The sequence below is a fragment of the Gouania willdenowi genome, chromosome 5 (assembly GCF_900634775.1).
Source record: "Gouania willdenowi chromosome 5, fGouWil2.1, whole genome shotgun sequence".
NCBI classification, from domain to species: domain Eukaryota; kingdom Metazoa; phylum Chordata; class Actinopteri; order Blenniiformes; family Gobiesocidae; genus Gouania; species Gouania willdenowi.
This window is the reverse complement of record NC_041048.1, coordinates 29,716,183-29,860,361: the sequence shown is the minus strand read 5'-3', so window position 1 is coordinate 29,860,361 and position 144,179 is coordinate 29,716,183. Positions and strand designations below refer to the sequence as shown.

Genomic DNA, 144,179 nt, shown 5'->3' with positions numbered 1-144,179 from the left:
CAAATCTGTGGCTTTACCTCTTCAACATTAGGGATGGGTATACTACTGTAATACTACTCTTATTGATCCGGTACTTTATTGATACCTACATTTTTTTAAATCAATAGAATAGCACAAAATAACAAAAAACAAAAACAAATAAAAAACAGCAATCTGTTTATTTTTGAAATTTTTTTAACAATATGGCACACAAAATGAATGAAAGATACAAATAAATAGTTCTAAATAAAACATTATGAATGTATAAATAAAAACAGTAAAAAAAATAGCATATAAATAACTTTCATATTAAAACACTAAACCAACTATCTAAACAATACAAATATTAAAATCAAGCATATCAAACATAACTTAACAATGAAAAATTGTGCAAAAGGAGAATTAGTGAGCTCAGCTGTGCATCTGATGGCTGCTGCTGCACTGGCTCGTGCCAACAAGGCGAACCATGTTGATGTACCCCTGTTTTGCCATATTAACTCGCAGCATTTTAGCTGTAAAATAATATATGCATGGTAGTGGCCGATGTGCGGGGAAACCTACGCAGCCTTGGACTGCTATGCCGAGATGAAGCAGCGGGTTTGCCTGCCAGCACTCGCCACCACTGGAGCAAACGGAGGCGGTGCGACAGACGGCAGAAGCGTGTCTGCCACGGAGGACTATCGGCTAGGCTAAAGGCTAAGCCATGGAGAACCCCGCACGGTGTGCGCACACACTGAGGCTTGAGGATTAATGCCACCTTAAAAATACCGGTAACAGGGCCTATAAGGATGTAGCTTGCCGAACCAAAAAAAAAAAAAAAAAAAAAATCGCAGCCTTTGCGATTAATCGTTCAGCCTTATTTACTAGCACAATGTGCGACTAATTTCTTTTTGTGGTTCGCACGGATGTTTTTTAGGCACAAATGTGAGTGAATCGTTGGCACTGTAGAGCCCTGTGGGTACTGGTGCACTCTGCCTTCCCTCTCAATTTTCTGGCTGCACAAAAGAGGTTCTGGGGTTTAGACCATCAACCACTCTTACCAGGGCATTGATGGTAAGTGTCACCCCAGAAACGTCACTAGCGATGGCCTGAATTGTCTTCATGAGCGCACTCTACACAGTACCACATTGGACACAGCTCTGACCATGTGGGCATTGACAGCTAGCCCATCTTAAGCACTGCAAACTGCTTTTATTGTTGCTGCAACAAGTCAAAATCAATGTCATCAAGAGCATGGGTTCAGGATTTTGCCAAGGTGCTCGTTTCGGGTGGATGTGAGAAATGTAAGCGGGACAGACGGTCAATAAAATACATACAGAAAATGAATAAATTAAGGGGAAAAAAAAAAAAACTTTGTATTTTCAAATCCATTTAAGTAACAGCATCTGCATTTATATTTATTCTGTAACCTACATAATTGAAAATATTCAATGTATTCGCACACAAAAAAGGTATGTGCGGTTAAGCTCAGAGTAGAGAGAACCCTCTCAGCTGTTATATATTCTTCAAGTTGAACACTTTACACATGTAAAATGATGATTTAAATAGGGCGGCCTCAAACGTGTGCATACGCATAGATTTGCACTGCCACATATTTTATGAGGCGCAGCAGGTAAAAGAACAGCGTATCTTAAGTTCTTAAACACAAGTGATTTTGCGGCATTTATTTGAGATCTTAGTAGATTGACCCCATTATGTGTTGGTTGAAATGAAATATTAGTAGAATAACCAGTTATTCTAAAACACTACAATGAGGTCACAAAGAAAAAAAGACATGCCCATTAACTTCACTGTTACTGTCAACACCAAAGAGTTTTGAAAAACAAACATGGGTAGGGATGCAGTGGCCCCCATGGCATGAACACTTGCCCACACATAAAAAAAAAAACTTACCCAAGGAAGTCAAAGTCGATCTTAGAGTATTTTGCCTGGATGAGCGCCCAGAAGCCCCAGAAGAAGTGAGAAGCCTTGAGAGACAATGTTTTATCAGATCAGGTCCAAAAATAGACGACACTTTGAATGAGTGTGCTTGTGTGTGTGTGTGTCATCCTCACCAGAGCAAACTTGTTGACCTGTACATAGAGGGTTTCCAGCTCTTGTGGGCTGACATCCTCTCCTTTCTTGGTGAACATCTTGTAAGCCTGCAAATACACTTTGAGCCAGTCCATCTGCATCTCCTGGCTGGGGTACAGTCCATAGTCCAGCTCGCTCATTCCTGACCAGACACCCACACACACACACACACACCCATACCCACAACAGGACTAAATGTAACATGAATTTTTCTCAAGCTGAACCAGCTGAAGATTGACAAACCTGCAAACTCGTTGAAATGGTTGCCAATGTCAAAGGCCTGGTAGTTGTAGCTGGAGTATTCGTAGTCAATAAAGCGAACACAACCTATGAGACAGCAAAGATGTCATGACACTTGATTCTTTGGCTTTGATCATTTTTTATTTGAATTGACTGCAATTCTCATTGTTCATAAACATGACAGTCCCATCATGCGAAACCTTGTATCACAAAGTTCAAAGCTTACAACGTTTATCTTAGCACAAAATTTGGTGTTTGAAAAGATATATTTTACTAGCAGAAAACTTTTTAACATTACTCTGGGTCACGGACTTCAATCTCACATGATAGGTTTAAAGTCTCAACAAAAACATTACAGGTGAGAGTGAGTGTAAATCAGTGATTCTCAACTGGTGGGTAGTGGACAGCTGGTCAAAAATTAACAAATACTTAATGTCTCATATGTTGGACTTGTCTTTTATTTTAAAATAACATTTTCTTTTGACAAGCATGCTGGGTGAGACCAGATGAGAACCCCTGATTTAAATTGTTTACACATTTTGATGGTTGGCTGCTTTGAAATATCAAATATATAACGCACACATGAATGTATGCAAGTAGTTTCAATATAATACCAAGTGCATGTAAAGAACCTGGTCTTTTATACTGCACCGACTATACAACACAACTTAATTAAACTGTTACTTCCTGCTTAAACATTTGATCATCTGCTGATCAGTGTTTAAACCGATACAATAGGATAAATTATTTTTTCTTACTTTTGTGCAGTCAATAACTCAGGGTGCTTTATCCTAAATGTTTTCACTTACAGTTGTTACAATGCCGTCATGTTGTAAAGGTTACTTTGAGACTTCTACCTAGTAGTTTCAGTAAAAATAAACTTTATTTTATGATGGCAGTGTGTAATACTGCATTTTTTTTTTCAGTGAAAATGTGCAAAAACATTAATAATAGTTTTGACTCAATTTGTCCTCTGAATGATCAATACAGTATCTTCTGATGAACATATACAGCAACTTGATTTGTCATCTTATTTTGATGGTAACTGGGTAGAATATCGTGATAATATTGAGGAGGTGACTTTATGTGGAGATGGAAACCCATCAGTTGAAACTAAAGGTTACTTTCGTAACCCTGGTTCTATGAGTAATATGAGTGAGATGTCTCACGATGGAATACACACTCCCTGAAGCCCTCAAAAGCACTTTTTTCATCCAACAAGCCCTGATTAGCTGGAAAAAACTGTCCATCCGCCAGGGACATTCCCACCCTCTATAAAAGGGAGGAAGAATATGCAGTTCTTAATTCAAAATAAGCCCCTCTTCTCACTCGTTTGAGCAAGAAGGGTTGTCTGGTTAGACATCTCACCCAGTTTACTCATAACTGGGGTTACAAAAGTAACCTATAGTTCTATTTCATATTATTTTGTGAGATATCTCACGATGGGATATGGCAGCTTCCATAGTGCAAACATGCTTATCGAGCAAAAAAACCAGCATGCAAGGCAGAGTCCGTTATACATCAGGATAGTAAAATAGTCCAGCACGTAAACCCGGAAAAACGTGAGGGGCGAGGACCAACTCACCGCTGCACAAATGCCCTGAACAGACACTGCCCTGAACAAGGCCCAGGACAAGGCGGGACATCGAGTCGAGTGTGCGTACAGACCCTAACCCTTGTAGGCCAAAACAATGGCCCACATGGTTTTCGGTAATGGGGAGCCATTGTTAAAGCAATGGCCTCTATTGCCCCATAAGCAACATAGGCTTCCCCCTATGGGAATGAGCCCAGGAGACAAACAGCTGATCGCTCCTCCTGAGGCCTCCTACATGTTCATGTACGTGAGCAATGCACGGACTGAACACAACAAATGAGACTGCTGCTCACCCTGCAAGGCAGGAAGGCAAACAGGTCAAATGGATATGAAGAGTCCACCACCCTAGGCACAAAGGCAAGGTTAGGCTCAAAAATCATCCTCACATCGCCCGGGTAGAGCTGAGCGCATGACGGGTGAACAAAAAGCGCACGAATGTCACTAACCCGCTTAGCTGAAGCCAGCGCTAGTAAAAACACAGCTCACAGGGAAGCAACCCTAAAGCCTGCTTCCCCCAGTGGCTCAAGGGGAGGACGCTTAAGAGCCTCAAACCAATAATAATGATTATTAATTAAACCATTAAGTTTAATGGAACCAGTGGTCTTGACAGGCTGCGATCGCCACCAAATACACAAGAAACCTCCACTTGCATTCATACAGAGATCATGTGGAAGAGGCACAGGCGCCTTGTAAGCTGGAGATCACACACAGGGTCCCACCGACGGCCGATGGAGCCATTCAAGGACCAAGCCCACTGTCCCAGTCGCTCTGGGCGTGGGTGTAAGATCGTCTCTCCAACCTGTGACAGCAGATCACTGCGCAGCAAGAGCTGCCACAAAGGAGCGCATAGTAGCTGGTAAATCTCTGCCAGCCAGTGCATGGCTGGCCAGTGAGTAGCATTTCAAATACATTAACTAAAAAAAAAAAAAATCTCATATATATATATATATGTAACATTGTGTTCATGTAAACTGAGATGTGTAAGAATTTGAAGATGTAAGATACTGTTTTATTTCTTTTTTTTTTACTGTTTTAAGTTGCTATTTACATGATCAATATAAATCAAATCAAACATTCTATATAATTTTAACTGTACAGAATTTAATACACTATTGTCTTCATTGAGACTGTATTTTTTCAGCTCCAGGAGGACTTTAATCTAGGTGAGATGAGGTAAAATGGTTGCTTGTAGAGTAAAGGTTGCAGACCCCTGACCAGGGGGAGAGGGTTAGGAGACCCCGCTATAGGAGCTGAACCCTCTGAATTTAATTCCATGGGGTGAAGCAATGCAGATGCTAAGTTGGTTATGCTACTGTTAAGTTAATTCAAGTACAGCATTTCTGCAATGCCACCGTAGTGTCCAGCTCTGCCTAACATAGTTTTTTTTTTTTTTTCAATGATCTGACATTATACAACAAATACTTCAACGTCCATCTCATCATGAATACTTCTTCAACCAAAGACGCCCCGAAAAGGGAAGCTGAACAATTGCCTATAAAGAAAAAATTCAAAGAATTTGCCATCTCGAAGGAAGAACTGGATGCAGCCATTGCTAACAGCATTAAGCTAGCACTAGAAGAACAACATGGTGTACAGAATTCAGCAGTTGCCTATACTATTAGGGATGCTGTGGATTCAGTCCTGGTACCAGCTTTACGTGACATGCGAACAGAAATACAAAAGACTACTGAAGTCGTGAATGGCATTACCAATGAACTCGATAAAGTGAGCATTTCTACTAAGAGGACCCAGGACCAAATGGATGCTGTGCAGGCCGCTGCACGAGAGGATAGACGATCGCTTCGCGAGCTAAAGTTGCAGCTTGACCGCCTTACTACAAAGTTGACAGACCTGGAGGACAGGGGGCGAGGGATGGCCTTGACATCGATATTGAACGGGAGCATTGGGTATATGACAGAAGCCACGAACCCTCATCTTTAGACTCTGTTGGTAGGGCAAAGCGGCAATCTTAACTCACTTTAGTGCCAGCCATTTTCAGAATTTCTACCCCCCTCAGTGCCAGCCGTTTTTGAGCATTTAGACTAATTTTAAAGACCCACAGAATATTTTGTACTATGACAATCTGAAATCTGCCACCAGATTCCGAAAGATTGAAGTCTCTACTTTCATCATAAAAAAAATTGTTTCTGGCTTGTTTCCTTCTTTTGTAATCAGCCCGTTGAATAGAGCAAGTTTGACACAAATCTTCAGTTTCAGAGCAAAAAGCTGAGAAAACCGCCTTTTTCTAAAAAAAAACCTTGTCAGTGACTTTAAAGTTATTTTTGCTTTAGTGACAACTCTAATATCTGAACATTATTTCCGTTTATAAAAAAAAACAAAAAACTGAGACAGGGCTTGATGAGAAAATTATTATTATTTTGCTATCTGGGTCAGAGTTAAATGGATTTCTTACTGTATTTTGGCGTTCCTCCAAGTTTCTCGCCCGTCAGTCTGCACACCCGCAACTTCCTCCTCCTCCCGGACATGCAGAGTCTCACTACTTGCCCCATTTTTTTTTTTTTTTATTGTTTTATCTCACCATCTCCACACTCCAATAATCCGCTAAAGTTCCACACATGCTCTGGTCGGCTGTGCGCTAGTAGGAACATCTCGAGCCATTTTCTGTCTCGTAAACAAATTTCTCTCTATCTGAGCTCTGCATCCAAAGGTGCGCTGCTACCACCTACATGCCACCTATTATTTTGCAATCTGGCTCACAGTTGAGGCCCACCCACGCCCCGTCGATCACACAGACGTTACTTCCTCTTCCTCTCGGCACGCAGCAATAACTGTTTTCGCTCGGTTAGTTGATGGTTTTTATCTCACGATCGCAACATTATGAATATTCCACTCAGGTCCACACATGTTCTGTGTTAGTATGTGGTGCTGTGAGCTGCTGGATACTTTATAATATCACTCCGTAGCACCATAATCTCACTCGTTCCTGATTCTTCCTCCTTAGCTAAGGTAGCAATCTCTCATCTCAAGGTGCGTTTCTGCCACCTTCAGGGCACCACTTGGTCACTACATAACATTATAGCTTAGATGTTGATGAGGGACCTTCGTCAGGGTGTTTTCTAGTAATCTCCATGAAAAAACGCAAATGACGAGTTTTCTCGTCAATGGCAATGAGCGTTTGGATTTGAAATGACGAGTTATCTCGTCAATGGCACTGAGTGAGTTAACGGGGCACGGAATGTTTTCCCAGTGAAGTAAAAATCCAACAGAGCCACCCCGACAACAACTGCTGGCTCCACTCTCTTCTGTTTTTCCCCGACTTCAGCCCAGCAACGACAGCCAGGAGGAAGAGCTGCAGCTCCGTCCTGAAGAAGGCTAAAGACTCATTTATCCCGCATAGATCAAACTTCAGTACAAAGGTGAGAAGAGGATGTTTGACTCCCCCCAAAAGGCTGAAGATTTCCTCAACTCTCTCCCACGGAGACCCCCTGTTGCAGTGCAGCGCGAGAGTGGAGCCGTCGCTATGGTAACAGCCCCAGGCCTTTTAACAGAGGCCCGCGTGGATCTCCAGGACGACAGAGAGGGTGACCTGGCGGATATGAATGGATGAGCCTTCAAATCTTATGTGACATAGATGAGTTCTAAATGTTTAAGCAATTTGTGGGGGTTTTGTTCTTTTTGGTGAGCGGGTAACATTGGAAATTTTATTATTTAATTAGCAATGTTAACTGTTTATTTGCCAGTCCAGCACTTCTGTTCTTCTAAACAGGCTGTGTTGATGGGTTAACATTAACATACAATCCAGACTGACTTTGCTGGTTCTAGTATTGTTGAATGTATTCATTTTTTGTGTTAAAATGACTGTGTGGCTATCTGGCACAATTTGTTGAGCGTTGGAGTGGATTGATCATGGACCAGCCGGAGTTTATGTTCTTGCAGACCAACAGATTTCTTTGTTTGTGCGGCCTGTGATAGTTTTTGTATATAGTTTTCCTCACCCCCTCCTCTTTACAGACATATTATTACTCTATATTGCAGCAGTATTGGGACAAATATACAGCATTTGGCAGGGCGATTACGACCTTACTTGTTACATTTGTACTCATACATCTTGGTAGCTGAATAATATGTGTACTCATGCATTAAATATATTATCACTTAATGTGAATGGCCTTAACTCTGCTATCAAATGCACTCGTGTTCTTGAGTACTTGTGTGAGTCCATCTGAGCATATTTATCTCCATCACTTTCAATTTTCCTTTTGATGAACATGATAATATCGAACTCTTCTTTTATTTCTTCTTCTTTAAGTCCATGCAGAGTGGACATGCCCCTCCCTGGACATTAAAACCATGAGCTGACCCTAGTTTCTATCATCTGGTCTAGAACCATCACTTCCACAGACAACAGACAGAATAAAGCTCAGTCAACATGGGATGCACTTATTTATTGAAATGTATATTAAATGATTATTTAATGTTCCGTCATTTTATTTTCTAGAAGATGTTTTTCATTGTTTAAATAATTTAGAGATTTAAGGAAGGTTTATATGATATGATTCAAGGACAGATTGTTATAATGCATAATAAAGGTGATTTACTTGAGTCACCACTAATTTCAGATTGTTTTTAAGTCTTTGTATAAAGTGACTTTAACAGGACAACAATGATGTGCAGGGCTGCAGTAATGTTGGCTTCATACAATAATAATAACGCCAACAACCACTGCACACGCCACCAGAGAAGCTTCCAGTGAATATTTTACAAATAAAAAAAAAGTTCACTGATGGGGACCTCAATGTCCCCATCAGTGACCTTTTTTTCAAAGGTTGTTATTTTGAGAAGAATCATATTTATGATTAAAAGTTATGACTGCATTATATTCTAAAGTTTAGAATTATCTGGCACGTCTTCCTTTTATTCTGTTCACAGCATAACCTTATATTTAGTTTTAAAAAATGTGTTTACAGCTAATTTTACTGATTATTGTTACACATCATCCTGCATGTGCATTATATACAGTATAAATGTGTAGATTTAACTGTTGGAGAAACCATTTTATTAAATATAAAGCAAACAACATGCAAACAAAAAACAAAGGTAGGAGTGTATTTAAATTGTGAAATTAGTGAGTTGTTAAAGTGCTGAGGTGTAGCGGAGGGTCTTCATCTGCAGAGACGTGATGATGAGGGGTTCAAGTAAAACCCAGAATTCCAAGGTACTTTTGAGGGTATAAACATGCATATTAACACATTACAGGTATATTAACCCATATAAACCAAAAAATATAGAAATGGGACATTTTACTGCTGCAAATGTATGACATATTACTGGTATTTTGAGAACAGGACACGTGTAGATTTCTTAGTTGTGCAGGACTCCCAGGAACTCCACATACTGAAAATTGATAATGCGACAAGTGCACTAACATGATTTTTTTCTGGGTTATATAATAGCCAACCACATGTGTCCTGTCCACAAAATACCAGTAATATGTTACACATTTGCATCAGTTTATATGGGTTAATATACCAGTAATATGTGTTTATATGTGTATTTATATCCTCGGAAATACCCGGACCCGATGATGAGCTGCGACACTCCGTTACTGTCGCGCTGTCGGCTGATCAAAGAGAAGTCCTGACAGTCACATTGTCCTCTGCCTCCATGAGTTCTCTGTGGTGTCGTTCATATATCCTCAGGTAACTCCATCTCCTTTTCATCGGCTAACGAGCACTTCTGACACCGTTATCATCACTGAAGTACATCCTCTGCTGTGCCTTTTTTCTGGTTGTGTCTATGTGGGAGGACCACTTCAGGTCCTGTGAGATTGTGGATCCCAGGAACCTGAAAGAGTCCACGGTAACCACTTTGCTATTCAGAATGGTAAGGGGGGGGGGGGGGGGGGTCTCCTGAAGTCCACTGTCATCTCCACAGTCTTGAGCGGGTTCAGTTCCAGATGGTTCTGACTGCACCAGAGAGCCAGCTGTTCCACCTCCCGTCTGAAGGCAGACTCGTCCCCTTCCCGGATGAGATCGATGACGGTGGTGTCATCTGCAAACTTCAGGTGTTTCACAGAGGGGTCCCCTGAGGTGCAGTCATTGGTGTAGAGGGAGAATAGGAGTGGGGAGAAAACGCACCCCTGGGGGGCACCAGTGCTGAGTGACCGGGTGCTGGATGTGATGCTTCCCAGCCTTACTTGCTGCTTCCTGTCAGTCAGGAAGTTGGTAATCCACTGACAGGTGGAGGCCGGCACTGTGAGCTGGGTGAGTTTCTGGTGAAGGATGACTGGGATGATGGTGTTGAACGCAGAGCTGAAATCCACAAACAGGATCCTAGCGTAGGTCCCTGGGGAGTCGAGGTGATGCAAGATGTAGTTCACTCCCATGTTGACTGCATCCTCGACCGACCTGTTTGCCCGATAGGCAAACTGTAGGGGGTCCAGCAGGGGTCCTGTGATGTCCTTCAGGTGGCTCGGCACCAGCCTCTCAAAGGACTTCATAACTACCGACGTCAGAGCAATGGGTCGATAGTCATTGAGTCCTGTGATGGCAGGTTTCTATGGGACTGGGATGATGCTGGAGCTTTTGAAGCAGGATGGTACTTCACACAGCTCCAGTGATGTATTGAAGATCCGTGTGAAGATGGGGGCCAGCTGCTCAGCACAGGCTTTTAGGCAGGAGGGAGACACTCCGTCTGGTCCTGGAGCCTTTTTGATCTTTTGTTTCTTGAATAGATGGCACACATCTCTTTCAATGATCTTCAGGGCAGGTGGGCGGTGAGAGGGTGAGGTGGGGGAAAGTGGGGGGAGCAGGAAGGGCAGAGTCCAGGTGATGGGCTGATGCAATGAGCTGGGAAGTGGGTGTGAACACCTGCAGTAGAAGCTATTCAGGTCTTCAGCTAGTCTATTGTTACCTGCAGGTTGGGGGGAGGAGGGTTTCCTGTAGTTTGTAACCTCACACAGGCCTTTCCATACTTCTAAATGGTCTTTGTTTTGAGAAGCTTTGTTTTAGCTTCTCAGTGTAGCACCTCTTGGCTACTCTGATCTCCTTGGCGAGTGTGTTGCTGGTCTGCTTAAACAGGACCCAGTCCCCACTCGTGTAGGCTTCCTCCTTAGCCTGACACAGCATCCTAAGTTGAGGTGTGAACCAGGGTTTGTTGTTGTATGTGCAGAAGGTCCTGGTCTGCACACACGTCCTCACAGAAGCTGATGTAAGATGTCACAGTGTCAGTCATTGACGTTGAAAACACACTATTAAAACAAAATGATTGTTCCCTTGTAGTGGGGGGCGATTTCAATGCAGTTCTTAATCCATCTCTTGATAGATCAAATTTGGATGCTTCTGCCAATCTATCGTCTAACCTGCTGAATACACTTGTTAAAAATCTTGCTTTGCATGATTTTTGGCGTATACAAAATGTAAATGCTAGAGATTATACATTTTTCTCTGCTAGACATAAGACATTCTCCCGGATAGATTATATTTTTCACAGCCCAGTTTTAATTACAGAAAACTGTATGATGATATTATCTGCTGAACTGTATATACCTGTATATATATATATCCTTTATTCTCTATCTATCCTTTATATTTATCATTATTATTATTATTGTTGCTGGGTTGTTCTTTGTTTTTTTTTTTTTTATTTATTTTTGTTGTTTGTTTTGTGCACCAACTACCAAGACAAATTCCATGTACTGTCCTTAAAACAGTACATCGCCATTAAAAACATTTCTGATTCTGATTCTGAAATACGTCCTTACTAACTCACTCAGAATCAGTTCACTTAAAACCCAATTAAAAGATTTTTTTGGACATCAATGGACGAGAGTGCTCTAACCCGCAGATATTATGGGAGGCCACAAAATGTTTTATCCGTGGTTTCTGTATCTCATTCTCTTCAACTCTAGCAAAGGGTTAGAGTTCGACAAATAACAAACCTTGAAAATAAAACTCAATCAGTAGAGACTTTACAAAAAAATAACTTCACAGAGGTTCAGGCCAAACTACTGACATCTTTAAAAAAAGGAATACAACAGTCTGTCCCTGTCAAGGGCAGAATTTATCCTGCATAGAACTAGGCAAAAATACTACTTTGAATTACAGAAACCTAGTCACCTGTTGACGCTTATGCTGAAGGAATGTAAAATAAAAGCTCATATCAGAGCAATAAATAAACCTGATGGCAAAATCTCAACAAACCCACAGGTTATTAATACAACGTTTTTATCCTTTCATGAAAAGTTATATAAATCTGAGATTATTCATGATAATACTACATGTACACAATTTCTTGACAATTCCCACTCTACAGCAAGAAGTTCAAGCTGATTTGAAAACTGAGTTAAAGTTGAATGAGTTGCATAGAGCTTTGAAAGGTCTCAACAAAAGTAAATCACCTGGCCTAGATGGTCCCCCACCGGAGCTGTATTTGGAACTCTGGGATACAGTGGGCACCCTCATACTTAATTCATTTAACTTTGCAATTAAGAGTGGTACCTTCCATAGAGATCAAAAAACAGCACTCATGACCTTACTCTTGAAAAAGGGAAAAATCATTTGGAATGCTCAAGTTTTAGACGAATATCCTTACTATTAAGTGATCTGAAGATATATGCTAAAGCACTTGCTCTTCGCCTTGAGAACGTGATTCAGTCTTTAGTCAACGAAGACCAAACAGGCTTTAAAAAGGGGCGCTATGCATCGGATAACACAAGGAGACTACTACACATCATAGATATGGCCGAAACACATCCAGACCCCTGTGCTTTATTTTCACTTGATGCAGAGAAGGCCTTTGATCTGATAGAGTGGGAATATATATGAGCGGTACTACAACGTTTTGGATTTAAAAATAATTTTCTAACAATGATGAAAAGACTTTACCATTCTCCCTTAGCATGCGTTTTAACAGGTGACATTATCTCTTCCCCTATTACCTTACAGCGTGGAACAAGACAGGGGTATCCACTTTCGCCACTCTTATTTTGTCTCTCTCCGGAACCTCTATCACAAGCCACTAAACAATCCACAGCATCCCCTATCAAAATTGGTTACCATAAACATTTATCTTTGTATGCAGATGATATAATCTTGTTCTTAAACAACTAAGGTATTCTATAATTTCAGCAACTTATCAGGTTACAAAATTAATTGGACAAAATCTGCACTCATGCCTTTAAATAATATAGAGGGAAACACTGCCATTCCAGTAGGTAGTCAACCTAAAAAATCTTTCACGTATCGGGCATTATAATTCATAAAAACGTGTATAAAATGAATCAAGACAATTTCAAAGCTATGTTAAGCAACATAAGATCAGATATTCAAAGATGGGAAAGTTTAAGAACCTCTCTTCAAGGTAGGATTAACATGGTCAAAATGAATGTACCGCCCCGTCTCAACTTCCTTTTCTCTATGTTACCACTCTGCCCTCCTCAAAATTACTTTAAAGACATCCACTCCATGGTTTCAAGGTTTCTTTGGGAAGGAAAACAGCCAAATACACTGCAACGACCCAAACTGCTAGGTGGTCTGGCAGTCCCAAAGTTTGAACTTTACTATTGGTCATTTCAGATCAGAGCATTAAGCAGATGGGTAGATACACAATCCACTACTGCTTGGAAAATTATAAAATCTGTTAAAATATTACCACAACAGCTACAAGATATTCTGTTCTCCAGCTTATCGAACAAAACAATCAAAAACAACTTTGGGCCCATCATTGCAAATTCTATACAGGTGTGGAGGAAAATAGAACGTTGGATGGGCGGCCCTTTTAATTTCTGTCAGAACACAACAATATGGCACAATCCAAGGTTATTATGTTGTAACAAACCATTTAATCAACCATCTTGGTCATCAAGAGGTGCACTCCCACTGGTTGATATTTACAACATTCACAGTCTTCGATCGCTACAGAACTTAAAAACACATTTCTCACTTACTGCTTCCTCTTACTTTGTTTACTTTCAGCTAAGATCATTGGGTCATTCTTACACATGTTTTGGATTGTCAAATCATTTCTGAATTCTGGTCTCATGTAAACTCAGTGTTAACAGACACAGTGGACAATCTTTACATTCCTAATCCTGCATTTTGTCTCCTTAATGATAACTCTGATGTAACTTTAACACAAATTAAGCTCAAGATGGTGTTTGCGGGTTTTAACTCTGCTAAAAAAAACATTTTAAAACAACGGTTTACTCCAGGTATGTGCATGAAATCGTTCTGCTCTCAAAGCCTGATCAATATTATCAACCTGGAACATACAACTGCACGTCTTAACAAGGCTCAACCAGCGACTGTTCAAGCATGGAATGCTTTTTCATCAAAGTTAATTTCTTGGACCAGCGACAATGGGCAATCACTGAGCTTTATCTGATGTATTTACCTGCCTGCTTGATGTTTTGTGCCAATAGAATCCTGTCAGTATTTACTTTTCTGGATATGTCTGTCTGTCTGTCCCCCCCCCCCCCCCCCCCCCAATAATTAAATAAAAGTTTTGATCACAAAATGGTTACGTCTTTTCAAATTACGTAAAATAAATGACCTGTTATTTCAGCCACTGCTTGTTGCAGAAAAACTTAATATTGTCACTAAAACCTGAAAACATTTTGCAAATATCTACAGTCATTGTCAGGCTTTACTTCATAGTTAATAAAAAAGGGTGCGACCAAATTCTGTGCTGGTGCGACCAACTGAAAAAGTTGGTGTTGGTCTCACCAGTGCCACCACTGGAAAAGTTAGTGTAGAGCCCTGAATAGCAAAAAAATATATAATTAAATTAAATAATATTTTAAATTGTACACTTAGGCTAGCCATCATCCACAAAGCCCTGTTGTTGAGTCAAAAATATCCCATTCTGGTGACTTCAACCGTATTCAGAGGGAACAGCTCTTCCTCTTCCATGCTTTGCAATTTTTTGAATTGTTGTACTCAGCTCCAGCTCAAACTGTGGGACTCATGTGCAGAGTCCAAATGTGCGCAGCTCACGATGTATGTTCTCACACTATGCGGACTGACACTCTGACAAGATCTGACATGATTCATACATGACAAGTCGAGGTCTTGTTTCTGGAAATGCAACGTACAAATTAGAAGAAGAACACTGAAGCACTGCCATTAAAACAGACGAAGAAGAAGAACCCGGAAGTGGAGAAACACTTGCATATCTCAGCAAAAAAAGCTTTAAAAAAGAAAAGACGGCCATGTGATGGACCAGGAGCTGGCTGGACAGACCTGGTAGTACAGTCTGTCAATTTTACAGCAGTCCTACGGTGTTCTTGCATGCGCAGTGTGAGACGGCCCATGGCACTGCTTTGACTGTGAGATACCCTCACGAGGAGCGACTGGATTTTAAACATGTTTGATTTCCTTACGACCAAATGATTGCGGATTGGGAGCTGGTCGTGAGGTGTTAATCGCTTCTCGTGACCCCATGTACAGTATACTACACGATGCACGACACACGATCTAGCAGAGACTCGCACGATCCCAAAAATTGACAGAAGAGTCAAAAATCGGCTCAAAATGGGCCAAAAATCGCACAGTGTATGGCTGCCTTTAGCTTGTTTGGGACTGTGAAACGCCTCCGTCTCAAACTGCACAAGGCAATACAATATGGTGACGTGCGGTTGTTGTGTTACTTTTCTTTTGTTTAACCCATTCCTAAAAAGCAGTGGGCAGCCACAGTGTAGTGGCCAGAGAGCACTTAAGATTAAGTGCCTTACTAAAGGCCCGACAGTGATGTCACACAGCAGATTTAAACTTGCGACTCTTAAAGTCTGTTTATTTATTCATTAGGTATTAACTGCTACAGTTGCTTGATTAGCGATGTATTTATTGACAGTGCATAAAGGACATAGAATAACTAAAAACTTTTCCTTCAGTTTACTAAATAGAGGATTCAAGAAATCATCAGTTGCTGTTCTGTACCACATTCTGAATCATCTGATCTTTTTGAGCTACTCCAAAGAGAAACAACCGTATGTTTAGTTGACTGAGGACACCTACCCTCTTTGCTGTTATGGATAATATTCTTGCAGAGCAGATCATTGTGGCAGAGCACCACAGGGGAGCCCAGCGTAGATAAGTGATCCTTCATCCACGCCATCTCCTGCTCCAGTAAATACTTGCTGGGAACCTCCTGCTGGATTCTGAACAAAGGAAAGACAGCAGGAATAGGTCAGCTTTTTCCCAAAATGCTCTCTGACTGTTGTGATACCTCTAAAGGAAAACAATACCTCTTCAGGAAAACAAAAGCGACATGGTAGGCCAAAGAAACAACCTCACACACTGATAGTGGGAGACGTTTCTGTTAAAGATGCTCAGAAGATGTTTAGCAGCAACGTGAAAGTGATCTGCTTACCTAATGACACAGTATCAGACCTGGCTAACAAAATCTTGTATATTGTTGCAGATTTCCCACATTTGAAAAATGTTGTTATTCATTTTGGGTTAAATGATTTAGCCAAGGAGGAGTCTGAGGTGTTAAAGCAGGATTTCACCCATCTGCTAAAAACTGTGAGCTGTTTGCAGCCTAAAGTGTTCATCAGTGGCCCGATAGCTCCAGTCCGCAAAGGAGATCTGAAATTCTCAAGGATTTACTCTTTACTCTCTGCGCTTGCCTTAGGACAGTTTCCCTCCCATTGCTATTATGATAGCTGTGTTCATCGCCATGGCAACTGTTGTGATGGTGGTGAATATTATTTTATGGAGACGGTGTCTGTCCCTCGACCCATATTTCACAATGATTTTAACATAAAATCAAATAAAAGAGCTATCAATTATAAAAATCTGAAAAAAATTAAAATCTCAAATCTAGAAACACCAAAACATAAAACCATTAGATGTGCTCTATTAAATATTAGATCACTGAGATCCAAATCTCTACTAGTAAATGTTGTTTAAATAATTCTAGCACACTTTCTGTAAATCATATAAACTTTATTTCACTTCTCAAATATCACTGTGTTTGTTTCCTATATGATAAATTTAACTGGAATTTGTTATCCAAACAACCCATTATTTATTAAGGAAAATCATGAACATTTACAAGGGTGCCCAAACTTTTGCATACCACTGTATCCCTATCAATAGGCTACGTGCCACAGTCCTTTAAAGTAGCTGTAATCAAACCCCTTCTCAAAAAACCTACTCTTGATTCCAGCACTTTAGCAAACTACAGGCCTATATCTAATCTTCCTTTTATTTCAAAGATTCTTGAGAAAGTTGTGGCGGCTCAGCTCTGTGAATTTCTTCAAAACAACAGCCTGTTCGAGGACTTCCAGTCAGGTTTTAGAGCTCAACACAGCACAGAGACTGCTTTAGTTAAAGTAACTAATGATCTACTCTGGGCTTCAGATGAAGGACGACTCTCAGTGCTGGTTTTATTAGATCTTAGTGCAGCTTTTGACACTATAGATCACTATATTCTACTAGAGAGATTAGAGAAATTACTTGGAATCACAGGGACTGCCCTAAACTGGTTTAAGTCCTACCTATCTGATAGGTACCAGTTTGTACACGTGAATAATAGGTCTTCTGTGTACACTAAAGTAAGCTACGGGGTTCCTCAGGGCTCTGTGCTAGGTCCAATCCTCTTCTGTATCTATATGCTCCCCCTTGGTAATGTTATGAGAAAATACTCTGTTAACTTTCACTGTTATGCTGATGATACCCAACTGTATGTATCAATGAAGCCAGGTGAGACAAATCAGCTATCTAAACTTGAGGCCTGTCTAAAGGACATTAGGGCCTGGATGGACCAACATTTTCTTCTTCTCAACTCAGACAAGACTGAGGTCATTGTACTGGGCCCACGACACCTTAGAGAAACCAATGCTAGCCTAACTGCCCTAGATGGCATTACTCTGGCACGAAGCACAACTGTTAGAAACCTTGGGGTTCTATTTGATCAGGATTTATCCTTCAACTCTCACATAAAACAAACTTCAAGAACTGCCTTCTTTCATCTCCGTAACATTGCTAAAATCAGATCTATCCTGTCTCAGGGCGACGCCGAAAAACTAGTCCATGCTTTTGTTACCTCTAGACTGGATTATTGTAATTCTCTTTTAGCAGGCTGCCCGAGCAAGTCGCTTAAGACACTTCAGCTGGTTCAAAATGCTGCAGCACGTGTACTGACTAAAACTAGGAGAAGAGATCACATTACTCCTGTATTAGCCTCTCTGCATTGGCTTCCCATAAAATATAGAATAGAATTCAAGATTCTTCTTCTCACTTATAAAGCCCTAAATGGACAGGCACCAGCCTATCTCAAGGAGCTTGTAGTGCCATACAATCCCCCCAGAACACTACGCTCTCAAAATGCTGGACTACTCGTTGTTCCATTTGTCTCTAAAAGTAGTATAGGAGGAAGAGCTTTCAGTTATCAGGCCCCACTTCTCTGGAACCATCTACCAACCACGGTTCGGGGGGCAGACACCCTCTCTACCTTTAAGGTTAGGCTCAAAACATTCCTCTTTGGTAAAGCTTTTAGTTAGGAACCAGCTCATAGCTCATAATTAAGATGCAATAGGCATAGACTGCCGGGGGTCTGGCATGCTCGGTTGGAGAGAGGTTGGAGAGGGCGTTAAGAGAGAGGTCATTTAGGCTAGAGAGGGACCGGAGAGGGTCCCATTCCTCTCTCAAACACTCCCTCTATGTCTGCTTCTTCCCTTGTGTGTTTGCTCCTGTACTCCTTCTGGCTTTTGTCTTGCAGGTCCGTGGGATCCTTAGTGTGGAGTTACAGAGTCTCAGCGGCTCTGTCTCCACCCTCTCCTCTGCACACATCCAACACAGCATAACGTGGATGGCTGTTCATCATAGGAATGGGATCCACACAAGGTTCCTGCTGCTTAACAGAAGGTTTTCCTTGCCGCCATGATGAATTCATGTTGGGTGTGGGATACATATGTATGTGTATATATGCATATGTGTGTATCCATAAAATGAAGAGTCCGTCCTTAAGACTGCTCTACTGTAAAGTGCCTTGAGATACCATTGGTTATGATTTGGCGCTATACAAATAAAGATTGATTGATTGATTGATTGATTTGAATAAATTTTTGTCTTCGGCTTGTGCTGCCCTTTCACTAAATTTCATAGAAAATGTTCCTATTTTTTGGGAACGTCATCTTTTTTAGAGCAGATGGACTGTGTCTAAACAAGGCTGGGGTAAAACTTTTCACATCCAACTTGTTTTACTTCAGTCACACTGCTATCAGTTCTGATAAAGACAGATGACAACATGTACCATCGAAGAACAAAACAACAAGGAAAGAACATGGAGTCGATGAGCTTCCAGCAAGAAATCAAAATCGCCAAAATGAAGAGGTAAACCCAACCCCCACATCTCAGGACCCACCAGCTTCACCCCAAAATTCAACTACTTCCACCTCATCCAGCTTCTCTCCTACCCCTGCCTTCTTGGATTTAACTGCCCAGATGAACGAGCTGGTTCTGGCTGGCACAAGACTGACACCCCACCCTTTACCCCACCATGGTCCCATCTTATCTCCTCTAAAGAACCAATCTGCACCACCCATCGCTCCTCAACGATACCAGGCCCAGGATCACTCTTCTCCTCAGGCCAGCTGTGTTCATCTTAGAGCGACACAGGTCTGATGTGTGCTGGGTCCGGACTGCAATACCTCTATTTTTAGGAACAATCAGAAAAAGTCAGGGCCTTATGGAGTTAATGCAGCTTCTTTAATTCCTGTGGTGACGGGAAACACAGGTAAAATTGTGAAATTAAAGAAAAGCAAAAAGCTTTATAGAGGTAAAAATTTGACTCCTACAACATGTCATCCAAAAAGTCCACCAGTGTCTCCAGTAAAGTCTTTAAAATTAGCTCTTCTTAATGTTAGATCTCTTGTTAACAAGTTACTACTAATTAATGATATTATTTTGACACATCACTTGGACTTTTTATTTCTTAATGAAACGTGGTTGAATGATGGTATCAGTAATACTATTCTCAATTAAAGTGCACCACAAGAGTATTTATTTCAATAAGTGTCGTACTTGCAGGAAAGGTGGTGGAGTTGCTGCCATTTTTAAATCAATATTTCAGTGCAAAGAAATAACATTTGGTGATTTTATCTCCTTTGAATACTTACTGAAGGGTGATTCAAGAGTTCTGTTTTTAGTCATTTATAGACCCCCAAAATATTCTGGAGAATTCATGGATGAGTTTGCTGAACTGCTGTCAGTTGTATGCACTGAATACAACTTTTTAATAATAACAGGTGACTTAAATATTCATGTAGACAATAACATGGACAATACTGCCAAAGAACTGTATGCTTTAATGGACACTTTTGGTCTAACACAACATGTGACTGGTCCGACACACACTCAAGGTCACACTTTGGATCTGGTTATCTCTAAAGGTGTTGATATCTCTGCTGTTGATGTAAGAGACTTAGCTCTATCTGATCATTTCTGTGTCTTTTTTGACCTAGAGACTGTAACATCTGTTCCCCCTAGTTATGTGTGTTTAAAGAAAAGGTACATAAATGACAACACAAGTGCACAGTTTATGGAAGCCATAGCAATGACACCAACACTGAGTGCTGAGACAGTTGATGATCTTCTGGATGAGTTTAATACAAAAGTCTGTAATCTTATAGATGTGGTGGCTCCAATCAAAACTAAGAGAAAACCAAACACACAGAAAACACCTTGGAGGAGGACTGAGATAATGCAGAATTTGAAATCTGACTGTAGAAGAGCTGAGCGTAAATGGAGATCAACAAAACTCCAAATTCAACTAGAACTATACAAAATAAGTCTGCGAAAATTCAATGATGGCTTGTTCAAAGCAAGGCAGCAACACTTTTCTGAAATTATTGCCAAAAATGTCAACAACTCTCGCACGTTGTTTTCTGTAATTGAAAAGCTCACAACCCCCCAAGATCAGATAGCCCCTGAATTACTGTCATCTGGAAAATGCAATGAATTTGCTGTATATTTCAATGAAAAAATACATTCAATAAGGTCAAACATCAGAACAAACCAGCAAAATCACAAAAAGCTTGAACAGCTTCAACCACTGAGGGATGAGTCAACTACAATGTTAGAGTTTATTACAGTGAACCCAAAAACAATAGAGGAGACTGTTCAGCAGCTGAATCCATCAACGTGTTGCCTTGACACAATACCCTAAAACTTCTTTAAAATTGTTGTAAAGTCAATTGTCACTGATTTGTGTCAGATAATTAACTGCTCATTCCAATCAGGCACCGTACCAAAATCCCTGAAAGTAGCTGCTGTGAAACCTCTGTTAAAAAAGAGAACACTGGATGCCTCTATACTGGCTAACTATAGACCAATCAGCAACCTTCCATTCATGGCCAAGATCATTGAGAAGGTGGTCTTCTACCAACTGAGTCAATTCTTAACATTCAACAAAATATTTGATAAATTTCAGTCAGGTTTTTGTTCTCATCACAGCACTGAAACTGCTCTGATCAAAGTGATCAATGACAAAAGGTTGAACACTGATTCTGGAAAAGTATCTGTACTCATTCTATTGGATCTAAGTGCTGCATTTGACACTGTAGATCATACAATTTTGTTGCAGATTGCAAACATGGGTTGGACTAAATGGAAAAGTAATGCAATGGTTTAAGTCATACTTGGAGGAGCGAAGCTATTTTGTAAGCATTGGAAACTTTGAATCTGACAGATTACCAATGTCCTGTGGGGTTCTTCAGGGCTCTGTTCTTGGAACCCTTCTGTTTAGCCTGTATATGCTTCCTTTAGGACAAATTTTACACAACTGTAAGGTTGATTATCAGAGCTACGCAGATGATACACAACTATATCTATCAGTGAACCCAGATGACTATGGTCCCATTGAGGTGTTGTGTGACTGTTTAGAAAAAGTAAACTGCTGGATGAGTGAAAACTTCCTTCAACTAAACCATGACAAGATGGAGGTGATTGTCTTTGGTAACAAGGAAAAGAGGACTGCTGTCAGCAATTATCTTGAGTCTCGATCTTTAAAAGCTAAAGACCAAGTCAAAAACCTTGGTGTTCTGATTGACTCAGATCTTACATTCAGCAGTCAGATCAAATCTATCACAAAAACAGCCTTCTACCACCTAAAGAACATCTCCAGAGTGAAAGGTTTAATGGCTCAGAAAGATAGGGAGAAACTGGTCCATGCTTTCATATCCAGCAGACTAGACTATTGTAATGGTCTTCTGACAGGAATCCCCCAAAAGAGCATCAAACAGCTACAGCTGGTTCAGAACGCTGCAGCTCGGGTCTTAACCAGAACAAAGAGGTCAGAGCACATTAGTCCAGTTTTAAAGTCTTTACACTGGTTCCCAGTCAGCCTCAGAAAAGACTTTAAAGTTATGCTGCTGGTGTATAAATCTGTGAATGGGTTTGGTCCAGAATACATCAGTGACATGTTAGTCAGGTATGAACCCAGCAGGTCTCTCAGATCTATGGACACAGGTCAGATAGTGGAGTCCAGAGCTCACAGTAAACATGGAGCTGGTTTGTTATGCTGCAAAGAAGTGGAACAAACTGCCAGCAGAGCTGAAGTCAGCATCCAATGTGAACACTTTTAAATCAAAGTTAAAGGCACTTTTTTTCTCTACTGCATATAATTGAGAGAGAGATTTTTGGTCATGTTGTTGATGTCATGTGTTTGTTGATGATTTTAATTGATTTTACTGATGATTTTAAATGTTCTTATTGATTTTAAACAATTGAATGTTTTATCATGTAAAGCACATTGAGTTGCCTTGAGTATGAAATGTGCTATACAAATGAATTTGCCTTGCCTTGCCTTGCCTAAAGTACATCTGAGAACAGAATTCTCGCACAGTTAAGGAATAAAGCTGTGCACGCTGCAGTACTAGGAAAACAATTAAAACCCATAGGGGCGGATTCACTAAGATAAATAAAAGGGTGGTAAACCAGTTGTGTCCCTAAATCCTTTGGTGATGCAGTTTCCTCACCAGCTGGGAGGAATTCACTAAGATTGCAGCAATAATTAGTGCATGTGCAGAAATGGTTGAGACCGCCCTATTTAAATGAGCATTTTGCTAGTTCAATGTGGAGAGGTGAATGGACAGAAGCACACAATGACACTTCTCTGTCTGCTGCACAAACATTTAATAATGTAGAAAACTAAATAAATGTTTTTTTTTTTTTTTAAATAACTTTAAAACCAAATAATATTTTTTTCCCCCTAATTTAATGTGGTTTATCCTTCAGGTCCTGTAACTTTGCTCTGATCAGTCCATAAAAAACAGGCAGACTTGGACAGAAACCCATGTTATTTATCTGCCATTGATCCAAGTTAATGCAGCAACACAATCTGTCAATCAGTCTGCACCATTTGAAAATGATCTACTGACCATCATCCAGCAGGTCTGAGCTCCTGAGTAGTGCTGTGTCACCACACTCTGATATGTGAACATTGTGCCATTACTACGTAAATTATAAGGCTGGGTATCGATTCAAATTTCCCAAATCAATTCAATTAAATTCACTAGGGCCCAAAATTCGATTCGATTCACGATTCAGTTTACGATTCACTTTTGATTCCGTTAAGGATATCATGCAGTACCAATTTTACTTGGATATGGAAGACATTCTCATTAGAACTAAAAATGCAAATAGTAGAAACTACAGCTTTATCTTGGTGCATTAGTAAAAATATGAATATTTACATTAATAATTGAATCTCATGCTACATTAATCATGTACGTTTTATTTAACATAACTGAGCATAGGGGTGGGCGAGAAGGGAAAAAAATATAACAATTTTCATCATTTAAATACTATTTTAAAGCTATTTACTAATAAAACAAACCAATTCACCTACTTAAAATCATCGCCCTAAAAGGAAAAGAAGGAATAAAAGATCATTTAAGACAATGTAATTTCACATAATTTTTAAGAATGTACAGTATGTAAGCAATTCATCAAACTGGTTCCAAGTGCATTTAACATCAAACAAAAGGCTGACAAGTTATTTTAGTGACACAGTATTTTTACTTAGTTTAACTAAAGTAGTGTAGCATTAGCATTAGCAACACTTGCTACATAACAAGACAGCATATCTGTCGAGTGATTTCCATTTGTTTTTGAGGTAACACACATTAATAAAATCCTACTTTAAACAGTGTGTGAACCCCTCATTTCACACAGTTTGGACAATCACATCCTTTACAAGATAAAACGTTACTGCTTTGTTTACATTAGGCCTGGGTGATATAAGCCAATATTGATATCTCTATAATTTTTCCTTAAAATGGCTATAGGTGATAGAAACTCCATTTATTTCTTTTAATTTTTAGTTTTACAAGAAAAACAATAATAGGTCAAAGTCAGTAGAGAAAAATGCCACAAAGACCCTTTTATTAATCACTATCAGCAAAATATCAACATTTTGTGTCACTTTTGACTTTTTCCTTCATTAAGGCTGAAATGCGTCATTAAAATCTGTAGTGTTGCTTTTTTTAGGGCAGCTCTGAGTTGTTGAAAGTAGTTTTTAAAGTAAATCACATTCAGGACACTGTCCCTTTACAATGTGTTGGATTTTAAAATTTGAATGCAGTCAGAAACTTGCTATGACACCCATCAAGCATTTCAAAAAAGGTTTTTAACCATATATGATATAGCAACATCAAATCTAGGTGGTTCCTGAAAAGCAGTTTTATCCTTCTATATTTGAAAAAAAAGAAAGCAGAACAATGTGATGTTGCAAAAGGAATGTACTTATAGAACCCAAAGTTAAGCCATTAATCTTTTTTCTTTTTTACTAACCAATTTTTTGGTTTATATGGGTTAATATACCAGTAATGTGTTTATATGCATGTTTATACCTTAAATCTCTGGTCTTTGGAGAGAGCAGACGTGTTTTCCTTTGCTCCGATAACACGACCTTGGCTACAGCTGGCTACAGCTGAACAGCCTGAACAGCCTGAAAAACTGGGCCCAAGACTGAAGGAAAATGGTGAAAAAACCACAGGGAGGCCCTTCAGAACCCAATTCGGGTTTGGAAGAGGTCAAGGATATGATACGCGAGGGTCTACAAAACCTATCTGCCGAGATAAAGTCGTTGGAAAAGACGCTGGAAAACTCACTGGAAAGACTACAAAGCGAAACAAAGGTACTGAAAGAAAAGAATGAAAGAAATGCTGAAGAGATAAAATTGTTGAACGCGAGGGTTGAACAGCTGGAACAAAAGGAAAGAGAGAAAGATGTCATCATCACAGGCCTAAAGATAAAACCCAGGAGTGCCAAAGAAAAATGATAACAGAGCTGTAAAAATAACCTTCACGAATATAAAATTCAAAGGAGAAATACTCAAGCAAGGAAACAAACTCAAGGGAACGAAGGTGTACATCAATGAAAACCTGACGAAACAAAATGCAAGCATTGCATGGAAGGCACGCCAAATAAAAAAAGAAGGAAAGATTGTGAAGACGTGGTCAAAAAACTGCAGGATTTACATCCAGGAAGAAGAGGACGGAAAACCAGTTCTCATCAAAACGATGGACAACTTGGGAAAATACGAAGGATCCACCTAAACAACAACATTACTGATTGTAATCATGGATATGGACCCAGATCTATATAAACACTGGAAACAAAACTCAGACTGTGATTATTTTACGGAGACCGAATTAAATGTGGAAACCAAGAGTAAAAAAAAGGTCTGTCATTTATTCATTTCAATTGCTAGGTGGTGGGGTGATTAAGGATTACATTAAATTTAAATTCAAAGTGTTTATTGTCATATGTGCAGTTAGAAACACGTTTTTTTTTATATACAATGAAATTACTACCTTGCTTATGAACTAAGATATAATAATGTGTTTATACAAGTTAAATCTAACAGTGGAAAATACAACACTGCCAATAAAACTAACAACAGCAGTTAGAAACACGCTTATGAACTAAGATATATTACATTAAAATACTACTTTGCTTGTGAACTGGGATGTGGTGATGTGTTTATACAAGTTGGATCTGATCCCATCATCAGACAGTGGAAAATACAACACTGCCAATAGAACTAACAACAGCTGGATTACCCTTGATGTAGAGACAAAACAAGGTGACATTGTGGATGAAAAGGGAAGAACCTTCCAAACACCTTCGAAAGAGGAACTATTCTTGAACTGGAGGAATGCTAACAACGTCTGGCAGGGAACAAGGCCAACACGAACAAAGATAGAGGACAACACTGACTACAGATGAGAATACACAAAAAAGGACGTTCAGAAGAAATCAAGAATGTTTTGACCAGAGAGACATGTAAACCCATGTAAATTTGCGATGGTAAAACAGGGGACGGGACCCGGATAAGCAAACTGCTTCTCTCGTCTCCTTTTTCGGCATGTACAAAAAAGAAAAAAAAAAAAAAAGTGAATGTAACCATGTCGGAAATAAACTGAATAAATAAAAAAAAATAAAATAAAATACCCTCAAAATTACCATGGAATTTTGGGTTTTACTCGGACCCCTCATCATCACGTCTCTGCAGATGAAGACCCTCCGCTGCATCTCAGTACTTTAAAAACTCACTAATTTCATAATTGAAATACACTATTTCTACCTTTGTTTTTCTGTTTGCATGTCGTTTGCTTTGTATTTAATAAAATGGTTTCTCCAACAGTTGGTTAAATCTACACATTTATACTGTATATAAAGCACATGCAGGATGATGTATAACAATAATCAGTAAAATTAGCTGTAAACACATTTTGTAGAATTAAATATAAGGTTATGCTGTGAACAGAAAGAAAGGAAGACGAGCCAGATAATTCTAAACTTTAGAATATAATACAATCATAACTTTTAATCATAAATATGACTCTTCTCAAAACAACAAACTTTGATATCTTTGTCACACAATATCTAAGCTTCCAGAGAATAATTTACAAAAAAAACCATCAGTGAACTTTTTTTAATTTGTAAATTATTCACTGGATCCTTCTCTGTTGGGGTGTGCAGTGGTTGTTATTATTATTATTGTATGAAGCCAACATTACTGCAGTTCTGCACTTCATTGTTGTCCTGTTAAAGTATTTTTATACAAAGACTTAAAAACAATCTGAAATTAGTGATGACTCAAGTAAATCACCTTTATTAGCATTATAACAATCTGTTCCTTAAGTCTCTAAATTATTGAAACAATTAAAAACATCTCCTAAAAAATAAAATTACAGAAAATTAAAATATCATTTAATATACATTTCAATAAATAAGTGCATCCCATGTTGACTCTGAGCTTTATTCTGTCTGTTGTCTGTGGAAGTGATGGGTCTAGATCAGATGATGGAAACTAGGGTCAGCTCATGGTTTTAATGTCCAGGGAGGGGCATGTCCACTCTGCATGGACTCAAAGAAGAAGAAATAAAAGAAGAGATACATATTGTCATGTTCATCAAAAGGAAAACTGAAAGTGATGGAGATAAATATGCTCAGATGGACACAGACACACAAATTTTAAACAAACACACAAATACTCTGTCCTAAATTGTCTCACACATTAAAAGCATCTATTTACACTTATATTAATGTACACAAAGACTAGCTCCACAAAATCAGAACGACATTTATTGATCCAGAAATTAAACTGATCTTACCTTTATAGGCTCAGTTTCCTCCTTTGTTTTCAAATCCATTTGAACCTCCATTCATGGTGGTTTTTATCATCAGAGAGAGTCTTTCATTTTTAATAAATCCACCGTTATTTGGTCTGTTTTAATCTCTTTCTTTCTCACTCACTTGGTTCTCTCTGTTCCTTGTGTCGATTTCGTCAAAACAAAGCAGCATCTTTAATGTTTCCGTTACGTGTGAGTAAAATTACCGCAATGTACCGACACTGGCTGTAAAGAGCAACTTATTATCTTTCATAAACTGGCGGAATTTCTCCGATGGAGCAAATATGAGCAGAGTTACGGTCATTTAAATTAACGTGATGCGTTCAGGGGCCCTGGGAAACCCAGTCCGTGAAAAGAGCACATGTCTGGGTAAATCTTGGTTTATAGTTACCCTACGCAACAGAAAATATGAAATTAACAGAATGTACTGTCAACAACAAACCCAGAGTCGCTTAATGGTGACGTAACGTGTGTCATAAATTAACGTGATGATGTGTTTCTCTGTGGGAACCGAGTTGAGCTGGTGATCACGTCCGTTCTACCGTGCCAGAAAAGGGACAGGGAGGGGGGGATTCCTGCTGTGAGCTTGGAACGGCCCCAGTTGCCAGTGTGAGTACACCCAAAGTTACAGAAACAAAAGCATGTGTTTGCTAGGTGACAGACATGCACTTTACAATTAAGATTTTGGTTACCTTTAGCTTTTACATTTTTTGCCATTTCTCTTGATTGTAAAGACAAGTAAAAACTCAACTTGGCACCAAAACTAAGCACATTAGTGATTAGTAGATTGTTTGTTTGTTTTAACTAGGAGTGCAGCAAATGACTCTTTTAGTAATGGATTATTCCAACGATGTATTAAAGAATTAAACTTGATCTTATTTTATAACTAAAAAGTATACACAAAAATCCTCAAGCTCTTTATTATTTACAGTAAATAAAGACTAAATTGCTTAAATAAACAGTGTTTCACTAAATATTGCATATAGATGTCAAATTTGAGCTAAAACTAGAGTATTTCCCCTGAGTTCAACAAACAATAATGGTTATAATAGCTATGCATGCTTTATTCTTGAAAAAAATAAAACATTTATTATTTTGCTCAATTGCGACCGTACCCAGCCCAGCAAAGGAAGGTTAAGCTAAACTTCATTAAGGAAAACAATATAAAAAGAGGGCAGTATTACACTTGAGCAAGGGGGTACAGGGGAGAAAAAGCTTGGGGGAGAGTAGAAGGAAAGGTGAAAGTGAAGCGACTTTGGCCGTGGTGTGTTGACACTATTGTGCAGAGGTGAAACATGCTGTGCCCTTGTTGAGACATACAAAGAGAAAATAGTACGAGTCTGATTGGCAAAGCTGCTGTGTTTTGGTCATGTGACACAGTTGGCCTGTGCTGGGTTACTTGTCTCAAAAAGAGTGGAGTGCATTGTCTGATTGGCTGCATCTCAGCCATTCAGACAATACTACGACTACAGCCAATCACAATCCTATGACCAATGCAAGATGGCGCTCACCATAGATCCCTCAAAAGTTAGATTCTTAGCTGGGATGTCCCAATACAACTTTTTCACTTCCGAAATGATACCAATATTGCAGTCTTGCAAATCGGCCGATACCGATATTGATCCAATACAATATCACGATGAATCATACATACTTTTATTACTTGTTTTGTCATGTGGTATATTAGAAAAGGCTTGACCAAGTGATGATACTCAAACAAAAAACAATATTAAGCAACAATGGGTTGCTTTGTTGGAGTGTGAACCACAGTTACCTAGGAATAGAAGCGGAGCGGAAAATTTTATCGGAGAGCTTATATCGGTGATATTAGACGCAGTCCGATAAAATCCAATATTCGCTTTCTGGCTGATATCGGATCGATATCAATATCGGATCGGGACCTCTAATTCTTAGTACTCTTTGCTGCTTCACAAGCATGTTTGACAAACTTTACCTTGCTAAACCTTGTATTATACATAATCGTTTGATAGAGCTTGCAAGTACAATTCACTACAGGTACTCCTATTATGAAAATACTGCCATCAATGTGACTTTGGAAATGGTGAAGTCAACTAAAGCTAACTGTTGACAAATGCTGCCAGCTTACTAGGGCTGGGATAAACAATTAATCTTTTGAGGGATCGATTAATCTAACGATTCGATTATCTCCCCATTAACTCTAAAATAAAAAAATTAAAAATCCAAAATAAAGTTCAAGTAGCAATATAAAAGTACAAAAAAATGCATTCAGAGTCAGATATAGTAGTCAATAAAAAAATAAAAAGGCAGTAGAGCCGGCAGCCTGTCATGGTGTCCTTCCTGAACCAACATAGTTTAAGATTTATGTTGAAAACACATAGGCCTAGCTAACTGAAAAAAGTGCATATTTTAATTCTTCATTCACATGAAAATAACAACAACTTAAAGTAACACACTTCCACTCACATTTTCCTAAACTCAAAATTCCAAATGCTAATACAGAAATTGCTTTTCCAACAAAAATGAGAGAAATTGTGAAATTAACAAATAAATATGGCGTTTTATAATGTTCATTTTTAGTTAAAAATAATAATTCTAATAATGATGATGTAAATTATCTTGAATAGAACATGATCTGCTGTTGCTGGGGGCTCACTTCGCGGGGTCTCTGCGGGCAGTATCGGCCCGGCGGGGCGTGGGGGTGCCTCTTCCTTTTGGGTGTGGCTTGGTGCTCGTCTAGTCTCCTGGTTGCCTTGGAGGCGGTCCTCGGTGTGTGCGGGCCCGGGGCGGCCTGCCTCGCCGGTGTGGGGGGTGGGCGTGCTGGCGTCAGTAGCGGGGTTGGGGTGGGGTTGCTGACTTTAGCAAGAACTAAGGCGCATTGCGCTTGCGGCGTCAAAAAGAGGTGACCTAGAGAGCTCTGGGGGGCTCGATCAGTGCGCCTGGGGGCCGGCGGTGCGGCATGCAGCGTCCCCTTGTTGCCCTGGGCGGCTGGGGATGTGGTCGTTGTCCCTGGGCGGGCTGCTCCCGGTGCTGCTTCCATTCCGGGTCCTTCTGGCCTGGGGTCCAGTCCCTGCTGGCTGCCCGTTTGGTGCGGCTCTGGCCGTATACTGGGCGTGGGCCTTGGCCCCTCTGCTGGGGTCTCTGTGGGGTGGATGTTGGTGGGGGGCGTCGGGGTCAGTGGCGGGGTGCCAAATACCTGTTTTAGGTATTACCACTCACTCCTTCCCTCTGTTCACATCCACCACTATTATACCTAAGCTTCACACCTATCACCAGACTGGCTTGATTACACAACACAATAAGCACAATATGCACAACTACAACTTCACCTCTCATTCTCACTTTACAATAATCAACTCTACCCCACCCTTCCATTTTCTACCTTGAATCTCTCCCCCCTGCTCCCTTCCCCCTCAACCCACCCCACCCCCTCACCCAAGTGTAACACTGCCCTCTCTTTTTATATTCTCCCTTTAATAAAGTGTTTCTTATCCTTCCTTAGGGAGGCCTGGTGATGGTCACAATTATGCAATAAAATAAATTCATTTATTTAACTGCAATAACAAAATATGCATTGCTGTCCTAAAAAGATTGCACTTCTTGTAGTGTTGACCTTTGACAGCATGTGCACACAAAAAAAGGAGAGAAAAAAAAGAAGGAGACAACTCTCCCCAGTCAAGCGCAGCCAACTGCGGTAAATGTAGGACAATTCCACAACACCTTTCATTTTAAATCCAAGAAATAAGGCCAAGATGGCTATGTGCGTTATATCGGATCTAACCCTCTCAATCATAGCCCCACTACAGCGCCTTCAAGCTACACATATAACCCTCAGAGATTTTCTGTTTGGTAGAGAGCTGAAGGAAGCCATTCAATAAGACTTATTAAAAGACCACTCTCAACCTTGCATTGGTGCTTCACAAATATTTTAAAGCATTGCCTTTATTGCCTGGTGACAAGAACCAAAAAACCTATTCAAGATTGTTTGCTGAAGCTGTAGCTACAATGGCATTTCATGAACAAGTCCTGTAAATAAACATACAAGTTACAGACATAACTTTATTTTAAATGTAGTTCGTAGTGTAGTACTAGAGGATGTGTGTGCATGCGCTAGGCATGCAAATTAAAAAATAAAATCTATGGTTCAATAATGACTTGTAAACTGCAATTTTTACGGTTTTGCATTTAGGATCCGCACATTGTATGTCTCTCCAAATTGGCTTTGCCTGTGTGCCTGTGAGTCAGCGTGCAGGTATGAAAAAACCCTGCCACGTGAGTTAATAAGCCAATCACAATGCGCTAAACTTTGACTTTATATCCCAGCCCTACTGGTTAGGTATGATGTTCATTGTAAAGGATTGCACAAATGCATGTGTGCATTAAAGTAAGTTCATATATTATATAAAACATAGAACCGGTAAATGTTCATCATAGTTTTTTGTTCAAGCTTGGCTACTGCTGCCATGTTTTAAAAGTTGCAAATCACGCAGACCACTTTTTTCCATTGCATAATCAGGGTTATCTTTATGACTAATGCTATATGGAAATCAGTGGTCACCCCAAATACAAAAATAGATCATCAAACATGGGATAAAGGCACAACCTCACCTGGCATTGAAGGCTTGTTCAGTAAACTCTGTGGCCACGAGGGAGAAGTATTTCCGCATCTTGATCCAGAGGTTGGGTTTGGGGATGCAGCCATTGTGTGCATGGATGGCATGAATACGAGCCATTTCCCTGGCAATAAGTCTAAAACAGGCAAAAAAGTCAAAGTCATTGGTGCCTGAAACTGAACATCAAATAAGAAACAGTCACAGACAGTCAAGCACACTACACACACACACACTGTGTGTGTGTGTGTGTGTGTGTGTGTGTGTGTGTGTGTGTGTGTGTGTGTGTGTGTGTGTGTGTGTGTGTGTGTGTGTGTGGAGCAAATATCTCCCCGATGCGGTGCGAGTTCGACCTGAAACTCAGTCAACGGGTTCCAAATACCCCGAGTGTGTGTATCTGTTATTTTGGAGTAATTTGGTCATTTCAAAATGTTTATTTTAATTTTATTTCACTTCTTGAAGGCCCCAAAATAAAACCTATTCAACTTTTGACCTCAGGGTGTGAGGGGGCGCTATGGTGAACTCACACAGAGCCGTTGAGAGAGATTTGCAACTTTGGTGTTGCAAAACGTTTATTTTTTGTGGTACTTTCGGGTCTCTCTTTCACACACACACACACACCGCGCACGCACGCACGCAACAAAAACTACACTAAAAAAGATACAAAAATACACAAAAAGATTCCAGAATCACACTGCAATTGCAACAAAAAACTATAATTATACAAAAAAATTCACAAAAACACAACAGAAAGATACAAAAATATGCAATTATACTATACCCTTATGCTCCCACATGAATGCATACTTCCAACGGGCACTGTACTAGTAGAATTAAACCAGGGAAATCGCACACGCTGTTTTATTTTGCTCTCGAAAATAAACCCCTTTTCTTATTTGGTGATGATGTCGTTTCAAAACGTTAGTTTGACCGTACGCTATTTAGACTGGACGGACCTCACCCAGAAGTGATTGAAGCAATGGCTGCTGTGTTGAAAGCTACACATTTCTCTGCAGCGCGTGTGTGAGAGAAAAAACATATATTACAGAAAAATACACCAAACGACAACAAAAATATGAAAATGACTTCAAAATACACTAAACTAAATACAGAAATGCACAAAACTGCACCCAAAAAAACAAACTAAAATACACAAAATTACTCCAGAATCACACTACAAAGGCAACAAAAAACAACAATTATAGAAAAAATTTACAAAAAGACAATAGAAAAATACACAAAAAACAAACATTAAAAAAACATACATTACAGAAAAATACAACAAAAATATGAAAATGGCTCAAAATACATAAAATTAAGTATTTATACTAAAAATACATAAAACTAAATATTTACACACAAAATGACTACAGAATCACACTACAATGGCAACAAAACAATAATTATACAAAAAATGCACAAAAATGCAACAGAAAGAAAGAAATACGATAACACACATGACTCCAAAAAACATACATTACAAAAAAATAAAAATAAAAAACAAACAGCAAACATTTATGCACAAAAAGACAACAGAAAGATACACAAACACACATGACTCCAAAAAACATACGTTACAGAAAAATACACCAAACAAAAAAATATAAAAGTGATGAAGTCATGCACATGTCTCATAGAATTAAACCAGGAAAACTGCACCCGCAAATATAACCCTTATGCTCCCACATGAATGCATACTTCCGACGGGCACTGTACTAGTTCTGTATAATGTTAAATACATTGTTGTACATTGCTGTACTTTTTGTTTGTTAAAAGCTGTTAACAAGCTGTGAGCTTATTTCTATAATATTTAATGTATTTTTTGTTTGAGAATATTATAAGGCAGCACTTTACAATAGTATTGTATTTTTTTTTTTTTTACTTAATTTTCATATTCTGTATAATGTTAAATACATTGTTGGTTTCCTAAAGTTTCAAATAAACAACAAGAAAAGTTATGTTTTGCATTTTGTTCCATACTGTACCGAAAATGAACCGAACCGTGATCTCAAAACCGAGGAACGTATCGAACCGTGATTTTTGTGTATCGTTACACCCATACTTACAGTCATACACAAGTTCCATGGTCACTAGGATAGGTGAATAAATGAGAAAAGTGGATATGTGCGTGTTGTAGTGTTAGTGTCATTTTATAATAGTTGGAAATAAGAATATAAATTTACTTAAAAAGTAAATAAACCCCAAACCCACTTTTTTCTGCTGAATATATATAACATTTTAGTAAATGTATTCTAATTTTGCAAATGTAGTCGTACAATGTCAGAGTGACTGTCCTCAAAGGGTTGAACGCCGGCTATTACAATTGAAATTTGCTATTGGCTGAGAAGTTCTGAGAAGTGTATTCCTGTCTGTCTGTGCGAACGTTCTTGCCGCATGTGTGCGTCTTCCTGTGTATGTGTGTGGAAGGCCAGTGATAGTGTCTGTAGTGTTGTGTGTGCGTGAGTGTAGCTTCACATGGGGATTGTGTGTGTGGGGGTGTGTGATTGTAGTATTTGATCACTGATGTCACTGCAGCACAGCGCTGCCTGACTGGGCATATCTTACTATTTCAGGAGTAACTAACGTCCATAATCAAGGCAGTTTGTGAATTTCCCCCTAGTGGCAGGTCAGCAGAAAGCAGGGGTTTAGTTTTTCACAGAACAATTTTCTTACAAAAGTCCATTATTAAAAAAAGATTTCATGCCATATACGAAGGGATCGGCTAAATTTAGAGGACTGATGATCGTGTTTTTTCTTTCGTTTTTTTTTTTTTTTTACTTGATCCGGTAAAGGACCCTTCTTGGGCCTCAACACTAAACTTTCTGTTGCACTGATGCTGAAAACCTTCCACTGAAGTTGTACTCCCAATTGAATATTGTTACGTGTCTGTAAACTTCTGATAGCATTGGTTGTTGCTAAATTTTGGCTCAGCGCATACAATTACATAATTTGAAGCTGCCCATCTTTCAAAGAGAGCCGTAGCACACCATCAACCACTTTACAGCACACTTAAGCCATTCTCTGTAGCATACTGCTAGTGACAGGGAGACATATTTAATTAATCTCCCCACAAAGTGTAAAGGAACATCTGCAGTTTCTTATTGATACAAGAGAGAACAGATCCATACCTGCCCGTAGTTCAACCCCAATTCTGAGCCCACAATTTGAACATTGCACCTGAATCCAGACTGCAGCTCACTTGACATTTCCCCTTTTTGGACAATTTTGAAAAAGCCAAATAAATGGTCATATGTAGTAATCACAGGATCTTAGCAATAACAGTTCAAAAACAATGCCTCACTGTAACTTCAGGGTTCTCAGCATAAATTCTTCCAAGCATAGGGGGATTGCTTGGTCTGTGAGTGAGCGCTGCAGGCAGAAGTTTTGTAGTTGGGTCCGCGGAAATCGCGTCACTGAAAATTTCAAAATTTATAACCCTCTGAAGCACAATTTCCTGCCTTATGAGGGCCAAATTTGTGAAGTAAAGCTGAAGTTTCATTTATTTTATATTTTTCTATCATTTTATTTAGTTGATTACTTTTGTTTAGATTATGAAGCACACTGTTTATATTGGACGGTAATTATGAGTTAAGTCCCAAGCACACTCGGGTGGAACGTGCACGCGCGGACTCAGCGCAGACTCTCCTCACTCCTCAGAGCTTTCATACTCCAACGCACCTGGAGCGCACCGCTGCATTTCTTACAATCCTTAGCGTTTCTCTGGAGTCTGTGTACTCTTTCTAGAACGTGTTTTAAAGGTGTCGGTACTTTCATAGCTCGCCTGCCAGTCTGTCCTCAAAGCTTGTTTTCACGAGGCGGGTGAAATGCAGGTCGGTGTTGGATCTAAAGTGGGTTGATTTGAAAAATACATGCCAAGCAGTGTTGTGTGTGATACAGCGAACTCTACGCGGTCATAAAATCTGAGCTTTGTACTTTGTACTCCTGGCGGTGTCCGCGATATTGCCAGAGTATGTTTGAGCCCTTACAAAGCAGAAGATGCACACAGGCAACATTTGGGCAGCTAAGTAGCTACAGGGGTCCTCAGGTGAAGGCAGGAGCATCCAAGCAATTTGCCTTCAGTAAATAGACAGTGCGGGTGATGTATTTGTTTCTAGGTTATGCAAATTAAAACAACACATGCATGCCTGGACGTTCCTTTTGTGTCCAAGTGTGCAAAGATTATTATGACGGTAATGATTAAAAAAGGATAAAAAAAACAGAAAAGCCCCCTACACTGGTTGAAACACACCATTTGGGCCAACATCACACTGTAGGGGATTAAAATCACAGCTTCGGGGGCCCCAACACTCAACAGTGCTGACAAAATCCTGAACTTCATTCTGAAGTTTTGATTTAGTGAGTCTATTAGATTATGTTTAAAGAACAAAATAGTTTGATTTATTCCCCACAAACAGTTGAAGAGCTCCCAATAATGTTTTTCTGCAAACTAACAATACTTTCATCCAAATTACCCTAAACAATTCATTACATTACAATTATTACAATTATTTGAAAGCTCACAGTTATACATTGTGACAATACATTATTGTATACTACCCTTTCATAGTCTGTTGAGGCAGCAACAATTCTTCAATACAAGTGTCCTTACCTGAGTAGAGATGGATCCCTGACGTCCTGTGTCCCAAGAGCATCTCCATGCATGAACTCATAGCAGAGACCATTTTGGAACGTGCAGTAGAGGCGAGGAGCGCAACCGTTGGCATGCAGAACCTTACATACAACAAAAGTTAGGAGATAATTGTTCAAAATAATTTACTGACTTAAAAAAAAAAATCAGCAGAACTACCTGAAAGCTCTTAAGCTCATTGTCTCTATCCACTATCAGCTCCGTCTTGTTGCCATAGACACGGACCAGGACCACATCTTCTTGATCATCATCCAAATAGCAGCCTACGAGCTTGTTTGTGGTCCCATCAGTAAACAGCTGAAAAATGAAAGAAAAGTTACATTCTTTCTAGTCCAAGACTGCAGTGAAGCATTGTTTTTTTGTAATTCTGTTGTGTTTTATCATGAAGTTAAAAGACCTTCTCAAATCCTCACATCTCAATTGTCCCTAACACTGACTGACCTGAATTAGAAAAATAACGACAGACTCACAAGAATACGTGTCTGGAACTCCATATTAAAATTAATATCAATTATGTTACATTTTAGTTGGAATGCCTTTTACACATCAAAACAAGAAGACAGTCATCAACATCCTCTGCCAGATTGGTTGTCATAACTCACAACCTTTTCCTAAATGTCCTAAATCTAAGAACTTAGATGTATACATGAGAAAATACCATCACATCAGAATATAAAATTACAAACTATCTTAAACGGTTTCTAAGAAAAGCTGTTCCCTTTGAAGATACCTCGAACAAAGTAAAAAAAAAAAACGACAAGGGCAATAACGCTGGGAAAAATAATTGCACACTTCTCATTTTTTAACTCCATCAAGGTATTGATACCCTGAAGCCACACACCGAATTTGGTTATCGTATCTTAAATAGTTTCTGAGAATAGCTGTTCAATTTAACTCGGACAGACAGACGCATGGACGGACGGAGCTCAAACCTATATCCCCCTTCACACTTTGTGGCGGGGGATAATAAATCACAAGGGGCTACAGGTTTTTAAAAAAAGAAAATAAAAACAGAATAAAGAAAACTAGAAGTAGGGTTGTCAAAAGTATCAATATCTTACAAGTATCAATGCTGAACTGATGTATCCAGATACGATACTATAAATATTTTTTTCACAACCCAAGCGAAACAGGATGTTGAAAAGGTGCAAGCAAACACCGTTGTCAGCACGCGCTTGTCTAGATACGAGCCAACAAGACCACAGAGGGGCCGTATTTCAAAATATCTGGAGGCTCATGCACTTTGGAGCATTTTGGGGGGCAGGTACTCAAACCAGAAAAAAGGGCATAATATTAATATTTATTACTATTATTATTATCCGTCCACTCCAGGAAGTGTTCAAAATTAGAGGCAGTCAATATGATCTTGGAGGAATTGATATATATTCACAAAGAAAACCTATATAGAACAAACCTGTTTGTCTGTTCGAGGAGTAGACCTCTTGAACGGCTGCACTGATGACTTTTTATGTACCTCTGTCTCTCACATTAAAATAGAACTCATAAATATGACTCTTAAAGGGGGGGGTATCATGTAAAACTTTTTCAAGCTTTATATCATGTTAGTGTGTCATTCCCTCCTGAAAAACACACCTTTAGTGTTTCTCAGATTGATTCATGTATTTTTGAGTGATCTTTAAATCTCCTGCTAGCAGCCATTTTCCTGCTTTTACGCTCAACGGGACAAGGCTCCGCTAAGGGGACAAGGCTCCTCCTATGCGCTCTTCCTTAGTTCAGCCTACAGCCCCCTCTTCTGCAGATTTATCTTTTAATTTACTCATTTTAAATACTTTTGTAAAAAAACAACATGGCTTATTTTGTCTGTACTCATTAACTCATTCAGTGCCATTGATGTAATATTACGCCATTTATGTTTTTTCACAAAGATTACAAGAATACACCCTTGCGGAGGTCCCTCATCAATATCTAAACTGTAGTGTGCTGTAGTAACCAACTGTGCCCTGAAGGTGGCAGCAGCGCACCTTTAGATGTGAGATTAGCCACTAATGCTACTATTAGCTAAGGAGGAAGAAGCAGGACGCAAGAGATTACGGCGCTATGAAGTGATATTGTGAAGTATCCAGCAGCTTACAGCACAACATACTAGCACAGAACATGTGTAGACCTGAGCGGATTATCGATAATGTCGCGATCGTGAGATTAAACCGTCAACAAACTGGGCCAAACGGGTAATCTCTGCGTGTCGGGAGGAAGAGGAAGTTACATCTGTGTGATTGACCGGGGGATGGACTAGGAGGAATACCAAAATAAAGTAAGAAATCCATTCAACAATGAGATAGATAAAAAAATAATAATAATTTTGCCATCAAAAGCCCGGTCTCAGTGTTGTTTTTGTAGTTTTATAGTAGGAAACTAATGTTGAGGTGTCACTAAAGTCACTAATAGATTTTTTCAGAAAAAACCTTTTTCTCAGCTTTTTGTCACAAACTGGCGATTTGTGTGAAACTTCTATTCAACCTCTATTCAACTGCGGATTACAGAAGAACGAAACAAGCTAGAAACAAATTTATTTTTTCTGATGAAAGTAGAAACTTTAATTTATATCAGATTGTCATAGTATAAAATATTCTGTGGGTCTTTAACAATCAGTCAAAATGCTCAAAAACGGCTGGCACTGAGGGGGGTAGAAATTCTGAAAATGGCTGGCACTGAATGAGTTAATATACACAATAAAATAAAATAAAAAATAAACAGCGGTTGGAGTTTATCTTTGGAAGCGGCCCTCATCCCAAATAAATCTATGTTTGTTCCAGGCACTTTTCAGAGGGTGCGACTAACTTTCTCAGTTGGTCGCACCAGCACAGAATATGGTCGGACCCTTTTTCCTTTTTTTTATTGAGCAGGGGTGGGGAGGGTGTACAGCATAGCCATGCATGCTGATGAATAGTTGACTTAACCGGCATACCATAGTTTTGTATGAAGTAAATATTGACAATGACTCTAGATATATTTGCAAAATGTTTTAATGTTTTAGTGTGAATATTAGGTTTTTCTGCAACAAGCAGTGGCTGAAACAGGTCATTTCTTCTATATAATATTAAAAGATGACGTGTAATGATTTTTTTTAAAATAACAGCAAAACATAACAACAGTTTACGTGTATTCTGTTTTTTTTTTTGTTTTTTTTTGCAGAAATGCTGTACTTGAATTAACTTAACAGTAGCATAACCAACTTAGCATCTGCATTGCTTCACCCCATGTAATTAAATTCAGAGGGTCCAGCTCTTATAGTGGGGTCTCCTAACCCTCTTCCCCTGGTCAGGGGTCTGCAACCTTTACTCTACAAGGAACCATTTAACCTCATCTCACCTGGATTAAGTCCTCCTGGAGCCGAAAAAAAAAACCTTCTCAATCAAGACAATACAGTGTATTAAAATCTATACAGTTAAAATTATATAGAACAATGTTTGATTTAATTTGATATATATTGATCATGAAAATGGAAACTTAAAAATAGGTTAAAATAAAATAAAATAAATTGACATCAATAAATAAAATGGTATCTTGCGTCTTCAAATTTTTATGCATCTCAAGGCACAGGCATTCCTGTTATTACCATCCATACACATGCATACAAACCTTTGCTACCACCGGACTGATCCCACCTGCAGACCACACAATGCAATTCTTAATGTCATCAGTAAATCAACTGACAATGATAAGCTTGACCCAGACAGAGGTAAATTCCCAGCCATATGCATGGACACTCACAATGACATTGTTTATTTTTTTCTATTCCAATGATGAGTCCACGTCAGCAGGTCCGAGTGCACAAACAGGGATTTAGAGATGAATGGTTTGTGACTTCAATCTATACTACCACAACATTTTACTTCCAAATTCTGCCTTCAAACTTTACATTTGTTAGAACATATTTAAGGCAGATGAAGGCGTCTCTAAAACATTTAAATGTTCATATACTCCTCCAGGCATTTTACATATTATTTAACCAAACATACGTGATTTTGTACTTTAGGTGAAAGGTGGGAGAGACCAAAAACTCTCCAGAGTTAGGAAAGAGCATGCAGTTGTCACACAAAAAAGTCCCAAGCTGGGATTCAAACCCAGGGGCTGTCTGCTGTGTGGCAAAGGTGCACTAAAACAAGCATTGGATGTTAACTAAGCCAGTGAATATTACCATGTTAACTTTTTGCTTTGATTTTTTTGCTTTAATTTGGAAAGATTACGAACAAAAATCGCTCGCTTTTTTTCTTAAGAACTTTATCGAAAAATGCACAATACAAGACAGCAAAATGGTAACAATTAGTAATTATATGGAAATGCAAGTGCGCATAAGTAGAACCCTTGGCCAATGTCCAAACAAATTTAAAAAAGTTAGAGGTCATTGTCAAATAGGCTTTAAACTGTGTCCTCATAATGTGGAGGACGATTTGGGCCTCAGAAAGGTGGGTAGAGCTGATTTGGGGGGACTCAGCTTGTCATTTACCCATGAAAAAGACAAAAGCACTCTGTATGTGACATTAACATAACCACTGTACCTCTGTAAACAGTGTGTGTGTGTGTGTGTGTGTGTGTGTGTGTGTGTGTGTGTGTGTGTGTGTGTATACAAAATTAAGTTAGATTCTGTGCACTTTATTTTAATGGACTATATTGGCTATTTATAGGTAACACTTCTAATCATAAGAGACTGGCCTCTACATGGTTTACAATACATGCTACAAATTTAAGTGGTTTTATTTGTGAAAACACATGCAATTACACATGATGCAGTGTCATTTTTCACAAGACGCAATAAACTCTGATTAATTATTGTCAGATTTGCAAATAATTACTTACAGTACCTGGCTCTTCTAGCTAAAGGCCAGAAGCAGAAGTTAGCATTACAGCATGTGCAGCATTTACTGTGTACTTTGATAAAGAGATCTGAGGGGCTTTTAAACATACAGAAGAGACTATTTTTTTAACATTATTTCAACGCTCACACTCGGAGCTGCAGGTTCAGCTCACACTCTACAAACAAGCTAATGAATTGATTACATTTAAAAAAAATCTAAATCATATTACACAAAATGTGCAATCCCGCAGTGTAAGCTCTAGTTATGTGGTATGAACACAAACCCTGACTTCTGGCCCACAAGAACTCGTGTTTAGGTTTGACTTCCATGGCAAACATCAGATAAAACCCTGAATGATATTTGTAAAGGGTTTTTCCCCCCTTACAGGGTTTCCTTATATTCCTCCATCTGCTCTGCAACACTTACTGTACAGGCATTAATAAATCAATAGAAGCAGTCAAGTTCAGATCTGGTTACTAAGTTCTTGGCAGATATATTTGCTCTTCTACTAAACAGATCTCTGCAGAACTGATATTTAGGCATAGAAGGCAGGTGGTTTATGGCAAGCCGTTTTAACATTTAATAAGTAAGAGTACTTGTAATTGTAGATATCTATAATTCAATTTTGACATGCTGTAATTCCAAGTCCACATATCCATAATGTAATTTTGACTAGTTGCATTTCTAATTATTGATATCTGCAATTAAATTCTCACTAGTTACACTATTAATTGTAGATATCAACAATTAAATTCTCACCAGTGGAAATTGCCATGGTAGATATCTGAAACTTGATTACAACTAGTCGAAATGTCCCCTTGAAATTTAATTTCAGATATCTACAATTCAATTTTGACATGTTACAATTCCGAGGCCACATATCCATAACATAATTTTGACTAGTTGCAAATGTAATTGTTGATACCTACAATTCTATTCCCACTAGTAACAATGTCAATTGTTGATATCAACAATTCAATACTTACTAGTCATAATGTTCATTGTAGATATCTACAATTGCTCTTACATTTCAAAAATCAAAAATTGAATTGTAGACTGACTAGTCAGAATTGAATTACTGATATGTCATCTTGGGTTGTAACTAGTGAAAATGTAATTTCAGATATCTGGAATTGCATTTCAGATATCTAAAATATAAATATTACTAGCAACAAATTGATTTTAGATATCTCCAGTTCCTTTTATAACTAGTCAGAATTGAATTACAAATATAAAAAAAAGATTTTCCACTAGTTAAAGTAACTTATCCGATTAAATGTTAAAACGGCTTGCTCAGCACGCCATTTTTACATTTAATCTGATATGTGGGACATATCAATTGCAATTGTTGATATGTTGACATGTGGGTGGGGCATCACATATCCGAAATGCATGCATAATGTAATAAGGCACGAAAGCCAACAACAGAGGAGGAGGAGGAGCTAACGAGCAGAACGGAGCAGTATGATGCTGACACGGTCTCTCTGGTTGTGACTGACTGCAGGGCTAATATACTCGAGACTGCGACCATTCTCGAGTATATTTTCAACGTGTGCGAGTGAAAATTTTATCTGGTCGGATCTGTGCAAGTGGCTATGGATGACCTTATTTTGGACGGAGCGGCTGAGCGCTTCGTCACATCCCACAGAGTGCACTTCTCACTCTCCGCGCTGCGGGTGAGCCAAGAAGACGGTGCGCGGTCCCGCAATGTGGCTGCGGGTAATGCAACAGTGAATGTGCCGAGTATAAACATCAATGCGCTCCTTTGGAGTGTGCGCGGTTCGCAAAACAAAGCCAGCCATAACGAGCCCTTCACTGAGAGCGCGCTCACATTGAGGGCCAAAGTAAAAAGGAAAAACGTGCTGAGCTCAGTGATATAATGTACACTCTCATCAGAATCAGCATGGAGGGACCAGAACTGATGGACTATGATGCCAGGCCAGATGTTCAGCTGTGGTTCTCTCAGGACAGGGGTCTGCAACCTATGGCTCTGAGGCCTAATGTGGCCCTTTGACTCTTTTGCAATGGCTCCCTATAACTTTTTTCTTTTTTAAAAACTACTGAAATAAACTTATTTTTTACAGAGGCTATTAATGATTAATGACAAATAAAATCAAAATATAACGATTTGTTAGCTTAAAATAAATCACATTGTGCAATGACTCAGCACCTTCCTACTTCGCTCCTGCAACATCTACAGACTAACCTTAAGTTTTAAATCCCTGGTAAGATAACTAAACCAACAAAAACACTATTCTGGAAGAAAATAGAGATTTTAATTGTGTGGGAACAGATTCATTTAACCACCAATGTGCCGGTTAAATCTACATGCTTTATGTGTGGCAAGAAATTAGTAATTACTGTAGAATGTGTTGACCACATGATCCTTTGTTATCAAATTCAAGTTACTTCTTGTAGCCTTTTAAATACATTAACTAAAAAAAATATTCTTTATATAACATTGAGTTCATGTAAACTTAGATGCATAAGAGTTTGAAGATGCAAGATACTGTTTTATCCATTTTCATGATCAATATAAATCAAATGAAATCAAACATTATTCAATATAATTTTAACTGTTTAAATTTTGATACACTGTATTGTCTTCATTGAGAAAGTATTTTCATGGCTCCAGGAGGACTTTAATCCAGGTGAGATGAAGTAAAATGGTTCCTTGTATAGGGCCCTATAAAATCCGTTTTATTTTTTTCAAATTCCAATTTTTCCACTTTAATTTTTTTAATTCCTTTTTTTAGAAATATTTATAATTTTTTAAAGAAAATATTAGTTTTTAACCCCTGTAAGGAAACAAAATAAATAATAATAAATAAAAAACTCATAAATAAACAAAAATGTATGTCAAAAATAAAGTACACACAATTAAAAGGTAGATATAAGTTGTAGTTTCATGGACTACTGACTGCTCCTTTTTAACTATTCATATGTCATTATATAAAGATGTATGAGAACAGCATTAATGTCACCTGATTTCTTCTCAGGGATCAATGGTTTACTGAATCTGATCTGGTTTATTAATTAAGTTCTGATCAACTTAGTTTAAATTAACCTAATTTAAATGATCCTACCTTCTGTGTAATGTGGAATTTGACGTTGACGAGGTGTTGCACTTTGTTACTTTTGTCCCCCATAGTCAGGACAAAAGTAACACCACGCAATACACTGAAGTTAAAAAACAAAAGAAAACATCTTTTTTAGGAAAACAACAAAAAACAATGTTCTGGCTAATAAGCCATACACTCTCTAAATAGAAAAAAATATTTTTCTTTGCTTAATTAAAAAAAATCAAATCAAGTATAAACTTTGATTGATCTCATTAGTTATTTTTTTATTAATTCATTATTTCAACATGCATTTTACTGTAGCTCTGATGAGACGTTAGAATGTAACATTCTAAAAACGTTGCTCCAACGGACTTTTATTTTGTAAACCGGAAGTTCCCACTGAAATGGTTGCACTTGAGGTAGCTTGCTGACTGTGAATGTAAACCTAAGAGACACGGACAAAAAGCTGGAATAAAAAGAACTAAAAGACAACATAGACTGAGTTTTTTTTTAGTTAGCCAGGCATAACAGTTCAAACACTGAGCAGGTGAAGATGATTAAAGCTGATCACGTTCTCAAGGAACTCCGCTGCACTACACGAAACACTAACGGAGCTTATAGGGCCCTACTTGTAGAGTAAAGGTTGCAGACCCCTGACCAGGGTAAGAGGGTTAGGAGACCCCACTGTAAGAGCTGACCCCTTTGAGTTGAATTCCATGGGGTGAAGCAATGCAGATGCTAAATTGGTTATGCTACTGTTAAGTTCATTCAAGCACAGCCTTTCTGCAAAATAAAAAAAAAACAGAATAAATGAAACCTGTTGTTATGCTTTGCTGTTATTTAAAGAAAACATTGTCTTCTTTTAAAATTATATAAAAGAAATGACCTGTTATTTCAGCCGCTGCTTGTCGCAGAAAAACTTAATATCGTCACTAAAAGCTGAAAACATTTTGCAAATATCTCAAGTCATTGTCAATCTTTAATTCATAATAAACTACGGTACGCCAGTTAAGTCAACTATTCATCAGCATGCATGGTTATGCTGTACACTCTCCCCACCCCTGCTCAAAAAAAAGGAAAAAAGGGTGCGACACCTAAGAAAGTTGGTCACACCAGTGCCACTACTGGAAAAGTTAGTGTGAAGCCCTGTGTAGATTCAGATAGTTCCCTAAAGTTATTGGCGGGCAATTCAAATCTATTGATTCCGAGTGACATAACTGGGATTTTCGGTAATTTGTCGTCAATAACTGCATTTATTTACAATAATTAAACAGTACACTGTCATATATAATATATTATTAAATAATAAGTTAATAATGCACACGTTAATGGTTTAGATACACTGATAATAATAATGACCAATATAATTATTTAAACTTCCGTTCAAAAGTGCATCAAAAATTGTATACTCCGCTCTAGCTCCATTGCGCTGCAATAGTCAACTGCTCACTTCCGGGGACTATTGTGAGGTTCCATGAACCGCCATTGCTGGAATGTGATACTGAGAGTTTCCCTCATTTGAGCCTGAAAATACGCAGAGCCTGAACATAACTCACTTTCTGGAATAGCGCTCAGACGGGTATTCCATAAAGGAGGATTAACAAGCTCTGAGTCTATCCATAAACTCTGGGTCAACATACCCAGCGATGGGAAACTCTGGGTATCTGATTCCATTACAGCTGGTATGAAGTGGGTTAATCAACCCTGAGTATGTAAACCTTGGGTTACTTACGTGCACGCGCGATAAAAAGCCATCAATGGATCAGAGAATACTCAAACTGCCATGACAACCAAACGGAAGTGATTTATTCACCCTAATGGGTGAAATAAGCCGGTGTTTGAGGAATATGAGCCTGTTCTAAAGGTGCGTTCAGTCTTTAGTGACAATAGTGGTTCAAATCACCCGTAATTAGTCACACTTTTTGGTCGCTTCATCACTTTATCTCTTCAGTGACGTGATGAGCGGTGAATAATATGAATAAAATGTGTCTGAGAAGACGTGGCAGCAGCGTAGGATGTCTGCATAGAGATTTTTAATGTAATATTGTCGCCAGAGTCATCTCGACGTCCTAAAAAAACAGTGAAGCGGGACGCGAACCCGTGACCCATCGCTTTCAAGAGCGGTGTCATAATTATATTATAATAATATCTTCAAAGATGTGAGATCTACAGATTTAACTGTATAACAATATAAAACAACAATCGAGCCTTAAAAGTGGATTCATTTAAATGATCATCTCCTCCTTTATATTATCCACAGGTTTGTATTCAGGGAACTTTACTACAGACGTCAGTAGATGTTTTAATGCAGATCAACCTCTCAGAGTCTTTCAGTTAATGATCTGCATCCACAATGTTATAAAGAAAACTACCGTTTGCACAAAAACACAAAAACAAAAAAAAAAGTAAAGAAACACAACATTAGTAATGACGTGATCACTTCTGTGGTGTGTGATGTTACTCGTGTGTTTCAGAGAAGAGTGTTAAGGTTTATTAAAGTGTTAAGAAACGGTGTTCAGGTGGGAGGAGCCAGGTAGAAACCCAGGGTTTCTTTGATAAAAACCTGCCAGCGACCAGGTTTAGTTCACGGACAATGTTGTCATGGTAACATACTCAGAGAAGAACATACCTCGCGTTTAGGAATGGGATACTCAGAGTTTCCCTCATTTAAGCCTGAACATACTCAGAGTTTGAACATAACCCGCTTTATGGAATACCCCTCAGGTAACAGTGAATGTCAACATTTTTGTTTGATGTTAATTATACTTGGAAAAAGTTTGAAAATATTTGGCAAGTGCCCCGTCTTAAATTAGTTTCTATCTTTTTTTGTGTGTGTTAAGGACTATGATTAGGTAAGAAGGTAGGTAAAAAGCAAAGAAATTACATGTGATTTGTTTTCCAATATTGCACACCATTAATTTAAACTGATCTTTGTCATGTTTTATGACAATATCAATGAACTTTTGTCCCATTAGACAATTGGTAAACATTGTAATTTCTTCTGAACATTATCTGTTGACCTCACGTTGTGGTAAATTTACTATAGGCCATCCGTTTTTGAAACGCAGCACAAATGGTTAAGTTGAGTTCTCTACATTTAATGTTCAAAAGCTTGACAATAAAAAGATGCTCAGGTGTAACCTCAACAGGTTATCTGGCCACGAGATTGTTACTAGGCGATTTGACAGGTGCATGTAACTGAACTTAAATGGATAATTATGAAAACAGTACTAAAAAGGTCAACTAAACGACATAGTTCTATAATGACACGGGTTAGTAAAAAACCTGTTGGTTCACGGCTTCTCGATGATGCTGCAGACCCTTCAATCTTAGCCTAGCCTAGCATTCATGTGTCTTGCTAGCCGGGCGGCTAACATTACCTTTGTGTTGACACGACTTGGGTCCCACGCAGGTCTTAGTTCTTTAATTAGTCTCATTGCTCCTTCCGTCACATTGTGTTCGTCTACGAAAACTGGGATTTTCTTGATAACTGGCGACCCCACGGGCACATGTATCTGTGTCTCCATCCCCCAGCAGCAGTTCCCCAAACGTCACACTGCGGGCTCTTCAATGATATTTCTTCAGGGAATGCAGTGAACACGCGTCACTAGGGGGAAACAAGATGAATGCTGTTATCTGTGCGTGTTGATTTACTTACGATGAAGATGAGTTAAAAGAAAACGCGAATGTGCGGCTAAAATACCGGTAGGTAACTAAGGTTCTTTGCCGGTTTCCTTGGAAGCTCAGTGTTGCCCAACTGGATCGTTTCTCACTGCTTGGCTCCGCCCACTCGAGATCATCCGATTGTAGCCGACGACGAAATCCAGCCCATGACGCCCACTTTTCCCGATATAATCCGACAGAAGCCGATCCTAACCGAACAGTGGCGGTCGTAAAATAAATAAATAAATAAATAAATAAATAAATAAATAAATAAATAAATAAATAAATACATTGTTTTCGTTTGTTTTGTTTTTGTTCTTGTTAAATGTACAAAGAATAACTGAATTGGAATAATGGGACAAATAGTGACAAACGATTATTTCAATAAAACCTAAAATAAAATATTCTAAAAATGTGAAAATTGACTGTAAACATTGTCCAAGACAAAATAGGAAATATTTGTATCTGTGTTCAATTTCCCAAAAATAAATGGTCTAGATTCTCTTGATGTATAGCAAAAAGTAAAGTTGATGTAAATGTCCTTTATGGATTTAAATACAATTTTTATTAATTTTACTATTGATGGGATGGGATGTTAAGGATCTTTTTCAACTTTTACAATAAGTTCAAACACTGGATGAACTGTGAACCACTTGCAATGTTGACACTTTTACAAGACATACGATTCTACAGAGTCAATTTAGAAAAGTTTATTTGTATTCTATTTTAAGTTATAGATCTCAGTTTCACATATTCTATAGTGATCTCAAGACGTTTTCTTTGAAAGTATGATTTTGTTTAAGAAAGAAAAACTTAATGACGAATTAGCTTAGGCTGACTGAAAGCAGCACACAATACTAAAAATCTTCATTATTGTTGTAACACAGAGCCGTGTTGTTCAGGAAGCCATTTTACATTTTTATTGCAAAGCATTCTGGGTACAAATACAACAATACCACAAGGTGGCAGCATTACACAGGCGTCCATTTATTACTGCAACATGCCCCCTCCACCCCCCCATCCCCCCCCCCCCCCATTTTTTTTTTTTGAAAATGAGACATAGAAACATAAAAACAATTCAAACATGCAATAGCACCAAATGGAAGGAAGCTTATCAACAAAACTGTTTGGTCCTCAAAATGTCTTCATTATACAGTAACTATTTTGCAGAAACAGTCAATTGTATGAGTCTGCAGTGAAAACAGAATACATTCAATAAGGGTTATTTCTCACAAACATGACCCAACTTTTAACTAGTAAGGGATTAACACGTGTAAGACAGAGGTCCCAGGACTTGTCTCACCTTTAGGCCAGGTCCTCAGCACCTGCCTATTTAGCCGTAAACAAACGCAGAGTCCTTTGTAGACCTATAGTTTCCCGACTGGATTGCCTAATTGTAGGCTAAAACGGTTGTGGTGACTTAGTTGGGGACACAGTTGTCTTCGTCAGTGTAATCTTGTCAGGTGGATAATTCTGCTTGGTGTTGTGTGGAGTCAGATCACTGCCAATCAGATTGGCAGGAACTCAGATTTCGTCAGGTGTGGTTTCATCACTACTCATAGGGACAGGCTCGTACAGAGACCTCCAAAGGGGCAGGTCCTAAAATCAAAAAAGGGCACATAATACTGGTACATATCATGGCATCTTGGCCAGTATCAGACAGTTTCATGTATATAACAAAAGTAGTAGGCATGGAAATTGAAAGATATTTTATTTTAACAGAATATATAAAACAAACAATTTGTAGCACATATTTTAAGCAAAATGTTTTCATTCAAAATGAACTGAGAACTCCTTTAATTCAAAGATTATCTATGACTTAAGATCTTACTGGCGCTGCTCGGCTGAGGAGGAGATGAGGGAAATATTGGGGACTGGGGAGGGTCATGACAAGGAAAGAAAAAACAATAGTACATGAGCACACTGTTGGTAATTTATTATACTGTAATAAACCATTAATACCAAATGCTTTGTCAGACTTACAGTGCAAGACAGTAGTACATTCTGAACACTAGCAGCAAACTGGAACATGGAACTGCAGACATAAAATAGGAACAGAGGAGATTAACTAAATGTTTTGCCCTAATACAGATATATTAACATTCCTAATCACACTCTATTGATCACCTCATTTTATGATCTAACTTTGTGTTTCATCACCTGTATACAGTTTCTTCTGTCCCTCTTCTCTTGTTCTCCTGCATTTCTTCCTTTGTGGTCTTCTTTGCTTATAAATATTTACAACTATTTACAATTATACTTCTTAGTTCTTGAGATTTTTTGAAGTGTTTTACCAGTGCCTTCTACTCTGACCTTTTCTTTGTTGTTTGTTCTCCATTCTCTGATCCACTGACATATGATGTAAACAGTTAATAAATCCTGAGTGTATCTTCATCTTAAAACAACCTTGAAAAACTATGTATTGTTGTTCTTACCTTTGCTCTTTTTAAACCAGCTGGTTACTGATCCACTACCCTTTGCTGCCTCATGCAGCTCCTTCTTTTTTGTTAAATGTGTATCTCTTTGCGTGACATCTTTGAACTGAAAAATGAAATAAATATATTTAAAGGAAAATTAATTTAAAAAAGGGAAATGCCTAACTCACAATATGAGAATGACTGACTAAAACCATCATCCTTTTCATATCATATGCTATATGCATGTCATTTCTCATTCAACATGCATGGGTTGGTATGTGCATGATAATTTTACAAAGCCATTTACTAGTAGGGCTGCACCTAACAATATTTTTTAAACAATTAATCTAACAATATATATTTTTTTTATTCAAACAATATTTTTTAACTACTTTCTTAAAATATATTTTTTAATCAAAGTAAATAACAAAAACTTGTTTGAAAGGAAAATCCAAATTCATTTTATTCAGCTTTTTCCTTCAAACAAACAATAACAATATAAATTGTTTTGCAGGGCATTACTTTGGAATTATTGCTTTTTCAAAAGATCTCTTCTGTAACATTTCATTGGAAATTACATTACACTTTTTCACTAAACACTAACAGTTTTTAACTAAACATGAACTATGTTTTTCCATGTTGGGACAAGTTATAAATAATTCAAGTTTTAATAAAATAAAGCGGGCTGTGTGTGAGCGGCGGCAGAGGGACAGGACACTACCAGTGTGTGGTGGGCAACATCCATTGGTGGATGTGCTGTGTCTGCTAGGGCCGGGTCTACACGGTAACGAAGAGAGACTGAGCAGCGCCAGGGCCAGAACCAGGTCGGGATTGTGGAGCACGGAGAATGGTGTGACACTCAAAGCCTGTTTACTGTACACTGGGCGGTCAGCATTCGAGCGCCGCACAGCCGCGGCGAGTCTCGCACCTGGGGAAGGACACGCGGAGCCTGAGCCACTTCTCCCCCACTGGCAGATGTGTTGTGTCCACTAGGGCCGGACCTACGTGGCAGCGGAACGGGAGGAGCGCAAGGAGGTAACAGCCAGGGCTGGAGACTTGACACTGTATAATTGGGTCCTAGTCCCTCCACTGTTTAACTTTTTGATTTCAATTAAAATGATGATGCCAATCTACCCTGGGGCCCCATGGGTGCCCAAATTTGAAGGCCAAGAAGGAAATTATTATAAAGTATTTGGATCGGAAGGAGCAAATGCAAGGTCTTTTAGATGCTAATAATTTAAATGAACCCCAAAAAACAAACATTTTAATTGGTGCATTTTCTGGGCTGCCTAAACGGCAAATTAATGTGCTGGCTGAGGATGAGCGTGACAGGGCTGCAAAAATCTTTACTGTGTTGGACGGACTCAATGTAAAAGAAATTCCCTTGTCTGTTTTAAGATCTCAATTTTTTGGCTGTGTGCAGAAACCAGGCCAGTCCATTCAAGCGTATGCTTTGCGCTTGAGGGAACTATATCATAGGTTACATCAACAGGATGAGGATGGAGCACCCACTGACACCCACTTGAGGGGCCAGTTCATGCTTGGCCTGGAGGATGGTGCCTTGCTGAGAGCGTTAAATAGAGCTTTGCTCTTACACCCCGAAATGACCTTCAAGAGGCCCTCCTGGAGGAAGGAACGCAAAGTCCGAGGCAAAGTGAAGCAACGTGTGCATTGGTAAGAGACCCGAATCACTCCAGATTTCATCAACAGAATGACTCATGGAAGCAGGAGCTAAAAAAGGAGATTGTGGAGGAGTTGAGGGGCTCGTGAGCTCATCAGAGAACTAAGACCAGCTAGCCCTACACACGGGCCAGGACGCCTCGGCAGCACCCCCGAGTCTCGTACAGAGGGGTACCTGCAGCCCCACTCCAGTAATCATTGGCATAAGGGAGATATGCCTATTTGTAGGATTTGCAATCAGCCAGGTGACATTGCTAGGCTTTGTAGAGCATCCCGCATGTCTCAGCCAGCTTTAAACTAAGCCACCCTACTGTTGAGGCCCATGCAGTGGGGTCTGGTCTGAGAGAAGACCAAAGGGCCACTACAGCTCTAGTGGGAAATTACCCCTATGTGGATGTGTTAGTGGGTGGAGTTAACATGGGAGGGCTTTTGGACATTGGGTCACAAGTCACCCTGATCCAGCAGAGTTTTTTTTTTAAAAACATTTTTCTCACTATGCTGTTAACAATGTGTCTTCATATATAAAGCTGAAGGCAGCAAATGGCCTTAAGATCCCCTGTATGGGGTACGCGCTAATGGACTTTAAAATAGAGAGTGTTGACATTGACCAAAAAGGTTTTTTTGTTGTGACCGACGAATGTTCCAGTAGTCCTTTTATAATTGGCATGGATGTAGTTAAGCCATGTTGGGATACAGTTTTCCATAACCCCGAGAAGCCTCTCTCTTTTGCTTGCCAAAGTCCAGGGTCCTAACAGGCGTGGAGAGAAGCCTTTGCCCTCTGCCGGAGAACTGCTGTCAGTACAGAGGATGGGTTTAGAGGATATGTCTGGCCAGCTCAGAGACGAGGAGTCAGGATCCCCGCTCGGAGTGAGATTGTTGCCTGGGTTCTGGCTCGAGTCGCACCGTCAGGGAGGAACTACTGTGGCCTGATTAAAGCCCTTGACGAGTCGAACACTGTCGCTGTGGCTTGCTGTCGTCAAGAATGGTAGGTTCCCTTTCTGTCTGAGAAATTTGAGTAACTACCCCACCACTCTAGGACGCTACCAGAAGATCGGCCGCCTGTACCAAGTTGATTACGCTGACGTCCATGGTGGCCGCAATGTTGACCTGACCCCCAATAACAACGGAGAAGGAGAGGTAGAAGTTAGGTTGGTAGAGGCAACAGATGAATGTGAGAACAAACACCACTTTGATGTTCAAAAACTGGTAGATGGAACAAACTTGACACCAGACCAAGCTAGTAAGCTGACTACACTCTTGCAAAACTTGGAAAAAGTGTTTTCTTAACATGATATGGTAAAATGGTAAATGGACTTGATTTATATAGCGCTTTATCCCCACACTGAAGCAATCTCAAAGTGCTTTACATAACAGCTCATTCACCCAATCACTCTCACATTCACACACCAGTGGGACAGGACTGCCATGCAAGGCGCTAGTCGACCACTGGGAGCAACTTAGGGTTCAGTGTCTTGCCCAAGGGCACTTCGACACATAGTCAGGTACTGGGATCGAACCCCCAACCTCTCGATCAGAAGACAACCCTCTACCACCTGAGCCACGATGAGGAGGACTTTGGTAGGACAGACGCCATCATGCACACCATTCCAACGGGTGATGCAGTCCCTATAAGGGAGCGATTCAGACCATTGCCACCGCTCATGTATTAAGAAATTAGGTTGCTACTAGCAGACATTTTGGACCAAGATGTGATAAACAGAGAGCTTTAGTCCCTGGGCCGCACCCATTAAGTTAAGTTAAGCTTCACTGAGTCGGCTTGGACATTAGGTGGACCATTTCTAATCCTGAACACCTCTTTGCGCCACATGCGATACTGCTTTGAGTGCCAGTCCACCTGTGTCTGAGGCCTGTAGTGATGAGCCATTGCCGTGTGCCACATACCTCCAAACCAGGTGATAACAGGAGATTTTGGGATCACTCGTATTCACACACTTCAAAATGGTCGTACTCACGCTATAATCCTCTGTATAAGCTTTTATGGTCCCAACTTATGATGTCTGATCAATCATAAGGTTAATCCTGAAAGGATGGTGCTGATTTGTTCAGATTTCGTGGTCACCATGTTGTAACACAGAGCCGTGTTGTTTCGGAAGCCATTTTACATTTTTAATGCAAAGAATTCTGGGTGCAAGTACAAATACAACAATACCACAAGGTAGCAGCATTACACAGCCATCCCATTATTACTACAACAATTATTAGTTTTGTTAATTTTCCGCAGGTTGAAATTACAAAGGGCCATATAAATTGTCTTGTGACATCTTCCACTCTTGTAGTATCACTTTGTGTGTGGCAGCAAAGCATTTAAAGGTCGCATATTATGTTATTTTTCACCCACATCCATTTGTTCTAAGAACTCCAACAACATAGTATTTGAGGATTACAACTCACCTGTTTTCTAGAGTTTTAGCCCTCTGAAAAGTGACATCCTGAGCAGTTCTTAAGTCGGTCTGTTTAGGGGCCTACTTATGCATATTCATGAGTGGGCATGTCTGTAGACGCTGACTTGCCTGCATGGCTCGCTTTTTTACGAGGAGGATCAGTGATCACCCAAGCCAATTTATTTTGCAATCTACACACTGTTGCCAGGGCCATTGGAAGTAATTTTGAACAGGGGGTGTTGTGAAAAAAATTGTTGGGTTTTTTTGGACAAAAACCTATGAGCCTATAGGCCAGGGGTCTGCAACCTTTACTCTCAAAGGAGCCATTTTGCGTCATCTCACCTGGATTAAAGTCCCCCCGGAGCCAAAAAAAAACCTTTTCAATTAAGACAATACAGTGTATTAAATTCTATACAGTTAAAATTATAAAGAATAACATTTGATTTCATTTGATTTGATTTATATTGATCATGAAAATGACAACTTAAAGTTAAAAATGAAATAAAATAAATTGACATCAAGGAAAAAAACAGTATCTTGCATCTTCAAATTCTTATGCATCTTAGTTTACATGAACACAATGTTATATAGAGAAGATGTTTTTTGTTAATGTATTTGAAAGGCTACAAAAAGTCACTTGACGCATGATCATGCGGTCAACACATGCTAATTGCTCATTTCTTGCCACACATAAAGCATACATATTTAACCGGCACATTGGTGGTTAAATTAATCTGTCCCCACACAATTAAAATCTCTATTTTCTTCCAGAATAGTGTTTTTGTTGGTTTAGTTATCAGGGATTTAAAACTTAAGGTTAGCCACAGGTGCAGGAAAGTTGATGTTGCAGGAGGTGATTTATTTTAGGTTAACACATTGTTATATCGTGATTTTATTTGTCATTCATCATTAGTAGCTTCTGTAAAAAAATAACTATTTACTTTTAAGCTATAGGGAGCCATTGCAAATGAGTCAAAGAGACACATGAGGCTCCAGAACCGCAGGTTGCGGAACCCTGCTATAGGCCTATTTATAATAAATTTAGAAAATAAATGAATGGATTGAGATTCACTACTTTATTGTAATATACACTTCAGTGCACACAGCCAGGGTCTGTAATGCACATCAGTTCTCAGATGAATATACAGTATGTGCTATTAGTTAAAATTCACAATAATGCTTTAACAATGATTTGGTCAGCTGACATGAACCTGAGTCGCTGCACCATCTACGTTTATGTTACGCAACTCTATAGAGGGTTTTCACCGATGTCACATTCTGGGCAGTAACCTGGATGGGCGGCCATGTTAGCGGCAATCAGAGGTAAACAATACATGTTAGAGGCACTCGGAAGTAAACCCTGCGATGGATAAACCTCAAAAAAGGCGTACAGAGAAGCACTTGGTCTGCAGGAAAGGGCACGATATTTGGAAAAGTTATTGTTCCTTTCCCCCACATATTTGACTATTATCAACTTGTTATTCTCTTCTCCCTTCACCCTCTAATAGCACAATACAATTATTATATCATCACACACACACACGCGCGCGCACCCACACACACACACACACACACACACACACACACACACACACACGCACGCACGCACGCACGCACACACACACACACACACACACAAACACATACTGTATTAAAATGTATAAGATTTGTAAATATTGTTTATTGTCTCTAGAAAGGAAAACAGAAGAAGAAGAAAAAAAGAATTTTTGATTAATCAGCAGTGCACAAAGTATAATTCATGTGCAGTAGTTCATGTTGTATAATAAAACATTCCACAAAAGTGGAATACACCTTCGCATGAAGAAATAGTGCGTACACTAACACTACAGAGTATGTTCACTGTGGAGGCGGGGCACCGGCAGCAGGCAAGTTCTGTATTTAGTTTTACCAGTAGCCATTACTCCTTCGTTAGCAAGAACAAAAAAAACAAAAGTTTTCATCAGGTTGGGGGTGGAGTCTATCATTTATCTCATATCACCGCTCAGAGGAGGTCGGCCTATGTAAATGACTCCTTTGGTTACGTAACGACAGGAGCTGAATCTGAACCTGTAGGAGCGCCGTTTTACCAGTGGGTGAGCTGCAGCGACCATGCAGGAATCGCTTGTTTTCCTCATTCTGGGAGTTGGCAGGCTCAGTGAGGACCTGGGGGTTATTTCATGAAATCGTTCTCAGTAGAGCCAGGCTTATGGTTTAAACCTGGTTCAGCTGAGCCGCCCGTGACCATGTTGGCTTTTACCATTTCATCAAATTTCATCAGCTTGAAGCTCCCCAGCTGAGCCGAGCGAGCTGACAGTGTTTAGCTTTAAGTGCATGTCCTCATAAGACCCACAAGATCGATCACAGATTTAATGATTAGAGAGTGACAGCGCATGCACTGCAGCTTTTATAATGAATGAGAAGCCAACAGGAACCAATGCTGAGACCAACAGGACGTCACTTGTTACTGAGCAGTGAAAATAAATGATGGACAAGTAAAAAAATAAATAAAAAAAGGACAGACTGTGGTTTGAAATTTCAAAAGTACTAAAGGGTTAAAGAAGGTGTTATTTAGTCAACTTATAGCGAAAAACTGAAGCATGTAATCACACACTGATTGTGTGCATTTTATACATTTTTTAACACCTGTCAGCATTTAATAAAAGATATGCTGTAACTCACAATTAAATAACATGTAATTTATGAGACTTGTGAGTGTTTGATGAATAGTTTGTTGAACTCAGCACTAAGGGGTTTATTCGCGCAGCGACTGACTTAAGTACAGAGGAAGAATAGCAAGCAGCCAAAAACAGCGCCGATAAGCGGCTTTTTGGACTTATGCACATGGGAGAATAGAGAATCCGTGAATCATTTGTTCATTTGTTTTTCATTATGTAGCAAAAATATGAAAAACGAAAAAAACACTCATTATTTGATATTTGTTTCCAAAACCAAAATGAAAAAAACGGAAAACGCCTTGTTTTTCAAATTCAAGCTCTTTTGCTTTGGTACAGAAAACGAAAAACGGAAAATGAACACCTTTATTCATTTTCTCCATTACCGATTGGCCAAAGTACGTAACCCAGCAGTGTACTTTCATTCGACCCTAACAGCTATGCTAACGGCAGTGCGGCAGAATAAAGCCTTTTCATTTCTTCCGCATTAGGTCAAGAGGGATAAACTCATAATGGCTGACGGTGTAGGAAGCCAGTTTGACAGAGATTTAGATTATTTTTTCCGTTGTAGCATTGATTCCTTGAACGATTTTTTGCATAAATGTAGTATCAGTCTCTGATACTCAGAGTTAGCTGCTAAAGCTAATGCTGCACACGACCTGGCTTTTCAAACTGTTTCAGCTGATGGCGTTACTCCAGTTCTCTTATAACCTGTCCATCTTGTGCACTTCCTTCAAATTTGTAAATTGAATTAAAATAATAGCCTAATAAAAATAATCATGAACCTGGTTAGTGAATGGTTTATCTCGTAAATTTATCTTTTCAAAGTCAGAACTCAAACTGTCCTTTTCACATTGGAAATATCGTTTGTCCCATCAATAATAATAATAACAATACATTTTATTTATAAGCGCTAGCTCAAAAACACTTTACAGTTGTTAAAAGAACTACACAAGTCAGAAAAAGAAACCAACAACAATAAAGTAAATACATAATCGAAAAGTTGAAAGCTTGGGAGAGGAGTGTGGAAGCTGAGGAGGTCTGTCGCTTTGATGCAGCTTCTCTCATCGGTTTCACAAAAGTGCTTCGATATGTGCATCAATCCCGGGTAGAGTCCTAATTCACCCGCTGCAGACCCAGGTAGTCAGTGTTTTCATTCACCAGGGGTGGAAGCGAGGGAACTGCCTTGCTTCCATACTGCTGATGAGCTGCTCCCATCGGTTTTTAAAAGTGCTCGGATTGGCCGAAAGTGATATCAGCGGAAAGCCCTAGACACCTCCACTAGTCCGAATATGTGTAATATTAATAATATGAACACTATTAACACTAACAATCTCTAGAATAACATTAAAAAAGCTGTTAAGTTTGAAATATCCACAGAGTGGACAAGCTTGTTTACGTTTATATCCCTCTCGACCTATGACCCACCCAGGCCGCGCATGCAGTTCCAGATTGTAAAAAGGCTTATTGATGATAAGATCGCTGCTTCAAATTGTGCATCAAAACGCGTCCGCCTGGATTTAGAGACTCCAAAGTGTTGCAAAGCTAAAGATATCTCGGAACATGTTCCGTATATTCCTCCAGTCCAGCCATGACACAGCTTGTCTTATCGGACAGGTAACTGACACGGGTAATGCTTCACTTCCGGGTCACGTACTTTGGCCAATCAGTGATGGAGAAAACGAATAAAGGTGTTCGTTTTTTGTTTTTCATTTTCTGTACTGAGCTTTTTCATTTTGGTTTTGGAAACAAATAATGAGTGTTTTCAAATGAATGAATGATTCACGGGTTATAGAGCCCTAAATGAACAGCTGGAGCAGGCAGCGGTGCTGTTGGATGTCACATCCAACACTGTTGACGCTGCAGGTGCAGGTGAGCTGTGGAAGGGAGTTGCGTGCACTGCACGCACACCCCTCAAAGCGATAATGTATCTTTGTCATTGGGAGCATTAGTACTCTGCCCTGTGACTGTCCCTGAAGCCCCTCCCTCTCTGTATATCTACAGCTCTGATCAATGAATGGACACATTTATACCATGTGTAACAGAGGCGATGGATACACACGTATCTTTATATATTATTACTGATGGTTTAAACGCATAGAGACTGTGATATCATTAAAAATCCGGTACGTTAAACATGTAAAAAGACAATGTTTCTATAGTCATTTGTATGGATTTTAAATCATATTAAAAAATTCACCATGATATTCTGTTTAATTTCCTTTTAAAATGCTGTATTGAAGCGGTATTTAAAAAAAAAAGTATAACAGAAGTGTTTTTGACTCCTTTTTCCTTTTGTAGATCTTTATTGAGTGTTTTAAAGCATCATAAATGACTTCTTTCAAAAATTATGACATGGTTTCATGAGAGTGAGTCTGCAGCTTGAGCCAAGCCTGCTGCTTAAACCTGGTCAGGAGCAGGATTGACCCACGGACTTTGTTACTATGGTAACCAAGGTGTTTTCTCAATGATGAAACGGCCGTTCCAATTAGAACCCGGTTTAACCTGGACTTAAACCTGAGCTGGGTTTGATGAAATACCCCCCAGTTTATAGAGACGAGACAAAACGTGTCTTTCATAATATGAGACATTTAAAACACCCAACAAAGATTTACGAAAGTAAAAATTAAGTTAAACTTTGGCCAAATTTTAAGTCCCCCCTCCCCTTTTTTTTTAAAAAAAAATCCCATTGTGCCACCTTTTCCACCATTTTTGGTCAGCTTTTACCCCTGTTATTTCTGATTAAAACAAGGATTTACATCTTTAAGATGACATATATGGCATAAATGATAATAAACTTCCTGTACAAAATCGAAGAACACTCAAACAATGACACTCAAAGAGTCCTTTATTTCCAGCAATTTACAAAGTCCTGCTGACTTTCGCTGTCCTTCTGTGAGCTTTAAGAGCTAGAGTACTCTGTAAAGACCTCATGTTTCAGTCTATGTTCCCTTAAGAGTGAGGGAGGAAGGTTAACAAGGCACCACATTTTAAAGGCAGACTGGTACTTACAGAAGGAATCAACATGGAGTGATTTTTGATTTCTGGCTGTGGATAACAGATTAATACCAGACCTTTCAGCAAAGCACAACCAAGACTGTTTTTCTTTTGTTGTTGATTCATTTAAACAAAATCTCAATCATCTCTCACTGCATTTGCAACATTGTACAAAGTCATTATTACGATACACAAAATCCAACAATCTGTACATCATTTATCAAACAAAGCTATTACATTGTGCCGAACCCAGCTCCTGATTGGTTACTTCTGAGCGGAGTGGGCTCTGTTAAGGCCTTTCTACTCCATCTAAAAATTGCATTGACCGCTTTTAAACAAGGCACAGTGTGCATACGTGTGAGGTGTATAAGGATTGGTATTAGGCCTGGCCTCACCACTGTTCTATAGGGTGAACACTTCTCAACTGATCAAAAAAGACAAAAAAAGGGTCAAAATAAAGAGACAAAATAAAGAAGTTCATATATAGTATAAATATAGTATGTACAAATTGCTTTGTGTGCTTTTAAAAATAAATAGACAAAGCATTACACGCCTCATTAGTAAAAGTATTTACAACTTTTCATTGAGGCAGCGCTGGCACCAGGTCAGTAGGAGTGGACAACACAGATGATGGAGAATCGTCAACACTGAGAGTCCAGAGACCACTTCACATTTCCCCATATGTTGTGGGGATCTCTAGTGGTGAACTTTGTTATTGCAGAATACAGTACTTCAAATTTAAATGGCGCCAAGAATCGATTGATTAAGGATGTTTCATTTTTTTTTTTTTTGCATTACAAAACATTTAAAGTTAAGGATTACAAAAAGGAAGAAAACAACCACAATAAACATGAAAGAAAATCCACACAATCAAACAACATTTTTACCAAGAGATGATCACGTTTTGGACATTCGCACCATGTGCCCTGCACATGTTTTGAGTTGGCCCTCTACGGTCAAAAATTCTGCAGACAGACATACACTCAGTGGCACTCAGAGGACAAACACATTGTGCCTGGTAACAATCAGATCCAAAACATGGAATTTTATTTATTTATTTTCATTATTTTAAATCATTTCTTATCTTCATTTTTGCTGGTTTTTCCTAAAATAAAGGGCTCATTTGAATTTTAAAGAATTGGAATACTAGAATAAAAAGTTACTTTCAAAGCATCCAAGAACTTTGTTGTCAAAAACCATGTATGGTGAAAAAAATCAAACAAAGCAACTCCAGAATTATGAAAACTGTTCATTTTACATTCAAATCAATTTCACTGATAGGACTTAGTCCCATTATAAAATATACAGACACAGGTGTTATTAATAATTTATGTATTTGTATGACAATGAGGCCCTGGAAAAGTTCTGCAGACAATTAGTAATAGATCAGGGTGAATTATTGCATGCTGCCTACATATTCTTTTATATTTAAAAAAATGGAATTGTGGGGAGAAGGTCCTGGGCGCAGGGTTGGGGTCAATTACCTAATTAAATTACAATTACTTCTTCAATTATTCATGTTCAATTAGAACTCAACTTACAATTACGTTGACTGGCATTTTTCCCAATAACAATTAAAACTATTTTGTCCCTGACAGTCAATTACAATTACATTCTCAATTACTAAATTTCAAATTACAGTTAATCACAATTACTGAGCCTTTAATAAATAATAGTTATTAAATGTAACCTTCCTTTTGTGTTAACTTTCTGTTAGCATCTCTCATGATTAATGGGTCTGTTTGACCAATGGATTAAATCAGCTGTAAAATACACAAATAATATCATCTCATTAGTTTTTCATCTCTTGGTTACCTTGTTAGGTTTCCTAATCAATGACAACATTGGTATTAATATTTTTGGTGTGTGCATCTGAGCCTTTTTTCTGTCAGTATACCCTTAGATTTCAAATTAAGGTAAAATGATCCTATAGAGAAGTGACAGGAAAACTTGATATGAAACATGTTTTAATAATTGTTAACTACATATGTGTAAGACATAGAGCTGTAACATAGTTCCACAGGTTTACGTTTCATCAAATTGTAAATGACAGTTTTTATATAATGTCCATGACAATGTCAATTATCTGAACCCAATTGCAATTCAATTCTGATTCCAACAGCAACTTTTTTCAATTAGAATTACAATTATAATTATGTCATATTTGTAATTAGTTACCAGTTATGCAATTACAATTATAATTGACCCCAACCTTGGTCCTGGGTTCAAGCCCTGGGATGGACACTTGGCTTCTTTCTGTATGGAGTTTGCATGTTCTTCTCATGCTTCCATGGGTTTTCTCTGGGTACTCTGCATGACTGTTGGGTTGATCGGAGTCTCTAGATTGGCCGTAGGTGTGAATGGGAGTGTGATCTCTTATCAAGGATCTATGACATCAGCATTAGAAACCACTGTCTTTATCGCAGACGATGGGGTCACTTGAAACAAACCATGAGAGGGCGGCTCAGTTAAACCAGTGAGGATTCACACATAGTATGTCTGCTGTTTCAAGGATTTCAGCATGTGACTGCGGTGTCAGTGCACTTAAATAAAAGTATTTCTCATAATTTTACATCCATCAGCTTCACTTTAACACACCACATGCATGTTTGAAATAATTAAATAGATAAATGAGGTTCCTAAATTGTACCAGTGATCCTACTGCAGGACTTTATGCTACACTCGAAGAGCACATTGTTTACATCAATAGATACATACAATATTTCCTTTAAACAATACATTAACAAGCTGTAATCACCTCACTGAGTGAGTATTTCTGATACACATTGGTGTGTTTTTCAAAGGAATATAGTCTCCAGTAAAAGTCTAACCCTCCCACCTTAATGCTCTGAAAAATAATGACATGTTAAAAGCTCATGTTTGAGTTAACACTCATCAATCTCACCAGTGTAGCTGAACTGCCATCTAGTGGTCTTAGTAAATATGAAAGCAACATTGTCATATATAGGAGTATAAATGATCATATAATCTGATGTTGCACTTGGACATGAATCACTCTCATCTTGCTGAAGAAAATATGTTGTTACTTGCCTTCAAGTGTTACAAGTAACTCTTAAAAGGAGGAGAGGCTTTCTTATGTCCTCATTGAAAATAATGAGGAGTTGCTGAACACATAAAAGATATATTGATTCATATTCGATATTTATAGCCTACAACAATCATTGTCAATGGGAATAAAAAACATAGCAGGGCTCACCTTTAAAACCTCAAAAAGTCTGTATGAATTTGTTCGGTGGTAATTGGTGTTGATGTGACAATCACATGACTTTTTGTGTTGTGCAACATGATGTCCTGAAGACAAAATGTTTCATGCACAATAGCGTCGAACGAGACCTACATATGATTAGCCCTTTAACCATAAATGTCTATTTTTAAATAGGTATATGGGTGATATTTGGTGCCATTGAGCAAGGCACCGAACCCTAACACTGCTCTCTTCATTGTAAAGCAACTTTGAGTACCCAGATTGATGTATAATAATAATAATAATAATAATAATAATAATAATAATAATATTTGCACTGAGGATTGCAAATCTGTGTCCATGTAACCTGTGCGTGTTTTTAGTTGCCCATGTGAGCATCTCTATCTCCTATAAACCAGCTAACATGGAAACAGAGGGCCAGAAAACCAGTTCCCAGCAGGTCCCCAAGGGCAGTCAGGTAAGGGATGGAAAAGTTGTCAGGATCCATGCCTCTGCCCCACATCCAGTGGGCCATCCAGTCTGCCAGGTAGAGCAGGATCAGCACCTGGGAAGGATGGAAAAAAAAAGCAGGGTAATTGTAGAGAAAGAGAGCTGAGTGGGCATCCAAAGGGAAATCTTTTTGACTCTAGCACACATTACAAACCCACAATTCGTAGATGTAATAGAGCCCACTGTATGCACTGATGAAGTCAAAAACTAAAAATAGTTAAAAAATAAGATAATATGGTTTTAGAACAGAATTGTGGATGTTAGTAATTCTGATCTACATGTGTTTGCGTACCAAATGCTCATTGCATTTGGTACGCAAACGCACCTGACCTCAGTCGAGCAGCAAATAGTAACGCCCAAAACAGCCCATGGAGCACACCTGTTTGTAGAAAGATCTCTGATTGGCTGACATCCAGTGTCACACTCCTGGATTTATAAATGTCATTTGCAGAGCCGCCAGGAAAAGGAGACATTCACTGTGTACTCAGAAAACTTTGGCTTACAATATGCTCAAAGATGATGATGGATTTTTGACCAAATGATGCCAAAAAAAAACTTACATACTGCAGCTTTAAACAAATAAATAACATATACTTAACATAAACTATGGGGTATTTGCATTAAGACAGAAAAGATAAGAGGTACATTTAACAAAGGTTGGGAAATACTGGTCTACTACATCAATGCCTTGATTTACTAAGATCTCAAATAAAGATGACCAAATTCGCTGTGCTCACTAACTGAGTGTTCACCTGTTGCGAATAATTTAAGACTGACAAAGCATTAGTAACACAGACTAAAACTGTCTAAATTGGGTTTACGGATGAATAAAATATGCTGGCTTCCACCAGAAAAGAGCAGTTTTTCTTTCCCTTTTTGTGTCTTATTCCTGTAGCCGCCTATTTAAAGATTACTGTAACCATCTGCCTGTTAAATGCGCTAAATAAATAAGTAGTCCCTGCAAATCCCATTGCATGTGTTAAATGATCTTTTGCATCTCCTCCTTCCACTATTCTGCGTAATTTGTCCATATTACAGTTTTCATTAGAGGGAAAGAGTCTAAATTGAATGCTTGTGTTATTTTGCGAGTTTAACAAATGCAATCCTGATTGCATGGGGTAAGTGGATCAACTGCAAAGTTTATTTCCTCATGCAGTCAGGTTTACAAATATTTTTATACCCGAAAGTTCGTGAATCAGCCTCGAAGATGGACCGCTCAAATATTACGTGTATAAAAATGTAACTTTCATGAACTGAGTGCAGTTATATTACAATTTGGCAAAATGTGTTTGTTGTGCCTTATTTAAAAGCTGGGAAAAGTGTGTTATACAAAGTAAAATTTAATTTGCAATACGATACGTTTTAAACGTAGCTTACAAAAACTTCAGCTGAGCGGTGAGGTCAAACTTTAGAACTGCAAGCCGACACCTGTCACTGCGCTACTGCTGGAACACCAGCAGAATTGTTTCTGGTGAACCTGTAAATGTTTTTAAAACATGTTTATACAGGTGAAAACTAGCACAATTCCATTTTAAATCCCTCAGATTGGTAGATGCATCTTCCAACTAACACTGTGCAATAAAATCTCTGCACTACGCCTGAACTGGACTGGAGACCTGACAAGGGTGTGCCCTGTCTTTAGCAAAGACGAAGCTGTAATAGACTTCTGGTGAAGTGGATGCATGGATTAAGTTGTAGTACTAGATCTCAACAATTCAAACTCATCATTAACTGTCCAAGTGAAATATACAAACAGTTTAAAAATGTACAAGGCCATGCAAGAAAAGTGTAGGTTTTTGCATTTCATGTCATATTCAACTATTAGTTTCAGTTTGTGTTGCAAAGATTTTAAAACTATGTGTAGCCTATAGAATACATATTTGTAGGGCCTCTGACTTTCCATGATCACGCATTACGGATAAAAATTCTCCTCCTAAAATGGAAAAAACTATATGACATGGAATATAGGCTCACATGTTTTGAGACCATATCATGCATTCACTTGCAATTTTTCTCTGTAAACCAGTGGATGAATGCATGGTAAAGAGTCAGAAATGTCAAAATCTCACTACAAATCTTGTGGTCATTAATTTTTGGGAGTGGCATACTTCACCTCCTGAAACAGAAAAAGCTGGAAGATACAGATTATAGCGTCACCTACAGTACATGTTTTGAGAGAATAGCATGCATTCCGCCATATTTGGCCCCATAGAGCAGGTAGCTGAATGTCTAGCAAATGTAGCAAATGAACAGACATTTTAAATATAGTGCAAAAGAACTATAAAATTATTACCAATAGTTAACTCAATTACTGTAACTCTATAACGCATATTAATGCATGAAATGTGTGAGATTCTTGTACCTGCAACAGTGCTGCAACCAAGTAGCAGGTGACAAAGACGGGAGTCAAGGATGTATGACCGCCTCTCAAAGAGTTAATTGTGTAGAGGAAGACGAGATGACCCGGGGCGACCAGGAGGAAGAGCACACGGGCCGATCGAGAGTTTACACCTGTGGACAGAGAGTTAAGCTCACTGAGAGAAAGTACACACTCACCTGTCTGTTGTGACACACATTAGGCTCGTTCGAGATGCGGCTGTGCCTCGCCTGGATGATCGGTGAGAGTAAATGGGTGCAACAGGGGCGGGGCTATAAATCTGCTGCCAAGTCGAACAACTCTGTCTACAACGCGATGGCTTAAGTCGTGTTTGCTTAAGTCCTCAAAGAAGAGATTGAAATAGAAAATATATTAGACTACCATCTCTACGCAGGAGATCATGATCATCAGGGCTTGCTATTAATTAATATTTGCATACCCTTCTATCAGGCTATGATCTGATGTTTGGAATTGTGTAGAATATAGGCTACAGAGTGAGGCTTTATTATAAATCCAACATTACAACCTGAAATGCAAGTGAAAAGTTATCAGCGAGATCAACATATGTTGAACAACATTGCATTATGGCATGAATGGTGAAGGTTTAGTGTGGTGTTTGGGAATTATACAAAATCATGGCACTACTTTGAGGAACTTTGTATTGCTATAATAATGATAATAATCATAAATAATCATAGATAGATAGATAGATAGATAGATAGATAGATAGATAGACAGACAGACAAACAGACAGACAGAATGGTTCTTTTACAAATTCACAAGCTGAAACCAAATGTTTCTCACCAGCCACAGTGCAATAATGATAATAATGATAATGATTTACATTTTATTTTTCAAATTTGTTTTGTGTATTTCACTTGCTGCAGGGTTAATTTTTTGTTGTTGTTGTGGGTACCATGAAATTTGATGACTCTATAGTTCTAAACTCAGGAGATTGTGTATTGTTCATGATTGTAATATAGAAATGTGTCGGAATTAAATTTGGCGTTTCAAATCTTTTTGTCACTGAACTCTGAACTATCATCTGTCAGTTCTCTGCTGACAGGTGGGCATTTTCCCATCATGCACAGGGCCATGTAGCCTCTGCAGTTGCTCTTGAAGGACTGCAGCAGCTCACCCAGATGGCTGGTCTCATTGGGGTCTGACATGCTTTCCGTGCCCCACATGCCCGTGGCATCAGAGCAAGTCTGAAGCAAGTCGGACAGAAATCTGACCAGCATGCACCGTGCGTCTGCAGTCAAATCTGCGTTCGTCTGGCTCATCTCGAACTTTATGGTCCAAGTACCCCTTTTCTTTTATTTCTGAATCCAAATACGCCCCTTTATCGGACTACACCATTTTGCTCAAAATTCTTTTTAAAACAACTATAGAGCATAATGATGGAATGAATGAATGATAACACACATTTTAAAGAATCCCATTGTAAATAGGTGGAATAAAACAGTATTTAGTGCCTCCTGAATAGATTTATTTCTATAGTTTTTATTATATCTTGTATTTTCACTTTGTGTTCTAATCAATCATTATTATGAACGTAATTTAGAACTCCATCCAATTCGACACTAAAAAGAAATAAAAAACTTGGCCCAAGTGGAAAAATTTGTTTGACACCCCTGTTCTGAATTGACTACATAAAAAACTATTGGACTAGGACAACAGTTCACCAATCTGCGTCCTCTGTGCCATGTTTTTTTTTTTTTTACCGCTGTCACACCTCACAAAGTTTCAGTAATAGAGGCGGGAATAGCAACCTACTGGAGCCCAAGAAAGAAGTGCATGGTGTGGGGCACTTCCTGAGGTTAGGATTGGGATCCCCCATTGGTAGACCATTCATGTGCAGATGTGTTGATATCCGACTGGCCTGAACTGCAACCAGATTTCCTCCCACACCTGCAACACCCACAGGTCATAAACATGAGCACAGTGTTATGGAGGTGATGTAACCAGTATGCCTCCACCTCCTGAGAACTTCATCACTGCACTTTACTGCTTTTACACATTATTACCCATCACTTGTTTCTTTTGTGTCTGACTGTTTACCGTTGATAACTGGAGTGAAGACGGCCATGCCAGCAAAGTTTGGGTCGGTGACAGTCTTGTCGAGAATCAGACCTCCGACACTGAAAGACAGTCAACAACATTTGATGCTAATTATGGTCTGATAGTAAGACAGGGACCTCCCACTTCCAGGTTTAAACCAACATCAACAATTTAACTGTGACGTAAAATTCAGCTCAAACAGATCAGTGTTTATACTACACAGAGCGATAAGACAAAATATGCCAGCATCAGTGAATTATGATTATTGCTATTAATGCTGCTGTTTTTGAGACTTTCGGTTACAAAGACAGTGAGTTGAAATACATTTTGATAGCCACATCAGAGCTGTTACCAAATCAAGCTTTTTTCATTTACAGCAACTGGCGAAAATCAAACAAATGCTTAATCAGCAACATTTTGAGACAATGATCCATGCTTTTATTACCTCTCGACTGGACTACTGTAACACACTGTATATGGGGATTAGTAAATCCTCCATTTCTCTTTCCTCTCCAGATGGTACAGAACGCTGCTTCTGCTTAGATCAGCTGACCAGCGACTGCTAAGGGTGCCAGACAGCAGAAAAAAGCTCAGAGGCGACCAAGCTTTTGCATATATAAATATATTTTTTTGATGTTTAAGATCATCTTACTTTCTGCAAGCATCCCAAGATGCTTACAAAACTTGAATATCTGCCACTGACTATTGACAATGTACTGACAAATATATCTGTTGAAATGTTATGTTTGTAAAATACTGTATACTATTTTGTATGGACGCTAATATCTATGTTTGGTTAAGATAAAGTTATTTTTCATTTCTCACAGTTTACAGTTAATTCCAATAAATAATTCACATGAAAAGTTTGTCATTTTGAGCATTCCCAGAATTCCTGAGCTTAATTTACCATTAATTTACTAGACAATTTCTGCCCCTCTGCAGCCCTAGTAAGTACTAGACTATAATATAATTAGATAACACACATATCAAACAATAGGAAAATAATTGCAATAATAAATAAAGGCAGATTCTGTTTTTTGACTAAAAGCTGATGGACAAACTGAGACAAAACTATAAATGATTAAAATCTTTAATTGTTAGAAACAGAAAATACATTATATGAAATTAATGAGGTTTAATAACAAGTTAGGGCTGGGCGAGATATCAAGACTAAAAGGTGTTGAGATTCTCTCATGTTATAAAAAATAAGACAACATTATTTCTATAAATAAAGTTTTGGTAACACTTTGCCTGAAGTTTAATACCTAAGACTAACATTACGCTGTCATTATTATGATATGACACCTGCCATTAGCACGAATAAGGTGTCATGAAGGCTGTCATTAAGTGTTGTTCATTACCCTTAACCCTAACTCTTTGTTCCCCTAACCTTAACCCCAAACCCTACCTAACCCCACTAGATCCCCCCACCTAACCCCAAAAAACATATAACATATAATGAGCATTATGTCAGCCTTATGTATAAAACTTAAAATAAAGTGTGACCAAAGTTTTGTTTTGAAGAATGTTTTGCACAAACAAATAATAGTTTTAGGAGTACCTTCTTTTCCTATTTCTTACCTAACTGTCTGCTTCTCACAAAACCCAACTCTCCTCTTCTCCACCTTTCTTCCTCGGAGCACAAACTTCCCCTATATACCCTCACTCACAAGTTTTACAAAGATGGTATGGTATTTTGAACCTTAAAAAGTGTAATTGAGATTAAGAATCTCTATTATCTTATAAAAGAAAAGAAAAAATGTTGATATTGTGCTGCAGGCTGTTCAGAAACATGCCTGAGTGGCATTTAGCACCAGTGACTTTGACCCAGAATGGTCTTTCTAGTAAGACTTTGTTGGGAAAAATTTGTATTTGTATGTGAAGTTGGCGCGATAAGAGGCAATCTATATTCATATCATTCCCCCTTAATGACAACCTAATGGTATATAAACATAGCCACAAAAACAAGGTTAGTTCGCTAACATACCTCTGACGAATTGGTCGTTATTGACACGGGCATCAGCAGGCTCTGCTCCTCCCGATCGCAGACGTAGGTTTAAAATCCACTCTTTACGGCGTTGTTCTGTGAGCTTTTTACAATTCTCACCTTTGTGAACAACAATTTTTGGTACTCTATAAAATCTCTTTTCCTTTTCTTGGTTAGAACAATTGGAGCAGCCGTAAGCGACACAAAACATGGACATTTTGATTATTTCAGACGGCAAATTCTCAAACTTCACTTCCTGCCCTTCAGAATTTTTTGCCATAGACATAACCTAACAACAGCTGTAGGGTACGTTCAATAGCACAAATGTAAAACAATTACACCACAGTATATCTATAGAGCAGACTCCCGTCCGCTGTCAGTGAATAGACACAGTCAGTTGTGATAGACAATCAGATATCTTTGATGAATAAAAAGCTGCTCCTGTAGTGGGAAGAGTGTGTGTGGGGGGCTACAGTAGGTTAACTGGGGGGGTACTGCCCGCGAATGCCCCCTCATGACGTCGACACTGTGTATAATCATTGATCAACTAAGATTTTTTTAAAATATACCCTACAAACTGCTCTGTGTCACCGAACATGTTTCTGACTAATTTGTTCAAAGAGCTTCAGAACACAGAGGAATAACATCATGTGCATTGACCGAAAACTTTACAACATAAGTGTGGCTGATGACTGCTTCTTATGTACAAGTGTTGCAGTGAACGAGGAAGCGCTCTCCCTGCACGGAAAGAGCAGCGGAGCACCAGTTGTTTAAATCGGCGTGCATGAAGGCCAGAACCATAGAAGTGAGCAAGGAAGATCTGACATGCTTCAACGCGGCTGGTGGACGGGCAGAGACCGGTACCTACTGAAATAAAACTAAAAACGACTGCCGGTAAGAGGCAATTGTTCTCTAGGTCTCTTTCTCTCTCACTCTGAGTTCCGATGGTGTGGTGCATTTGAGTGCGCGCAGAAATCTGGGAACTTTTCAAGGCATGCAATTAGTGTTTGGTTTAACTGGTCAAGTGTCACTATAAAATAAAATGCACAATGAAATTAACTGTACTAATGAATTCGATTGATTATCTCAACCTAAATTAAAAGGAAATCATGATTGTATTGTTGGATTCAAAGTACAAGTATTATATAAGAGTTGATTGTATGTTATAAATTCTATTATGTATAGTAATGTGGAAAAATATGGAAATAATAGTTTCATTGTAAATAATATCTAACTATCTATTCTTAAACATATCAAGTAAATGTCATAACATTAAATATATATATATATATATATATATATATATATATATATATATATATATATATATATATATATATATATATATATAATATATATAACTTATTTAATAAATAATGGAAAATGTACTGTTTTTGATATTGTTATAATTTATTTATTAACTGTGTTAGACTTTGTAATGAATAACTACACTGAGTGTTCAAGGTTTTTCACCTGCAAAATAAATGGGGAAAAGAAACTTAAGCCTCATCATTTGGGAGTGAATCCCAGCAAAAAATCTCCAGTCCTGTGGGAACAGTGCACAAAAGAAAGGGTCCACCAAGAGTGAAAAACCGCTCAGCTGGTTGGAAAGCTGCTCCCAAGAAGAAGCTCAAGCCCTGAAACTTCAGCTCACCTCTTGCTCAAGGCACCGAAAAGGAAAAAAAAAAACCTTTCCTCTTCCAAAATGGCAGATTCAAAGTATCTGCAGCAGCTGAAGAGAGACAGGACAACTGCCAAACAAAGGTTTTCCCGACTGGCAAACACAATAGTGAAGTCTTGTCGGAAAATGCCAGCGGAAGAACTCATCGAAGCCTTCAGCAATGCCACACTAAAGGCTGACAAGGTGATGGAAGTAAATTAGGAGATGCAAGCTACTTATGCCCCCAAAGAAGAGCTGGATATGGATGTTGACATCCAGAAGACAGCATGTGAATGTGAAAGTAAATTGGAGGAAGTCGAAGGAGTCATTCAGAAAGTCGCTGAATCCCAGAGGCAGACCGGAGGGACTTGCAACGCTGGTTGAGTAAGTTGGAAGCCAGCTTGCCTGCACTGGTGTCAGAGAAAGCTGCTCTGATGCAGGTAAAAATGGAACTGGAGGAGCAAGTCAAAGGAACCCCCTGTTTCTAATCTCCTGCCATCAAACTGACACCAACAGCACTCTCAAAACTTGATGGGAGTAAACGAAACTTCTATTCCTGGAAGAAAGATTGAGAGGCACTCCAAAAGCAAGGAGAACCTACCAGCTCTAAGGAGGTTAGGAAGTTTCAGCTGTTGAATAGTCTTGAAGAAAAGGTGGCAAGGGACCTTTGCCTGTCAACATATGGAACAACAGATGAAATTTTCTGCGTACTCGGAAATCGCTTTAGAAATAAAACTGCAATTGCCTTGAAAATAGTTGAAGAACTGCAGATGCTACCACCTGTGAGAAGTCACCAACGAAAGGAGATTGTTGAATTAATACAGGTGTAGGAAAAGGCTTTACAGGACCTCAGTGATTTAGGAAATATGGGCACCCTAAAAAACCTGCTTGTCACAAAGTCCCTGGAGACTATATTGCGCGATTGCAAGTTAATTTGCGGGATCTTCTGAGTCCTTGCTGCATCAGATATGCAGCAAAACCAGAGGCGGTGGAGATTGCGCTGCAATTACGCAGCGGAGCAGTTTCTGAGCAGATAAGCATCCAGTAGAAATCCAGGGTAACACGCAGTTAAATCTACTGCAACAAAATAAACTGTTATTCAAGGCCCAGTATTCAAGGATAATTTGTCTTTAACAGAGTAAGCTACCAGATAGCCTAAAAAAGGACTGGCGTCACACACTGACCAGCTCGACAAGCTCCTTAATTTTCTGAGGAGTCAAGAGAAGTTTTATGGGCAATTGGAGCAGTTACGAGACAATGATGTGCTCGCACAAAGGCCACCAAATCAACCAGTCCCCAAGCTTGTTATCTGTGGAGAAAGTGGCCACAGAAAGAAACTATACTACTGCAAGAAAATCAAGGAGCTCAAAGTTGGTGAAAAGAAAGAGGCAGTGAAGAAACTTGGTGCTTGTGGGAGGTGTTTGGAGGTTCACAATAATGATGATGAGTGCAAAACAACCTTTTTGTGCAGTAAAGAGGGGTGTAAGGATGGTCCAATACCGAATCATCACTTTTATCTCTGTCTCAAGTTTGAAAGCAAAGGAGGTGAGCTAAACAGGTTAAAGCGCAACTCAGTAAAAAGTGGAGGCAAAAAGTGCACGGAGGACTAAGAACAGTCCCTGACCAAGTTGGCCCCCGAGTTAGCTCTCCAGTGTCAGAACGTCTTTACCAACTCTGTTTCAAAGACATTCAGCTCAGTTACACCTGAACGCAATTTGTTGGCAGAGAACAACCTCCATGAATTCCCAGTTATAATGATGGTTGGTGACAAACCAGCAGGCTGTATATCTCAGGTTGCCAATGGGAGACTATGAACTTGCCATTGTTTGACCACCTTAAAGAAGAACGTAGAGTCCTGGAGCAAGACACATATGTGGATGATATTCTTACCTCTCACAACGATCTAAGCAAGCTCAAGGAAATGACATCAAACAAATACTGAAAGCCGGTGGATTTTACATGAAGCCATGGGTTTACACAGGCCAAAATGGGAGGCCAGAAAGTGGAAAGCTGAGAGCTAATGAACCCTCTGTAATGGTCCTCCCAAACCAACTCTCTGAGGAGGAAAATAAAGCACTGGGTCTTGGCTATGATCCTAGAGATGACAAGCTTCGCTTGATGGGAGCTGTGAATTTTTCTAAAAAGAAAAAGAAGATGTGATTGGGAAAAAATCTGTCAAAAAACGAAGTAAAGTCACATACTCCAAACCCACACACCCAAAGTGAGCTTCTAAGTCAAGTTTAAGGCCTTTGTCATCCCCTTGGCCTTGTGACTCCAGTCAAGCAGAAAAGGGCCATTCTAGTAAGGAGAGCCTTTCAAGAAGCAAGGGTGAAGCACTGCCTTTATCTGAAGGTCTGCAAGAAGATGCCATCAGCTTACTTGTGAACTACACTGAGCTGAGTCAATTGAGCTTCACTAGATCCCTGACACCCTGTGACTAGAGTGCTGAGCCCTGTGGTATTACGTTTTCTGATGGCAGTGAACATTCTTATGGTGCGGTAATGTACTTACGTTGGAAATGTCTTCGGGGTGTGACTACTGAGTCCAGAGCCAAGTTGACACCATTAGATCATAAAGGGGATGCAGTTAAGGCTGAGGTCTGTGGTGCTGTGTTTGCTGCCTGTTTAAAAAAGTACTTCCTCAAACACTGCAAGATTTGGTGTTGAGAGATGGTATCACCTTGTTGACAGCCAGACGGTTCTGGGAGCAATCCAACAGGAAAGCTATGGCTACCAAACATTCTTCGCCAATGGAATCAAGGAAATTTAAAGCAGCACAAATGTCCGAGTTTGGCGGTGGATCCCTGGGGTAATCAATATAGCAGACATCACTTTAATATGTGGATGAAGATTCAGAGTGGCAGGTACATCCAAAGTTCTTGGGCCTCCCAAAAAGAGAATGGTTGATCATATCAGCCATGGATGTTGCTGTTGAAGCAAAATAAAATATCATACATATTTAGAAAAAGACTTTCACTGCTGCACTTACTCACGCCAAAACAAAGAAAGAACTTTAGCAAAACCTCCCTCCTATCCAAATAGACTGGCAAAGGGCACCTGCCGGGACCGCATTCACTAAACTAGTTCACAAAGAGTGGTTCAGCAGCCTCGCAAGCCAAAAAAAGACACTGGCAATGGTTTGGAGAGCAATGTCATGACTGTATTTGAAAGGGAAGATGCTTTCCAAGATCTCTGCCTGGCAGCCCAAGAAGGAGTAACATTGCCCAGCACCACAACGAACAAGCTGGTTGTGTATAATGATGAAGCAAGCGGGCTGATGATGTGCGGAAGCACAGTTCAGCATTTCAAAGAAGACTGCTTGAGTGTCCCGCTAATTTCTTTAGATACTTGGCTGGGAACTTTATTAGCTCGTCAGAGTCATCAGGAAAAAAGCCTGGATAGTGCAAGGGAGAAGGCTGGCTCGAAAGGTGGTCAATAAATGCATCCACTGCAGAAAAGCAAAGGCTCGGGTCATGGGTGATCTACCTATGGAGAGATCAAGACCTGCTGTACTGTTTACTTCTGTTGACCTGTTTGGCACATACCTGGTGAAAGACAATATAAAGAAAGGCTATTCACATAGAACTGGCTAGCAGTATGTCCACAGAAAGTTTCCATATGGCCAACCAAAGATTTTCTGCCTTCAGAGGACACCCCTGAAAGTTTGGTCAGATCCAGGGACTAACTTTATTGGTGCAAGATCTGCGCTGAAAGACCTGCATGATTTCCTGCAAGACCAAAACACTGCAAGTCTGGAAGAGTATGCAGTAAGGACAAGCTGGACATGAAAAGTGTTACCCGCTGACTTGAAACACCAAAATAGAGCCTCTGAAACAGCAGTAAAAATTGCCAAGAGGGCCCTTCAAAGCTTGGGGCAATCAAAAAGCCTTACCTTAACTGAGTTCCTCACAGCACTTCATTTGGCTGTAAATTTGCTGGCCAGAATCTTTTCATCCATCTTAAGTGGCATACGACTGAAAGAAATGTTGTCGTGGGAGATGTGGTTTGGATTTGCGATCAGAATGCTCTGCGTGGCCAATTCAGACTTGGAAAAGTTGTTGCTGTGACTGCAGACTCAAAGGGTGTCGTCAGGGATGCCGAAGTCCAAGTCGCACCTGGACATTGTGTTCCAATGACAAAACAACAATCAGCAGTCCAGTCCTCAATATCCTATGACCAAAAGGAGAGTTACATTGGCATAGTGCTACGTAGAAATGTCAGGCGACTCATTGTCCTCCTGCCTGTAGAGGAGCAAGATTCCCATTCTAAATTACTTTAAGTTCACCTTAAATTTCTACAACCTTCCATTGTGGATAAAAGAAGGTTGAGTGGGAGGTGTTGTCCGCAGACATAGACAACAGAATAAGAGGGAAAATGGTGTCCCTCCTGAAACAAACTGAAACTGAAATAACCGCCAACAAAACGCCTCCACCACCGCCTGGATTAAATTCCCACCAGCCAAAAACTTCCTCTGTAGCCCGTCAAAACCTCCTCAAAGCTGCAGTCCAGAGGCATGCTACTGAAGCACCGCTTCAATGCCAGCTGAAGACAGAGGATAACGCCAACCGGAGCCGATAACAGAAACTTTCCAGCAGCTTTCTGCAACCCGAGCACCACCAGGCGTTCCCACACAGACGCCCCAATGCCAGTCAACTCCGAGGACGGAAACTCCACCACAACCAGCTGTGATCCACCCTCCAGGTGCTCCCGGTCAGTATAACAGGCGCACACTCACTCCTACCACTCTCTTCCAGCAAACTACACTCATTATCGGAGATTCAATAATCGAGGAATAGTAGATTCTTTAATGCTGTCACACACTGTATTCCAGGTGCTACAGTTCACACTATATTAAACAAACTTAATCAAATGCTACCCACGCCGCCAGCAACTGTCACTAAAATAGTGTTACATGTAGGGACGAACGATACGACCCGACGTGAATTGATAAGGACCATGAACAAGTTTAACCTTTTCTTTAACATTCTAAAGGCATGTGGGAAATCAATATTCCTTTCTGGCCCTCTTCCTACATTAAATAGGGGTATAGAACAATTTAGTCGCCTACTACAGCAGCACAACGTCTTACAATCCTGCTGCAAACTCCATAATTTCACGTTTATTGATAACTTCGACCTCTATTGGAAACGTGCTGATCTATTAAAAAAAGACGGCGTCCACCCAAATTTACATGGAGCACAAATGCTAAAATTAGATATACAGTCTGTGATTCTCAACTCCACACGCTCATGACTAGCTGAGAATAAACCTGCAGTTACAACAAACGCTTCCATAGATAAGCCCTTTACTCAAAATATAGAGCAATTATACCCCATAAACATTGTGCTGAACAGTACAAAGCAACATGTAATACAAACTAAAGCCCACAATAGAGGAGTTAACCATAAAAATCACATTAAAAATTAAAACTACGAACAGAACACAAAACAATGAAAAAACTATTAAATGTGGACTATTAAATATCAGATTGCTTTCGTCTAAATCTCTTTTAGTGAGTGATCTTATAACTGACCATCAACTAGGTTTATTATGTCTCACTGAGACTTGGCTCATAAATTGAAATTTTTTTGTTCTTAATGAAGCCAGCCCTCCCAATTATGATAATCAACGCATAAGCTGGAGTGAAAAACTGCTGCCACTCCTCCTCCCCGCCCACCTCTGTAATATCTCTAAAATCAGGAATATCTTGGCCCAGAGTGATGCTGAAAAAACTAATCCATGCATTTGTTACATCTAGACTAGACTATTTAACTCCCTAATGTCAGGATGTCCTAGTAACTCACTAAAAAGTCTCCAGTTAATTCAGAATGCTGCAGCTAGAATACTAACAGGTACTAACAGGAAAGAGCATATTTCTCCAGTATTGGCTTCTCTTCATTGGCTTCCTGTAAAATCTAGAATAGAGTTTAAAATCCTCCTGTTAGCATACAAAGCGCTACATGACCAAGCTCCTGTGTATCTTAAAGACGTGTTTGTGCCCTATCGTCCAGGCAGAACTCTCCGCTCTCAGTCTGCTTGTCTTCTGGAAGTACCTAAAGTGTCTAGAAGTAGAACAGGAGGCAGAGCTTTCAGCTACCAGACTCCTCACCTCTGGAGACAGCTCCCAGTCTTAGTACGGGAGGCTGCTACTCTCTCCACCTTTAAAAGTAGACTCAAAACCTACTTATTTGCTAAAACGTATACTGTATAATATCGTTAACCTAACCACTAGGAACAAAGCCCTAAACCTAAAAATAGGAACTAAGAACTAAGATTATGTAGTAGAACACTAACATCATATTTAAACACGATCCACCATCTACACACAGCCACAATGGGCTGCAATGGGCTGATGTCAGTCAGACACAGTTGTGCCGAGTTGTAAACAACCCTCCACTTCTGTTCCTCGATGCATAACCCATCATACTGCTCACACTGCTTCACACCATTTACACAGACGTCCACCCCATATATCATTACGTGCGACCAGTACAAGATGAAACCTCGTCTTTCAGAGCAAGGAGGATACTGCAAGATGTTTAATGTTAACCCAAACACTAGGAAAGAGTGTATCATAGTGTATCATGTTTTCCTGCAGTCTGTGCCTTCTCCTCACCCTCCGCTTTCTTTTCTGTTTCAGGTGTCTTGATGCTGGAGCTGCCGGTTCCTGATCAATGGCTCACGGCTCAACTAGTCTGAGACACTCGGATGGTCTATCCTTCTATCCTATTCTGTTTGCCCTTCTGTTCACTAACCCTAATCAGTCGAAGCAGATGGCTGCCACCTCTGAACCTGGTTCCGCTGGAGATTTTATTCCTATAAAAATGAGAGAGTTTTTTCTTCCCACTGTCGCTAATGCTTGTTCATGTGGATCTTGTTGGGTTCTTTCTTTCTTACTATGGACTTTATATTTTGTTCTGCGCTTTCAAATGACTTTGTTGTATTTTGCGCTATATAAATAAAGTTGAATTAAATTGAAACAGAAAGGGTCCACCGAACAACAAGAGTGTGTCTGTAAAATGAATAGTGGAAATCTGATCACAAAGATGATAAAAGTAAAAAAGTGACAAACATTTGCTTATGGTGTGTTTCACCTTATCTACACCTGCTCTGATACTTTTTTACATAGTGCACTACTCAGCCTGAGAGTGCCATGTCTCACTGTCAGCCAGTCAAACAGAGGTGAAACAGCAGTCTGAGAGCATGTTGAGCTCTGTTTTATTTCCTCATCAAAGCTGAAACAATAAAGCTCAGAGTTTACCTGCTGATGGCCATGGCAATGATGACAGGCTCCCAGCCGGAGTAAAGGACTTCTCTGGTGGATGGGATCTTTCTGGCTATCAGAACCCAGAGGGGGCACATGGCCACAAACGCAGCACACACCAGCGGGTTGGCATAGTCATTGTCTGCGAAAAGAATCAGAAAGAGAAGGTGATGAAAAATAGTATAGCAGAGAAATGCTCAAGTTTAAAATTGGGATGATTCTTTTCTTCCAGCATTTTGATTAAAACCTGAATTATTACACATAACGCCAGCTGTACATGAATTAATGTAGTGATTATATGCTGCCAATACAAACAAATGAAATACTTGAATAACACATCTTATATCTCAATCAATTAAACATTTTAGTTAAGAATCTTAATTAATTCCATAGTAATATGGGATAAGAACAAAATAAAATAGGAACAATCAATGGAAATCAAAATCATTATCCCATGGAGGTCTGGATTCAGATTCATACTTAAAAGAATAACTATGCATGTTTTTTTTGGTATTAAGTAGTGCTCTTGATTGATCCGAGTCCAACATTTTAGTAAAAGTATTTTTTATTTTTTTGCGTATTTAGTTGTAAAAGTAAGATAGATACTGCAGATCGATAGATACTTTATTCATCCCCAGAAGGGGAAATTCAAGTGCTCAGTAGCATACAGTGTGCCATACAGTCCATTACAGATACTGTACTTATAAATACACAAATGAAAAGATTGTAATAAAAGTGCTCATTAGCAGGACCCATTGTACAGTCTTATGGCAGCCGGGATAAAAGACCTCCTGAACCTCTTAGTCCTGCTGCGCATGGACAAAATTCTGTCACTCCGGCTGCTTTTCTGTGAGATCACCGTGTCGTGGAGGTGATGATTGCTGTTACAGAGGATGGACTTCATCAAGCTCATCATCCTACTCTCCACCAGTTCTCCAACAGAGCACACACCCCTCCCCATCACTGACACACACTTACAAACCAGCTTGTCCAGCTGGTTCCCCTCCCTGCCTCCCTGGACTGCCCTCTAAAGGTTGAACACCGGCTATTACAATTTAATTTTGCTATTGACTAAGACAGATTTTTTTTTTTAACTTTTATTAACAAGTATACAGATATACAGAAAAAAACAGAATATGCCAGGGGGTAGATCACAATATACGATCGCATGATTATGCAATTTCAAATATATTGTATTTTGAACACATATTTATAGTTTTCAAAGCCTTTTTGTTATTAGAGCCTTCCAAAATCTTCATATAAGAGAGTATCACTATAAAAAAAAAGTTAAATTAGGTTTCTGTTTGGAGTATTTACATTTATGAAGATAAAATTTTGACAAGAAAATGAGTAAATTAATAATAAAATAAATGTCTTCATATCTTTGCCTTCTGAATTAACAAAAAACAACATTTTCCCATTTTAAAATAAAGTCCTTGTATAGAATTCTAATTACAAAGCTGCAGAAGTCCTTCCAGAAATTCTTTGAGTAAGAGCATGTCCAAAAGAGGTGTTGTATTGTCTCTTGATGATCTCCACAAAAAGAACAGTTCACTTTAATATCCCTTTTGAATTTTGTCATAAAAATTACTATGCTTATATTACAGACACTTAAATCCTTACAATCTTTTATTGGTAGCAATTTGCGTTTGTTTAAATTCAGAGTCAAACCAGAAGCATTGGAGAAGTCATCAATGATTTGTAGAGCAATAGGTACCTGGCTAGTATTTTTTAGAAAGACTGTGGTATCATCAGCCAGTTGGCTTATGAAAATTTCTCTGCCAGCTACCGAAATTCCTCTCATATCAGTAGTATAAATAAAAGACGCTAGAATTTGAGTACAAAGCAAGAAAAGATATGGGCTTATCGGGCATCCTTGATGGATACCACGTTTAAGATTGAATCTGGATGTTGGATGCCAATTTTCATACTTATAGAGCAGTTTGCATTTGTATAAAGCACCTTTATGGCACTAGAACACATCACCAAAGCCAAATTTTTTCAGCGATAGAAAGATAAATTCATGTTCGATCAAGTCGAAGGCTTTATAAAAGTATAATAAGAGGATTAAAGAATTATCTAAAATCAATTCAGAGTAGTCTAGAATATCCAGCACAAGCCTGATATTATTAGATATGTGTCGGTTTTTCATAAAGCCAGACTGTGTCTCATCGATGACTATATCTAAAACATCTTTAAATCTTGTTGCAAGCATAAGAGCCATAATTTTGTAATCGTTATTCAGTAAACATATTGGTCGCCAATAAATAATGTGTCTTTGTTAGATTTGGGAATCAAAGTAATTAAACCTTGCGTAAAACTCGGTGGAAGAAAACCTTTTTCAATGCTTTCTATGAAAACTTGTAGTAAAAATGTTGCCAAATCATTGGACAATTATTTTTAAAATTCTACAACTAATCCATCAGTGCCCGGTGATTTATTATTTTTGAGGAAGGCAATGGATTTAACAACTTCTTCCTCTGTAAGCTGGCTATCACAATAATGCCTATTGGAATTTTCTGTTTTTAACATTTTTGTAACGAGATTCATATAAATTTGCAAAACATTTATAGCAGAAATGTGAGATTACTTTAGCATTATCAGTTATGGCACCATTTATGTTAAACTGATGAATTAAGTTGGTTTTTGAACGATGTTTTTCTAAGTGAAAGAAGTATGCAGAATTTTGCTCTCTCTCCTCAAGCCATCTTTTCCTAGATCTAACAAATGCACCCTTAGCTTTAAGGGAGTAGAAATCATCTAATTAAACTTGAAGTTCTCTTAGTTGCAATTTATCCTGCTCCAAGAGTTTATCTGGATGTCACTGGTACATTGAAGTAATTTGCATTATTAACATTTCTTCTTTTGCAGATTTGGCTTTAGCAATTTTGGCTCCATATTGTCTCAAAAATTTACCCGCTTCATATTTGAAGAGCTCCCAATTTAAGCTGTAAGATTATTCTTTTTTTTCCTTCTTCCAAAAAAGCTTAATTCGTTTTTTTTTTATAAATTTATTTCAGATTTTACAATAAAATGTTCCAGAAGGGAGCTATTTAGTTTCCAATATGAAGACTTATAAGGATTATTCTCAGAATTAATCCAACTCTTTTTATTGAAATTTTTAAAGCAGTACAAAAACAAGTGCAAATAGGAATGGTACATTTCTGAAGTTTGATAAAACCCTTACACCCCCTCCCTAGTCCCGCCCACCCCACACAGGTCAAATAAACCAGGGACATATGGCAAAAAAAACCAAAAAAAAAACACACAAGCACATTCACACACACACACACACACACACACAATGCAGCAGACAGACAGACAGGCTGAGAGAACAGAAGGGGAAATTATTCCCCATCGGAGTCTGAGGATAAATCAAGAGAGTTGACATATAATAGAAAGGGACTCCATGAGCTCTGAAATGCTTTAGCAGAGCCTTTTAGCGAGAACCTAAGTTTTTCCAGTTTTAGATTATAAAGAACTTCTTTAATCCAACGACCATGTGATGGGGGGTGGGCCAGCTTCCAATTGAACAGAATTAATCGCCTGGCCAGCAGTGTCGTAAATGCAATAGCGCGTTTTAGTGACACAGAGAACGTGAAATCAGGAGATACGCCGAAAATGGCTGATAGTGGATTAGGTGGGGTGGTCTGGCCGTATGCCCTTCCTATTGTGTCAAAAATGTTCTCCCAGAAGGAGCACAGCTTGGGACACGACCAGAACATATGTATAGGATTGGCAGGGGATTGTTTGCATCTATTGCAGGTATTGCTGACAGTGGGGTAGATTTTGGATAATTTTGCATTAGTGTAGTGAACTTTATGGAGGACTTTGCATTGAATAAGGCTATGGCGGGCACAAATCGAGGAGGAATGAACCAGATTTAGGGCAGAGTCCCACTGTTGATCAGGTATGTTCATACTTAAATCGCTCTCCCACGAGGCTCTTATTAATGATAGAGGGTTCGGGGCAACCGAACCTAAGGAGGTGTATAGCACAGAGATACATTTTTTATGATTGGGGCCCGTAGATTGCAAAATATCGATCAGAGTTTCCGGAGGACGGTTTGGAAAGTGTGGAAACAGCTTCTTAACAAAGTCTCTCGCCTGAAAAAAACGAAAAAAGGTGGGAGTTTGGCAAATTAAATTTAGAGGAGAGCTCCGCAAAAGATGAGAAGATTCCATCTCTGTAGAGGTCTTTCACAGTGGCAATACCACAGTCATGCCAAGTTATGAATGTGGGGTCGGTGCGGGAAGGTTTAAATAAGTGGTTTTTAAGTAGCGGGGTCAGTATGGAAGGGCCCTGTAAACCCAAGTATTTCCTGAGCTGGCTCCATATTCTCATGGAGATCGACACCATAGTGTTAACACCTTTAAGGTTTAAAGTGAGAGGAAGTGATGAACATAGGGCAGAGCGTAGTGAGAAATGTGAGGTTGCCGTTTCGAGGTGCACCCAGGCGGGGCGGGGCTTGGAGCCTCCATCCATCCAGTATAGGAGTTTCTGGATGTTGGCTGCCCAGTAGTATTGCCTAAAATTTGGGAGTGCAAGCCCTCCATCACGCCTGGGAGATTGTAAGACCGACTTGCGGATTCGGGCCGGCTTGGCTCCCCACAAGAATTTGGATATTAACTTGTCCAATTCATCAAAAAAATGATTTGGTGATAAATATGGGGACATGTTGAAAAAGGTAAAGAAATTTAGGAAGAGTAATCATCTTGATCAAATTAACCTGACCAGCCAGAGATAGTGGTAAAACAGACCAGCGGGCAAAATCCTTCTCTGTCTTTTCAATTAAAGGTATAAAATTTGCCCGGAGCATATCAGGCATTGCTGGGGTAATAGAGATTCCCAAGTAATGAATCCCGTTATCTGCCCATTTGAATGCCGCTAAAGAACGTGGGAGCTGTTTAGCTAGTGAATTAATCGGAAACAACTCGCTTTTTTGGTAATTAAGTTTGTAACCGGAGTATATACCGAACCGCTCCAGAATGTCCAGTACCACCGGGAGAGAGTTAACAGAATCTGAGATGTACAGGAGCAGGTCGTCCGCGTAGAGCGAGACTTTGTGTATTGTGTTCGACCGAGTGATACCTTTAAAGCCCTCCTCCTTTGACAAAGATTCTGGTAGACGGCAGTGTAAAAATGCTTCATTGTACATGTCTCTTAGAGCTGGAGCAAGAGCATCAGAGAATGTCTTAAAATATTCTGCACTGAAGCCATCCGGGCCGGGTGATTTGCTGCTCTGCAGGGATATGATGGCTTCTGTGATTTCAGTGATCGTGATGGAATGATCTAGGCCCCTCGAAGCCTCAAGATCTATCCGTGGGAAGGATATATCGCCAAACAGTTCGTCCGGGGGAGGGGGGAAGTCTGAAGTATATAGTGTAGTGTAGAATGCAGCAAATGTTTCGTTAATCTTGGTTGGTTATTCTCAGAATTAGAAAGTTTTACTATATATTACTCTGTGTTCAGGGAGTGGCGTTGTAAGGATAATGACTGTAACAGCATCTTGATATATCTCTTGATAATAACCAGAAATCAATACGTGATTGTCTACAGCCTGAATGGTTACTCCATGTGAATGACTTCTTATCAGGAAACTTCTCTCTCCAAATATCAACAACATTGAATTTATCCATTAATTCCCTCAATCTTGTATTTAGAGTTGAGTTTTCTCCTGGAGGCCATCTATCTATTGTATTATTTAAAGTAATATTAAAGTCCCCCCCAATTAAAGGGTGGAAGTTGGATATTTAGAGAGCCAAATGGATAATTTAGTTTTTATAGAATATAATAGTTTGTCGTTTTCAGGTTTTGTATTGTAGCCATAAAAATAAACAATTATAAATATTAAGTGATTAAAGTCTATCACAAGACAAGTGTAACCTTTATGATGGGCCACAGCTGACTTCGGCACTCTTTGTCTTTTTTGGTGAGATCCAGTGCAAAGTTGAAGCTGCTTTCTTTGAGATATGAGGAGGTCTTGGCTGCATTCCATATCTCTTCTTTAAGTACACGCAAGGAAAACTTTATGATGATGCCTCTGGGTCTGTCACTTCTTGCGATTCTTGGGGCCGACACGATGAACAGCGTCAATGGTGTCAGAAAGGCGGTTTTGACATTCTGGCAATACCGCCTGGCAGATCTTAATGGCAATCTTCCGCTCAGCTTCTTCTTTCACTTCTTTTACGCCATAAAGCCTAAGATTCATCGTGGAGGCGACACTTTATCTTTTGCTTCGATGTGCTTGACTTAGAAGTTGTCCGTTATATCAAGCACGGCAAAAAGCTCTAAATGAAGGTTTACACTTTTGTTTTTACCATTTTTTTTAAGTTTATGGCTGCAGATCTCAGCAGTAAGTGTGCTCACTTGGCCATCTTGGAACGAACTCCACTAAGTCAGATTATAGGCCGTCATATTGACCATCATGCATCACTAACTGTCACTGTTGGCCCGCTCCTCCCAAAAAAGCTGGTAGGAAGGACTAGTTTTTCTCATATCACAGCCCTCAGTGAGTATTGACTGACAGCTCCCTGTCTTCCTGTTTTATGTGTGTGAGGTGGTGTTCCGGGGCTCATGGCTGAATGCAAGGGCCCGTGAGTGCTATAATGTCTGTGGAGTTGTGTGTGCATGGGTGAGCTTCACGCTGAGATTGTGTGGCATACACAACAAATTAAAAGTGGAAACACCTGACAACTCATTTACTGCACAGAGCCTCAGCTTGACCCGAGCCCGTGTAGAATACCAAAATTAAGACTGAACCTGACTCGATTTGGTCAAAGATCTTCGTCTCTACCGTGAAGGACCACATTCTACATTTCTGCAATTGCTACTGCTCCCTCTTTGTTTTGCATCTATATGCTGTGCTTGATGACAAAATCTGTGTTGGGTGAACATAGAACAGTTGTGCGTACATAAAATCCACGCCCTACTAGTGCAGAGGAACACTTATGAAACCAGATGGTGAGCAAATTCAGTTGGACATACCAAATGCTGTTAGGTAATAATTTTTATGATTTATCATGTTTTAGTTGAGACATTACATCCACATGTACTGAAATTGATTAACTTAAAAAGAGTGTAAATCATTTGAAAATGACTCCACACACTTAGGGAAAGCAGCACATATGATTTTATCTCAGATAAAATGGAGCTTTATAACCAAAAATGTATATAGACCAAAATCTAAAGATGTGTGGGGATAGAGAAAAAAACAAAACAAAACAAAACAGCAATTCAGTCAATACAACGTAAAACACACAAAAAAGCATAGATAATTATTTCTGACAAACTGCACAAGACCATGGACGAGAATTCATTGAGCCATTTGCCTCAGATAAAAAAACAAAAAAACAAATGAGCTTGTGTTTATTTTTTTAAGGGAAAAACATTTCTGGTCAAATCTATTCACATGTCTAACAATAGATAATATGGAATTTTACTTTTTCAAAGCACTTTTTCTTTAGTATTTACCAACTGATACATTCATTTAAGTTAAAGGTCTTTTCTATGGTGTTTGACTTAAACCTGTCTTCATTTATTCTGTTTCTTATCTACATTGTCACACAGCTGTTTGTATTATTATTATGATTATTGATAATAATAACAATAATAATATAAAGGCAGCTAAGTGATTGTAAAGCAGGTATCTATGACTCATTTGACACCACCAACTTGAAATTTTTGTTTTATCACTGAAGTTCTCATTTATTGTAACTCTATGATGCTATGAGGTATCCTATGTTCAAATAACATAATAATAACTAGAAAAGCACTCGGAGAGCGCAGACCTGCGCCAAGCAGCTTGTTTCCACCCTTATTGTGATTTCCACCCTATGTTGTAGTCCCACATTGATTTTAAACACACTATTAGATTAATTGATAATATAAACATACCTTTAGCATTTGGAATAAGAATGATATTATTAATTGTCAAATAGTTATTAAAATATAGCAACTTCGTTATAAATCATGCTCTGTGAGGGACATGATCACATCATCAGAAGAACCTATGACAACATCAACAAGAAGTTCCATAGTGTAGATGGGAAAAATAATGTTTTTTTCTTTTCTTTTGGTAGCCAGAGCATTACCAATATTCCTGTTTCTTGTCCCATTTATAATTTTTTCTGAACATTTCATCCAAATCCGTAGCACACAGACACACACAAACAGACAGACAGACAGACAGATAAACGGAGACAAAAACACAATCTTAGGTAATAATGGATAGCTAGCAATGTATGATGGTTGGTATCAAAACCAAACCAGTTAAAAACAGCTATAATTAATAATTTGCTAAAAATAATTAAGCCAAATCAGTCAGTGTAAGCGGGTAAAATAAAGGGTTAATTTTATTTGTGAGAAGCATAATAAAAGCTACATTTACATGGCTTAAAACTGAAAACCACAGCTAAGTGGATTGTTCCTGGTCTTCTTGACAGCAACTACTGAAAGTAGTCAATGTCAGGAAAAGAAGTACACCAGTAATGGGGTCACGAATAACAAAGACTCCATTATCCAAATGGGGAGTGACGGCTGGCCTTGTTAACTGAGAAGAACATTTTGTGTTTGAGAGAGGGTGTGGTACTCACTTGAGTGTGAGTGAATGAGGTAGAAGGTGTGTCTAATCTACAGCTAATCGCTGTACTCCAACTCAAAAGATAGCCCTTTGTCTCAAAAATATGTCACTCAGCCTGATCTTAAGCGCTAATAAAAATAAATATAATCTTGGCAACTGTTAATTGCAGATGTAAACCAGAAACAAGAAGATCCTGTTATTCCTGAGTTTGTAATGTTTTAGGCCAGTGTTTCTCAACCAGGGGAGTATTTCATAAAACCCAGTTCAATGTTATTTTTAGTAACACAGTATGTGGCACAAACCTGCCCCCGACCAGGTTTAAGCAGCAGGCTTGGTTTACCTGCTGCAGGTTGCAAACGCGCACACACATGAAACCACGTCATCTTTTTGAAGGATGTCATTTTATGGTGCTGTAAAACACTCAATGAAGATCTACAAAAGGAAAAAGCAGTCAAACAGGCTTCTGTTCAACATCTCACCATTTACTGCTTTAATGCGGTCAAAAGAAAATTAATCATTTTAAAATCAATACAAATGATGATAGGATCATTGTTTTATTATCTGTTGAATGTGTACCCTACTTTTTAATTAGACAATCAGTCTCCATGTGTTTTGAACCATCAGTAATATGTCTATTCTATCTAAGGATACGTGCGTATCCATCGCCTCCTGTTGACCGTACAGTCCATTCGTTGAGGATCCAGAGATTCATAATGAGAAAGCTCTGAACCTACAGAGAGGGAGAGGCTGTTCAAGGACAGTCACAAGGCAGAGCACTAAGGCTCCCCGATTCCAAAATCCATGAACTATCGCTTTTTAGAGGCTGAAGGAGAATGAAGGCTGTGGTGTTGGACGTGACATTCAGCGGTGCACACAGCACTGCTGCTCCATCCCTTTATTTGAATTTCATGTTTAGTGCTGAGTTCCAAGAAACTTTTCATCAAAAACATTCACAAGTCTCATAAATTACATATTATCTAACAGTGAGTTATTTCATTCTTTTTTAAATGTTGACAAGTGTCAAAATTTACTAAATAACACCAACTTTAACAGTTTATTACTTTTAAAACATTTAAACCACAGAAACTTCTTAAGTTGTAGCCGTCCTTTTTTTCTCTTTTACTCTTCTCACTGCTCAGTAACAGATGATGTCACGTCCTGTTGGTCTCAGCATTGGTTTCTATTGGCTGTTTATTCAGAGTAAAAGCTGCAAAGCATGCCCTCTCACGTCTCTGATCATTAATCCTGTTCTCTAGTTCAGCCTAAAAGAGCTTAAGCTAAACACTGTCAGCTGGCTTGGCTAAGATGAATGAGCTTCAAGCTGAAAAGAGTTGGATGAAATGAGAAGAGTCAGTGTCGCCACGGACGGCTTGGGTAAAACAGGTTTAAGGGCAGATCTCTAGTGTTCTGTGGTATAATAGCAAAAATTGCACCACTTATAGAACTGAGATCGTGACACAAGTTTTTGCTCTAATTCCATCTGTTTCACAAATGTACCTAATTAACTGTGTAATTATTGTGAAATATTTGCTGGAAGGTATTATGGGAAATATCGTTAATTTGCAAGGTTCACATTGGCACTTGAAATAAAGCTAATGTTACAAACAAACAAAAAAGATGATGAGCACGGTTATACAAAGAAGAAGAAGACAACAACATTTCAACAAAGAGAGATGGTGCTAATTAAAAAAAGAGTGCTTCTCGGAAAATAAAAACAAAACAGACAGCAAAAAAATACTTCATAAGAAGAATAGATAATGTCAGCATTTGTGTTGTTAATATGGAGAGCTACTTTCAAGCCATGTCATGAAGCCGGCACACAAGCAGCAGCATCTGAGCACCAGGCACCAGTCCTCAGCGGGCACGATTGCTGACTTTTTCATGTGGAATTGTCCGAGGTCAAGATAGCGCAAAATCACATGTATGTTGCAAGTCAGACTTCAGCAACTTCCCTTCAAGCTTTTTACAGGTAGCTTTGCTTGTCAGCACAGCTCATAAGCCATAAACCAGCTGCAGTTAACCTGGCCGAAACCATGTGGATAAAAAAGCTACAAATATAGTTCGGTCAGTATCGCTATTAACGACACTATGCTGTAGGACGGATGAGATGGCTGGTGACATTGTTCAGCAGGTGACGGACAAACTTACAAAAGCAGGACCTTTCACAGTGCAATTCTACAAGTCTACCGTACGGTGTACATTATAGGACATCCTCAGGTCTCAGACTGAGGTATCAGAAAAACTTCTGTCATTTGTCAGACCAAACTGACTTATGTCTCAACAAAATCCCCGTCAGATGAAAAGTTCTCACTTGTCAAAACAAGTGCCATCAAATGGCACGGCTTCAGGCCTCAGGACGTAAAACACAACATGGCATTTTATTTTGAAGGAGCCAAAAGTACACATGACGAAGTAAGTTGAAAAGCTGTTCTTTCTATAGTTGGATGATAACCACGAGACCCACAGAACCCTGCGGTGCCAAATTGTAACGGTTCCTACTATACTAGAAATTCTACAAGATAGTACTACCGTGGATTACGATACTACCGGTGCCAGTTTCTGATATATAGCGGTTGCCTCTACTCTCCTCCCGGCTTCTCACTGCACAGTCACCTGAAAACAAACCAACATGGCAACTACTGCAACCAAACTCCACAGCTGCTTAATGATTGGCTGTTTGCCTGTTACTGGTGACGTCCGGAGATATGATAGGCTGTTTCCGCACACTGGGTCCGCCCGTCTGTTAGCTGATTGGTTGTTTTTTTGTTTTGGCCGGCAAGAACAAACTCTACAAAGACAGCTCCGCTTCGACAGAAACTCGCTTCAAAAACAAACAACAAGCTAAAGTTCTGTCTCGCCTGGACGCGTGCACGGCTTACAGTCACAGACATGAGACAATACAGTCTACCACGGTGGCGTCGTCGTCAGTGGCATCAATAATTTTGCTCAGAAAAACAAACTTCATAAGTCCCATTTTGAAAAATTTTGGCTTTAAACGAGGCAGAGACGGTAAAGCAGTAGGAGATCCACTGTGCAGGTACTGCCACCAAGCTACAGGAGTCATAAGAGGGAACACTTTTTTTGTTTTTTCCGCAGACTCAGATCGATCTTTTTTTGGTTTTTTGTTTTTTTTTAATTTACAGAGATATTTACAATGTACAAAATTATATCCATACAAAGGAGGGATCACATCCAATCTCATAAAACACCAGTGATGTCACCCAGAAAATGCGAACAAATATAGTTTTCTCATGGAATCAGTTCCTGTTCATTGTATTTTATCCTCTATGGTGTATTATGTTGGAGAAGAAGCATTATTGTCGAATACTTCTTTTTTTTTTTTTTAATGACAGTGGATTTGTAATCCTAAGTTAATTATTGATATTAGTTAAACATAAATTGATGTGCAAAGGAAACTGAATGATTATTTTTTTAATTTCAACCATATACATTCTAACTTAATTTATTCATTTTTTTATTGCTTATATGCTTTTGTTAATGTACGCTTATCATTCACCAAACAACACCAGTAATTAATAATTGTTTCTAACTTGTCCAAATACATGGCAGTTCATAAAAATAATAATAATAAAAAAGCACCAGGTATACTTTGTCTGGTATAGTATCGTGGTTACTCATTTTGGTATTGTGACAACTCTAGTTCTTTCCTTTCATTTTTTAAAAGTTAAGATATATTTAAGTATTGTTTGATTAATAAATACATAGTTAAACGAAATGTTGATATATCTTAACCTTTAAAAATAATAGAGAATGACAGCTTTCAACTTACTCTCATATCTGAAGCAGCACATATTGATGATGACGTGTGCATTTCCAGTTTCTTAAAAATACAAAGTCACTTCTACAGTAACACTTCCATGTTGCAGGTACACAAAGATCAATTTAAAATTACTATCCCAGGGTTTCCTCAGATGGAGCCCACTGCACTAGGTGCTGTGATAGGGCGTGGCTGCAGTGGTGCTGTCTCGTGGCCCTCAGTGATGATGAATATGGCTTCTGCTATTTTGCTGGACTGGGGGCTCTGTCTCATCGCCCTGTGTCCGTGGTCTGTGGTCTGGTGCAGACAGCTACTCGTGATGTCTCCTTACCGAGATCCTCTGTCCTAATGCAGGAACCGTCCACATCTAATGCTGTGAACATTGTCGTTCTAAGCCATCAGGAACAGCAGCAAATGGAGTATTAGAAAATGATTAGATCACTGTAAGTTACTTCCTACGTCAGATTGGCGAAATGGGAAAGGACTTCTGAGATATGACGCGGAGGCATATATCCCATAGTGAGACATTGAAACAAATGTTATGAAAGATAACTACTTGTAGGTTATTAGGTAATGTTTCTTCCTATCTGTCAGAAAGTCAATTTCTGACAGATAGGACAGATTTTGAATCTCTTAATTCAAATGCAATTAGCAATAATGTGCATCTGCAGGTAAAACATAGGACAGGTTTTATTCAGACACACAATAACTGTAATCACATTAAATAGCTAGTGATTATTCATACCTGTGTATAAGCCCAACACTGGTGAAAATCCAGTTTTTAGAAGTTATTCAAGATAGTTCTCTAGTTGTGATCAATGTTAAAACATAACAGCACTTTTTACTGCAAAACAAAGGTGTTGTCTGGTTTTGTTAAAACGAGCCACTTGATTTTGAAGCACTGTATGTGTTACCTGAGCAGTGAGTTTGAAACTACAATGTTAAGGCCAGGAAAATGGAATCTGAAGTGCACAAGTCAGCTGGGAGAAATTTAATCAACCTTAGTGTCAAATCCCCATTGTGACCCTGAATACTTAATAAGCTTGATTTCATCCTGATGCTTTTGAATGACTTTACAAAATTTGGCTTTGCAATTTTTAATGTGTCGTTCTTTCTTATAAAATCATGCAGTCATTCCACATATGATTCTATCAATTGTCATATGTAATACCAGGTCATTTCAGTTTTTCTCTGTTTTGTGCAGTATTTGAAGAAGCAGCCTGACTATATGAAAGGAGTAAGGTGACATGTCTTACCCAACTCCTTGTAGAGACTTGTGGAGATGCCAGCCAGAAGGGACAGGGTGATCAGGTCTCCAAGACTAGCAGCAATAGGTGTGGCAACATTGTCGGGGTTGATGCCAACTTTTCTGGATGCGATGATTACACCAATCATAATGAGACCTGTGAAGTTTCAAGTTTCAAGTCAAGAAAGTCACAATATTGAGAACATCTGAGCCTTTTTTAATTAATCTCTGACTTTGTCCAAAACAACTAACATGATGTACTAATTTCTGATCCTATCTATCCTCGTCACTCCCAAAGAGAATCTCAGCATTTTCATCTCCACTGCCTCCAGCTCGACCTCCTGTCTTTTCCTTAGTGCCACTGTCTCTAAACCAAAAGGTTGGAATGGGAGAAAAATTTTGTCCTTGACTTTTAGATCCAGACCAGCCCACTACAGTCTGCACGCAGATTCTGTGCCATCTAGCCCTATTGATGTATATACAAACACACAAGTCCTCAAAACACCACTATACTGAATAATACCCCTTTAAATTCTGGAGCCTGGAATTAATAGATAATTGCCTCCAGGATTTCATGGCCATTTGTGTATTTGTTGTTGCCTAAAATGCCTGATTTTGTAGCAGCTTTTAAAAAAAATCGCAGCAAAAGTTGTGATATTTTAAGGCATTATTGTTTTCCATAACTTTGCATGAACAGGTTAATTTGCAAAAAAAAAAGACTGTCTTCAAATTTCTTAATAATACAGAAAAGGGCTTGAATTCACAACAATTTAACAAGATGTGGATCGTTTCCATCACATGCAGAGACTAAGTGGTTGTTTAAGTTTTAGCAATAAAAACAGAAACTCCTAAAATAAATAAATGGTACTTTTCCTGTAAAAATCTCCTAAATCAGAATTGTAACTCTGAAAGGGAAAATGTTAACTGCAGTCCAGATACCAGTGTTAAATAATAAAGACAGCAGAAAAGAGTAGTAGCTGCAAAAAACAGATCAGTTTACACATTCAAACATTATCAGGTATTTAATAAATATCTACTGTAAGGTTGCAAAGTACTGCCTACAGTCAAAATGTGCCTTTTTTTTTACATTTGCCACCTTTACCTTACGCTGTATCTCCCTTTACTCCTGTCCATTTTCATCAGTCCTCTCAGTGTCCCACTTCTTCTTAGCTCCTCCTTCCACCATGAAGTCTCCTTATCTACTTTCCTTTCAAATGACACACCAAGTACTCTCCTACCTGTCTCCCTGATCACATTAGCTGTAGTTGTCCAGTCATCTGGAAGATGACCACCCAGAAACTGACCTAACTCCACCCTGAGAACTACATGACACTCCTTTTTTTAGCTTCCACCACTTTGCTGTCGCTGATCTACTTTAGGTTACATTATCTATTCAACATGTAGTCCACCTGTGTGCTCCTACCTGTGCTCTCACAGGTTACCCTGTGTTGCTACCTCCTCTGACAGAAAGTGCACACTACAGCTATTTGTGTCCTTTTTGCAAAGTTTACCACCATCAATTCTGTTGCCCTGTGGGGCATAACCACTAATAACAATGAACATTACACTAACATTTCTAAATTCAAATTCACCACTTTTCTTTCACCTTCAGAACATTCCCAACAAACTTCAGAACAACCTCAGAATATTCACCTTCCTCTTCTGCATCATGTCAACCAGCTCCCTAGCTTTCCCTGTCATAGTCTCAGCATTCTCTAATATCAGTCCAAGACTCTTTCCTTTCTTCTCTCACTGCCTCTCTGCCTATACGACTTCCTCCTCTCCTTCTTCGACCAACAGTAATCCAGTTTCAACTGGTACCCTGTAGGTCAACAGCACGTATGGCGGATGTTAACTCGGATCTCAACCAATCCAATGTGGAAATCATTTGAGTTATTGACATAACCTTCTGCATTTATTGCTTTATTTATCAAAGACACTGGCTTGTGTCCTTGATTGCATTCTCATATGCCAATTATTGATTTACAAATTATATTATATATATTAAATACATATATTATATTATATTAAATACAGAGAAAGATAACTTTTCTCTTTAATATTGACAAGTAAAACCTGAAAGACAATAGCGTTGATTAAAATAATAACTCTCCAGCTCAGACAGTTTCACTAACCTCTTTTGCTGACAATCAAGCAGGCTAAAGTTAGCTAGTCAGCATAGTCGGCCAATTGAATATTGTAGATTGCTGATGACACTATGTAGAACTTTACTGGGCTTGGTGCTGTTATTCAAGATCATTCCCTTGGTCTTCTTGATAAGCATCTGTTTCCTCTGTGAGTGTTAGTGCAAACGTACCTAGTAGCAGAGAGGCAATAAAGGCTGTGGTTACGCTGGAGGCGCACAGCAACACAGCGTGGCCCATCCTAAAGTGTCCTTCTGGGATCCAGCCAAAGATCACAGCAGCTATAGAGGCCAGGAAACCTACCACTGTGGCCTGGACCTGGACAAAATAAAGACACACACATACACATTAACACGGTTAGCATTATGATGAAGACCAGCTAACTTGTGTATGTGTGTATGTTATTACTTCTATCAGTCTGTACCTAATTAAACCTTACATGGACATCTTATTGTATGTACACTCAGGAACACAACACAACATATTGTTGGAACACACAGACTGCTCTGTGGAGTTACATAACCAGCAGAGACACGAAAATGTGGCCTGGCTGCATGTAGGGAAATAGTTTACCCTTTTTTCTAAATTTTCATACATGACTGCCAATACGTCACTGTATTTTTCTCATATTTGAGGGCAGGAAAGGTTGCACCTAAATTACCCAGAAGGTGTACTAAAAATAACCTGTAACACTAGCAAGTATGTATATACAGTAGATAAATACATGCTAGTGTCCCAGATTCCTCTTTTCTAAAGTTAGACAGAAACAGGTTAGTTTTACTGATGATGTGTTGTTGCATTAGTAATATATATATTTATATGGATATACATACAGTATAAAGTTCCTAATGACAACATTGTGATGCCTTTACCTGGATGAGAGCCAGGTTCCCCATGATCATCTTCCACATGTCCTTGGCAGTGTCCATCTGACCAATGTTAGCCTGAAAGAGACAGTAGGACACACAAAAAATGGTCACTTCCATGTGATGTTGTTGAGTGGCGCTTACAGTGTGAATGCATGCTGTTTGTTGCCTTTCTGATGCATCAGGAAAAAAGGAAGGCAGTTCTCTACACAAAGATGCTTTGATCTGATCATCCACCTTGTGGTCGACTCCACTTATCTCATCTTAACACAAAAGCACGCACGCACACACAAATGATGTTTTGAGGGATGGTGTGGGTAAGGCACACTAAGCCCCTGTTTGTACAGAGTAACAATCCCAATGATTTCAATCACAGTGAGATTATACAAAGAGAGGACTTCCTCCTTCTCTCTGTAGACTATTACAAGTAGAGGGACAGACACTTCTTAGGCCTATTTTACCAAACAATGTAACAGACTAAGCATTTTATCGATTGCTAAGAATGTATATGACTGCTTCATGTCCCATGTTTTGAAACATACATATATGTTGAGCACAATAAACGACTGTAACAAAAACCTTTTCTAATAAATAACACAGTTCTTGCCAGTTCTGTTGAGCGTAGGCACCCCCGACATTGTAATTTTGATCCCCTATGTAGTGATGTCGCCCCCTACACTCTGTTTTCAGCACCGTAGGGGGCTTTTCTGTAGTTTTCTTCCTTTTTTTTTAAATCGGTACCGTCATAATAATTGTTGCACACTTGGATACAAAAGGGACTTCCAGGTGTGCACGGGTTGTTTTAACTCTCTTTTTAATCTGCATAACCAAGAAACACATACAACAGCCGGATCATCTATTTCATACAGGCATACATTTGCTCAGATGCTCCCATCTTTACCTGAGGACCCCTGCAGCCCTTTAGCTGCCCTGATGCTGCCTGTGTGCATCCTCTGCTTAAGTAACTGTAATTACCGTATGAGTATGTGAGCTCCGAGGAGTGCGGACAGTCCAGACTCAGCTCTGCCCGGAGTCCACTCGAGTCTGTTGCATGAGTAACTCTCTATCTACATTCTTCATGACCCCTCACTAATTCATTTGATTTGATTGAATAATATTTCAAACATGAACACAACAGCAGTGTATTTACCACGATGAATTATAATAATAGTTGCAACGTGAGAATAAATGGTTACAAAATGTACATGTTCAAAAAGGAGTAGGAGGAAGTATAAAGTTATATGATCCTACCCCTTGAAGGCAGTAACAAAAATTTAAAAAAAAAACAAAAGACAACTTAAGCTTTACTTCACTAAATTTGGCCCTCAAAGAGTTATACATTTAAAAATGTTTCATGCTCACCACGAGATCCTTCTATGCTGTGAAAAATTCCTGGTGAGAACCCTGAATAATTTATTATCAATAATAATAATAATAATAATAATACAAAATTCAATTGATTGACACATTAATGAATAGATAAATACATCATCTACAAATAGAAAATATGGCCCCAGGATGTTATACAAATGGCACAAACACACAGTCAAGTCTTACGAACGCAGCCACAAACTTAAAAACAACTTCTCAAGGCTATACACTTGTAATCAATAAACAATAAACTGTCAACAATTGATGATGAGTTTTGGATTAAAGCGTAACCAAAGATAAATTATTGTATAAAGTAATACCAGGCTTCTACTCCTAAGGGAAACTAAGGGAAAAGTTACTTTTATAATAAAAAGTTCCAATGAAGAGCTGGCAGAAGGTGATGGTTCTACTTTATTTACTGCCTCTGAGTCCCCATGTGGCTTTGGTGCTTATGAAGATATGAGTGATGATATGCAAGGTATAAAGCACATAGAAGTGTTAATGTGTCAAAAGTCTCAGAGCTGCAAATTAAAAACCAGTTAGGATACAAATATAGCTGTGTTGTTACACAGAAATCTGGCCAAATGATTGAGGATTATCACGAGTGCTGCACATATACACTGTCTGTGTGCGTATTTATGTGTGTGTGTGTGTGTGTGTGTGTGTGTGTGTGAAGTTGGGGGTGGGGGTGGTCAAGATCAGGGGTCTCCAAATGCAGTCCTTGAGGGTCAATAGTTCACCAGGTTTTCAATGTGGCCCTGCTTAAACACAGCTCAGAGGCTTCTGAGCAGACTTTCTACAAAGTTGCTTCAGGAGTGTTGCAGCAGGGACACATTGAAATCCTGGTGAACTACCAGCCCTCCAGGACTGCTTTTGGACACACCTGGTTAAGATGATCGCACTGAAAAATGACATCAGACACTCAAGAGACCAGCATGGAAAAGTCACTATGGGCGACCGTGGCTCAGGTGGTAGAGGGGTTGTCTTCTAATCGAGAGGTTGGGGGCTCGATCCCTGTCAAAGTGTCGAAGTGTCCTTGGGCAAGATAAGTGGTCAACAAGCACCTTGCATGGCACCTCAGTCCCACTGGTGTGTGAATGTGAATGTGATATTGCGCTTTGAGACTACTTCAGTGTGGGGATAAAGCGCTATATAAATGAAGTCCATTTCCCTTTTTCTAAAGTTTGTGATTGAATACTAACAACTTCCATAGTTCAGTCATTTACTGAGCTAAAATGCTCACCAAAGTGTAAGGCTGTATATAATGTACATTTGCCAAGGAGAAGCTGAAACCTTTATCACCCATCATTTGGTGTTAAAAGACTCCTCTATTGTCATCTGTCAATACGTAATGTTAATAATTGGTTTGATTTAGATGGTGTGATGTTATAATCCATGGTCATAATACCAATTCTTTATCAGGCTTAGCACTATAGAAAAAAGCATTCAGTGACAAGTACAACATTCAAAGAGGTTAAAAAAGACTGATAAAAAAAAAAAAAAAACCTTAAGTGTTAGAGATTCTTTTTTGTAATACGCACATTAGGAAACTACAATGGTCCTAATCTGCTTAGAATTAGCAGTCATGTGGAAAGAAACAGTCCTGCTGGGAAAGGTCATCGTCTACTAGTAGGAATTTCTCTGGCTGTGGTGAAGTTCATGAAAACTGACAAGCAGGAAAAGATGATCAGGTTTTTGACTAATAACAAAATAGGAAAGTAAAGCTGGACTTGAGGCAAATACTGGCATGCGGCTTCACTTAGTGTTGCAACGCAGATAAAACATTGACAGATGCAAACCAAAACTGATTCATTGTAGTGTAAGAAATTCAGACATAATGTGGAAACGTCTTGGAGGGTTTAACAAATCATTGCAAATGGCTGTTAAAATTTAAACGTCAGTAGTGGCTCTTCCCATTTGTAACTTTCACAGAATGTAGCTTACTTACACAAATGATATAATTACAAAGAAGACATTTAATATTAAACTATTGGGTGAAAATGATGCAGAAATTGATAAAGAAAAATGTGACACATGTTAATGGTATTACACCGTTCCTGCAGTTACACTAAGCTTTGCATTTCTGTTAAGAAACAATGAATAAGCAGAGCTTTCTGTACTTGAGTGATCAAGGTATAAAATTCTAATCATCTCATCCAATGGAAAGAATGGAAAGAGTGTTGTTCAAAAAAGCAATGGTCTATTGCCTCTGCTTTATACGGCTAGCATGTGGTTAGCATGACTGTGGCCTCATTCACCTTCGTAGCCTGGACAATGGACAATAGATGTGTCAGCTAACACAGAGTGATCATATGCAAGGAAAGCTTTAAGCTCTAAGCTTTTAGAGACAATAATTATTCCTTAATTGTAAAACAAAGACATTAGATACCAGTGACAGCAGCATAAGAGTTAATCCTTTTACTGGGTGAGTCAAAATGATAAGTTCAGATAACAATGTTCTCATATTCCAGTAAGGAAAAAAAGGCCTACACTCTGATTCAAAAAGCCAGGTATATGTGAGATAAAAAGATACAGGCTAGATCAGTGTGGAATGCTGCCACCTATATAGGGATACTCAACCCCATTTACGAAGACAGCTCGATTACAGCTAAATTGCAGTACATACAATAGTGATTATGAAGCTGCATGTACTATAAAAAGAACTTTAATTACACATTTTTGTAGGTTGACATGTTTGACAAACTGACTTAGTTACTCATTAATGTAACTCAAACTGGGACGTGGGGTGCGCTAGTGAGGGTGGATAGTTGGGTGGCTTCTAGTGGCGCAGTGCCCTCGGCGCGGCTCGTTCGTTGGGGTGTGCCGGGGGCGGATGGGTGGGAGCCTCTCTTTATCCTGGGGTTTGTGGGGTGTCTGGGAGAGTGAGGTGGTTCCTGGGGGAACAGCTCGAGCCTCCTTGGGCGCCCTCGCTTGCTGCGTGCCTGGCCAATTTTATGACTTTCTTCCTAATAAAGTTAAGCTTACCCTTACTTAAGCCTAAATCGTGTCACCTCAACACCGTAGCTATGCATAGCCTTTTGCGTTGATGCAAACCTGATGCGCGCATCCCAAAAATCCTGACTATACTTTGCGGCGACGCAAACTGCAAGGGCTTTGATTAGTCCGCTCCAAAACTCATCCCCGCTCATAGACTTTTCCTGTCAACATCGCTGTGAGTGTTATTTTTTCAGTCAGTTGTGAACTTCCCTTGAAGGTTGCTCCATCATTCATCATTCATCAACAATGCTGAAAGGTGTGTCAAAGACACAGATTTTTGGCATTGGAGGCACCAATTGGTGCTCAGACAAGCAAGCAGGTAGATCACAGATTAACTGATCAGACCTGAGGATGCATACACTGTAGGCTTTTCTAACAGTAAAATCTAATTAAACGGAAAATACATATCTCATTTCAAGTTGCAGCAACTGCTGTGTGTGTGCGTGCACGCGCATGTGTGTGTGTGTGTGTGTTTGCTCAGACAAAACTAGCCAACCTTTGGTTATGTTTTGGAGCAAAGGAATGTTGTTAGTCCAGTTTGTCTAGAATCCATTCTAAACTTTTGAACAATCACCTTATTGGAAATTATGACAGTGTTGGGAAAGTTCAGTTCACAAATTTAAAAATGATCTAATTCAGTTCATAGTTCATTATTAAACATTTTAAAAAGTTCTCAGTTCAAAAAATGAACTAGTGAACTTTTTTTTTCTTTCAAATATGTTGCTGTGAGCTATTTATTACCCTTAAAATCCTGCCATTTTACTATATTGAACTACAGCACCCAGCTAGTATGGACTGAAATGGAATTTGATGTGTAGAAATCCAGGAGGGTGAACTCCTTTTCAGCCAAGTCTGAGATCTTTTTACAAAAAGTTTGCTCCATGAGCGGTTTTGGGGCATTACTATTGGCTGCTCAACTGAAGTTGTTGCGGGTTCACGTCCTATCTGTAGTACAAGTGCATTGGCAGGAGAAGTCCCCAACGTGGCGTTAGACACAACAGTTACAACAACAGCAAGCATGCAGGAAAAGAAAGACCAATGTGGTGAAGCAACAGTCTAAAGACCCAGACATACTCCGCACAGACTCAAAGCGGACGTCTGTGACCGTGCGCAGTCCACCCCACAGCCTGGTGTCAGGGAGAGTGAAAACAGACGGAATAAGTCGCGTGTAAACCTAACAGAAACATATCCAAGGTGAAGAGAACATGCAGACTGGATGCAGAGTGTTGTGGGTCTGCTCTGACCTGTTGCTAGGGGTGCTGCGGCCACTTGTGAGCTTTGTGGCGGGGAGGGGCTCATGGCAGCATCTGCTGCTCAGGACAGTAATTACAGAGTGATATGAGCTTTTATGTCAGAGTCTCTGAAACATCAAAAAACTCACCAAAAACACAAGATACCGTCACTAGATTTGTCTCTAGTCGCTAAGCGCTTTACAGTTGTGCACGGTCACAAGGATGCCGGTGAATTCAGAACACAAGTCTACAAATCTCACAATTATACATACTCTAGTGCAACTTTAAGTCCCGTTTACGGCGTGTTTTTGTCTGGAAGAATCTATGGAAATCTTGTACTCTGCTGAACAAAGTTATGAGCGCCATTTACAACGTCAGAATCAGGCAGAAATAACGTACGTTCAGTACCCTTCGCTCAATATATGATCAAGTTGATTAACAATCGTTCATTGAACGTGTTCAGGCACAACACTGAATTAAGATATGTTTAAATAAAAAAAATCCTTTAAGTCAACAATTTCAATGTTCTGGTGCAACTGAAAGAGAGAACAGATTATTTTCCAACAGATTAACCTTAAAATTGGTGTTTTGATAAAAGTTATGAACATCACAACGCAAACACACATGCTGAGGTATCATACCGCTGTAGAAAGCCTGGAGGCGAGTGTCATCTCCAAGTTGCCTTTGAGTCCAAGCAGTGCAGGAACCAGGATGAATACTTCTGACACATCTGTGAAGACTGTCCAGTGCTGCAATGACACATCAAAAACAAAGCATCAACACAAGTGTAGTCTGACATTGTAAGCTGAATAAACAGTTTCAAGCTTTAGCTAATAGTAATGATCTCTGTGATTTTGCTCTATCATTAAATATCTATGGAAACCACACCAGATACATGAACCATATAGAACTTTACACACAGTATAATGGCAGCTGTTTTCCACCAGCACAAGGTCATTATGGCTTAATGCAGAATATATATTTTTTAGTTAGCTCTTTATGCCCACCTTTCCTGTGTGAGTCGATACTTTATTTTACCCACCAGTTATCAACTTCTCTAGCAGAAACAAATACTCACACCCACCCTTAGCACACTTATTCTGGAACACTATAGGCTATTGTGAATGGTGCAAGGCAATATTGCTACTTCTTGGAACATTATTAATTTAAATTTTACCAAAAATCAGTGTTGTTTCATTGAAGTAGCAGTAAGAAGCACAGACTATCTTGGATATTTTAACCTTTGCTTTTAATCCAATTATAGAATTATATTATACAATATAATTGTATTGTATAAAGCATTGGACACAGGACAATTCATTGTACTTTACAAGATTAAAAAGTGCAACAAAAAACACTGAACAAAATCTAAAATCAATAGAAACATTAAAACATTCAACAGAGTTTGAAATCAACAAAAACATTAAATCAGCAATACAATTATTATATAGGCTAACTCTCAGTCATAAGCAATTGAGAAAAGTAAAGTTTTAAAGTTTTTGACTTGGATTTTAAAATGTTTACATTAGATGCTGACTTCAGCTCAGCAGTTAGTTCCACTTCTTTGCAGCATAACAACTAAAATCTGCTTCACCATGTTTACTGTGAACTCTGGGCTCCACCATCTGACCTGTACCCATATATCTGAGAGACCTGCTGGGTTCATACCTGACTAACATCTCACTGATGTATTGTGGACCAAACCCATTCAGAGATTTCTACATCAGCAGCAGGACTTAAAGTCTATTCTGAGGCAGACTGGGAACCAGTGTAGACTTTAAGACTGGACTAATGTGTTCTGACCTTTTAGTTCTGGTTAAGACTAGAGCTGCAGTGTTCTTAACCAGCTGTAGCTGTTTGATGCTCTTTTGGGGATTCCTGTCAGAAGACCATTACAATAGTCCAGTCTGCTAGTGATAAAAGCATGGACCAGTTTCTCCTGATCTTTCTGAGTCATGAAACCTTTCACTCTGGAGATGTTCTTTAAGTGGTAGAAGGCTGTTTTTGTATTTGATTTGATCTGATTGTTGAATGTAAGATCTGAGTCAATCAGAACACCAAGGTTTTGTGTCTTTAGCTTTTAGAGAACAAGACTCAAGGTACTCGCTGACAGCAGTCCTTTTTCCCATGTTACCAAAGACAATCACCTCATCTTGTCATGATTTAATTAAAGAAAGTTTTCACTTATCCTTACAGCTCTTCAGAATTTGACCTAAGCAAGAAAGAGTTTGCCGATCACCGGAGCTCTTGCAGTCTCCAGCTTTCCAGTGGAGCTTTTCCACCATAATGCTAAACATGTTGCAGCTAGCATGGACAGTGGTCTTAGTCCGAGCAGGCAGTGTGGCCAATCCACACTGGTCAAGATGACATGGTTCAGAGCCAAAATAAATACTGTAAGTCCATGACTGACACATGAACAAACTCACTGTATAAATGATTGCAGTGAACAAAATTCATCAGCTTGCCAAGTTGGTCTATTTATTTCCTGTTACATTTAATCTAACTATTTTGCACTGTTCAATTGGAAAAACTCTTGTTTCTTATTACTGTTGTGCGATTAATTAATTACAAAGTCTCAAATTTTACACAATCATTTGAAAGTGAAGACAGTAACTTTGATGAGTAGCTGCACATTTGTCTCAGCAGTTACAGTCCCTGGCATTAATACCTTATTGTGTTCTTTCATTTATCCAACTTTCATTAAAAAACCCAAATTCCACAAGTGTTATGACAGCTGATGTAGGTTTTATATGTTTTTAAAGCTGCTTTGATTGTGCACAGCAAAATGTTTAGTCTCTTGTTCAGATTGAATTAGCTGGACAAGCTAATATTTCATTTTTTATAGTTATTTTTATATATATTTATTTATTTTGTAATATGATTACTGTTGGTTTTGGTGATTTGATATAAATAAAGATAATAGTAATATATTTGTTTGGTTACTTTAATGAATGGATAGCAACATATTCCTTGTTTAAAAGTATGAAATAGCCACAAAGTTAGGAAAAGAAAAAAGATGCATATAAAATTGTGATCATCGTTAATATCATAATAATCGTTTATCGAATTGTAGCACCCTCAATCAAAATAGAATCAAATCACAAGGTCTCTTAGATGGCACACCCATAAAAGTAAGGCAGTAACAAAGATAAAAACTTTAGCTTTATTTTACTATTTTTGGTCCACAAAGAGTTATACATTTCAAAATTTAACGCGACACTCGGTCGTGCGCCACGCCCCCTATGCTGTGAAAAATTCCCGGTGAGAATCATGAATTTTTGGACCTTTGCTTCAATAAATTTCCAGTTACTCTTTATTCATTCAGAGGATATTTCATTATTATTATTCTTATTATTATTAATAATAATAATAATAATAATAATAATAATAATAATAATAATAATAATAATTTATTGACATTGTTAATTTGATTTAGACATCACAATTACTGTACATTAGACAAACCAGAGGCATTGTTTGATTATATTAGCAAATGCTAATTCGCAAAACACTTGTCCACATCAGACTTTCCAAATGATAAAAATAATACAAGAAATACTATGTACTACTGTAATAATTCAATACTAGGAAAAAAACAGGGAAAAAATGCAGTGTACAATTACAACAGTCAAAGAAAAGTTGTTCAAATTGAATACATACATAAGCAACAAAGCAAATACAAGATGGTCAAGTAATTAACCATTAACCAGTTAAGAAATAATATTCATGTGAGCAATATTGTTTTGATTTTAGCCATTGTTTGAATCCTTTATTAAAAGCATCACTGTTGGTCTCTAAATTTAGATTACTGGGATGAAATTTCCAAAGTTTTATTCCTTTATAAGACAGAGCAGACTGACAGAATGAAGTCTTGCATCTTGGGACAAGTACAATCACCACTGGTGGAGGCTCATAAGCTGGCTGTGTGAAAGCTCTGATGCCTGGTGGCCAGTTAGGAAAATAGCAGTAATGCTTGATTATTTAGACATTTTAAAAACAATTTAAGAGTAACAAAATTAATACACTTAAGGTTCTCGTCAGCACTGATGAGTGTGGGGGGCCCCGATGTTGTAATTTTAATCCCCTACGGTGCGGTGTCGCCCCCTACCGTGTGTTTTCAACCAACATAGTGGGCTTTTCTGTTGTTTTTTCCTTTTTCAACTAATATCGTCATAATAATTGGAGCACACTTGACACAAAAGGGACTTCCAGGCATGCATGTGTTGTTTTACCTCTCTTTTTACTCTGCATAACCGAGAAACACAAACATCAGCCGCACCGTCTATTTAATACAGGCATATTGCTCGGCTGCTCTCATCTTCACCTCAGTCTAACCCCATCCATAACATTCAAAGTTTGCAAAGCGTGTCATGGATTAGGTCTTTGAATCTATAGATTACTTTCATAACCCTGGTTCTATGAGTAATATGAGTGAGATGTCTCATTATGGGATGTCGCCTCTGCTAAATTCCTCTGCTAAGTCATTTTTAGTAAGCCTGGTGAGACATCTCACTCATACTACTCATACAACCGGGGTTACGAAAGTAACCTATAGTTCTATTTCGTAATATTTTGTGAGATGTCCCACTATGGGATATGGAAACTCCCGTAGTGCAAATAAGCTTACCGAACCTCACCAACCCAGGGGGCAGGAGCCTGCTTACATCAGGACAGTAAGACTGCCCGTGCCACGAACGGGGTGTATACGCCCAGCATGTAAAATCGGACAAACCTGAGGGGCAAGGACGAGTTTGCCACCGCACAGATCTCCTGGACAGAAACTCTCCTGAACAAGGCCCAGGATGTGGCAAGTCCCCGAGTTGAGTGTACAAGCAGACCCGTTGGCGGCTACAGACCCTGACTCAAGTAAGCCAAAGCAATAGCCTCCACCACCCAGTGTGACAGGCGTTGCTTAGAAACAGGCTTCCCCTTACGGGGAGACGAACAACGCTCCTCTTAAGGGCCCTTGTCCTGTCCATATCAGTGCGGATCGCACAAACAGGACAAACCAAATGAGGCCGCTGCTCACCCTGTGAGGCAGAAAAGGCCAGCAGGTCAATGGGAGAACATGAGCTCATCACCTCATGTTTACCAAAAATGAGGTGAACATTTTTGGTAAACATGTTCACCAAAATTTTTGTTTTGGAGCGCCTCTGGAGAAAGATCCTTGAATCACCTGGGAAAAGCTGAGCACACAACGGGTGAACCGAGAGCGCATGGATGTCACTGACCCTCTTGGCCGAAGCTAGAGCCAGTAATAAGACAGCTTTAAGGGAGGCGAACTTCAGGTGCATCTCACTTATCAGTTCGAACCCACGGGGCACTGAAAAGGAACGTGGCCTCCCTGTAGACACCAGTTCTCAAACACCCTCCACTTAGAGTCATCAAGATACCTAGTGGAGGAGGTCCGAGCGCTCTGTATGGTAGAGATCACGTCCTATGATAACCCTACAGCTGACAGATTGCGCTACACAGGGGCCAGGCCCACAGCACCAGAGTCTCTGGGCGTGGCTGGAAAACCGTGCCTCCCGTCTGAGACAGCAGATCCCTGCGCAGCTGGAGCTGCCGGGGGGGGGGGGGGGGGGCACAGAGCAACTGGCAAATCTCCGCCAACCAGTGCATAGCCAGCCAGTGGGGAGCCACTAGGAACAGAGAATGGTCGTATTACCTCACCCTGTGCAAGGTGGGAGGAATCAGAGCCAGCTGGGAGAACATGTAGAAAAGCATGCATGACAAAGGGTCATGCGCAGGGAGAAAAACATAGCACACTGCGCGTTTTTCTCTTCAGCGTACAGGTTCACCTCGTACCCGTTTGCAATGGGCCCACAGCTGTTGCACTATGTGTGCAACATCCATTCCCCGTAAATCGGTGCACTCCTGGAAAGCAGATATGCGCCCACATTCATGAAGCCCAGGATGTGCATCGCTCTAAGCGAAAGGAGACACCCCACACTCCATAGGATCAGTCTGCATGCCAGCGAAAGCAATCGACGGGAGCATAACCCGCTCTGAAGGTTGATATACTTCACGGCCGTGGTGTTGTCCATCCTCAGCAGCACATTATGTCCCCTGTGAGACGGGAGGCCCAGACAAATCACCAAAATAACCGAAGCCATCAACCCGAGTAACCGAAGACATAACCTGAACCCAACAGAGATCCTCTGTCGGAACAGAGCAAGACACGCTCTGAATGACCACACCCGCTCCACTGACAGGTGCGCGGTAAAAGGCACAGGGACAGGCCCAGGAAAATTATTTCCTGGGAAGGAAATAGCATGCTTTTTCACCATAAATGATGCAGCAGGATGCGCGTATGAGCCCTGGCCTCTGTTTCCGATTGGGCCAGGAGCAGCCAATCATCCAGATACGTGGCCAAGTGAATGCCCCACCTCCTTAGCGGGGCGATTGTCGCATCTGTACAGCGCACAAAAACCCTTGGGCTCAGAGAGAGGCCAAACCGGAGTACGCAGTATTCGTAGTATATCCCCTGGAAAGCAAACCGTAGGTACTTTCTGTGTGGAGGATATATTGGGATGTGGAAATACGCATCCTTGAGGTGCCCTCTCCCGAAGGCAGACTCGACCTTGCGAAGCTGATGGATGCTGAAAGATGCGACATCCTTGATGCTCCCATCTTTCCTTAGGGAATTTTAGGCTCCGCCCTATCTTCCATGCAGCGGCGCTGCGAAGCCAAAAAAAGGGAGGATGAGGCTCTGCGCCTATGCCTACATAGGAAGCCTTCGCTCTGATTGAAGACGGTCTGGTTTTGATGGCAGCATGGGAACAGGTGCGCTGCATTGAGCAGTTCCACCTGCGGCATCCTGAGCAGTCCACGGCCTCCATGGCCTCGCAGTCGAGGATGGAAGAGTCTGCAACCGGGGACTTCCAGGTGAACAGGCGGGCATGCCAAGGATGAGCCACTTCCTCAAGCAGCTCGGGGAAGAAGGGAAGAGTTTGTTTTGGAGCGCCTCTGGAGAGAGGAAGCTTCTTACTCTCATCGCAGGACCTGGTGGTTTCCACAGCAATGGCGGGCCACGGGATGGTCAGCGATGCGGCAGTGCGTTTGCAAACTTCCACGGTCTCCAAGCTTGGAGGATGAGAGATGGGTGTGGAGCCCTCAATGTCCTACTAAGAGGCAGCGAAGGAGGCAGACAGTCCATCTTGGGTTGGAGTGGCGAACACTTCGTCCCCTCCATTCACGTGGCACAGTGCTGACAGGAGGCCCGAGATTCGATCACCATTCGGGCGTGCTCGACGCCCAGCCATCTGGAGCAGGCCTTGTGTCTTTTCTTGTTGGATTTTTTCCCACCACATGGACAAAGGCGAGCCATGACGCATCCCGTTCCCTCGGTTAGAGGGGCCTCGTCTTCCATTGCTGCTTGACGCAGGCGGGAGAGCTCCCATCAAACTGATGCACTTAACTCATTCAGTGCCATTGACGAGATATCTCGTCATTTCAAATCCAAACGCTCAGCACCATTGACGAGAAACTCGTCATTTGCGTTTTTTCACGGGGATTACTAGAAAACACCCTGGCGGAGGTCCCTTATCAATATCTAAGCTGTGGGGTGTTGTAGTGACCAACTGTGTCCTGAAGATGGCAGCAGTGCACCTTTAGATGAGAGATTAGCCACTGATGCTACCCAGCAAAGGAGGAAGAAGCAGGAAAAGAAGTGAGATTAATGCGATATGAAGTGATATTGTGACGTATCCAGCAGCTCACAACACCACATACTAACACAGAACATGTGTGGACCTGAGTGGATTATTGATAATGTTGTGATCGTGAGATAAAACCATCAATTAACCGGGCCAAACGGGTCTTCCCTGCGTGTCGGCGGGAGGGGGGAGGAGGTGGGTGCAAAATACCCCCAGTCTGTGAGCCAGATAGCAAAATAATGGCTGGCACTGAATGAGTTAACTGGCCAATCAGGATTAGCAAAGTGAAATAGGTATTCTGAGGAATGTAGCAGAGGTGACATCCAAAAGTGAGACATCTCATAAAATATTATGAATTAAAACATACTCACACACACATTTAAAAAATGCAGAAAGTGGTGCAACAAAAACACTGTATCCCTAACTTATCAAGATATGTGCAGTCTGAGCAAATTATTCCATTTACCACATAATATGTCTCACATTTCTTCTTCTGTGGTCCCAGTAACTGTTGCAGTGGGCTTGGTCAAGAACCTTGTATACTGATGGTAGCAGGACTTGTGGTATCAAACTTCCATGGCCAATCAGTCTTTATCTTTAATATGCAACAGAACCCCAGTGTCTTCCTTCATCTCGGCACCTTTCAGCAACAGACCTTAAATGAATGTCTATATTGTTATGAATATACAGTATGCACACACACACGTACTGTATATACACATACAGTATATTGATTTTATTTATTCTTTATTGAGGGACAATGCAGTTCAAATAGTTTCAATTCAAGCATGAATCTGATGTGCTGCAGATAGAGTAATAGCTACAGCTAATTTTCAACTCCTGTCCCTAGTTGGGCTTCAAAACAAATACAACGCACAAAATTACAATCCTATAAAACAATATACAAGTACCCTATATAAAAACATGTATAACCTAGCCTAAATAAATAAATTCCTAATCATCACAACTCTAAACAATCAGAATAAACTTACATTGTTACTTATATATAGTGTTTGTGCAAGAGAGAGTGACAGACAGATTTATTTTTACATAACTGCTAATAACGTCTGCTAGTGAAAGAAGATCTTTTGTGCATTTGCCCATCCTAGACTGTAGTTTGTTTCTTGGCGTTCCACTTGTTGATCCTGCGGTACTAGCGGTGTCACCTATTAGCACGGACTCGCCTCCCTGTGTTTCCCTACTGTCTGAATGCTATCTTTTATGTTTCGCTGCGAAAGTAAAGCGCTTTCTATCAATAAATCTTCTGTAGCATGTTAAATGAAACCCAGCATCTTGTGGAATACTGTCAGTCAAAGTTAATACAGATACAGTGTTTATGAGTTTCAGCTATGGTCTTGCTGTGACCACTTAAACAAAGCCATTGTTCGACACAATTTTAATACGATTTTTGCCACAGCACGCATGACAACAATATCATTACGCAAGTAAAGTAAGTAGTACAAACTTCAAACACAAATTTCATAAAAACTGCATGATTGCAATTGAATAACTTTTGTTGTAACTGAGCAAAAAGATTGTAGTGACCCATATGTCGGAACGGGATGAAACAATAAGGCTTTCACCTTATGGCCCAATGTTCCTTTATTCAATCAGAGTCCGGTGTAGTAAGTGCAGTGTGTTGTCCAGGAAGGACAGAGTCCTCTCCAGGGTGTATATTTCTGCCACTGACACCAGATACTCCAGCTTCATGCCAACCACAAGTCCAGCCCTACTCACCAGTCTGTCTAAAGCAGAGTTTGGACAGCCGTTTGGACAGCAGTTTTTTGCAGATGTTAAAGGACCCCAGTAAATATAGCAACAAAACCCAGGTGGGTGGCAGAGACTTTTACCCTAAACTACTTTGTATTTTTGATATGTCAACTTATCTAATCAGAAGTAAAAACCAATACCAATGAAATAATGTAAGACATTTGTAATAAAAGACACAATTGGTAGAGGATTTAGTCATCTGAAATCAATTTGAATTTAGTTTAATAAAACAAGACCAAACTTAATTAGAACTGTGACGGGTATAATAAGACAAAGACTAGATTAGATTTATTTCAAACGACAAAAAGCACATTGAAAATGTGAGTGAATTTGTGCAATGAGTATCTTGTTTTCAAGGGTTATTTGCATTAGATTTACAAGCTGACAATGTATACATTCTAAAATGTTTCTAATATTTGGCAATCAGTTTGTTAGAGGTTTAACAAGTGTCAAGATAAAAAGAATACACACTGTATTGTGGAACTGACCAAACAGATATTGAGAAAATCATTCAACTTGCTTCCAGAGCTGTAAAACAATTGATTTGAATTGGAGCTAGCCAAGCCCTGCTGGTTAAGGTAAGCCAAGTGTTTGTTCGTTCTTAAACTAGAAATTCAGCAAGCATGCCACAGGGCTGGTTAAATCTAAAGGACAACTACCAATCAAGCTCAGCTGTGATTTCAGCTGATAGAATTCAGTTGAAAAAGTAGGTGGTGTTATACTACTTCCTGGCTGCTGGCCAGCACTTGAAAGGAGAGTTTCCTATGACTCCTTGTGCTTGTTACTGTGGTGAAGAACTCCATTAGACTTTATGGAGCACTACCATGTTTGTGGTCAAGAATGGCTAGAGAAGAAACATTTGCTAAAGCCTATCGATCCATCTCCAGTAAGAGAGTCTATCTTTGAGTTGGTCTCCGAGGGCCAAGGCACTTACAGCCCAGTCTTTTACCCAGAGTGGAATCAATATTCATCAGGGCAGGTTCACAGAACAGAAAATAGAAAACACGCCAAAATAGACTCAAGAAGGCAAACAGAAAGTTCAGCGATAGTGCGCGGCGACTACAATGCGACAATGATAGCTTGCACTTCTTGCAGCAGGAAAGAAAGTCTTGTTGCATCTATATGTAATGGTGTATTGCCCCAGGGGGTGTAAAGACAAATCTCCAGTGTGGGTTAAACTCCTTCTGTTGTCAAGCCAACAGAACTCCTTTCCAACAGCTAGCCTCTTGTCTTGGCTCGCTGCCCTCTGCCAGCCCAGTGGCCCTGTGAGCACCTCTGTGAGCTACTCTACTCTTTCACAATCACATGTTTTCAAGCACTCTCTGTCTCTCCACTGTTGTCTCACCCCCAACTCCCTCTTAGTCTCCCCTGTGGTGATATATGTTGTTGTCTCCATGGAACACTGGCCTGGAGCCAAACAAGCCTTCGCTCCTCATGACCACCTCCTCGGTTCTTGGAATTCTGCTGGAGAACTCCAGCACCTCTATGTACAGATCTATAGGAGCTCTGGAATGCATCACCACACCACAAGGGTCAGGTTTCCCAGTTGAGTAACATGGCCCCACTTTATTTGTGATCATTGTACTAGCTGTACTGAATTCAGAGCTAAACATGATGCATGCAATGTTAATGCAACTACTGCAATATCACAGAAACTGCACCGGTTTCATTTTCCTGACACTGTTATGAACATGGGGCAGTTGTGATTTTGTTTTATGTGCAAACGCATAACTCAAAGGTCAAATTGTCAGAGCTGGATTTAAAAGAAGGAATGCACTAGAGTCTAATTCAAAGATGAAGGTTCGCAATGCAAAGAAACATTTTACAGTGACAAAAATCAGTAGGGAAAAAGTAGAGGAACATTGTAATTACATTAAGGGGTTAGTCCCCAAGACAGTCATTAAAATTATGAAGCTGCTGAATCAAAACAAGGTCATGACACCTGAATAATGGCTCAAAATGAAATGTGTAACAACCACGTCCTAAAGCCAGAAGATAAATCAACCAAAACATTCTCACCAGAACAAGAGCAAATAAACCTTTTCCAAGGATTACTTAGGTAAATTATTGTTGACAAAGCTTTTAAAATGCACAAAATGTCAACAGAAATGCACAAAACTACACCAAAAAAAAAATACACAAAATGACTCCAGAATCACATTATAATGGCAACAAAAAACAATAATTAAACAAAAAATGCACAAAAACACAACAGAAAGATACAAAAATACACAGAATGACGCCAAAAAACAAACATTACAGAAAAATACACCAAACAAAAAATATATAAAAATGAGTGAAAAAACAAACACATTTATCATGCGCATGTCCCATAGAATTAAACCAGGGAAACCACACACACACTATTTTACTTTGCACCCGCAAATATACCTCTTTATAACACTACAGAGTACAGAGTATATACACCTCTTTTTACATCCAACCTTGAAACACAGTCATTTGGCCATAATTGACCACTCTGCTTAATCTCCCACTATATGAATACATACTGTACATCCGACGGGCACTGTACTAGTATAAATAATCCGAAGCACAGCTTGATCGCTTACAATTAATTAAATTCTTAGTAGCCGATATATCGCATCGTATTACCTTTGACATGATGTTTGTGATCCAATGCAAAGCAGCGGTAAAACAGAACAGTGGACTGTTGCCTTAAATGGACTATTTCTGGTCAGAATAGGTGAAGATGACAAGAAAGCAATGTAACAGCTCTGGTGAGTGTTTGAAACAGCTGAAACAGCTGACTGACTTCACTGCTGATGTGATAAACACACACCGTGGAGCAGCGTTTGTCTGACCCACAATCACAATAGCCTCTTAAATATCCATGTGTTTTACTGTAATGTGCAATTTTTTTGGCTGAAAACGATAACAAGAGTGTGTGGATAGTGTGAGGATAGCAAAAGAAAATTACGATGGTGATCACCCTCTCAGAGCGAGGCATGAAGTCCGCATGCAGGCCACAAAACAGCCTGTTTTTAGAAGTGTTATTAAAGTATCTTTTTCGAGAGCTAAAACTCTAAAACTGGCCATATTGGACATTCTAAGTTTAATGTCGTTTTTAGTTCATGGGAAAAATGTTTTTTTTTCTATTTTCATAAATGGAGGACAATATTATATTGGTCTTGTCTTCTTTTATTCTTGTCTTTTTTTGCTGACCCAAAATAGTGATCTGATCTGTAACTCAAAACCGTGATCCGATCCAAACCGTGACTCTGTTGCACCCCTACTGAGGTTAACTACCCACACCACAAACACAGGCTCCAATATCACAATGTAAGTAACACTTGTTACCGTATATGTTGACTCTGTTTCCTGGTTTGCTGCCCTGTGCTGCTATTTTAAAGCAAAAAAAACCTTATCCTGGGGTCTCCATTTTCAGAAAAGTAGAAACATAAATTGTTATAAAAGGTTCTAAATTATTTTGTATAACTGAAATGTGCACAAATTGGTTCATAAATCCTACATGTTTTTAACTGCTGTGCTCGTGCATGTTTTGGCTCATTTGCATTTAGAAACACCAACTAACTATAAATCTTTACACCAATCCCTTTAAGATTGGGTGAATGGACCCTTTCCATCTGAAAAATCATGGCATAGAGGCTTGTCCTATCAATGATGTGTTTTTAATGTGTTACACCATTTATTCTGATTGTGTGCTATTTCATGAATTGAGGACTTATATTTATTAGAGTAGAGCTGGGCGATATGGACAAAAATTCATACATATCTCAATATTTTTCCCCAAGATGGCAATAGGGGATATAAACTCAATATATATATATATATTTTTTTTTTTTTTAATATGGTTTTACAAGAAAATCAATACTGAGTGAAAGTCACTGGAGAAAAATGAAAGAGCAAGAGCGATGTGAGCAGAGCGCTGCAAGCTACTACGGTGGAGCTTCAAACACAGCAAGTGTGTGGTGTTACAGGAAATAAATAAATTAACTTTTTATCCACTCTTCTCAGTGCTTCCAACCCTCAAAACTGAGGGAGTAAAATAAGGGACACCCGGACATCTGCACTTAGCCTACAACTAACACAAAATGCTACAAAGCTCATTTCACTGTGCAGCATTTCTTGTGCTTCACTGTCAGGGAGGGAGGAGGGATGAGTGAGGGTGGGGGGCGTTGGTACTCAGAGGCAGCAGAGCTAGTCAGACACAAAACAGATCAGCAGTGAACAAAGTGAAATGCATAAAACCTTTAACCTAAAAAAATATTGATTTAGACGAGTGTAATTTCCTTTCCTAATCTCTGCACCGATTATCAAAGTCCCCTGCCTAAGAGTGCCAAAATATCGATATGACGATATATCACGAGGTTTCGTCTAGCGGTTTGTTATCAGTTCACTGACGTCAAATATCAATATTTATTTTTAAAATGTATGTATTTATAAATATTTCTTCCTTGCTACACAAGTTAGGTATATGGCCCAATAAAATCCATGATAACAAAATCACGAACGCAATCAAATGGACAGAATCGGCAAGAAATGTGTCACTGTGAGGCAAGGAATGTTTTTTATGGGGAAATGTTTTTGGGAAGTGCTAATTAGGTGCACCGCCCTCCCCCTCCCCTTTACCGTCTTGGCTGCATTAAACACTGCCGAAACCACCGTCTAAACTGCCAAAAAACTACGCAAATCATCACTGACTCCTAAATACAGAGTCTACCAGTGCCTGCTTAACTTTGCTGTGCCTGTGAAACTTCGTTCGTTTCTTGTCAAGAGCAGCGGCGCTCAGTGAAAACGTGATCAGCTTTAATCGGCTTCACCTGCTCAGAGTGTTTGAACAACATCTTATCAGAGCTACAAAAGATCCATGGGAAAAGTTGCGTGCTGTTGTGGACGAGGCCATCGATGCCAGGGTAATGTACAGACTGAATATACGTTTTTCACATGCAGTGAAATCTTCCAGTTTTCATATAACAAGCTCATTCTGCATGTTAAGCAGCACTGATATGTGTCCATGTTTAATGAGAAGTTGATAATACTAGCACTGAAATTAGTATTTTCTGCATTAATTTTGTTTTTAATGATTTAAAGTTAATTTGCACAACATCAATGAATGATGAATGCCAAGCCCAACTGGGCTTTGTTAAACTTGTTCAAAAGACTGGGGCCAAAATGTTTCATAGTTTTGAGAAAAAAAAAAAAAAAGTATTATTTTTTAGGATGCATTGCTTGGAAATGCAACTGTATGAGAAAATGAGTAATTCATAAAGCCAAAAACTTGAGACACTTCTTGTCATTGTAAACAGACCTTACCATCTAGGAAAAAACACCAAATACAGTATATAACAAAAAACAATAAAAAAAAAAAAATAAATTGTGGGACTCACCTGGACAATATCTAGAACCATTCCTGCTGCCACCGTCCCAAACCCGGCCAGCAGGAAGGGAAAAACCACCTGCAAGCCGATGGAAAAGGAGGTCTCCTTAAGGGGTGCTGGTGGTTCTGGGCTCTGACCAGTGCTGATGTCATCACTCTCATTACTCTGACTTGCATTCTCCAAGAGAGCGTCCTCTTCTTGCTGACCTTTGGCATTGGCTCGACAGTCTGCTACAATCTCTGACCTGTCTTCTTCATCCCCAGTCTCACTAGCTCTCTCTGAGAAGGACGTGAGCTCGGTGAGCTCAAATTCACCTCCACTCCCAGGGCTTAAGTCCTCTGGGCCCTTAGTGACGATCACTGGGTAGACTGTGCCATTCGAGTTGAGGAAGTCCGGGTTTAGAGGTCCTCCCTCTTTCTTCACCTCATTTGCCCCGGAAGACATGTTGATGTCGGGGAGTTTGTCTTGTTCTTTCGACCAAAGTACCATGCGGAAGCCTTTAGGAAACAGTGGGCTTGGTAAGAAAAGGAAAGCTCACCCTGGCCTAAAACCTTGAAGTTAGAAGTGTCCACCAGATCTGGTGTTGGACCTGATCAGTTCAATTTATTTATCCCATTAAATTGGCTCGCAGTTTGTTGGGTTTGCTATTAAAGAGAAGAGAAAAAAGTTTGGCCTGCCGCAAGGCACAGGCAGCCGTGTGTATGCAAAGCCCGTGTTCCTGTCGGGGCTTCTGGAGCAGAACCAGTATGTTCTCCATTCATTGCAAGGTGCTCAAGTAGGCTGGCAAAAATAAGAAGACATACTTTTGTAAAACAAAAAGGGTAGAATTAAAAGAGGATGGGACCCCCTAGAGTTCTTTATGGTTCAGTATAAGGGAGGAAAACCTTTGTCCAGAACTCTTCAGACGCACACCATGTTCTCGATCCACTTGTGTCAGACTGGGAATGTCTCACTTTACACCACGTGGCTGCTTGAAGGTTGATGGAGATATTTATGAGCTCCAGTATGAGGGTGGAATTACCAGCCGAGAAAAAGTACCTCCCCAATCAGAATGAAGATTTACCTAAGGAAGAGGAGAAAAAAAAAAAAAATGCACTATTTATTCTTGAAAGAATTACTCCTGTAAAATTACTGATTGATTTCAAAATAGAACCACTGGAAAAGTGCATAAATTAAGTTTCTATTAATATTTTTCTTTGAGTACCAGTAACAGATATGAAACAAATATACATTGTTAACTTTAAAAACAAACTGGTGTTTAACAACTAACTCCCCTCTTGAGACAATGAATGCTTTGTGATCCATTCTATCAGATAATGTTCAGAAAGCACTTGTCTTTCAGCACAGACATGATTGTGGTCTCAGATATATCACAAGCCAAATTTCCATTTGGCATCTACAAATATTCCAATATTCCAAGTGGTAATGCAACCCCCTACTCCCTGTGACCTTGAGAGCAGGAATAAGCTTGTATAAAAAATATAAATGAATGAATGGAGTACTAGACAAAGTGTGGGTGTATTAGGGCATCTGGATTGTCAATCTACATAATTCCTAAATTGTTTACGCAAGTGCTGTGTGCTGTTTCAAATGTTTCATGCTATCCTATGTCTTAACTACTAAGTGCTTAGAAAGTAAAACATGTTACAACACCAATGTCATTTCTAAAAATGATCAAAATGCTTTTGAAATAGTTGCCAAATACATAATTTTTCAAAACTATGGAAGATTTATTGGGAGCTCTGGCCAAATGTGATAGCTTCATTGCCAGAGGAATCAGATGGGTAGACAGTAAATGGATGATAACTAAAACAACATAATCTTTTGTTATGAAACTTGTAATAATACCATAAAACCAAGTCTACAGTTCAGAGATTGTTGAAAACAAAAAAATCTGTGTTGTTGTCAATCAATGCATAAGAACAAAATAAGTGCTTTTTATTTAGATGGAAAAGTAAAAAATAGAGATTTTATGATCAAGAACATGCATACATATAGTAAAAGTGTGCCAATACATTGATTATTAGATTAATCGCGATTCGACACGACGATGAGATACCGATTCATAAATGTTAAAAAATCGATTGTTTTTCATAATAACTAAATGACAGGAACACGACCACTGCTCCCAGAATGAAAATCAAAGTCGCGGAAGCCACACGGACACCTGAAGGAACGAACCAGGTGAAGGGGCAAGGGCGGCAGCAAACCCTTATCTACAGTTACTGAGCGGGAGATTCACAAGAGACGTGTCATCGTTGGGTGCATTTCCTCCACAGCAATGCAACACGACCTTCTCCGTGGCCTGGAAAGGCCCCGATGCAAAAGCGCCGCCCCGCTCCCACTCATCATTTCCCCGGGACGTGGACATGGTTACCTAGCTTAGCCCTCTCCGCTCTACAGCTGGGATGGAGCCCCCACGCCCCTGGCACAGACTGTCCTCAGTGCGCACCGACGCGGAGACCGGCCCACGACAGTTGGCTCAAGGGGTTGGCGGCAATGTCAAACACCAACCCGACATGTCTTGAAACACAGATTCAGTTAGCTGAATAAGCAAATATTTTAGTTAATTTTACATATTTGTATTTATTTTGTATTATGATTACTATTGAATTTGGTGATTTGATATAAATAAAGATAATAGTGATACATTTGTTTGGTTACTTTAATGAACGAATACCGACACATATACCTTGTTTAAAAATATGAAATAGCCACAAAGTGAGGAAAAGAAAAAAGATGCATAAAAATTTTGATAATCATTAATATCAAGATAATTGTTGATTAATCAAATTGTAGCACCCTGAATCGTAATGTCCCTTTGATGGCACACCCCTAACCTAGGGTATCCAATGAATAAGTGAGGGTATAAATGGAGTTCCAACTTGCAACATTACATATGTATAGTTAGTCTATATAAATAGAGTAATTCTGTATTATGACTCCACTTCTACTCCCAGCTTGCAATGGCTCAGTTGCAAATTTTGGAATGCAAGTTACAATGAGTTGAAGAGTAAAATATCCTTTGCATGGTGGTCAGAGAAGCGGACTGGAAAAAAAGAGAAGAGGAGGGTTTGGGTTAAAATCCAGCAGAGAATAAGCTTATTGGCACCACCATGGGTCACTTAGCAAACACGTGGAGCAAATTAGTCTATTTGCCACTTCAGGCTGTTCAAAGAGCATGTTTTTTGAAGGCTTTATTTCCCATCAAGCTTAAAGAAAGATTATATTAAGGGTGCATTCACTTATACCTCTGGTCCGCACCAGGATTTTTTTGCTCTTATAGTCTGTGGTGGTGTGAAAGCTCATACGAAGTCTGGGGCGTACCAAACAAGCAAAGTCTGGTCCACTGTAAAAGTGTAGATTTTGTTTCGCCTCAAGTGAAGCCTGTAGTGGTTTTTATAATGTGGGAAAGCAAGGCCGGACCAAATATAGGTAGTGAGACCAAAAACAGTATGTGACTTTGAAACACAATACATCATGGGGACAAGAAAACACAAACAAAATTGCAAGTGTGCGGGAATGAGCGTGTGCAGCAAATAAAAATGACATGGGAACAGACATGGACAGACAAGCTATAAACATCAGGACCACAAAGATTTGGTGCTGCTCCCAATTTTTCTGACCGAAGTGTTTTATTCTCCATCTTTGCCTCAGTTAACTTAAGAAGAAGAAGAAGAAGAAGAAGAAGAAGAAGAAGAAGAAGAAGAAGAAGAAGAAGAAGGCGGAAGTATTCCGTCCAATGGGCGAGCGATCGTTTTGCCCGCGTGACATCATGTGATTGGCAAAGAGCAGTGGACCAGCCAAATTGAAATTTCACCGCCTGAACCGCACCGAGTCCACTGTACTAAATATTTGAAAGCACTCCAAAAGCTCAGATTTTACGGCCGCGTGGCTCAGATGGTCGAGGGTCGTCTTCTGATCGAGAGGTTGGGGGTTCGATCTCAGTACCTGACTATGTGTCGAAGTGTCCTTGGGCAAGACAATGAACCCTAAGTTGCTCCCAGTGGTCGACTAGCGCCTTGCATGGCAGTCCTGTCCCACTGGTGTGTGAATGTGAGAGTGATTGAGTGAATGAGCTGATATGTAAAGCGCTTTGAGACTGCTTCAGTGTGGTGATAAGGCGCTATATAAATTAAGTCCATTTACCATTTACTTCGCATAGTTGGTGTCACACAAAACACTGCTCAGCATTGTATCGACCCGCAATAAATGTGACACTGACCTGCATTTCACCCGCCTGGTGAAATAGAGCAGGAGAGATGAACACAAGCTTAGAGGAGAAACTGGCAGATGAGCTACGAAAGTAACGACACCTTTAAAACATGTCCCAGGAGTACAAGGACAACAGATTAGCAATACAAATTGTGGAACATGTAGGATTTTAATTAAACTACTATGCGGCTGTGCGCCGAGTATGTGAGCTCTGAGTAGAGCTGACAGTCCGCACAGTCTGTTGTGCGGGGAGTCCGCCCGAGTACGTTTGAGCCTTAAGGCAATACGTCAATCGCGGAGGCAATTTTTGTTAATCACACTTGTCAGCCACAAATGAATGTACTCAGCACAGATCACAGCACTTAGTAATATTTCAGTTTCTCAGCATACTGAGGTGGCACTAGTGTGCCCATATGTTCATTTACAACCTCTAATGAAAAAAAGAAAAAGACCCTCTGCCAGCTCAGGCAACCCGGGCGGGTATATTGGCAGCATCTTCAGACCAAACATCCTACAGAAGCCTGTGGAGTTCTTGTAAAGTACAAACGAAGTACTGAAACGATCTGTCTCGCACTGAATGGCTGTGCTATGTGGTTTTATTTGTGGTTTAATCCCAGCACGCTTTACTATATTTTCTATAGCTCTGTAATAAACCATAGTCCGCTACCATGGGTCTGCCAACTTCTCTATCAACCAAATAGTTTGAGTTGTGAATGTTTAATTCTGCATTTGGTGAGTTTTCCTGACTATATGTCCCTTGTGTAATAACAACAGCCTCTCATGGGATTTGGGTTGTGCAAAGAAGACATTGGCCACAGATGATGTTTTTTAGTTCAGAATTAATTACAAGTGTTCTGCTTTGTGTTTACATGGAAATAGTAATTCCGAATTAGAGTCCGACCGAATCAGGATTTTTGGGGCAGATGCCGATACCAATATTTGTGGACTTTAAAAGCCGAAAAATTGGCCGATATCTGATAAATCTGCAGATATATGAAAGAAGAACATTGATATACACTTTTTATTTATGTATTTATTTGATTGGTACAGTGCATGTTAATAGACATACATGAATAATAAATACATGAATGTACACACGCCAGATTGTAGCCAGTGGCTAATTTCCATCTGTTATCCCAAATGGGGCAGGGGTCACAAAGGGCTGGGGTCACATGGGGCTATATACAAAATAAGACCATAAACCATACACAAATACCAAAAGTTCATATTGCCACACACGAGGTTAATTCATTTCAAACATACAAAAAAAAACACATTCACAAACTGACACTACTCACTATTACAGTCTACTCACTATTCCACACACCCCACTATTGCACATACTCCACTATTCCACACACCCCACTATTGCACATACTCCACTCTTGCACCCCCCAGCTCCGCTTGCCCCCACTATTGCACTTATCCCTCTACCATTACACTCAACCCTCCATTATTGCACATATCCCTCTACTATTGCACTCAACCCAGTGTTGCTATGAGTGAGAACAGGTTTGATATGACCATAACCAGTTTTTCATTTGAGCTTTAAAAGAGCCGAATGTTAGGCATTCTCTCAGTGTTATCAGTAGACTATTCCACAGTTGTCCGCATTGGACAGATAGTACAGTTTGGCCAATGGTAGTACATCTATGAGGTACCACCAGGTCCCTTCTGGTAGTGGCTCATGTTGACCTTTCAGAATGTTCTTTACATTTAATAAACTCCTTTAAAGGTGGGGGAGCAAGGGAATGCAGGACCTTGCAAATTAGACATGCTCTTTTCAGTTTAATCATGTTGTTAATATACATTAATTATTTAAATTAATCAAGTTGTCTACATGAGTGTAAACAATATTGAGAACAACAGGCATACCAGTCTGTAAACATAATAATAAATACGAACAGTAGTCAAACTGTAAACAATAAATAAGAAAAGGCAAACTGTAAACTTTGTTTGCCTTAAACTTAAACTTAAGCAATTTAAAACAAGGGACTAAACTAGATTTAAATAAGCAGTGTAGCAGCTTTCAAAACAAACAAAAAAAAAAAATACATCATTACATCAATACATCAAGTGACCTTTTTAACTTTTGTGAGCCCTGGTAACTGTTAACTATGAAGTGAAGTGGGATGTAGTCTTATATTAATGGTGACCATGGGACTAATATTTGCTTATGTGACAGGAGCATTTTGAGTTATTAATAGATATAGTTCACTCTTAAATATCCTACTAATGCAGTGGCAGCTCCTGACAAATTTCTCAGCTCAACTATTCTGATGATGCCTAAGGTATATGGAAAAATTAATAGGCAGCAAAACAATTGCCACAACTTATTTTCTAGTCAACTTACATAGCAATACCAAATGTAATGGCTACAGGCAAAATTTACATTAAGGATGTTCAGCCAATAAAATTAACTTGGCCCAACAAATGAAGATCAACAGAGAGATAAACTGTCAATCAGCTTATCTTGAAATATCTTTGAAAATGCACGGATATGCTTGCTTTACCAAAGGGGCCTACGCATAAGTAAAAATCATTAAAAGTATTTACTTAGAGTTCTTTAAAGTAGTTATTTTTAATAACAAATAGTTTATATAAATCCTTTAAAGGGGTAGTTCATTCAAATTGTTCATCATTGCACAAACTATACTGTATTTGCAGAAACAAAGAGTAAATACAGTATATGTACATAAAACAAAGTTTATCCCGTGTCAGAAACGGTGTTTCTCTGTTTTTAAGTGTTGAAAACAAGTTTTCACAGAGCAAGACAGTAGGCTGTTAAAACCGTCGGCATTGCCTGAAGTGCCAAGTTAAATGTGCTGAGGACGTTGACGATTGTCCATTTGTCGTCTTTGTGGGGAACAGCGGTATCACTCATTTTCCTCATCAGGAATTCACATGCTACAGTAAATTCACTTTCAACCACGTCATTTCCAGAGAATCTGACGCCGGCTATGCTCACATTAGGTATGACGAAAGCACGTCAGTGCGCCCTTCCGGAACCCATAAAGAATGCATTGTAACGACTGAAATCAGAAAGGAAAAAAAAAACATTTTACATGGGAGTCTATGAGAGCAGTTGGGGTGATTTTCCAATTTGACTGAGGTCGGCCAAAAGGGGGGTACTTCATGGAGCACAGCCCTGTGCTGATTGGACAATGACATAGAGAGCAGCTCTAACTGTCTAAGACTATCACAGCCTTGTAACACTGTGGAAGAATATGATAGAAAAATCACTCTTTTTTCCCCTTTGGTAGGGCATCGCCCTGATCGCCCTTATGAAGAAACCGCCCATATCCTAACGGTCTGGTTTAATTTCACTCACATTCATAGTTACACATTTGGCTTCAGTAGATTTCGATTGTTGTGCAGCTGCAGCATCTATTTACAGTTTCATTTTTAGTAGCCACAATGCGCTTGCATTTCCTTCATCGGATGACATGATGACGACGATTGTCACTACAGTGAAACAACCGGTCCTGTATATGTTTTCATTTAACGTGCAGCTGATTCAACGACACCAATGACAAAAATGTGTGAATTAGGTGTGAATGGTTAAAGCTGCAGTTTTGAGATTCCTCTCTCCACTCAATTTTGAAACCAAAACCAAAACTTAGCCTCCCTTACCTAAATATTTTGCGAACGCCCTTACTGACTTTTTTCTCCATAGAGACTAGAGACAAATGTAGGAACTTCATCTTGTGTTAGTGGAGAGTTTTCTGGTGTTTTATAGACTCTGACATTAATGCACGTATCACTCTGTAGTTACTGCCCTGAGCTGTCGTCAGCTCGTCCCCACCACAAGCAAACACAGTTGGCTGTGATCTCAGCTGATTGAGTGGCAGCCGCTCTGAGCGGACTGACAACCATCACTCCACATTCAGGCTGTAAAATTAATTCACCTTGGATAAGCTTCTCTTAGGTTTACACATGATTTATCCAGTTTGTTATCACTCTCCCTCAATATGTGCGGCGGACCCTCCGCAGTCACGGAGGTCCGTTCCTCCTGAGTATGTTTGTGCCTTTAAACTGATGCTTCTCCACCTCGGTCTGCCTTTTTTACTTGATTTGCTTAGTAACTGTTGTGTCTAACGCTGTTAAGGAGACTTCAGTCGAGCAGCCAATAGTATCGCCCAAAAGAGCCCATGGAGCACACGTGTCTGTAGAAAGATCTCTGATTGGCTGAATTCCAGCGTCACGCTCCTATATTTATGAACTTTACGGGGCAAGGAGAAGGAGGTGAGATTCACTGTCCACTCAGAGCACTTTGGATTACAATATGCTCAAAGGTTATTATGGATTTTTGACCAAATGATGCTAAAAAGCACCTTATATACTGTAGCTTTAAAGAAAGTCGGTATATTGATCAGTGGTGCTGAATAATCATCCACCCTGAAACTGAAACTATGAAGCCTCCAGGCAGGGATTTCACATTAAAAAGAGCCAAATTCAACACAAAGTTTCCAGTTTTAAGACCTTCATTACTGTTATTTAAAGCATGGAATGGTTTCTTCATGACTTCAACAAGTATATTCTGCAAAAAATTAAATTCACCAATAAAGCGCTTTCTAAAAGTCGAGTGAATAAAGCAGTAATGCTTTCCCTAACATGCTCTAACAGTGTGTTTGTGTGAGAATGTTATTGACATGGGCCTCTAAATGTGTAGTGTTATAATGTTGTACAAATTGTTTTACAAAGTCAACTTACCATATATAACTACGTATAACTACATTATTGTACAATATTCACTGATCATGAAAATAGACCATCTACTGCAGTAATTCCCCTCTCAACCAGTAGAAAATGCTAGGAACACCCGATTATGCAAGTAAAAAAAAAAAAAATACCGTCATAAACCGTGAATCCATTAGAATTTTGAAAAATACAGCTCAAACCACCAGTTCCTTTTTTTACACAATAATTTGAAAGTGAAGACAGCAATGATGATGAGTAACTGCACATTTTTCTCAGCACTTACAGTCCCTGGCATTAATACCTAATTGTGTTCTTTTATCGATCTACCTTCTGCACACACCCAACACAGCATAACGTGGATGGCTGTTCATCATAGGAATGGGATCCACACAAGGTTCCTGCTGCTTAACAGAAGGTTTTCCTTGCCGCCATGATGAATTCATGTTGGGTGTGGGATACATATGTATGTGTATATACGTATATATGCATATGTGTGTATCCATAAAATGAAGAGTCCGTCCTTAAGACTGCTCTACTGTAAAGTGCCTTGAGATACCATTGGTTATGATTTGGCACTATACAAATAAAGATTGATTGATTGATTGATTGATATTTAAAAACCAAAATTCCACAAGTGCTATGAGAGCTGATGTTGTAGGTTTTATTAAAGCTGCTTTGATTGTGCACAGCAAAATGTTCAGTGTCTTGTGTGATTTATGCTGCTCAATTAAGTTTTGTTTGGAAGTTGTTATTTTTACTGAATAAGCTATAGTGTTAAATCAGATTGAATTAGCTGAACAAGCTAATATTTTAGTTATTTTTATATATTTTTTTATATTTTGTAATAAGATTACTGTTGGATTTGGTGATTTCATAATAGTGATACATTTGTCTGGTTACTTTAATGAATGGATACTGACACATATACCTTGTTTAAAAGTATGAAATAGCCACAAAGTGAGGAAAAGAAAAAAAGATACATAAAAAATTGTGATAATCGTTAATATTGTAATAATCGTTGATTAATCGAATCGTAGCAACCTGCATCGGAATCTTAGATGGCACAACCCTAAAAGTAAGGCAGTAACAAAGATTAAAAACAACTTTAGTTTTACTTGACTAATTTTGGCCACACCCCCTAATATTCTTGGGAATGGTATTTAATATTTTCTTTATGTATTAACTCTTTCTTTTTAATCCATCTCAGTTTTAACTGTCACTGTTTCATTATTATTATTGTGTTTCAAAACCCCCGCCAGACACACACATGCACACACACACACATACACACACACACACACACACACACACACACGCACACACACACACACACACACACACTTACACTTACACCCTGGCACTTGCAGAGGTAGGGGTTATCATGAACATCCGTCCGCTGTGGTAGCAGTACCTTGCAGGCAGAAAAACTGGGCACCCCTGTATGAATTTATATTCATATGCATACCTTCAACCAGGACTTATAAAATCACTACAAATCCTGACCCACTTTTTTCCTCTCACAGCCTCTGTGATACCAGTAATGGTATGATGTAATTTTATTAATTATAAACACAACACTATGGCTTTATAGCTGCTACCAATGCAATTCAAGCATAATTTCATTATTCATCTTTCTTAGCACGATAACTATGGGGTGCCAAATGTAAAAACTTTGTCACTGGCAGATGTAGTTTGAATATTAAACTCACTTTCCTCACATTTAGCTATTTTTTTCTTTAATTAAACGGCAAGCTCTATATCACTGTTAAAAAATATGTACACTTGAAAAAAATGGCTGCGTGATCGACAGGCGCTGACACGACCACTTTTCATAATGACTGATTAAACGTTTAGATTTTGCATTTAGATTGAATATTTAGATTTAGCATTTCAATTTAACATTTACATTTATATTTCTATTCAACGTTTACATTTAGATTTATGTTTCATGTGTACACATTTTAAGTAAGATATAGAACATGTAGTTTTACACGAATTTCTGTCTTAAATGAATGAAAAATGATCTAAATCTGAGGAAAGTGAGCTAACTGTTCAAAGTATTCCAGCTATGAACGTTTTTACATTTGGCACCCCATATATAACAATGTTACTGACACTCCACGGTACTAAAACTTGAATAAAATCTGAGACACATTTGTACAATGTCATTAAAATGCATTGCTCATCCAGTCCGTCAAACCTGAAGGTTGGTTAATGTTGCGTGAGGGGATCTCATTTAAACTGCCCTGAATTGAAACTAAAAAGAATTATCTGAAACTACCCGATACTTCTTTAATTAAATTTGACTGAAATACTTCGTCATGTTTTTGTCATTCCTAAAGCTTGTCACCAAGTTACCATTTGAATTCCAAAATTATGAGCCTCGATCTACTTTTAGTATGAAAGCTGCTGTACCTTACTTTCTATTTTATTGTAATTGCCTTGACATATATTTCCTCCGACTGCATGTTGCGACATCCGAACACAGAATGTGCCTTTCCCTGCTGAAACAGTCCTCTGTTTAGTAGTCAGGTCCAACAACGCTTGAACCCAACATGGCAAAGGAGTAAATTAGTGCTCCCCTGGTCAGGGATGAATAGCTGAGCCCCCCGGTTTTATTCTGCTGTCCATTTAAAGCAGGATAAGGCTCACGTCACTCATTCTGTCAAACACAACTCTACGTTTACACACTACTATCACAGCACGGAAGCTATGGTTCACAACCTACCGTGCGCTGTCACATTCCAACGGGTAAAACGGTGAAATTGTGGGTCTTTCTTTTCTTCTCTGTGGAGAAGTTTTATTCCACTATATTCTATCTACGAGCAGTGAGATAAAAAAAAAAAAAAAAAAGCACCACAGCGTAGTTACCTTTCAGTGTCACACGTCACAGGCGCTCAGTAACCGGGTGATAATCAGGTTGTTTTTCCTCCTGGCAACGAGGCGCTCAAGGTAACGTGAACACCGGTGTTCACTCCTTAAGTAAGGCACCGGCTTTCCGCGGCTGCAACAATGGTTAACGGTGGTTAATGGGTAAACGTCCCCTCCCAGCGTGGCGAGTCTGTCCCCGTCTTTTTCCGACACTCGTCACACTGAACCCGTCCAGTAGCCCCCACCGTCCGGCTGTTGGCTGCGCATCTTTCTCAATGCGGGGGGCGGGAAGTCACAGGGCTATGGGGCGCCGATTTTTTAAAGTTGCGCTTGCCAAAAAAAACAGCAACTTTTTGCAACATTTATCAACAAACCACGTTTAAAAAAAACTTATGTACATTTTGTTTATGTCACTTTTAACCAGAATTACAGCAATATTTGTGAAATGTGTGATATTTACTTGATATTTACAACGTTAAATATTAAATCTAAATGTTAAATATTAAACCTAAATATAAAATGTAAATGTTAAATATTAAACGTAAGTGTTAAATCTAAATCTAAATGTTAAATATACATTTAAATATTAACTATAAATCTAAATCTAAAATGTTAAATCGTTTGCCAAGTGTAAATTTACAGTGTAAATTCTGCAAATTTGATCATGCGGCCTCACCCACACCACCAACTGTAGCTCACCGGGAAGTCCAAAATGCTTGACTGTCACGTGATTCATGTAGACGGATTTTTTTCCCCCGGAAGTTATAGGCGGGCAATTTGAAGCCATTAACATAACACGGATTTTCGGTAATTTGTCGTCAATAACTGCATTGATTTACAATATTTATACAATACACCCATATATATGTGTATATACAATGTTTATGTAGTTCCATGTCATCTTTGACTTACAGATATCTATATATTATATACCCTTGAAAGAGCTCTGGGACAGAGTAGGAAAAAAGGAGTCTGACAGGTATCAATGATCATCAACTGATGCACAACAGGTCAGAGGAGGATTAGCATCAGCAGCATGATGCTGTTGCGTTGAATTAAATCTTTTTGTTTACAATTTGTATGCAACCCTGCCCTTCATAACACTATACATGAATACATAATATTTACAAATTCAGAATAACACTTCATTTGCACTTTTTCACAAATAACACAATTGAAAAGCTTACTGTTTGATAAAATAAAAAAAAAATGAAGATATGTAGCCTATGTGGGTAGATAAAACTGAGTTGTGTGTGTGAAGTAAACTCAAGTTATTCTGCAGGCACATTTTCAGGCATGAATTAATTATATTACTACAGCAAAATAAATCACGTTTAAAAGTATTATATTCTAATACCTCATTGTTGGATGAAATGTCATTAATAAAATTTAACCTTGTGGTTAGGGCTGTGTGTTGCTAACTTTATCCAGTAACGTTATCATATCCTCATGTTTTCTGCTAATGATCCCTTAATTTACTAGTTTAGTGGGATAATCGACGAACATGCTTTAATACACATGTTAATGGGTTTAGATACACTGATAATAATAATCTCTCTATAAATTCAAGGATGGTCTGTGTGTGTGTGTGTGCGTGTGCGTGTGCGTGTGTGTGTGTGTGTGTGTGTGCGTGTGTGTGGTGCGAATATCTCCCCGACCTGGTGCCTGTTCGACCTAAAACTTTGTCAACGGCTTCCAAATACCCCGAATGTGTGCATCGGTTATTTTGGAGTAATTCGGTCATTTCCAAATGTTTACTTTAATTTTGACGGCACGGCAAATGAAAACTATTTAGCTTTTGACCTGTCTATATCTATTTCACTGCACAGCTCACTTCCGGTGCATGCAAGAGTTCCTGTGGACTTCTCTTTTGAGGAAAAATACTTTTTTACTGTTCCTTATTTGATGACTTTTCAAGACATTTGTTTTCATGTTAGTTTGACCGTACGCTATTTAGACCGGACAGACCTCACCCGGAAGTTATTGATGGCAATGGCTACTGTGTTGAAAGCTGTACATTTCTTCGCGTTGCGTGTGTGAGAGAGACCCAACGGAGGAGATTAGAGTCCCAGGTAGAGAGTCTCACACACACGTCGATCAGGTGCGCTTCACTATCGATTACCGTCTATATGACATGCGTGCAGGTATGTGAGTGTTTAGTGTATAACGGACCACCGGTTAGTCCGGTTACAGTCTGTGTCATGACACCCATCCATAGGGTGGTAGTGACTGTAGTGTTACGCTCTAAGTCAGATTTAAGTGTTTACATGTTACATAGATGGTGCTACATATGGTCACCTGATTACTGCAGGTTCACTCACGCCACACCTGCCACTACACCTAACTACTGAAAATAGATATGTTTAGTGAAAGTGAGGCAGGCAGGTACACATGGATGGACTGGTGCGCATAAATTTAGAATGAATTCACCCCCCCAACACATATTTAACCATTTAGATTTAGACATTTAACATTTAGATAAAAGATTTAGCATTTAGATATGATATATAACATTTAGATTTAGATTAAATATTTAGACTTAGATTTAACATTTAGATTTAGAATTAAAATTTAGATTTCGATTAAATATTTAGATTTCGATTAAATACTTAGATATAGATTTAATACTTAGATATAACATATACCATTTAGATTTAGATTTAAATATTTAGATTTAATGCTTTTTTTTAACCTCTATATATGTGGTTAAATGTTGTGTCAAATGTAGGGAAATGTGCTAAATATGATAAAAATGAGATAAATAATGAAAATGTGTTAGCGACAACCTTTATACTAAATTTTTACACTTGGCACCCCATAAACACACACACACACACCAAACGACAACAAAAATATGAAAATGACTCAAAATACACAAAGCGAAGTATTCATACAAAAATACACAAAAGACAATAGAAATGCAAAAAAAACTACACTAAAAAAGATACAAAATGACTCCAGAATCACACTACAAATGCAACAAAAAACAATAATTATACAAAAAAAATGCACAAATGATGTAAAACAAAAAACTAAACAATATTTATACAGGAAGTACACAAAACGACAACAGAAATGCACAAAAATATACAAAAAGGCTCCAAAAACACACAAAATGACTCCAAAAACCTATATTACAGAAATATACACCAAATGACATCAAAAATATGAAAATGACTCAATATACACAAAACAAAATATTTATACAAAAAAATACACTAAAATGACAACAGAAATGCACAAAACCACGCCAAAAAAAATATATAAATAAAAAAATACACAAAATGACTCCAGAATCACACTACAAATGCAACAAAAAACAATAATTATACAAAAAAAATGCACAAATGATGTAAAACAAAAAACTAAACAATATTTATACAGGAAGTACACAAAACGACAACAGAAATGCACAAAAATATACAAAAAGGCTCCAAAAACACACAAAATGACTCCAAAAACCTATATTACAGAAATATACACCAAATGACATCAAAAATATGAAAATGACTCAATATACACAAAACAAAATATTTATACAAAAAAATACACTAAAATGACAACAGAAATGCACAAAACCACGCCAAAAAAAATATATAAATAAAAAAATACACAAAATGACTCCAGAATCACACTGCAATGGCAACAAAAAGCAATAATTATACAATGGAAAGATACAAAAATACACATAATGACTCCAAAAAAAAACATACATTACAGATAAATACAGCAACGAAAAAAATATATAAAAATTAGTAAAAAAAACAAAAAAACAACACATTCATCATGTACATGTCTCATAGAATTAAACCAGGGAAATTGCATACACTATTTTACTTTGCACCTGCAAATATACCCCTTTAGAGTATGTTATTATTATGCCCATAATTGACAACTCTACTTAAGCTCCCACTATATGAATACATACTTCTAACGGGCACTGTACTAATAATAATAATAATAATAATAATAATAATAATAATAACTAGAACTGCAAGCAGTTATGAAAGGGGGCCAAGTGGAAGTACGGATGACGGGCTCGTGGCGAGCGTCAGGACACAGGCCAATGTGCCATTTGCTGTGAACAGGTGGATATGAAGTTTTGGAAGATGTGATTTAAAGTGTGAAAGTTACAGGCAAAAATGCATTTGCACCTATTATAGCGCCACCTAGTGGTGCACTTTTTGGTATGGGTGATCTGTGTGCTCTTCTATAGTTACCCTGTAAATTTCACAGCCCTCAACATATTACTTCAGCTGAAATAAAGGTTTGTTTATTTATATGTTATGTAGTAATAAACCATGCCCACTTTGACCAATCGCGATTAACTTTGAGATACGGTCCCAGGAGCGATCCAAGGTCATACCCACCAAATTTGGTAGAAATCGGTCCTGCCATTTAGGAGATATAAATTTCTCATAATTGCAGTGCCCCCTAGAGGCCTAATTTATTCAAATTTGGCTCATACCCCCACAGTCACATGCCAACCAAGGATCTCAGATTTAGTGTTGTTTGCAAATATTTTGACCGAGATATGCAACAGTTTGCGTTTTTATAGCTCGCTAGAAAATTTTACTCGTTAATATTTTGCGCATATTTTGCCCGAACAAAATTTTTTGCTGAACTGTAGAACAGGTCCAAATGAAGACTCTACGTGCCAAGTTTCCCGCTGATTGGACAAAACCCCAAAGATGAATTTGAAAAAGTAGGTTTTTGATATGTCGTGACTTACAAAGAGCAATGATCTGTGGGAGTGGGCGTGGCCTATGTCAGAAAATGCGACTCTATGTCGGGAACATGTGGATATGAATTTTATGAAGTTGTGAATTAAATTGTGAAAGTTAAAGTCCAAAAAGTTTTTGCATTTATAGCGCCACATAGTGGCGCAAGTTTGGTATGGGTGGTCTGTGTGGTCTTCTATATCTACTCTGTAAATTTCACTGCCGTCAACATAAAAATTCAGCAGAAATAAATGTTTGTTTATTTATGTGTTATGATGTCATTAACCACGCCCACTTTGACCAATTGTGAATAACTTTGAGATATCGCCTCAGGAGGGATCCAAGATCATACCCTCCAAATTTGGTAAAAATTGGTTTTGCCATTTAAGAGATATAAATATTCATTATTTGTAGTGCCCCCTAGTGGCCTACATCATTCAAATTTGGCGCATTTCTTCACAGTCACATGCCAACTAAGTATCTCAGATTTGTTGTTGCTAGCATTTATTTTGACCGAGATATGCGCCAGTTTGCATTTTTATTGCTAGCTAGAAAACTTTACTCGATAACAATTTGCGCATATTTACTCATTTTGATAACTGTATATCACGTCCAACTGAAGACTCTACGTGCCAAGTTTCACGCTGATTGGACAAAACCCCAAAGAGAAAATGTAGGCTTTACAGTTTTTGCGATTTTGCTCCGAGAAAAGTTTAGGCGGAAATGGGCGTGGCCTAGCCTACGCCTTCCTATTCAAGGAATCTGTGGATATGAAGGTTTTAAATTTGCAACAAACGGTGTGGGAGTTATTGGCCAAAACGCGTTGACCTTTGTTATAGCGCCACCTGCTGGCGGATATTTGTGAATTTTTGCATCCAAGGTCCCCTGGGGGTTTTGGACCCAACCACCAAAGGGCACCGCCTTTCCTTGCAGTTTTACCAACAGAACTATTAAAGGTAACAATAATAATCGGAATGATTACAATAGGGTTCCTAGCACCGCTGGCCCTAGGAACCGCGTATGCTTATATACGCAGTTCCCTGGCCCCGCGGGCTTGGCCCCCTAATGCTAACTGGAACACTGGACAATCAGTATGGAACAACCCGGCTGTGATCTCTAAAGCTCCTAAGGGACGGCCGGTCAAAGAAGGCCAGGACAAAGCCAATACGAGACAAAAAGCCAGGAGCACATGATCCATTGGTTTAGAACCTGTGGTCTACTGTGGTCTACTGTGGTCAAATAAAGCTCAAATAAGAACCAACAAAGACAAACACGAGTTGTGAAATTTGTGTGAACCTGGCTTAGGCTTTTTGGACGGCTGAAGCCAAAGATCCGAACAGTTATAAACCAAGGTTTAAACCAAGTTAAACCACGATTGTCTTCAGCTGCAAACCAAGGCCCAGTCCCAAGGAAAGCGGACGGCTCCAATCCTTGGAGCATTGATGACTGAAGACAAGAGCAGTCACTGAAGACTAATTGACTTCTGATTGAAGCTAGCAACCCTCCCATAAGGCCGTAAGATCATCTGTTAACCTGCTAGCCAACGAATAACAAGTGAAAGCCAAATAGGGGACTATAGGAGCCCACCGGCAGAATAAACTTAAATTAACAAGATGGCTAGAGCAAAAGAGAAGTTGCAGAGGCTAAAGCAGAAGCATTCAGCAGCCCTAACTGCATTCACCAAAAGCGGCAAACGCCTCACTTCCAGAGTCATAGCGTTGAGCCAGCGTAAACTGAGAAGTGAGTGGCTAAACTTTGAATTCGAGCATTATGAAGTCACAGATGCTGGGATTGAGTATGCCACTGCTTTAGGAGAAGTGGGCGGTGAAGAAACTCAAAGAATGGCGGACAACGGCGACAAGATAACAGCACAGTGTGACGAAGAGTTTGATAAGATCAAACAAATTGTAGTGGAAAGCCACTGGACTAGGTTCGCTGAAGAGAAGCTAAGCACCCTCGCTAGAGAGGCTGAGTCTGCAGTAGACCAGGCCGAGGCAGCCGACCGTCAGCAGTCAAGACAGCAGCTTGAACTGATGGGTAAAGGCCTAGAACAAAAGCGCCCAGATGGTGTCGCACACAACGGTGGAGCAAAACCAGGACCAAAAGCACGTCAGAACCCCCAAGCAAGCTGCTACCTGCTCAGTTTGAATCCTTACCAGAACTGCTTTTCCTATCCCCTTGCCAGCAGCTTCCAGCCTAGCTTGCCACACATGGCCCCCAATCTTAACTATGGTGTATCTCCTGCTTCCGGTGCTCGGCCTTAACCTTACCAAAACGACTCTGCCGACTGTCGCCACCCAGTCAACCACTTCCAGCCAAGTTCCCCCCGTGTGCCCCCTAACCTCAGAACCAGCACACCTCTAAATCCAGCAAGCCCCCCACGTGGTGCCCCCAGTGCAACACAGGGCGTTGCCGGCCCATACCCCATGGCTCACGACTTAAGACCCTTGATCAGTCTAGAGCTTGCCCACATTCACTGGTAAAGTGAGAGATTACTACCGCTGGAAAGCTGAGTGGGAGGATCTGCAGCAGTTAGGGAACCCTCATCAATTGGAAAATTTGAAAAGGTTCTATCTTCTAAGCAGCCTGGACGAAAGGGTTAAGATAAATCTTGTGCTGTCCAGCTGTGGTTCTGCTAGCAATGTGTTGAGGCTCTGAGACAACAGATACAAAAACAAGCCAAGAAATAGTGCTGCTGTTCTCAAAAGAAGTGCAAAAAACTTTCCATGGTTAAGGAAAACCACCCGAGGAAGGTTATTGAACTGATTCAGGCCGTGGAGAGGGCCCTACGACACCTCCAAGTCCTAGGACAGGAAGACGCGGTAAAAAATCATATGGTGGTGCATTCGATTGAAAGTAAACTTCCAAACTCCATAAAGGAAAAGTGGATGACGTAAAAAAAATGACCCTGGAAGTGGGTTTTCATCGCAAAACCAAGTTGATTGTTTGCTACAGTACCTGAAAAAACAGGAAGACATTCTCAAGAAGATGGACCAGCTACAGCCCAGCTTTGCTAATAGACCTGAGAGGTCATATGTCAGACCAAGGGAAAAGAAGGTCTTCACCAAGGCTACCCAAGGGGGCCTTGGTGAAGGCCAACGAGCATGCAGGCAGGCTATTTGCCTGTAAAACCTTCAGGAAGCTCAGCTTGGCGAGCAAGAAAGCTCAGCTAGAGGAAGTAGGAGCAGGTTTCCAGTGCTTGCTCCTTCATGGCAATGACAGAGGCGGCACCAAAAGATATCTTTGCTCAAGAGACGACTGTTGGATAGAAGCGTCCTCAGATCACAACTATTTGCTTTGTCCAAGACCCCAGAACAAGATGAAGCCAAAGGATAATGAAGACCGAAGCAAGGCGAAAGTGGAAGCAGGAGGTTTGGAACTGACTGACAAGCAAGAAAAGTTCCTCGCTGAACTGCCTCAAGAGCAGAAAAAGTAGAAAGAAGCCTTCTCAAACAAGGTTTTGACAACCGTATGCGCTCGCACTTGTCCCGAACCAAAGGAATACCCAGTCATAATGATGCTGCTAAAAGCAACAACAAACTCTGGCAGTTTAATTGGTACTCTAATTGATCTTGCCTCAGATACCAATTATATCTCCAACAAAGCTGCAAAGTGCCTCAGACTCAATGGCGAGAACATTAGGTTGATTGTCCAAGGAATCGGAGAGAAGGAGAAGACAGTTGCCACCAAAAGGTATACCCTGAGGCTACTGTATGGAATACCAAAGGTTCGGTGGTGTAGCATAAGCTTGTCTGCATACGGTCTGGAAAGCATCGCAAAGGTGACCTGGGCTGTCACGCCACAGAGACTGAAGAGATTGTTCCCAGAGGTTGCACTTCAAGTCTTGGTCTTCCCCAAGGAGATTGCCTTGTTGATTAGCCACAGGGAAGGTTGCCTGATTCCACAGCCAATAAAAAGGTAGGAAACCTCGTCCTCTGGGATGGCCCCCTGGGAAAGACCATTGGTGGAACTCATCCCGGCCTATTCGATGTGATAGACCTGGAGGCGCGTTCATTGAGAATGGCTTCAAGGGTGTACAGGGAGATTCTTGTGGATCTGACAAAACCAAGCGAAATCCAGGTGGGAGGACGAGAAAACCTTTGGAAGGCGGACCCTGCAGCGCTGCTGGACAACAAGCCACCTTCCGAAACACGGAAAGACGCCTCAAGAAAGAGCCGGAATGGAAGGCTGCGTACAAGGAGCAAATCCATGAGATGGTCTCGAGAGGGGTCGCCGTTACAGCTAACCTTCCCCAGGTTTCAGCCTCGGTAGGAAAGCACCGTATCCTGATGGAAGACAGCTGCGTAGACAACGTCTTGATGTCCCACGAGGACCTCAAGAAACCTCCAGAGCTTGAAACAGCTAACCTTCCCCAGGTTTTAGCCCCGGTGGGAGAGCACCTGGTCTTGATGGAAGACAGCTGCGTGGGTGACGCCTTGGCGCCCCACAAGGAATCCAGGGGATTTCTGGAGCCTGAAATAGCTAACCTTCCCCAGGTCTCAACCCCCTTGGGAGAGCGCCGGGTCCTGATAAATGACTGTTGCGTGGGTGACGCCTTGGCGTTCTGCGAGGACCCAAGAGACCTCTAGAGCTTGAAACCTTCCCCAGTTTTCAGCCCAGGTGGGAGAGCACCGAATTCTGGTGGAAGGCCACTGCATGGAGGGCACCTTGACGTCCCACAAGGACCTCATGATGGTAGACAGCTGCGTGGGTGATGCCTTGGCATCCCGCAAGGACCCCAGGGGACCTCTGGAGCTTGAAACGGCAAACCCTACCCAGGTTTCAGCCCTGGTGGGAGAGCACCGGGCCCTGATGAAAGACAGCTGCATGGGTGACGCCCTGTCGTCCCACAAGGACCTCAAGAAACCCCTAGAGCTTGAAACAACTAACCTTCCCCAAGTTTCAGCACCGGTGGGAGAGCACCGGGTCCTGATAAACGACTGTTGATTGGGTGACGCCTTGGCATCTCACGAGGACCCAAGGGACCTCTGGAGCTTGAAGCAGCTAACCTTCCCCAGTTTTCAGCCCCGGTGGGAGAGCACAGAATACTGGAAGGCCCCTGCATGGAGGGCACCTTGACGTCCCACATAAACCTCATTATTTCACCAGGGAAGTGGGAAACCTCCCGAAAGCAGGATGCTTTTCCCTTAACCCGTGGGCCCTGTCGGACCAAAGTGAGAAGCCTGGAAATGCAGCTTCAGCTACAACTAGCTTGCCCCACGGAGGAATGGAAAACCTCCCTAAGGCGGGAGGCTTCTCCCTTAAACTGTGGGCCCTATTGGACCAAAGTGGGAGGCCCTTTGAGGCTAGAACCATTGAGCCTGGCCCGAAAACTTTGGCGTTACCCAGTCGCGTTGGCGTTATCCGGAAAGCTGGACCAGTTGAAGACTGGAGGTGGGTTGAGGTCAGTCCTTTCAACCTTTGACAGCATGTGCAGACAAGGCGAAAAAAACAAAAATACATTTAGTGACGTCCTAAATTATGTACGAACTTCTAAATCTGGAACACTTGTATGCTACTTGATTGGTTCAGTTCTTTGAGAGATCATCATTTCCACCTGTGAAATAAATCAATACTGATCCACTTCTAAATCATCTGGAAGATGGTTTTACGAAGACTGTGTTCATACTGTGGTTTGACGTTTGCTGAATGTTACGGCAGGTTTTTCCATATTTAGAACCAGCTGATGAAGTAAATTAATTGTGTGTAAATGAACCTCAAAGTCAGCCAATCACCCTGGGTAGGTGATCATACCTTCATCTCTAATGAGGACATTGAGGGTTTGCTGGTGCTGGGAATAACGCTTACTGAAGTGGCTTCTGTCCTGGGAATCTCCAGACCAACACTGTACAAGCTTATGCGGGCATACAGCATAAGGCTTCCAGTTAAGTTTTGCATAGAATGTAAAATTTTAGTTCTCACGTTAGGTCAGGCCCCTAAATATATCTCGGACTTGTTGTGCCACTACTCATCAGGCGATGCCTTTGGTCTTCAGGTCAGGGTCTCCTAAAGACCCCAAAAACTAAATTTAAAACCAGAGGAGACCTGGCGTTTCAGGCTGTAGCTCCCAGACTCTGGATTAACCTGCACCAGTCTCTCAGGGAGCTCAACTGTGTGGACACTTTTAAAAAACTGCTGAAGACTACACTTTACAGTAAAGCTTTTAGTTAACTGGATTTTGATTTTTATTTATCCTTTAATGTTGCTGTTCTTATGATTTTTATGCACTCTTGTTTTATTATTCTATTGTGTTGCACATGTACTTTTACCACAACTCTGTACAGCACTTTGTGATTTTATCTGCAAAAAGCGCTTTATAAATAAACTACTTACTTAAACTACTTATAAATAAACTACGTACGGTACACTAGCAGTGTTTTTATACTGTCCACCTTTTCTACTGGTTTGTTGATGCAGTGAAACCAAAAGGTTTCCACTCCTCTGACTTGTACCCGCTGCATAATGCAAAGGTTCCATAAACTCCTCCGTTTCTACGTCGCTCTGCTGGCTGCCACCATCCACCATGTTTCCTTTAACCTCTGACCTCACACTGTTGCATCACGCCATTGGCTCAACAAACTGTAACCTATGACAACGCCCTAAAGCATTATGGGACTTGTAGTTTACTCCGAAACCGTCCGCTACAACCAACACAAAACTTTAATTTCAAGTGCAACGGCTCATTATTTTATACTGTAATATAACCACGACACTATCGAGGGACTTGTGATAGCGCGATATTGCGATACCGTCATTACCATGACATTCCTACTAACTAGTCTTTTATTATGGTCTACTGCCGGTGATCATTCCTATAAGTCAATGTATATAAGTCCCGCATTCGTCCTATAGACCCCTATACAATTTACAAATCGCGCAGTGATCGCCGAGCCAATATGCTTTGACTTCCTGTAGCGGAGACTGTCAATCAAAGTGAATGCGCGTGCGTTAACTGTGCACGGAAAAAAGGCTGCGGGTCACAACAGAAATGTCCATCGCCAAAAGAATATCGATGACCCATAGACCTATATCAAAACGATCCGATGTGACATGTTATGTTCCGCTACGCGCATGCACAAAAGTAGAGGTGTGGCTTCTGGTAGATTGGCAGAGGCAGGGGGAGGAAGTGGAGCTGTTTAGGGAGGGACATCGAGATGTTTGCTTTTGAATTTTCTCCCTCTTTTTTCATCTTCCGGATAATCGCTTTAATAACCATTAACCCCTCTTTTGGTCTTCTATTACTGCCAAAAACAGAGTGGTTAGGGTTAGGGTGGCCACAACATCCAACGTGACTTCACCAGATATTTTGGGTTTTTCCAGAAGAACCTCAATGATGGAATTGCTTTTCATGAATGGTGGTACATGTAAAATCATAAACAAAAAGCCCATTCCAAGCTTAACGTTCAAAAACATGTTTTTTCCATATTATTTTACTATGGGTGTAAGGATTCGCTTCAGTAACGATTCTATTCGAATCACGATTCACTGTTGCTGGTTCGATTCAAGCACAACATTGGTTAATTTAGAACAATTCAATCTGAAACGATTCAGTGATAGTAACTTTTTATCCAAAATAATAATTCAACCAGTGTGAGTGAAACAAATCCCTGAATTCTGTGCAGGTGAGATTTCATAGCTTCTTGATGCTTCTTGTAAGGGAATCATCTATAAGTTTATTATGGACAGAAACCATTTTTATGGCATATGTATTTACATTTAATTTGAGTAAAGTCCAACCAACACTTTAATTTTCAATAAAAATACATATCAGATTCACCTGACACTTCTGTTAGTTTTTCAACATAGAAATACAATATTAATATTTTAAAAATCTAGCTAACGCTACATTTTCTGCTGCTACTGCAGTGAAGGCTGCCAGAAGGGACTGACGGTAGATGGTGGACGCAGTGAGTGACTCCTTTCGAATATCTCTGTCTGTGCTAAAGCCAAAGTGTTTCCACACACTGGATCCCAAAGGTGGTACCATCCATTTCTTTTTCGATGGCTTCTCTGTTTTGTTATTGTCTGCTGGCGCGCGTCACGTGAAGTCAGACAGAATCGGCCGTAACGTCTTTAATATTAAAAGCGCTTTTAAAACACATCCATATAAAGTCTGCTGTGCTTAAATGTAATGCGTTATTTCCTTGTATCAATACAATTGACTGATTACCTTTCAAAATTATTTTAGATCGATTAACGTCATCCGTAAGGTCAACTTGCAGAGCACAGATCAATGCACTTGGATCATAGGAATATAAATCGCTTCATCAATCTAATGGATACACTCTTTTCACAACCATATATAATTTGTTCCTGTGTGCTATAAAACCACACTTAACAACACTCAGCAACATTGTATCTGCTGTACACTAGAAAACATTTGCACTAACAGTACATTCAAGTCTCAACTTACCTCATAGTGCTTCAGACATTTAACCAACTGATCTAGGCAGCTTTGGCGTTGAAGAAGTACATTGAAATGTATTGCATTCTGCACAAATGCATCCGGTTGTCCATGGTCACTGGGTTTGGAAGACCTTCGATTTGATGCCTCCATGAGTCACAGCATTCCATGGCTTGCTCCAGTTGATGCTTGGATGTTGCTTGGTCAACCTCCAATTGCATGATGAAAATAGAAAGAAAAGAGAGATGCACACACCAGTTAAAATAAATACCTTAAAGTATGAATAAACCAAAATGAAATTATTCATATCAATCACACTATCATAGCTTCTTCAGGGCCTCACTCGGTTCCATGTCAGCTACCCTCACTCGGTTCCATGTCAGCTACGTCATCTGAAGTGACATTCATCTAAGGTAGTCTACAACCAAAGGAGAAAGGAGGGCTGGAAGTTCAACTGAACTCAAACAGAATTTTTTGTAATGAAGTCAACTGAACTATTTGGCCTCAAGTAACCTAAATTAAAGTGGGCAACATTGATTTTAACATCATATTGTCAGTGGATATCAGGAGAAATGACAGGTGTGCTGTTTGCATGCCAATCTGATCTAATCATATGTAACTTGGTGACAACAGCAGTTTCCCATTAAAGATGTAGACTGCAGAAATTGATGTAAATTGTTGGAAGGCAATATAAATAATATTTTTTATATAAAAAAATAAAAACCACAGCATAATTGTGCATGAAAAATTTTGTAAAAATGTAAAAACACTGCAAAAAAAGGATTACCTTCGAATGCTCCACTGTTTTTAAGGACAGCTTTTCCAAGAAGACTGAATTTATATAAATTTATATTAATAATTAGCATAATAATTTGTTTTGTCTTTGGTTTTGGCCAATAATTTAAATTTTGGTGCAACACAAAAACACGCACACACACACCAATGGCATAACTATCAACGGTGCAACCGGTGCAGCGCAACGGGGTCCGGTCGCCACAAGGGGCCCATTATGAAGGAAGGAAAAAAGTGGCAGGGGGCGGTAAGGGAAGATAACGCCAAGTGCTAAGTGACTTTAAGTGACCTTGACATTGACAGCTGTCAGTCATGATGAGTCATTCAGCAGGAAAAAAAGCAAGTGGAGGAAAGTGAAGAGAAAGGTCGTAGCATCATGTTTAACAAGGCAAAACAAAAAGAGGAAGAAAAGACAGTAGCAGGATGATAGTAGGGCTAAAATTACATCATACTTTAACTGCAAATAGTTCCTTAAACTTTTACAAATGTGCTACAGTATTTAAACTACACAGATACTTTACACAAAGTATGCAGGCAGCAGTTAGTGTCCCGCCGGAAACTAGCAGTAGCTTCTCAGCTAGCTTCACTGCAGCGCCAGCAGTATCATCGACCCTGACCTTAACGCCGCACCCCACCTCTCCGGGCGTCCAGTATACATCCCCGCCACAGCAGCCTCAGAGGACGGAATTGGCGGAATTCACTGTGCCTGGCACCTGTGGACCTTTTGCAGGGATTATTCAGCCCGGCTCCACAGATCGAGGACATTATGATCTCATGCTGCCTCCTGACGCCAAGGTAAAAAGCTATATAATATCTACTGGTTTGTGTAGGTCTATTGGACCATTTCCCAGGGAGAAAATGCAAGGAAACAGGTGTATTATACCGCCACTACAAAGGTATTAAACTCCCCCACACTGGACTGTGCTTATTGTAAGCTGTGCTGGCTGTTTGCAGACCAAAGTGCACCTTTTTACAGCAATGCATAGGTGAAAGGAGTACAAAACTGGCAACATTTAGGTAAGTGGATTGACTCATGCAAAACCTCAGATTCATACCGGAGCGTGTGTCACTTATGAACAGGGGAAAAGAAATGGGAGAATCGACATAAACATGGAGAGGGATGCCATAAATGCCGCTAATTACTGGGGATAAATACTTGAGCGTATTAACAATGTTACAATCACTCTGGCCACTTGGAACTTGTCTTTTAGAGGACACAGGGAGGTCTTTGGACAGTGTAACAGCGAGACCTTTCTCAGCATAATCCAGCTCTTAACTCGTTATGATCCGGTTCTGAAAGAACTTCTTGAGTGACCACAGGGTTCTGTAAAATACTTTAGTTCCACTATCCAAAATGAAATAATCTACATTATTGCAAATTGGGTGCAGTGTGATATTCAAGAGGAAATAAACAGTGCTGTTTTTCTCTGTTATTATGAACACCACTCAAGATATTTCCAAAAGAGACCAGCTGAGCTAGGTTTATAGGTATGTGACAATCCAGAAGGATGAAAACAACATCGCCACAGATATTCTGATAAAAGAGGCTTTTCTGGGTTTCGAGGAAACATGGACACATCAGCCCATGAGTTGCAGAAGAAAATTCTGGACAGCATGTAGAGTAACGGATTTCACATGAGCAAGTGTTGAGGAGGCCAAGGATATTGTCATGACTTGTCAAGAGCGAGACAAAGAGTCGATTGATTTATTGAATGTGCAGAGGGAAGTTGATCCTGGCTGCTGCGGTGGTGGAGAGTTCCAGGGTAGCCGGGAGTGGAAGAGCAGAGGCAAGCTGGAGGTGCAGGAGTTTGCATGGACAACACTGGAGGGAAAGAAAAAGAGATTCCAATGAGTGGAGGGTAAAGCACAAACAATAGTTCTAAAATATGCTTGTGAGAGAGACAGCAGGTAATACCACTCAGAAAGACAAATGAACTGGCACTGATGCAGAGCTTCAGTGGAACCTAA

At 39.6% G+C, this 144,179-nt stretch overlaps 2 protein-coding genes across 6 annotated transcripts in view; both read right to left on the bottom strand.

The window, feature by feature from the left end:
* Window positions 1-48,439, bottom strand: part of etnk2 (ethanolamine kinase 2) — a 52,690-nt gene extending 4,251 nt beyond the window's left edge. For both annotated transcript variants that reach the window (XM_028447741.1, XM_028447742.1), the window contains exons 1-9: window positions 48,314-48,439; window positions 47,991-48,217; window positions 36,891-37,028; window positions 36,693-36,814; window positions 32,082-32,222; window positions 15,862-16,004; window positions 2,296-2,379; window positions 2,034-2,194; window positions 1,873-1,946 (exon numbers count right to left, since the gene is read on the bottom strand). In XM_028447741.1, the coding sequence (XP_028303542.1) occupies window positions 1,873-1,946; window positions 2,034-2,194; window positions 2,296-2,379; window positions 15,862-16,004; window positions 32,082-32,222; window positions 36,693-36,814; window positions 36,891-37,028; window positions 47,991-48,137 (1,010 nt within the window). In that variant the 5' untranslated portion in view covers window positions 48,138-48,217; window positions 48,314-48,439. The remainder of the gene's footprint in view (window positions 1-1,872; window positions 1,947-2,033; window positions 2,195-2,295; window positions 2,380-15,861; window positions 16,005-32,081; window positions 32,223-36,692; window positions 36,815-36,890; window positions 37,029-47,990; window positions 48,218-48,313) is intronic.
* An 11,835-nt stretch (window positions 48,440-60,274) lies between these two features.
* Window positions 60,275-128,588, bottom strand: slc41a1 (solute carrier family 41 member 1). Of its 4 annotated transcripts, none has more exons than XM_028446676.1 (11): window positions 128,295-128,586; window positions 116,517-117,570; window positions 102,361-102,468; window positions 96,126-96,197; window positions 95,427-95,571; window positions 93,120-93,266; window positions 79,502-79,646; window positions 68,595-68,674; window positions 68,310-68,444; window positions 66,519-66,667; window positions 60,275-64,211 (listed from the first exon to the last, which is right to left on the bottom strand). In XM_028446676.1, exons 2-11 carry the CDS (start codon window positions 116,994-116,996, stop codon window positions 64,026-64,028), a joined length of 1,647 nt encoding a protein of 548 aa, XP_028302477.1. In that variant the 5' UTR covers window positions 116,997-117,570; window positions 128,295-128,586; the 3' UTR covers window positions 60,275-64,025. The 4 variants fall into 4 exon arrangements, with proteins under 4 accessions (XP_028302477.1, XP_028302478.1, XP_028302480.1 ...); XM_028446677.1 differs by lacking the exon at window positions 128,295-128,586 and adding an exon at window positions 128,152-128,247; XM_028446679.1 differs by lacking the exon at window positions 116,517-117,570.
* Between the last annotated feature and the right edge of the window lie 15,591 nt (window positions 128,589-144,179).

Excerpts from the sequence above, each read along its gene's own strand:
- slc41a1 (XM_028446676.1), bottom strand. The coding sequence starts at position 116,996 with ATGGTACTTTGGTCGAAAGAACAAGACAAACTCCCCGACATCAACATG. Across the intron at positions 95,572-96,125 it reads GGAACCTGGCTCTCATCCAG|GTCCAGGCCACAGTGGTAGG; the intron begins GTAAAGGCATCA and ends TATTTTGTCCAG. Across the intron at positions 79,647-93,119 it reads AAGTCTCTACAAGGAGTTGG|ACAATGACTATGCCAACCCG; the intron begins GTAAGACATGTC and ends TTCTTTTCGCAG.